Here is a 121,896-nt window from a genome sequence, read left to right as displayed (position 1 = left end):
ACCAGATTCCCTGTCAAACTTGAAATGAACCACGCTGGGAGTAAATCCTGCAATGGATGGATGGTTTGATAAAATATCACAGGAGATGAATTAATTGAACAAGTGCAGAAATATCTAGGATGTGCTGACATTTTTAAAGCTTCTGTTCAAGCAGTTGCTGTTAGTTAGGAGACTGAAGAATTGATGAAATGTCAAGAAAAATCAGTCTAAACACTCCAAAAATTAATCCAAGAGTAGCTGTTTCTTAAAAAGACTGTGTGCAGTTGGTGTGATCCAAAGGTTTCTACCACTAAATGCTTTCTTTCAAAAAAATATATATTCTTCATTCAACAATTCCCTCTATTTAAGCTTGCATATTAGTGACTTAACTTTTCCAACAAGTGAAAAAAACAAACTATTTTAATACTTACACTGTGCATCATCAACAATGCAGTGATAATAATCCCAGAGAAGCAGCTATTAATCATGTGTCCCTGTGCATAAAAAATATTAAGCTAACTTTTTTCAAAGGCTGTTCACTCTCCTCTGCATCCGTCCTCAACCGCTGCTTGTTCAGTTTGCCTGTCCATGTCCCCCTCTCTATCTCTTCCCCTCTGTCCATCTCATTTCATGCAGGAGTGGGGTTACCTAAGAGACTCGGCCTCAATGGAGAAAATCTCTTTTTCTACAATTAACTGTGAAAGTGACAGAAGGAAGAAAGAAGGGAGGGATCTGCGGAGGGGTGCAGACTCAGAGAAGAAAAGGAGAGAGAGGAAGGACACAAGTGCGCATGGCAGGTGGAGAGACGTAAAGTTAAAAACTAATATTTGCCCGCATTTTGAAAGTTTCACCTTCAGAAGTTTCAGAGTAAATGCCTGGAAAGGTGCCAAAATCTTCGGATAAATTTTCTTTAAATCTTCAGACCGTCAAGACAGCAGCATTTGGATTCTGCATTTAACTTTTTGATTTAGTAAATATCATATTTTCTGCATTTAGTGAGGCTAATAATTCATATCATAAACTGATATAAGGTAATGGATATACTTCATGTCCTATAATGGGAAGATTTGCAAACATACTCTTCATAAATACATACATTTCAGTTTTGAAGCACCTCACACTTGAATTGGGATTAGGCGAAATTAGGCTGCATTACACTGATCCCGCTGAAAGTGAATTATTTCTATCACCATAATTGCTAAAAATGCAGAGGGAGTGACCGCTGGGTTTCCATGGAGAGATGTACACAAAAGGGTGTGGCGTGGGAATGTTCTTGGGGGTCAGGAGTGAGGGTGAAAGGGTCAGAGGTCAGAGCCAGCTGGACAGCACACAAGAGCAGATGAGGGTGAGAAAAGGAGGTGAGGGGGTAGTCCAGAGACCGACTGACTGGACCCAATGGGACATTAACATTGAACTGATAGGAGGCTCACTGACCAATGCCTATTCAGGGAGACGCTAAGCTATGACACACTCATGTGTAATGGTCCGTGGTAATTGACAAGTGACAAGACCCTCATTGTAGATGCAAAAGCAGTTATCAGAATGAAGTGGTGGATTACAAGCTATACATACTGGTATTCAGTAGTTATAAGGAGTTTTTTTTTATTCAGTAATGCAAACATCCTTGTATACAGGTGAAACTATTAAAAGTACTTAAAATCCTTAAAACTGGATGATGCCACTTCTCTTCCAAAAGGAGGCCTGCTGGAATACATTGGGACATAAGTTTTTATCATCAGTTTGTGGTTTAAGGATTCACATCAGCATGTACCCAGTACCACCATTTGTTTTCCAATAGTTTTCTCTAACAGCATTAGAAGAACTTAGTGTGCACATTTTATTTTATTATTCTTTTTGCATTTTCCTTTTTTAACTCAAAGAACATAGACTTTAACATGCACCAACTGACATGTCAAGCATGCAAAAGCAAGCTTTTAATGTGTGCGTGTAAAGTAAAAAAATGTAAATAAAAATACACAGAAAACATCTGATGTTTCTCCAAAAACTCATTCTATGGAACAAGCTGTCTGATAACAGTGAAAACAGTCCATGCACCGTTTCATTCATGCCATAAAATTTTGGATCAATGATGAAAATGCTGAATCATTTCCAGTTCCCACGGTTATAGATGCTCCGTGTACCTCAAGGGTGCAGACAGGAAGGTGAGCGTCTGTGAGCTCTGTCTTCCATGTTGCTGCTAGTGAAGGTCAGGTCAGTGAGGGCAGCAGGCTGTCTAGATCGGGGCCATACTCTGGTGGTCTGGAAAAGACAATCTTGGGGCCCAACCCAGGGGGTCAACATGCAAATAGTAACCCCTGAGTGAGAGGCATAGAGCAGATCAATGTTCTCACATTACTCTTGCTGCCCATGACTGTGAATGTGCACGCCTACACACCACATGAGGTTTTCATATTTAATGAAATTCAATCTCAACAATGGAGAAGGCAGCTGTATTTCAACAAAGGTAGATGATGACGTCATAAGCATCTTAAAATAACCATGTTATCTCAAAGTCCACTAGCTTGATGTTACAACTGTCGAAAACATTGACTCTGTAACTGCAAAAATATCATTATGAAACAGCAAAGCTTGTTAAACTGGGACACATTTAAAAATTCTTGGTCATCTGCAGTGTCACTCTGCTCTCATCCAGCACACGCATAGCAGAGGAAATTCAGTTTTTCTGTCTCAGGCAAGCCTACCCACTGCTGCCTCCCAGTGGCCTGAATGGCACCTGTGACATCACAGTCATATTTCCCTTCAGATCCTTCTCCTGGCGCCCAGTTCAGGTAACAGCCAGCAGTCGAACTGGTCCAGAACCAGAAGTTAAAGTTACAAGTGTAGTGTAGGCCTAGCCAAACATGGGGAGACGTGGCATTCTTTGCCTTCTCAGCCGCCTCCCTCTGAATGTCTTTGGTGGTAATGTGGACGAGGTCAGTATGGTGCTTCCTGCAGTAACTCAGAGCTTCAATCCATGTCATATTTTCCTGGATTAGTATCATGTTTCCTTCAGGAAGATAACAGAGAGACAAACAGAGAAATGAAATTCCTAAAACAAATGTAAGCACCACAAAGGCCATTGATCATTTTAAACATACCTGGAAGCAAACTTGGACTGTTCTCAGTGGGCTTGAGAGTTAAGGCCCATGTGGTGCTCTGGGCGGAAGTCCCCGTCGGTGTTGTTAATGCAGAGACACTGTCTGTAGTTAATTGCACAGTAGTTGTGGGAGGTAGCTGCGTTGCTGTCATGTCAGTTGACATTACTGGAGTTGCATTGTTGGGCGCAGTGCTTGCAGTGCTTGAGACAAGACCAGGACTGTTTGTTGTTGTCACTTCACTGGCAGTTGTCGCTATTGGTGGGAACATTAGAAACATTTGAATATGATGGAGTGTTTGGAGGAGTTGGCAGATTTGTTGGCAACTGATCTGTTGGAAAGTTATCCTGTGTACCTGATTGACTGGTGGTTGCCGGGATTGATTTTCTTGCTGTAGGAGTAAGAAATTAATTAATAGACACTGCGTGTATTGTGTGAGGCTAAAAAACTTAAATATTACAAATTCTACAAGATCTCTTTGATGACCAAGAAAGTATGTAATACAGCAACTTACCCCCATGACAAAAAAAGTGGCGTTTGAGACTGCATTTCACGTCATTCCACTTCCCTTGGTCTATGAATACGGCAAGAACACATTCCTGATCTTCAAGGTTGTTAGGCTGATTGGGTTTCCAGTGACGGAATGATGAGTTGCTCCCATCAGACCACTTCCAGTGATCTTTGAAGAGGCCGATCCACGCATTTTGTGACACAAACACATTACGCACTGCCTCATTCTCCTCTGCTGAGTGTATGCTGACGAGCTCAGATGATGAGCTTCTGCAGTGACTCTGAGCTTTCTTCCATGATTTAGCCGCAGCAACAAACATGTAACCACTGGTATCACTGTGGCCTGCAAGTCCAAGGGTTTCACATTTGAAACGCAAAGAACAGAGTGATGTTCAACATGACGTGTGCCATCTGAAATCACTTTGACTGCAATACTGCCATTTTACTTACCACGACAAACAAAGCTTCTTTTAGTTGCACAATCACTTTCAAACCACTTCCCATACTGATCCATTGCTCCACATGCATTTTGATCCTCATTTTGTGGTTCTCCTGCCTTCCAGTTTGAAAAATCCAGTTTTTCACCAGGCGGCGACCAGTGCCACTTCCACACACTTCCAGTCTCCAGTCCTATCCAGGCTCTGACAGTGGTATTTGACAGTAAAATGATCATATTCATGTCTGTTGAGTTGTGAACAGTGGCTAAATCAGTGTACATCTCCCTGCAATAATTTTTTGCTTCATTGTAGGTTTTTGAAAGTGTAATAAGGTGAAATTCTGAAGATCCCAGCACAAAGGAAGAAAAACCTGTGAAATGACAGAAAGCATGTTACAGCAGTTTGAATACCAACAATAGTAACAAAAACATTCTTATATCTGTGAATCATTTCTAAGTTTTTTACGCCACTATTTGCCGCCCTTCTTCACAGTTCAAAGCTTAGTGTTTTCACACGTAGCTAACTACATTTGCACATTTATGTTACACATTCATAATATCATATGAGGAAAACAATTAACAGCAGTACAAAAAAGCATGTGAGATTCAAACCTGAGATAAACAGCAAAAAAAAAGTGTGAGTCGCTTTCATCATGATGAATCAGCTTTCAGCAAAACAAAAAGCAAGAAAAAAAAAGTCTAAGTCAATCTAATGTTCTGTTAAGAGCAGTTGCTGGTCCTAACGAGGCGATAACAGCTGTGAGTGGCACCGTGATTGCAGTAAGAATGCCACTCAGCTAGTTAAGAGACAACTCTTCAAGAGCAGCTACTGTGACAAAGCAGTTTTTCAGGTTTCTTTCTCTCTTGCACATGCTGTGTGGTTTATGGCTTTCTGTTTGTTGAGGTGAAATGAAAGCAGCTTTACCTCCTATAAAACACGGTGACCAGCAGTGGGCAATGAATGATCTATGATTCTGTCATTATTTAGTAATGTCAGCAAGTGGAGTCAAAAAATTGCAGTTCATTACACCACACATGACTGACTGGACTGAAATCACTGATCAGGCCTGGTGTTATTTATGTCACTACACCTCACCTAGAAAACTAAATCCAGTCCGAATGAGGCTTTTGGCATCTTGTTCATCTGTGACATGGTTGGCAAAGAATGAAAGTGAGCACGTTGTTCTGCAAACTGAAAATTGTAAACCACTTTCCCATGTCTGCCTTCTCCTGACCTACATTGAAGACAAATATCAACACATATTTTATAATCTAAAATATCTCAGATGGTGGAGAGTACTAACAATTCATCATTTCTGGCTCCTCCCAGGCAGCCATGATGACTGAGAGCCCCCACCTACCCATTGATCTGTATGGAGAAAAGGGAATTAATCATTATAAAAGTCATTTATTCAATTGATAAATTAATCCACTATGGTGCTAAATAAACCATATTCTGATATTAGCATCTGTTGGATCCTATAAAGTGGAAAATGTCAATTTTTGGCGTGCTGCATCTAATTTAGGACAGCTTTTGTGACAAGGCTGTCAAGTTTCCCAAAGTAAATAGAAATTGAGCTGGAGTTTGCATAAACCTTGTTTTTTTGTGTGTAATTTTTTATTCATTTTACTCACATGCTGGCTTTACCCTTGGTGAGAATGTGGATATTTTTAACAATTTAACCATGTGAAAATAAAAACAAAGTAAATACTGCTTAATGGAAATTGCAGGTTACTTCTCGATATAAGGCTTTAAAGAGTGTTGCAATTAATTTACAGCTCTGTCATTAGCGTGCAGCTCATTCTTCTCCCTGGAGAGCAAGGGAGTTTAAAGATGACCCTGAATGATTGCAAAAACACAACACTGTGTTGAATATTTTAGATTGTGGAAAATGATACTGTGCAACATCACTGGACCATAAAGATGTGCAATGCTCCATGGCTGTATACCCATCCTGTCAAAGGCAAAAACATTCCAGCACTTCTTGAAGGTGTGGCTGTCTGGGAGTATGCTCAGATTAGCTTCCTTGTGCCATACTTAAGATACCCCAACACCACACGTCATATCTGTTTGAATTTACCCCAATTTACCATCTCATACTTGAATTTTAGATAACCATTACCATATCATAACCAAATTAATGTATTTTTTAATCCCCATTTATCCAGGAAGCAATATTGTGTTGCAGTACATGCAGATTTGCTGTGTTTCACCATTGCTTCCCTTGAATGCACTAGTGATATGCACTATAATCACAATATTTTGTGCATTGAAAAGATAGTGTGTGTCTTTTTATTCTTGGAAAGTCATTTAGTCAGTTTCAGAACAATATGTAGTGGGAAGGTTATAACAAACCACTCAGTGTAATTTATCATAATTTTCATGCATTTGTTCAAATTTCGTAGAGATTTATGAAACAATGAGCCAGAATCAGACTGATTAAACTATAAATCATGCTGAAGATGAAGGCCTACTGCAGGAGTGTCATATGACAGTAATGTTATGGGTGGTCCCCTGAGACAATTTGGCTCGAAGGATACTGGCACTGAGCCATCATGGCCTGTAAACAACAACAGCGTCAAGTTGAAATAAACTGGATCTGAGTGTCGGCCTCTTGTCTGGCGCTTGTCTGATTGCAACAAGTTTAGTGAAGCGGCTTTCAACCATGCCTCTAAGGTGTGTCTGGTAAGTAATTCCAACCTTCAAACGACCATGAGCTTTTTTGTCAACAACTGCTTCTTGAGACTATTAGCCTGAATCGTGCGTTTGGGTAATGCTAACCATATTAGCTAAGGTAGCCGTAATGCAGCTAAGAGGCTAATCTTAGCCTGTTAGAAAACATTGCTCGAGCTGTGCGGATTTATCGAAGTGATTCGATGAACGTCGAGGTAACAAGCTACACATGTCTTAATGAATAACCAGGTATGTTCATGTTGTAGTTTTACGAAACGTACAACAGTGAAATATCAGTCAGACATGCCAACCAAAGCTAATGTTAGCTGTAACCAGGGTCTTTCGAGCGTTTATGGGTCTGGCTAGATAACTAGCTAACGGTAAAACAAACGTAGACTTTATTAATGTATTACGGCCAGTAATGCAATGTACTAACGTTAACATTTATTCATGAAAACACAAATGGACACTCGCACTAATATTTGTGGTCAGCGTTTTACATTTATTTGCTGTTCTCCGCGTTAATCGTTAGCAACATTTAGCAAACGTGTAACGTTGTTGCGGAGCCAACGGGGCCAGCTAACGTTAACAAACACTGCACACGGCCAGCAAATGCAAATGTGCTTAATGGTTTGTTCAGTTTGAGGAAAGATCATCACACAAAATATGGTTTTGTCCTAATGTCCTTTTTCATGAAATTTGCCCAAATAGGGCGATTCATGTAAATTAGTCTGGACCTTGAGCTTCTATCTAGCGTTAGCTAATATACGGTGTGGTTTCAATCCTACTCTTCCATCAAATCCCCTTTTCTGTGTGCGACAACTAATAACGTTACGTGTCGGGTTTATTTTTAGGTTTCGGTTCAATAGATAGCCTGCTAACGTTAGCTTTTGGAAAATCTGCAGCGTCAATGTGCCCTGCAACAAGGGCTACAGTATGTTCTCGTTAATCGTTAATTAATTGTTACGTAAAATTACAGAAAGCGCTGAAAAATTCCATCACAAGCCCGAGCTGATCAAATGAAAAGCCCGATTTTGTCCGGCCAACACCCCTAAAGCCAAAGATATTCCACCTTTAAGTGCACAAAACAGAGGAAAGTAGCAAATCCTCAGAGCCACTGTGATTGAAACCAGAGACTCTTTGCTTGAAAAACGTCTTTAATGATTCATGGATTAGTACTTGTTTTAGCTCTGTTTGCCATCACAGCCAGTTCAATCCAAAAACTTTGTGAAGCTAATAATATCCTTTTGTGCCACCCACAGACTGATATCCTTCAGACAGGACACCATCCTCTCAACTGGGTAGCTTACTAGCCATGTCCTCACAGCAGCCCAACAGCTCAGCCTCCAACAGCCCCACCAACATCTTGGGATCTCCTTTCTCAGTGATCAGTCCCTCACTTAACTCGCCAGTGGTCTCACCATCCTTGGGATTTGGACCCATCAGCAACAGTCAGGTAAGTGACATTAGAGTCTGTGAACTGATGTTATGGTGCACTTCAGAGGCTGAACATCAGTTGTGGGTTCACTGCAGTGCAAGTTCATACTCCAGTGCTGTGAATGGTCAAAAGAGGAGGAAGCATACTTGGATAATGCTAGTTGCAGGAAGCTTTTGTATGAGCACTGGAGACTGTCGTCAAATCATTGTGATCAGGTATTGATTGAAAAGGGCGACGAATTACTATTGTATATAGACATTACAGTGTTTTAATGATTTTTTTTTTGTTTCTGCTGTTTATCCAGATCTCTTCTTCAGCACCCGTAACAGGCATGCACTCAATCAGCAGCTCAGAAGATATCAAGCCTCCGTTTGGCCTGAGGCCCATGCCAGCTCACAGCCCTGGACTAATGTTGTCTCAGAAACGCTTGTGTGTCATCTGTGGAGACCGTTCTTCTGGTGAGTGAGCGCACTAAGAGCAGGATTAGCAGAAGTGAAACGTCACCAAGGGACTGTTTTCATGACAATTTTAGTGTGGATAATCCCCGACTGACTGACAGTTATTTGTGCCTGCGTTTCCTCAACATTTTACCAAAATGGGTCTCTATTGCTAATGAAAATCCAAAATGTGTGTCAGACTGTTGCATTCTGTGTTTGATCACCCACCAGCCTCTGACTTTTTTAACTTGCATAATTTACAGGCAAGCACTATGGAGTGTACAGCTGTGAAGGTTGCAAAGGATTCTTCAAACGAACTGTGCGCAAAGACCTGAGCTATACCTGCAGGGATAACAAGGAGTGCCTGGTGGACAAACGCCAGCGCAATCGCTGCCAGTACTGCCGCTACCAGAAGTGCCTGGCTATGGGCATGAAGAGGGAAGGTATGCAAGGAGCAGGGTTGTATTAGAGGTCTAAGTTTACTGTACAAAGGTGTCATACTTTGGAGTTTTCTGCAACATAGTGTTAAAAATCTATTTTTAGAATGATTTAAACATTGGCAGTCAATTAGATTTCTTAAAATAAGTGAATATGCCAAAGTAAGCCCAATTACATTGATTAAGTTATATTGGATTAGCACAGTATTTCTGGCGTAGGTGAGGGCAGATGCTAGATTAGGTAAGATAAAGGGTAGAGACTGGTGCATTGGGGCTGGTTTATATAACTGAACCCTCTCCATCTCTTCTCTTCATTTTCTCCTATTCTGCCCTTTCTCCATCTTTCAATAGTGATCAAACATGTAAAGTGGATAAAAGAAGATGGAAAGGATGAGGGATGGATGAGTATGACATTGAAATCTTAAAGATACTGTATTTTCATGTTACTTGGAGAATTAGCCTGTTCTGTTAGATACGCTGAATGGTCGAGTGGGGGAAAACATACCTAGAAATGATGGCGAGTGAGCATCGCTGTTTCGCTGCTTTATAAGATAAGCGATTAGACAGCTCTAAGTTGTTTGCAGAGTGTGTGTAACTGTAAGATCTGATGGAGTCTATTGGTGTTGAAGCAGCATAGAATACAATTGGATCACATTATAGTTAAGGCATTGCTAGGCCAGTCCAGTCCAGTACGCTTTTTGTCAGATTCAGCAAACGTGTCCTCACGGTGTCCTGTTCGTTCTGTGTGCGCTGTAAGGGGGGTACAGCTATCTGGCACATGCTAAGATGTAATTACACTTAAAAGAAGGAAATGGCCAAGAGGCAGCCAAAGAGGAGAACATCAGAAGAGCAAATATTGATAAAGAAGGGTTATTATCAGGCAAGATCAAGAGATGTGTCAACAATGCTGAGGCTTTCTAACGATGGAGAGACCTCAGAGAGTTGAAAGGCATGAAGACAGATGTCTTCTGTCTCTGCTTTATAGGTGCATAACATTAGTGTTGCTATGTTTGTGATTTGTGTGTCAAGTAATATTAAATTACTTGTCCATGAACATTCAGCTTACTTTCTAGTTTGCCAAGACATCTTATGTTGTTGTGATGTTAGCTAGTAGCGGGAGAGTTGTAATCTGTATCGCTGTCTGAAGTTGGTCTTCTGGTTCTGGGCAACTGTCTCATCCTCTCAGCCTGTTAGCTACACGTCCGTGAATTTTGAAGGCGTAGCTTCTGAAGGAGCACTGCAGGGAGGGGTGTTTTTGTGTGGGTGTGGAGTACAAAGAACAGTAATCTTTTTCTGGAATGGCTCATCCCACCTTTATGTATCACTATTGCATACAGTATATGGTACGTGTCTGATGTTCCAGTGAGATGGGTAGATTATATGTCAGTGTCAGTATTTTTAAAGGGATTTACACAGTTTTGTTGGGTTTTCTCCCCAGATTTGATCGAGGGAAGTTGCAATATGTGGTGGTATTTTTTTGGATTAGACAGCAGCTTTGCTTTTTCCACCTCATTGAGATCACAGCCTCCTTTTGGGTTGCTATAAATAAAGTAGACTCACTTTTTTTTAACTGCTGTTCAGTTTTAACAAGCTTCACATGCTAGTCCTTGGTTGTTCTTTGTGCTAGTTAGGACAACAACACACTGGAGTCATGCTGCCATATTTGTAGAGGTGGGAAAAACACTAGGTTTTTAGATGCATCATGGTTCTGTCTTAAACGATTTAGTATTCGATTGTGAGATATTAAACTAATGCATGTGACCTAACTCGAGCGAGGCATGTTAATAACAAGCTCATGCATGTAACTTCAACCTGCCAGTGACTCTGCTTCTGGAAGTGAATTCATCTGACTTGTGTCATGATGGATATGAATTATGCTTTTGTGAATGTCTTACTGCAGCAGAAAAAGTGTGGAAGTCAAAAATCAACATGTACAAAGATGCATTGAGAAACATAACCAGTAATCATAATCAGGTCTTCCCACCCTGAATCAAAATCGCATTTTGAGGAACGTGCTGTAGAGACTGCCAGCCCTACATTTCAGTTATAATTCTCAACAATCCACCGAATGCAACGCTTTTGAAATGTGTTTTGCCGTTAATGATACGATTACATTTTTATCAAGACTGCAGAATTTCAAGAGGACTTTCTCAATGCAGCAAAAACCCTGTGGAGAGGCAGAGCATTTTGCATAATAATCACTCTTTAACCCATAAATTCACCAGTTTACATTTTTCTTATCTCCAGAGTCTTTTCATTCCTCAATATTTACCATCGTCTCATTCCTTTTCTCCCCCCCACCACTGTCTCCTTGTGTTTTGTCTGATGCAGCGGTCCAGGAGGAGCGCCAGAGGAACCGAGAGCGTGAAGGAGACTTAGAGTTCAGTGTCGGAGTGAACGAGGAGATGCCTGTGGAGAAGATTTTAGAGGCAGAGACTGCTGTGGAGCAGAAGACTGAGCTTCACTCTGATGGTGGTTCTGCAGGCAACTCTGTGAGTGGTTACATCATATCAGTAGATAGAGAATCAGTAGATTTATATGAATAACTCTGCATCATCTGTTTCTCACAGTAGCATAACAGCGTTAAGCCTCATGCTTTTAGATTATCCCATTTAAAAACTTTGAAGTACAAGTCTACTGTAATTGCTGGAAGCATTTGTTTCGGATAATATCTAATTAAACGCAACATATTGTTTGGTTTCAGCCCCACGATGCTGTCACCAACATCTGCCAGACTGCAGACAAACAGCTGTTTGCCTTGGTGGAGTGGGCAAAGAGAATCCCTCATTTCTCTGAGCTGCCCCTTGATGACCAGGTCATCCTTCTGCGTGCAGGTATGATCGAGCGCCTTCAGAATCAACACCTAGAACACGGAGACTAGCTCCGCTTTACGTCTTTGCACGGTTATCAGAGGCAGATTGTGAATGTTGCAGTGTTTCAAAGTGCAGATCCACATTAAGGTTTTAAAAGGTAAAGCACAAGGAAATGTTTGTGTTCGAGTGGAAACAGATTGTGGAGCATTCAGTGGAGCTAAAAGCCTGTAAGTTTACCTTTTGCTGCACTTCACGTCTAGGATAGAAAGTACCTACAAAACAACTTGTATAATAGCCTGTGTACATGATGTGTGCTTGTATTCCATTTGTCAGGGTGGAACGAGCTCCTCATCGCCTCGTTCTCCCATCGCTCAATCGCTTTGAAGGACGGCGTTCTCCTGGCCTCTGAGCTGCAGCGCGACAGCGCACACAGCGCAGGAGTGGGAGCCATTTTTGACAGGTACGTCTATGGAGACAAAACAAATCGCTAGCATTCTCAAATATAAATTGCAACAATTTGTAATGCCCTCGTCCACTGTTTTAGAGATGTACAGTGTCTGCATAATAGCTTGTTTTCTTTAACACAGGGAGAGTGTGCAGAGTGCAGAGGTTGGCGCCATATTTGACCGGTAATTTTTCTCTTTTGTAATATGAACATCTCTCAGTCAGTTAATTTCTCATTATGTATTGCATGTCAAACTCTGAAACTTTTTTCAAAACTCTGTGCAAACTCTTTCGTTATTTAGGGTCCTTACCGAGCTTGTCAATAAAATGAGAGATATGCAAATGGACAAAACAGAGCTGGGCTGCCTCCGAGCCATCGTCCTCTTCAACCCAGGTGCCTGCACACTGCTGATATCTAAATAAAAAGAAAGTTTTTCAACAGAAGGGTGTATTGTTAAGTGTCTTGGCCCCTATTAAAATATGTGCTAATATGAGTATGTTTTTTGCAGATGCTAAAGGGCTCTCCAACACCAGTGAGGTGGAGCTCCTCAGAGAAAAGGTCTATGCATCGTTGGAAGCCTACTGCAAACAGAGATACCCGGAGCAGCAGGGAAGGTAAAGGTCCTCAGCTACGATGAGCTCGTCATCGTCTTGTTTTTCACTCAGCTGCATCGATTTGACATGATGAGATGTCAACATTGAACGTCACTGGTGCATTAATGCTATCTCCTTTGCTCTGCGCAGATTTGCTAAGCTCCTTCTTCGACTGCCAGCACTGCGATCCATTGGCTTGAAGTGCTTGGAGCATCTCTTCTTCTTCAAGTTGATTGGTGACACGCCTATTGACACTTTCCTCATGGAAATGCTTGAAGCTCCCCATCAGTTGTCTTAGATAGGAAACGCGTACTGTGGTTAGGTTTAGATAGCTGAAGTCTGGGAAGCTGGAGTGGGACTGGAGTGGCACTTTAAGTTCTTTGAAGATTTGTCAATTTGTCTCACTGCTGTCTGGGTTACACTATTTTAGTGCAGCACAGATTTGCTTTTTAGACCAAACCCAAGGCTTGGCATGACCTACAAGCTGGTGCTATATGTTCAGACGACTTCATGAGTAACTATAGTTTAAAAAAAAAAAAAGAAAAAAAGGTATTTTTAAAAATGTAAACATTTACATATTTCCCTCACAGGAGCTATAATTTGGGTATACACTTTTATATAAGCTTTTTAGACACCTCAAACATTCAGCTTCAGTTGTTCCTCCAACTGAACGTACCCCTAAAACCTGTTTTTTAAAAGGAAGGCCACCTTAATCATGAGTGCGCATTAAGGATGGATTCTTCTTTTTACAATTTCTAATTCTAGCTAGACCTAAAAGTATATTGTACCAAACAGTCCCTGGGATCTGTGTCCAGTAACAGCTCTGGGTTTACCTGTATCCACTGCAGAAGATTATATCTTAACCATGACCCTGAGATAGAAGACGAGTCGTGGCTGAACCTGTCAGGTCTGACTTGTCTGCGTTGATTGAGGATCAGCTTTATGTGTCTGGTAATATACAGTTAGTGCCGTTTACTCCTTTGCCATTTTATAAATCTAATCATTTTGTGGTTAACGATTAAACCGCACTGCACACTTGCTCTATACTATTTCTAAAACATACTTTCAGTAAACGCCTGGCATGTAAATGGTCAGGCGTTTGTCTTTTGGTGCTATTTTCAGATAATTTGACGTTATTGGTGCAGATGCACACCAAACTACACACCTAAGAAAATATGCAAAACTGAAAATCCCTTTCTTAATCTTTGTTAAAAAAATGTAGCAATATAAAATGTAAACTGCATAAGAGCTTTCTGCCTGTCAGTCATTCAGGGGTTTTACAAAGTAAATCGTGTCTGGTGGAAAGGGAATACTCCATTGTGTTAATTTATCTATACAATTCAGAGGTACTGTGCAAAAGTAATTGTTCAGGGAAAATGTACATTGATAAATTTGAATTATGATCAGGAGATGCAAATTATATAATTCTTAATATGTGCCCTTGTTTTTAGTTTTCAGCGCTAATAAAGCAGAACATGTCTTGGGTTGCACTGGATTTGCTGAGACTGTTTGAGCTGATTTTTATTTTTTGTGCTTTTTTTTTTTAATGCTCAGTTGTATTTTCCTACCTTTCCCCCCCTTTTTGTAGGTAGCTGTCTTGTTCAACGTATTGTCTCTGCAATTTATTAAAAGCAAACCATAATCACATGTAGATCCATAACACCTGTGGACATATAGGAATTTTAAACAAGACCAAATGAGGTCTGTATGATGGCCATGTGTAAACACCAGATGAGCTGTATTGGCAAGCTTGTCATCGACCTCTATATGCTCTTGAACATAAAGTGACTTGAAGCATAGGTTGTGTGGACTGAAAATAAAGAGGCTTAAGGTTTTTTGTTTGCTTGCTTGCTTTTTCTTCTCCAAAAGCATTAGATGTAACTCTTATTTTTCCCTTCAGGAAGCTCCTATTTTAGGGAAAAGCAAAAAAGCGTCAAAAGATATTTTTAAGTAACCTTTTTATTGTAGTTGTTACATAGTTTTTGCTGTGGGCACAGACGCAATAGAAGCCTTGGTTGTATAGCACTTATGTCGTAGTTCCACAGTGATGTTATGGCACAGGCAGCAATGTGTGTGGTGGGCTAATGTTAAATTAAAAGGAGAAAACATTGAAGTGCAATGAAATCAAAGGCTTCTAAGGGATTCCACAGGACTAGCTGGTGAATGTCATCACTGCGCGTTTCACCACATTTCTTCACTTTCCAGTCTGCAAAGTAAAACGGTTTAATAAGACGCACATAAACCCTGCAGCTCTGCGAACCAACGGGAACCTCCCTTTGTTTCAAGCAGAAGTGACACATTTTGAAACCATGCATGGCTTGGTTTGCTTAAATTATATTTAGAATAATACTGCTTTCAGTCTATAATACACTATTCTACACATGGAGCAAACAAAAAAGAAGAACAAAGACATTGTCATGACATGTACATAATTTTACAGCATTCCCCCATATTACTTAAAACCTCTTTCTCATTTTTGACACAAATCAGTACAATCTGGGAAACACAATGAGGCACCCCCCACCCCCCACCCCCATAACTACTAGGTTGCATGCTACACATTGAGTCTAAGGTGCTGAATTGGTTTCAGTAAATTCTAAAAACATGTACTGCTGGTGTGGTTTTATGTAACTATATCATGATGTGGCGCTTGATCTGGTTTCTCTCGATGGCTATGTCTCCATCACAGTGAAGATTTGCAAATGGGGCAGATGATCCCAGGATATAAACTAAAAATTATGCATGTTATAAATTTAGCCAAGGCCATATTTAATAGCAGAATGAGCTCATGAAAAGTTCACCTGCATAACAGTGGGCTCCTTGTTCACTTCAGTACAGATTTACATGTTATCAAATAGATAAATAATGCAGATTTTATGTGCGTCCATATTACTAATTATCATGTTACCCCTGATGTTCACAGTCATACAGAGTGAGGGAATACTCTGTCATGTGATTAACAAAGCAAAGATCTCCAGTGATGCCAGCTGAGCTACACATTAATTTGGCCTGGTCTATTTTTAACTCTCATATTTCACCTAGATCTGGACTCGAGTGGGACAATGCGTGTCCGTGTTCCACAGTAAGGCAACAGGATCCAGCTAATGTGCATAGCCAATCCCCAATCAGAAATATTTTAAAGCTATCGTCATAACAAGCTATCTGATTCAAGACGTAGCATGGGGAAAAAAAAGCAATTTTGCCAGGACAAGTTTAAAAACACTGGTTAAAAATAAATCACAGCTCATGAAACATTGCAATAACTCCCCCCTCCCCCCCGCCCACTCAGACTGCACATCTGTAGCAACATTTCCTTGATTTTATGTCCCTGAAAACGTCTTAATAAATAACTGTCTCTGAAAGGCACTCTGAAATGTGCAGCTCATAGTTTCTAGAAAATAAAATCACGTAACTCGATGAAGGTTGCTCACCTCTAACACTGCACCTGCCTTCCTCAGACCATTTCCAACCGTGAGAACAGGTCATGTAATGCAACTTGTCTACATTTGTTTAAGCTAAAAAATGTTTGCGTTTGATGAGCTTTAGTCTGAAACTAGTGGTATCACCAGTCCTACCCCAAGAAGCTGAACTGCTCTTTACAAAAATGCTTCTCGGATAAATTCCTTCTTATCCTGTCAACTAAAAGACATTTGACGAAGCTTGAGATGCACGTCTGCCTTGACTCTTTGAACAGACATTGAAAATGTGCTACTATTAATTTGCTGGTTAAACTGCTGAGTATATTTTCAGATTCAGATGTCAGAGTGGTTCATCAGTGTCAAGGATTTCACATTCCATTGATACCCAACTTTTACATCCAGTGCAATTGTTCCTCATTTGAGCACCTTCTTGAGCAAAATGAAAAGAAACACAAAACTACCACAGTAGTATATAACAAAATAACCTTCTGCACAAAGCCATCTATTCAATAGATGAAATTTCTTTCAATTCAACTAATCACAAAAGCTTCAGGGCTGACACTAAACTCACGTAGCAGAGAGTTTAGTGTCTGTACTACACTTTAGCCCTTTTGATTCAGTCAAGGCCACGGAGGCTGAAGCACGCGCACTGCCAGCTCCTCTCAAAACACACTTTTGCACGGGTGTTTGTTTGCAATGTCACATTCAAAGGATGCCTGTGATGAAGCCTTGTGAGTGCAGATCATCGATGTTTATCCGGCAACAGCAAAGCTGTGTGCGGTGTTTTGAATGCAGCGCTCGGGTTCTGCTCTTTCTGCCCATCAGTTCGTAGATAATAACCTTGTCCTTGCTTTTTATCCACTTTCCTCAGGAAGCACTTGTGTCAAGCCGATGCAAACCAAACGCAGAAAGATGAGATCAACTCATCAAAGCTGGGGGGATTTTAGTGCCAAGCCAGAACAGAGGGGGTTGCCGGGTTGGGTGCGGGTGTTGGAGGGGCAGTGAAAGGGCTTCCGAACGTCTTTATGCCCAGCTCACACCTGCATCTCTGATCCACTGGATAAGCCAAGAGCGTTTGCCTCCTCTGTTGTAAGACCGTTCTTCAGTGTCCTTCTCACTGTGCAGGCAGGAAGAAAAATAAAAAGGGAAGTGCAGAGAGAATGACAAACTGATTAGAGCTTTTGGTAGGTGTATATTTACATTGTTCGCACATGCAGCCGATAGCATTTCTCTGTGCGTGGCAAGAAAACTGGCCACTAGTCCAAAAGTTGACACGACTCACGTGATTTTCGGTTGGCTCGGGATCGCCTCCTCTCCCGAGGCTGCGTCCGCTGGCTGGGCCCCTGAGTGGCTGACCTAACAATCCTCTCCATGATCTCATCAGCCGTATCATCTGTGCAGTTCACTGGGTCGTCATTGGCAGAGTACCATGGGGGAACGCGCCCTGAAACAACAAGGTCAGAAACGGTAAGAAAACAACGGAATATTCCTGCTTTAAGAAATCAAGACTGGCATTCCACACTAGCATGCCTTTTAGTGCACTAAAACAGAATGAAGCCAATAGTATGTAAAGTGCATACTAATTATGGAGAAATATTACAGTATGCAGGCACTGGACACTATGCTGGCATAAATATCCCACAATATATTGCATTAGTCACAACAATAAAGACTTAAAAGACAATGGTGGACAGTGACCCAGCTGAGGTACTCCAGTAGAGGTGAGGTTGGCAAGTGCTACCACACTTATGTAGGCTATCAGGAAGTGATGTTATAATTGAATGCTGAGCAGTGCGTCCGAAAAGATGCATAATACTGTTTATTCACACAAAAGTATGCTGAGGGACAGTACACATTGTGGGTATGTAGTGCATAGTCTGTGATTTTGGACGCAGAGTGAGAGTGTGTTAGCAGCTCTGTGAGGCTGTACTGAGCCCACGCTAACGTCAGCATGCTAACATACTCGCAACTACGAAACAATGTTAAAGTAGAGCTGACGGATATAGTCATAAAGGAAAATATTGACCTGATGATGGTGCAAAACTTTTAGGATCATGTGTACAAAATTTCATGGAAGTCCATCCAATAGCTGTCAAAAACACAAACGTGAACCTTTTTTGCCGCTGGAGAAAGTCAGCGACTCACTAAAGTCAATTGTACAAAATCTTACAGCAGTGCATGTCATAACATGCTGCTAGTGTGGCTAAAAATAATAGTGAAAGATTATCTTAAAGATTTCATGCAGAATTACTCCACTGACACTGAAAAGATCCGGAGCAGATACGACCACAGAGGAATGCAAATGTCAGTGTAGTGGACGGATGAAGCTAAGTAGCGGCTAACAGTGTAGCATGTTAATGGAACTGACCTCGGGTGCTGCTGGCTCTGGTGCGTGTGCGGAGGCCGGGCACCGTGGATGCTCCACTCTCTCCGCCCTGCAGGCTACTCTTTAGTACGGCCTTCATGTTCTCATGTTCAGCTGCATCTTCTGCATACTGGATACCCTGAGGCTGGCTTTCCTGTGCTTCTGACGGGGCACCGCCAAATTTACCGCTCTGCGGGAGGGGGGGAGGGCACAGGATTACAATATCTGACATTCTACTAGCAGGCGATGGTGAAACTCAGCTCCATGCTCTGCCACTTTTAGTATTAGGGAAGAACTGTGAGGAAAATTTTTAAGTATCAAACTTGTCATACAGGTTAATCTTCACTATAGTGACACAGTACTTTCCAGCCGAAAATAAGAACAATCAGTCATTTCAAAGAGTGGAAAGTTCCACATACGCATCGAAAGGGCTGTTTATTCTGAGACACAAGCAAACAAAAATCCCCATGACTGTCTCTTGCAACAGTGCAGACATGCCAGGTTCGAGAGGTCAATCCTTCTGAGGTCCATTCATTTCCAACAGGAAGTAGCTGTGGCGACTCCCTCGAGTGAGATTCACTCAACACTACTGTCGACATCATGCGGACACCTTTTTCTCTCCTCATCATCACCTTCAGGCTTCCCCTTTCATGTGAGGTCACACACACAGGACCTGTCAGTCTGACTGATGACTTGTCCTTTGTTAATCCTCATAGACACACTGGTTATTGTTCAGGGTTACAACACCATAGTCCGGTTGAGCGTTAGTCACAACGGAAAGTTCACATGCACTTGCTTGCACACAAAGTTACCTCACTATCATCGTCATCCTCACTCTACAGAGATAAAGGAAATGGAAGGGGAAAAAATGCAAGTGAAAACCTTTCATCACAATTTTTCAGGAAGCAGTCTTTAAGTTTTCAGCCTGATAAACATACATTATCTAACTGGTTCTACAAAGGTTGTAGTATTTTCTCAAATCATTAAGAAGCACACAATCCTTGATTTGTGCTGTAACCATGAAGGGAATAGTTCAACATTTTGAGGCGAAAAGATTGATACCACGTTTATGTCTGTACGGCAAATATGAAGCTCAACCTTAGCTTAGCTTAGCTTAGCTTAGCATAAAGACAACTAGCTTGGCTCTTGCGGCCACCTCTGAAGCTCACTAATTAACAAGTTATGTCTTGTTTGATCCATACAATAACACAACAATTTATGTTTTTATGTTACTGGTATTTCCTTTTTTTAACTTTTGGACAGAGCAAGGCTACATGTTTCTCCTGCTTTCACACTTTATGCTTAGCTAAGCTAACCAGCTGCTGGTTCCAGCGTAATTTTGAATCAACAGATACAAGAATTGTATAAACTTTACAATAACTCAGCAAGAAAACGAATAAGGGTATTGGACAAAACATGATAATTGTTGGGAGATTTTCACCCCCCTGTATCATAAAACACATCGCAGACATAAGAGCTTCGGAGCAGCAGAGCATATTTGACTGAACATGTTTGTAGGAGTGTGGCTAAGGTGAGGGTCTCATTATCTCTCCTTCAGGGACATGCAAAGGTTTGAATTTTCACACAGTGATTGAATTAGGGTCCCTTTGAAGAGAGAGGGGCCTCTGCCAAGGCTCGCTGTGGAGTCCACTCTGAGCAGCCGACTCCTCAGGGTTTAAAGGATTTTAATCATGCAGGGAGGTGTTTGCTCTGGCCTTTCTTAGCCTGCTGCAGCTACAGAATGAGATACACCAAAAACAACTCACTGATTGTTGTTACAGAAACCTATACATGTGAAAACCGAGGAACTGCGCTGATGTCATTGCAAATGTATGCCGTGTCTGTCAGGAACGGCCGACGTTTGATGCTTTAACCAGATTAAAGTTATAACCAGTGTCGAGGGATTGCTCGTATTGATTCATAGAACTGAGAAAGCACAAACTAAACAAAGACAGGGATCAGGAAATGGAGAAAGAGTGTGTGCGACTTGTTGCTCGTGGTGAAGAGCACTTACATCTGTTATCATTTTTCCCCTGGTCTTGTTCCTCTCTCGGTGGTTGGCCCTCTTCTGTTTCTGTTGTAGCACGCGCTCTCTTGTTGTGCGATACTCCAGGGCAAATTCACTCAGGATCTTGCTGAAGCGATGAATGCTGACCTCACGGACTGCATATATCGGATGGCCCAGGAACAGCAGAAAGGCATGAAACCTGCAGACGCGTAGACAAACATCACATCACTGCATGGAGAACAAAGTTTAAACATGGAATAATAAAAGTCACCAGGAATGAACACTCATGATGGTTGGAAATGTCATCGAAACAGTGAAGATACTAGTGAAGATATATGAATTTTCTAAATGCAACAAATGTTTTGTCTAATCAGCATGGAGTCTTTTGATCTACACGTGAACGTACCTGTTGATTATTCTCCGATGTACAATCTTCAAAATAATGATTCTCTCTGCACAGTCTTTGAGGAAGTCTGACATTTTTTGTTTCAGCGCTGGCTTCATCTCATGTTTCGCAATGACCTTGAGGTAATCCCACGATGCCTTGCACCTTCGCTCCATCTGGGCCAGATTGTCTTGAAGCTGGTCAAAGTCCACCTGACAACAGTATCACAGACAGAACTCACCACAGATGGCCGGGGACTCAGTGACAGTTGCATTTACTGCTAATAGTAACAAAGTGTTAATGTGGAGAAAATAAAAAGAGTTTCATTTTTTAGGAGTAAACCTTGGTCAAGCGGGTGATGGCTCCAATCTCAGAGTAGAGGTCAGTGCTGTCTGGAAACTTCTCCACCACGATGGAGCAGGTGTGGTGCAGCAGGGACTGCTTGTGAACTGTGTCCTTCACCTCCGGGACTTTCTCCAAGTAACTCAGCTCAAAGCCTTTCGCCTAAAGATGAACGCATACACGGCAACACGGTCAGAATGTGGGATGGAAACAACTGTCTGAAATTAAAAATCAAAAGCCTCTCCTCGAGGACCAAATTGCAGGGAATTTCCTTTTGGCACAGTCGGATAAAGGGGCTCAACGGAGTGCGCAGGGTAGATATGTAGATTCATTAGGCTGGTGATTATCAAAAACCACAATCTACTTCAGACCCGACCGATTGTTCTGCTCACCACAGTGGAGCTAAAAGAAAAAGCCAGAACATATCATGAAAGACATAATCCCAAAAAGGATCTCCCTTGTTCTCCTGCCAGTTTTAAATGACTTACTGCAAAAAATAAATGCAGCCATTATTTACAGGAACTACTCTTTTTTTATGTTGATGACTTATGTTTCCCTTTTCTTTTTTGGCTCTCATATCCCAGAGGGTCACTCGCACATAGACCTACACACAGATGCCTGCACACAAAGGCACACGCAAGGCCACAGACAGCCGAAAAGCGAGACACAGATGCAAGTTCACAGAGAAGCAGCCAGACGAACACAAGCTGTTAGTAGACACACAATCACACAACCTCCCTCGCTTTTTCCTCTCAGACAGACTGAGCCAGGTTCAGCAGAGGCCTTGACGAGCGTTTTTACTGCGGAGGGACAGTGTCTGGTGCTCATAGTCAGGCAGCACATTCTTCTACACATAGACTGTCCACTGTTACCCTTACCAAATAAATATGTGTGCGGGGGAGCTGGGGGAGGAGGAGGAGCGTGGGAGGAAATGGAGGAAGTGAGTAAAAGACAGAGGGAGAGAAAGTGAAAAAACAGGAACCTCTAAGCCACAGATGTCTTGAGGGTGACTCACATTAGTGCTGTTGAGGAAGTTGCCGATGGCTAGCAACGTGGTCAAGATGTGGCGGAGTGTCTTGTTTTTCTCTAACTGGTCCATCCCTTCCTTGAGGTCCTGCAGAGGCTCTGCCACTTCCTGAAAGAGCATGAAAATGCAATCATGCAGCACATTAGTTATTCATTCCAACTCTGCCAGCTCACTCTGCTCTTCTTCTCCCTTGATAATGATGTGCAGTAAAATGCTGAAATGATAAAAAATTTAAAGTTGTATAAAGCCTTCTGTGGCTTGAGTTGTGTGAGGTCTGGTAAAAGTCCTCAAGTGATGGCACCGTCAGCTGGGGCTGAAGACTGCAAGTTTGAAAATGAACAAGATCATTGCATGTGGATTTAGAAAGTGTGGTTACAGAGATTTGAAGCCCACTCCTCAGATCTATCTTGAGGCTTAATTAACCTCTACTAGCATAACACGCCCACATTTCCGACTAAACTGGCATTGTGGGTGAAGAGTGCGATAAAAAAAGAAACAAACACTTTCACTTTCTAGATGAGAAGAAGCTGAGTCTATGAAGCTACACCCTGCAGCCAGTTAGCTTAGCTTGGTTATTCTGTGACCAGGCTAGCTGATTTCCCTCTGTTTCCAGTGTTTATGCTAAGCTAAGTGGCTGTAGCTTCATATTCACCGTACAAGCAGGACAGTGGTTGATCTTCTCATCTAACTCTCAACAACAAGGCAAATTCAAAACTCAAACTATTCATTTAACTTCCAAAAGAAAGTGTCTTGCAAAGTTGGAAAAAAATGGCTGCATGTGATTAAAGTTGACGAAACAGGAAATGTGTCTGACCTTCTCAATAAGATCATAGTCCATCTTGAATGCCCACAGCTGCAGGCGAGCAGACAGCTCTGTGATGGAGGAGAGGGTGAGAAGGAACTGTTCGGCGCTGCCCAGGGGAATATCAGGGTTGACCAGCTGAGCCTCCTGGATCCTCTGCTTCTCCTCCTCTGTGGGGATCATTGTCAGGATTTTCTAGGAGAGGGAGGAGGAAACGAGAGGAGGGGAAGGGAAAGGAAGAGGCTTATTGGATCATCCATCAAGTCAAACTATAAAATCCTTTTCAATGCCTGAGTTAAATTTTTTACATAATATGTCAGGCTGTAAATCATAGGTAGGGAAAGGAAACAAATCAATTCTGACATCTCTAGCTCTGCTTATCTGAAATGCTTCCAAGCTTGTGTGACATCTGAACTTTCAACCTCACTTTTGCTTTCTGGCTGAAAATTTCACAGGAGACAAAAGGTGGAGAGGAGCACTCCTCTCTGAATGAACCCAAGGAGAACCTCTGAGAACTGCAGGTTATATAACACCAAAGGGATGCAGCATTAATCATTATCTGCTGATGTGAAGTCCTTCAAAAGTCCATGGTATGGTTTTTAAAGCCAGCTGAAAATATGCATGTGGAGCTAACCTTTAATCATTGCTGTGATTAATTACGTGAGAACAGCCAAAAAGCCAGCCATGCAGCCAGAAAATCACATGATATGTCAACATTGTGGGTCATCCCATATATATAAGCTAAATCTCTCTTGTTTGGGGAAATCCATCAGCGGACTTTGGTGTGCTGAGTAAATATCGTTCAAGAAAAGATGTTTATTTTGGATCCTGTGAGCTTGAATGGGTTTTATTTGACGGACTAGACTGTAGTTATACTATGAAGTACCAATTTAGATACAATATATGTCTTAGAGGAGAAAAATGGTTACCTCAATGCCTTCTTTGTTCAGTGCGTACTCATCGAAGTTGAGGATGGCGGTCTTGATGGTGCGGGGAGGAGGTAAGACAGTCAAGCCGATGTTTATAGCGTTGCTGCGTTTTGAATCCAGGACTATGATTTCTTGTCGTTTGCCATCAACAGCCGCTTTCTATGAGAGATTTCAAGAAATAAGGGCGTGAGCGTTGCTTATGAGATTGTGTGTCTTGGGTAGTGGAAGCAGTTCTTCATTGTTAGAAAATACAAAAAATATGTGTAAAAACACATCCGACTCTTCAGCCTTTATTACAAAATGGAGAGTGGATGTCTTAAGGGTTAAGCTACTGGCAAAAATAAAAAAATAATAAGGGCTTTTCCTCTGGTGAACATGAAACTTGCTCAGAAAATGTTGCAACTACGTGCAACATTGAGGTATTATCAGTGAACATTTAACAGTTTGCCTTGAGGGTGGTACAACAGGGGTCATTAAAATAAAACTGTCCTCCAGGAGGCATGAATTAAACTCCAAATTAAGTAATGAACAAAGACATCACTGAAGAATTTAGTGTTATTTATCATTTTAAGTCTTATTTTGTGGATGACACATTCTGTTAAGGTGGGCCTATTTGTGTAGTCTGGAGGTCTCACTAATATTGAGAGGAGTTTCGACCATTTTAAATGCTTACTCCACCCTGTGAATCCTAAGTTATGTGAGACACCCAGAGGGATAGTAGTTTGGCTAAATATATCACTAAACCCACATAATGATCCTTTCTCACATGGTGCCGGATAGCAGGAAATCCTGAGCTATGGCAGAGAAACCGAGGCTAATCGGGACTGCAAAATAAACCCCAAAGTGCAGAGTAATACAGCATGGTTCTACTGTAACAGCAGTACAACACTAAGTTACCTTGGTGACAGGCAGCTCCTTGGATTTGGACTCAAACAGCTGCTCCATCTTGGAGGTGTCCAGTTTAATCGGCTCCAGCTTGGACCAGAGGGACTCCTTACAGAATTTATGGTTCTTACACTGCCAGTCCATGGGACGCACCTCGTTCCAAAAGAGACGGATGGTCTTCTTCTTCTTCTGGAAGAGAGGCGTGTCCCCTCGACTCAGCTGAGGGGAGGGCGGAGGGATTGGGGCCATAAATGGTGGCGGCGGTGGCATCATTTTGCCAAGCATGGGAGGAGGAGGGGGGCACCCAAACAGGGGCGGCGGTGGTGGCAGGGCAGTGCTGCATGGCGGAGGCGGAGGTGGTGGTATCAGGTCACCTGACCCCATCACACTGTCCATATCTAAAATGTCCTCGTCATCCTCCTCCCTCAAGTCTGTAAAGTCCATCTCTTTGATCCGCAGCTCCCTGGGGGTGGCCATCAGCTGATCCCAGATATAGTCCGACTCTTTCTTAGGGGGTGACGTCGATGAAGCAGCGGTCGATGATTTGTCAGTCTGCTGCTGCTCCTTCGAGGCCTCCACTTCAGGAGGAGATGTGAGGCCTTTGACCAAATCTCCGAACTTCTCAGCCACAGCTCGGACGTTGCCCTGGTTGTCCAGATGTCCCACCTCCAGTTTTTTCACATTTTCTTCTCTGGCCTGTCTGTGAGCTTCCAGTGTGGAGATCCTGCTGGCCAAGCTAGCCACAGAGGAGTCACTGACCTCTGTCTCCTTCTCACACTTACATGTTTCTTTCTCCGTTTCTGCTACATTCTCTTCTTCATTGCTGGTGGTCTTCTGAGCATAGAGCATGTCCAGCATGAAGCGCTTGCTGTTGAGTATTTTGTTGCACTGGTCATTCACATCCGCGTCTTTAATGCACTGGGTCCATTGGCCTGTTGAAAGCAGACAATTTTGACATTGAGAGAAATACACGCAGTTGATGATCAAAGTAAGTGAATAACATTACCACCAATCATACCTGCTTCAATGTCATTGGTGAGTTTCTCCTCCCGCTCCTCCCTCTCCAGAGTGCTACTCGTGGAGGAGATGCTGGATGCAGAGCAGTTGTCCTTTTCATTCACTTCCTCGTTCTGTCTCTCCTTCTCGCTCAGCAGTACGTTGTCTTCTACATCCCTTTCCGTCGGTTGCTCCTCCTCTAATTCGACATTTGTCTCCGCATCAGCCTCTCCCACCTCTGCCACATCCGCTACCTCCGCTTCCTCTACCTGCTCTTCAACCGCTACCTCATCCATGCACTGCCTCTGTTCCTCAAGCTTCTCCTGCTCTTGCCTCTCTTCTTCCTCCTTGGCCGACTGCTCATCAGCCGCCGGCTCTGCCAACACATTCTGGCCACACTGAGTCTCAGCAACGTCCTCTGCCTCTGCAGGCGACTCCGCCTCAGTCTGCTGCTCGTCTGGCTCGGGTGGAGGTGTGGGGGAAGGTTCCGTTAGTTCTGATGCTGGACTTTTGGTCCTGGACTGTGGGTCAAGGTTTGGCTCTGAGATATGTTCTGTTCATGGAAAAAAAAAAAAAAAACATGGTAAAAAATGACTTTCAGTACTTCTGTTATGTGCCTTTATATTATCTGTTGTGACCCCATTATATATTCTTTGTTTACTGTTAAAGCAGCTTTACATCACATACTGAGGTATCCTGAATTGCACTGAGATAAATCACAAATTCACAAAGCAATACTTTGATATATGATAAATGACCTTCAAATCACTGACGGTGTTCTATCAGAACTTCATTTAAGCCATTTTACTATTAAGAAAAGAAGATCTGTGTGCACCTCCCCTCCTCCTTATGTTTTATTCAGACATTTTGATATTGATTTCTAGAGTCAAGTAGGTCTTCTCAATAACTCCTTTCAACTGAAGTGCAGCTGAATCTAATTTCTGTGCAATAATCACCCTTGAAGTGTTACTGCCAAGCCCACAGTGTGTGACAGGTGTGCTGACAGGCAATATTGTCTCTGCCAGCTCTGCAAGCCAATATTACACTCCATTCCTGCTCACTCGGGTACTAATGATGAATAAATGGTTGGCAAATGCCATTTACCCGACGTCTGATGTGCAGTGGCGGCGGGGTCCTCCTGTGAGACGATGGATGAAGGTGTGGTACAGCGGGATGCTGAGCGGCTGGCAGGGTTCGTACTCAGACATAAAGTGATCTCTGTCCGTCCTCTTGTCGGCGCCCTGGGACGCTCTCGCTCAAACTCCTCAGCAGCTAGCCGCTCCACAGCTTTGTACCTGCAGTAACAAAATGCAGCTTTAGGACGTCTGCCCACTGTGGTTTAGATGCCTGCTGATCTCCACTCAATGTTAATTTAAGTCTCAGCCATTTAATATCTGACAAACAGATAGTTCTGAAAACCATTTCAGGGTTAGAGACATTCACAAGTTCCTTTCTATAACAAACCTCCAAAGAAACTGATCAATTCAAAATTACTGGTTCCTCAAAAGATTACACTTTCCCGATATGAGGCCTTATCCAACAGCAGTAAAAAAATTTACAAAAATCAGGTTTTAGTTACTAATACCTATGATGTCAATATTTCTGCTGTGAACAAATATGACATGTTTGCTGTATTCTAGGCTAATTATGGAAAAATGGAGCTGTAATTACTCAGAAACTCAAATGAAGACGAGTGACGCCCAACGTGCCGTTTAACATTTTTGCCGTTCCTGATCTGAGTTCACACACACCATAAAATCCGATGAGATTCATGTTCCAGTTCACGGGGTGAAATAGGTGAAGGCATTAAAAAAGAGCTATAACTCACATCACACACACACTCGCACACAAGACACAGTCAGAAGGAGAGAACGGACCAAATCCATGCCGAAACACAATTCCACACTTGTCCTGTTAACTTCGGGACGTCTTAATGACGAGCATGCCTAAAGGGGCTCTGACACCTATAATTCAGCCTGAAGCTGGGTGCAAACTGACTTCACATCTGTTATCTATTTTAAAATAGGATCTCAAAGCATTCGAACACCTCCTCAGTTGTTTGATATATCTTCACTACTGCAGCATTATTGTGGATCCATGTGAACCCATGAAATAAACTCACCTCTCCTCTCTGGCTTGCCGCGCTTCTTCCCTCTTGTCTACGTAATCTCGACTGAGATGGAAAGACAGAAACAGAGCAAGGGTGAGGCAATTTAGGACCAGATCAAATAGAACCAGAAACTTTAAATCTGATGATTGTTTAGCTGAAAATGAGCTGGTAAGTGCAAAGAAAGCCAACGGAGTATTGTTAAAAGCTAAGACAAGACATCTGCACAGAACATATGCTTTTACAGACTCCTTCTGCCATGATTCAGAATATCTAATGATCCTCACGAAGACCGACCCAGCTTTGATCAGACTCATAGTAGATTTGTTCTGTCTGACTGGTCAGGTGAGACTAACCTGAAGCGATTCCTCTCCTCTCTTTCGATTCTCTGCAGACGCTCCTCTCTTTCCAGGCGTCTCCTCTCTCTCTCTGCAGCCAGAGACTCCTGATGCTGTCTGTACGAGGACGTCAGCAAGCCCCCTAAAGCAGGTCTACACGGCAAAGACAAACAACTAATTTAATAACATAATCAAAATTGAGTGATTGTTTTTTTTGTTCTGATTTAGGTACTGGCACATTTGGTAAAACAGGAGCTTTGCAGATGGTTTGCAATAGTTGCAGTTCTGCAAAAGCTGAGATGCCAACCTGTCAACCGGTTTGGAGTCTGGTGTGGAGGGTGCTGAACTAGTGAAGCGATGGATGGGGGATGTAGGAGCCTGGTGCCTGCCAGGGTATGGAGTGCCATTGGCACTGATTCTGTTAAAAGAAGGGGAGAAATAAATGCTTTGCTCTCTCCTGAGACATTTCTCTACTGAAAGACAGAGAGGAAGGCCGAACATCACTTGAAAAATCTGTGATGTGATGCAAAGGACAGTTACACGGAGATATGACTGCAGATACCCTTCAGATAAACTCTGAAGGGTATCTGCAGGTGCTTTGCTCATGTCTGCACATGGGGGCATTTTGTCCTTGAACAGCTGCACAACACATCATACGTAAATAAAAATACTTAGCAAAGACGATGGAATCAATCTCTAGAAACATAGTAGTGTTCAGCTATTACTGTTGTCCCACTGTTCAACTACAAACCTTTCCCTGAACCTGTATTAAGGTAAATCACAGGATCTCAGAGCCATCTTACATCTTGTCCCTGCACACTCCTGTTACCCTTGACCTGTTGACTCTTGGCCTTACCTTTCAGCCCAGCAGGGCTTTCTAGGTGAGTAAGATGTAGGAGAGTTGTTTATGTCTGTCATACTGAAGATGGAAGTGAGAAAAACAGAGTAAGGTCAGTCACCCCAAAGATAAAATGAATAAAAGTTAGTCACACAAACGAGATAGTGAGGGAGCGGTCGGAGGAAGGAGGGCTGCAAGACCACACAACAACAGAGCCGACAGGGGCAAGACAACGTCTCTGTCTGTTTTAGTGTGCTATCTAAGAGGCTATAAATCTACCATAAATTTTCATAAATAAACTTCTTTTAGAGGCTTTCTCTTCTTATCATCCACTGCATTAAGAAATGAATTTGTACTTTGATGGCAACATGGATGCACTCTGAGCAACTGCTTTGCCAGTTCAGATTTGTTTCTATTACTGCAGACTGTCGCAGAAACATGGACAGCTAGGACACAGTGACTCCTCAATGCTTTGAATCGATTTATCGACTGGATGGATTAAATGTGGCGCATGGCCACAATGAAAGACAGATGAGTCGTAAATGTTCTGCAAAATAACATTTTCCAGCAACTGAGAAAAGGAAGTCATTACGACTTTCCTTTTTTTAGTACCGTATGTCTTTGGAGATGAAAGATGCAACATAAATCACATATTTCTACGCATTTCCGGCCGTCGTGATCAAGAATTTTTCAAGGATGACGGAGAAACAGAGGAATAAAACTTCAGCATGTCCAACACAAATAACGTCATGGGACTAAAAAAAGATGCAAAGAATACTTTAGATTTTAGAATGACTACATCTGCCTGTACTCATGTGATGCTTGCGGGTGTCTTTGCTGAGTGGACAGTGAGCTACAGTGACACGCAGACACCACTGATAGGGAGGACATCGTGTTTCCACATTGTGAGGCGCGATAGCCTGGATGTAAGATACACAGATGAGCTGTAGCTCCTGCCTTCTCTGTCCTGGCCCTTTTCGCTCTTCTCGGACCCAACGGTCACCTGGCTCTGGTTCAAATCACGGGACGAAGGGAGACGTCGGGGGAGAGGGAAGAGGGGTGAGGTTGGGGTAGACCGACACGTGCAAAGCCTGGCATTCTACAGAGCAATGAGGAAGACACAGTCGGGTGGCTGGGGAGGAACACACCAAGGACTATGCATCCTCTTTTTAGGTGCAACGGACACAGGAGATGACGCCCTGGTCTTGACGCTGAGATATTTTCTCTGCCCTTCAGGGTCACTGGCTTTAGGGAGGATGTTGGCCATACACTTAAAGTTGAGACACATGTTAGGAGTGTCTCCTACAGCTGGAGCCACACTAGGATGACAAAATACAAGAGAGTCCAAAGGGAATAAGGAAAATAATCATACTTTCAAGCGGAGGAAAAAGTAGGGAGATACTGCATGGGTAAATGGGAAAACTGCGTGGGAAAGCACAGTTGGCCCAAAATACCTGTGAGCGCCCTGTCTAGAGGACTCAGTGACTGGGTGACTTTCATCATCTGCCTCTTCCTCGTCCTCCTCCTCCTCCTCCTCCTCCCCCTCTCCTTCCTCCTCCTCTTCCTCTTCTTCCTCTTCCTCTTCTCTGTGGCGAGAGGAGGGGTCGAGGGTTGGAAGGAGGAAAGGGAGGATGTAGGCAGGCGAGAGGGAAGAGAAGTTGGACACAGACAACATGAAAACACATGGCAGAGGACGCCGTCGGAGAGACAACACACAGAAATGACAAACACTAACAACAGGCTCGAAAGCAGGAAAGCATTAAAGGAAATATTAGTGCTGAGCAGAGACAGCCGTTGAAAGATGTACGAGAGGGTTCATCAGAAAATGTTAGAAATGGGTATGTACAGCCAACAGATACAACTACATTCAAGTGCAATGTCTATGGTAACATTAACACAAAATAAATAGAAAACATCTCCCAGTGATTATAATTAAGGAGGAAAATATTAATTTCAATAACAAGTGTTAGAGGCGTTAGGAGCTGATGGTCTGGACTACATCGCCACATGAGTCAGTGGCCGGTTGGCTATTTGGATCTCTCCTGGTCGTCTGGATTTCATTAACAATATGGAAACCGGTGAACTTCAAAGGCGGCTTGGATTTCCTGCAGTGAGCTGCGAGAAGCTAGTCTGGTATCCTATGACCTGCTGGACTGAATTTAAGTACACCTATAAGCCTGAGTGCTACCAGGAATATGGGTGCATATGCCGCTTTACGTTACGTTGTGTTACGTTGGAATCAGGAAAGACAGTAATCAGTGGTGACCTAAAAGACAAAAGGCAAGGCATCAAATAATTCCCTGTTTAAAATTTAATTCCAGTTTTTGTCTTCTGACATATGACATATAAAAAAAGTTTTTCTGGTGGTTTTATGGGGCACAGTCCAAGCTGCTGTGCAATTTAACAAGATTGCAATATGCTTCTTCTTCCGAATCACCAGTTGTGGTTTGAGTTTGTGCAGTCACAAAGGTTTGCTGCCTTTAAAAAACAGAAGTGAAATCTAATGGACTCTCACTGGAGGAAGCATGAGACCGAGCAGATAGCTCGTATCATGTGTTTACAGAAGCTTCCTATTTCCATCAGTGGCAGGAGAAAGTCTCTGACAGTGGGAAAATGAATTTCAATGTCACTTTCCAGCAGCAGTCTCCTCTTTGCCTTTCTTTAAATTACTGTATAATTAAATTCTGCTTTAGCTTGAGACAGAATCGCCAAGTCTCTCCAAGACTGAAATACAATACAACACTTGCAGTCAAGCAGTTTCCTGTGAAACAGAGTAATACTCCACGGGCCCAGGAATAATTTGTGATTCCTTTTTAGTTGCGCATATCTCTCAGGGTTTAAAATATACGAGATCAAAACAAACCCTCCTGGCTGAACCTTTTACAGCCAGGATCAGACCAAGTTCAAGCTAAAATGGGAGCGAGGATGAAGTTTCTTTTCTTCTCTTGAATATCTTCCACTTTTCCGTTTCTCTGCGACCTCCCGCCGCCTCACCTTTCGCTGATGTCTTCGATGCGCTGGCCGCCGTAGGGCAGGAAGCTGCTTGCATTAGTGTGAGGGCTGCTGGGTGATGCTGGGGCAGAAGCGTGGCCTCTGCTATTCTGGAGCGAATGTCTCCGGCTGCGCCTTCTCTCCAGGCCACGCCTCTCGTTGGTGCCGCCGACACTGGCCCGACGGCGGTCCTTGCGGCCGCTGGGAGGCAACTGGGTTTCATCGTCTCCGTCCTCATGACGGAGAGTCATCTGGATCATCACAGGCATCACAGAAGAACTGAGTAAATAAACTGTACGATTGTTGTTCATAAACAGCAACCTTGGTAAATACTTTCTGGGATATGAGAGGCCATGTGACCTACAACCTATGATGAGACACGCATTCCTGACCTCATAGATGTTGAACTGCTCTACGAGGTCGAGGTCAGTGCCTTTCCTGCTCAGGTGTCTCTGGGCCATGGCTTCAATGCTCTGCTCCTCCAGACAGTCCACCATGTCGTAGTACGAGTCCTGGTCTGGGAGGCCTGCCAGAGTCTGAAACACAAACACATTGATTAAAAACAGCATATATAACAGCAATATTTTATATATTAACCTGTGAGAGAGCAAAAACACACTGGTATAATCAAGAGAGACAGAGAGGGAATAAAACGACTGGAGCCATTTTGTTTAAACCTTGTATTGAATCTGTAACCAGATATGGCATCTAAATAAATCAGTCACCACTATTTAAGACACTTAAATCGTCTGTATTTTGACTCCAGTGTAATTAGAGCCATTTCTTTCTGTGCTCTATGAAAAACAGGGCAGGTTCATTACAGTATAAAGTTATACATGCAATCCACATTCCTTTTATTCCAGCACTCTTCTGTCGCTGCTGTTTCAAACTACTACAGCAGCTCCTTCACTTATAAGGTGGAGCAACGGGTGTTAATGGGTCACACTGTACTGGAGTCCTTTAGAAAGACTTCATCTGGGTGACACTGCAATAAAACTCACAAATACAATCAACACGCAGACTGAGTTTGCACCTGATTCAACTGAGCTGATTACAGTTTTGGAAACAATGCTGCTTCGCTGAGAACATTTACACCTCAAGTCAAAAGACTTTTCTCCTGGTCCAGATGAGAAACCCAGATGTGGATTGCATTTTAATACAATGTGTAAGAGGGGTTTGACAGACAGAGACTGACAGACTCAAGGAGCAGACCATGTTAAAGGGTAAATAATTAGCTAGTCACTAGCCCGAGGTGGTATTCATTCACTGACCTTATTGATGAGTGTCATTGCATACACCAGCAGCTCTGTATCCACTCCATCCTTCTCATCCAGGATCTCCATGATGTTTGACCACAGCTTTGTGCCTGCGTGCGACACATTGCATATCACGAGACAAACACACAGCGAGACAGAGCTACCCGTATTTTCACATGGACAACGGATAATAATGAAGTCTGAATCCACCTGCTCATGCGAAGGCATAAAATAAAACGACTGAAACCTCGCAGCTCCACCAGTGTGCAAGAATCAAAACACAAATTGTTTTGTCATCTCATGGCTCCAGCAAGAGAAATGCAGTCATAGCAGTCTTCCTCTAGTAAAGCAGCAGTGGAAAAACAGAGCAGCCAGAGCCAAGCAGCCTTGTGTCTCTCACACACAAGGGTCAAGTCCATCTCCTCCTCGTCAGGACACTGGGGATCATGTTTAGTCTCCTTACGCAACAGCAGAAGTGTCGGGATAAGATGGAGCTGAGACAGAGGGATACCCGACCCCTGCACGCTGCTGCTCAATCCCCTGTTGTACGTCGCAGTACAATGTGAGGCCTTTTAGAGCATCAGGTAACTGAATCCCATAGCAGACGGGAGTTACAGCTTTTCTCAACAAGCCTCGTTCCATGCAGGGCGCTGCTCAGGACGACTGATCTGACTCCTGCGTAACAGGAGACTGTGATCTGTACGGTCAGCTGAGCAGCACTGCAGCCAGCATGGATAGTTTGATTACCGTATTGAAGGAAAAATCTACCCAAAAAGGGTATTTTGATATTGACTTGAACGCCCCACTAAACTGCTGGCTGTTTAGCTTGTGCTCTTACCTCTTTTGGCATCCACCACATTCACAGCCTTTATGAGCAGGGCGGCGTTCGACTCGGTGTACTCAACAAACACCAACAGCAGCTTCAGGGCTGTCTTCACCACCAAACGGAACTAGACAAGGAGAACAATAAAGTTAACACAGACCACCTAAGTCCAAGCACATAACAGACAATCCATTGAATTTCAATTGTCAACTATGTTCTTGTTGGAACACAAGGATCAACATGGCACAGAGAGCTGTGCGTGGCAGCCGCTGAACTTCCAACTCACAAATGGCATCCTATTGTTTTATTAAAGCTTTTCCTGTCTGAACCATCTTGAGAGGTTTGATAAGAACCTCGTGTGAAGTTGAGGCAAATGGGAACATGTTGTTCTGTACTCAAACAGAGTGGAAATAGCAAGAAAGTAAAAATGACGACAATGACAATAAAACAAGAACTGGGTTATAAAAAAGAGTCTAAAAATGCTGAAGCTAGTATTTGAAATTTAGGAGAGAAAACTATTAACAGCAAAGCTGTCACAGTTGATTTGCTTGAGAGTAAAAATCCACATCATGTCAGTGATGATTAAACCATCAGAGTTAATTTAACGCTTCTGAACAGCTGCCACATCAGCACTACGACTGGACAAGCAACGCCCCGGTGATCATCGTCAAACTGACTATTGGTGATGGAAATGTGCCACATAAAATGATTGGGAAGACAGGGTTTTGATTAAAAAAAAACAAGGCGGATGCCAAATATTATTTCAATATTCACACAGGAAGGAAGAAAAGTAATTAGTGAGAACAGAAAACAGTGGGGTAAGAGAGGATCATCTGCTGCAAATATGCTGCGCATGTGGGAATCTGGCCACTAGAGGGCTGAGGTGGCTGTAGTGACAGGGCTTTCAGCAGACCATTTCAGCCTTTGTCAGAGCACAGATGGGGTTACTGAGTTGATTTTTACAGTGCACCTACTGTGCTGGCTGTGCTGAAAATGAACATTCATATTCTTTACCTTGGATCCGACCAGGGTGTAAAGCCACTGGACTGTTTCATTGTGAGATATGAGGCCGTTCATCCCATCCACGTACAGCATTATCTGTCCGAGAGCTGAAAGAGAGAGATGGGGTCTGGTTAATCATCTGCCATTTCACTTTTTTTTTTTTTTTTTCCTCTTTTCACTAAAACCTGAACATCACATTTGTCTCGCAGTCCTTACTCGCTCCTCAGTGTTTGGTGTCTGTTCAGAAGACTGATCATGACTCTCAGTGGAACCTTTTATATGCAAAGCAGGCGAAACATCACCTACCTGTTTGGCTCCTTTGAGTCCTAGAGAAACCCTAAATATGCATCTTGAGCTTTGCTTTGTGCTAATTGTAAATAGCAAAATAAGTTTGTTAGGACAGTAGGTAAAACTCTGAGAGTACCCTGACTCACCCTGTATGTCTGAAAGCCGGACCTTGTCGCATGTTATATGACCAAAAACATAGATTTGAAGTGGTGGTCACATACTGTATGCATGTATAAACAAGCACTCACACTGATACACACTAATGTGTATTGTTAGTGAAAAGGGTTAATGACATTCCTCTGCCCACCATGATTAAATCTACATACAAACTGGAGCTGCTGTGGAGATAAACCTTTCACAAATCACAACAGTTTGGTGCACAAGAAGAGTCTGGAGGGAAAACATTTCAGCAGTGTGCCTCAGTGGATGCTGACACGACTTCCATCTGTAACAGGATACATAAATAAGAACATAATAAGAGCCAAGGGATCTTGATGGGGGGCAGTAAAAGTGAAGGGCTTCTGTTAAAGAAGGAGACGGGGGAGGGGAGACAAACACCGCTGGACACCAGTGGAACAGACAAAAGCTCCTTTTAAATATGGAGTCTTTTTTTCTCTTTTCACCAGCATCTCAGTGGCCATCCACACAGCGACTTAATGCATTCACACAGAAGACCACAGCAACAGGATGAGCTCAGCTTGAACCCACTGCAACTTTAGGTGATAGATTAGCTGACAGAGGAAAAAAGCTGGAGCATAAACATGTGAACACATCGAAAGTGGAACATTTTTGGAAGGCCTGTTTGACTATTTCTTGGCAGACGCTGTGGCTGTGGGGGGTAATGCCTGTGAGAATTTTTGGAAAAAGTCAGTAAGGCCGGTCACGTCTTTTTCAAACATGACAAAAGGTGAGCTTGTACTGATCAAATTCAGAGATGTATGACTGGCTGGAGAATTCTTCACAGGCTGCAGAAACTGACACACCAGCTGTTTTCAACTGTCAGAAATCCAGGAAGAAATAACAAAAACAGGCAGAGTTGAATCTTTGACCAACAACTAGATAAAATACTTCAACAGACTTAAAGCTCCTTAAAACGGTTTCTGCTGACATGTTTTGATGAGAGGCTGCAGCTTCTGTCGTATATTTTTCCTCCCCTCTTCTCTGGAGGGGCATGAAAATCATGAAAATGCTGTAGATAAGCCAAAATTCCCAGGTGCAGCTGCTGCGTGTGCATGGTGCATGAGAGTGTGTGGGTGGATGCATGAGTGCGTGTGTGTGAGTGTGTGTGGTGACAGGCCCACTGCTGCTGCAGTTCATCTTTTATCAATCAAGGCTAATTACTCACAACATGTCAGGCCAGAGCATTCCTAAGAGTCCTCTCCTGCAGCGAGCTCAGAGTCGTGTGTCAGCAGCGCCGTGGACAATATGGCGAATCAAAGCAGACCACATCAGAGTGTGTTTATGAAAACATGATTAACCCCCTCAGTCAGCGAAGGCCATAGTGTCAGCCTCTCGTGTAACACTCCCACTTTGTATGGGACCAGCGCTGAAAGATGAGTGACAGCAGTAATGACATGACATACAGCTGGTCTACTGAGCCCAGAATGGGATACTGTGAGCAGAAAAAGCTCTAACTAGCATGTAAAAAAGTGGCTAAAATAACTTTTCACAGCAATTCTTTATAGACAGACACAAACACCTGCGACTTTTGCTGGATGAGTAATGAGCTGCACGCTCTTCTTGTCAAATTGGTAGCCGATGTCTGACCCGTGGTATCATCACTGCGAAGACTTTTATCTCTTGTGTGCACCTGTGTACAGTATCTGGTGAGGTTTTGAGGAATGTCCATTGAAAGCAGGGGTGAGAAGAGATAGGCGGCCTTAATGAGGCTTTTGAAAGTGTCATTACACAACGCGAAGGTTCGGCCGCTGACGGATGAGACGTTGCTGATTGTTCTTCAAAGTTGACCACGAAACAAAATGGCTTTTAGATCATTCTGACATGTTATCATAAGAGATTATTTAAAGACACCATCAGTCGGTTAGGAGTGGCTTTCTTACTTAAGCATGCAGCCAAGCAAAATAAAATCAGAATAAATGTCTATATCGTATGTGAATTTAATTTGGCGAGCAGTTAAGATACAGAAATGATATGATATTCAAACATTTATGAACCACGCCAGAAACCACACAATCATTACCCTTTTGTCTCAGATTCATTAAAACTGCTGCTTCATGGAATTATTCAATGCCAGCTGCCACTTATGTACAATTCAACTCTGAGTAGCAGAAACCACATGGACTGCAGCTACCCTGTGAGCAGTTAGGTAAAACGATACTGTAACTGCTTTAAAAAAAATAAAATTACCTTTCATTATGGGAAACTGCAACCTTCAGAGTCTGGTCAGAAACTGTTTAAAGGAAACATCTAATTACTCTCAAAGCAATCACCTTTGTGAACTTCAAATGGAACTGATTTCCACACACTTGTGATTAAATTAGTCATGAAACTGCTCCGGAAAATGAAAAGCAACCTGTGTAGTTGCAGTCCAGGCTTTAAAAGGGTGACCAAACCATTACAGTATGGCGTCCTTTCCCAGTCTTGTACCTTGTGACTCGCTGAGTCTGTGTGTCCAGAACCTGGGATCTGTTTTTAAACTCTGCAACAGTCAGTCATCGATAACTTTGGAAGAGGGTTAATAAAAAGAACATGTGAGTGCTGAGTCTGTATAAGACACCCTCCACTTCAAGCACTGATCCGGGGCCAAAAATGTGGGCCTCCATTCGAGTAATCATGAGCAGCTCTACAATACCTCACACAAAGTACAACAATAACATCGCTAAGTCTCTTTGCATGTATGGCACGTAACGAGATGCTGGCAGACAATGAGCTTCCTTCAAAACACAGTGATTAGAATATAAATGTAAGCCATTATGGGAAGGGATAGCAGAGGAGGAAAGATTTAGCTAAAAAGAAACTTGGAAGTATTCAATGAGAAGCCTGGCGTCTGTGCAGCGCTCTCACACTCCCATTTCTTTCAATACTTAACATACGTTTGCCTTCGGTGTAAATACAACATTTGAATTGTACTGAGTTGCAGAGAGGAACCACAGACCCACCGTGTGGATGAGACAGACCCCGTTCCTGTGTCTGGACCAGAATTCTGAGAGACGTAAAAACTTCAGCAACTGAGGTCGGCTGGAAGTGTTTCTTCTGGGCCTCTCCCTCTCATAAACCACAGCAATTATCTTCCACAGCCCCAGGAATGTGCAGGAAAGGCTGCTCCCTGACCACTGCTGAGGTGAGAAGCACTCTGAGGTCTGGGTGGCAGCACCAACACGAGCCAGTTGACTCATATGTGGACATAAAAAAAATCCTTATCTATGAGGACGCAAGAAATCAACAGCTGCACGTTCAAACTCCCCTTCCACTCACCACTCTGCCGCCTTCGGTTTCATTTACAATTTGGAATTTATCAAAACTGGGTCAGCCAAACTGTGTCAGCGTGCAACATTTATTTTACCAGGACTTTAGGAAAGGGGCCAAATCTCCATCCCATACAGTCCGACTTAGATCCTCTTATCTTGTTATGCTCTTAGGCGGCACTCAGGGCTGAAGTGTGCCTCCCTTTACTCACGTGACCTGGATGTGCTTTACTGCAAAGTCTGGAAAATACTGAAATGTTCTGCCACATTATGCCCCCTAAATATTGAAGTATAAATTGATTTTTTTGTCCATGTTGATGGTAAACATGTTAGCTTACTGATAGACCCAGCAGAGCAACATTAGCATTCATTTTGAGTTGTGTCTGGGCATTTTACGAACTTAAGTCCAATGTATGATTTCCGTTTAGCGCTTTGGTCTCCACCAACTCCAGCATGTCGCCGTTTGGTGCTGGGAAGGTAATGTTACAGCGCGTTATGGGAGCTTTTTCACATGAGAGCTGCAAGAATGAACCAAATCAGTAAAGCAGCAGGCTGTAAAACCAAAACAGTTAGCTAAAAGAGTGAAGCTCTGCCGAGATGAGGGGGAGCGCAGAGCCAGCTTCATAAAACACTGTCTGTTCTGTAGAATTTAGAAAATTCATTTCAAAAAAGCAGTGCAACATAAAATGAAAGATTTCCTTTTGTTACTTACATTTGTCATTATCATATTAGGGTTTACCATAAAAAAAGCAAGTTTAGTACTATTATACTGCTCTTACTGTATATGAACAGGATAAGACGTGTTCATGGGTTACGTTCCATTTGTTATTCAGCTAATCACCCAGACCATTAGAGCCAGACAAACTGCCTCTGCCAGACCAATTCCAGTCACCGAGCCGGCTGCCAGACTTACATTGAGCCCCATACAGTAAAACAACAGGGGGACGCTTCCATTTTCAGTCCTGAATACATGTCTGCCAGAATCTGACACAATTTACTGTGGGCCTAAGCCCAAATAAATTCCCAAAAGACAAACAAACAAACCTAATGGACTAATAGCATGAAGTAAGGCAGGGGAGCCTCTCCAGTATTTGGCTGAGTAAGCTCGACAGGCACTGCGGACCTGATGAACCACCGCAGTGCTGAGTCGGACACACTGAGCGGAGAAGACAACAATGCTAAGAAGAAGATAAAAAGGCTAAACATTACTGTTTCCTCCACCTCTGTATTTACAAAGTATGAAGTGGATAGATTAAAGGTATTACTGTACTAGAAAAATGTTAGAAAATCATTTTAGGACATTGAACAACTGGGGAAAGCCCAACAGATGAGCTTTTCCCATCCCATCCAAGCGGGGAAGACTTTGGAGAAAAGCTACTGCATGACATCCACCCACTTGTAAAGCGAGCTGAAAGATGAGCTGTGGTAAATTCTTACTGCTCTACAGAGAGTAGTGGTGTGATTCGCTCTGGTCCTGGCCAGCCATATGCTGAATTCAGTCCCAAAATACAGTCAGCTCCCAGGAATCAGCCGTAAAAACCCACTCGAACGCTGAGGATTTCAGTCTATCTGCCTGCGTGCTACATTAATGCAAGAGATTTATTTTTTTTCCAAATGATAGTTTATGTATCTTAGACAGCAAGGTCAGAGATGATAAAATAAGAGCCGGAGAAATGAACCAAATCAAACATTCTTACAATATAATTGCCTTGTATACTGAATTCAGTTACAGTAAAACAGGCTGTGGTGCGGGGTTGTAATCCCACTGCCAGGGGGTTTGCTAAGGCTGAAAATCCCAACAGATGAAGGGAGAAGAAAAAGGGGATGCAGAATATAGGTCACGCAGGTGGGGTTGAATTAGGTTCAGATGGAAGCTCATGTGAGGGGGATCTGACGGGGTCTGTGGGGGTCTGCAGGGTCTGACACAGGGGGAGGACAGGGCGGGACGTATCCGGTAGGAACAAGGCTCTAAGTTTAACCAAAAACATGACAGCGGGTGATGTTTTTCTATTCAGTTAAAGGTCGTCTGGTCAACTATTTTTTGGTTTGAAACTTTTAATTGTTCACCTCTTGATAAAGGACGTTAAAGGCTACGTCCACACGAGAAATTTTCATTTTAAAACAGCATTTCAAAAAGAAAACAATGCCCCTTCAGATGAGCATTTTAGGACCATCAGAAATAATCTCCATCCAGACTAACACACCTGAAAGTGCAGATGGGCAACAGTGTGTCAGTGTCTGCCTCCTGTGCATGTGGGCTGTAGTAACATGGTAAAATGCAGAATCTAACTGCATAACATCTGCTACCATCGGCAACAAGGTCAGCAACGCCTGCATATTCATTATCCATGTTGAATGAACTGCTGTAAGACATATATACATGCTGTTTAATTTTTAATTTCTTATGGAAAAAGGTTACGCGATAGAGGCATGACAAATCAGGGACTAATAAGACCGATCAGGAAGCAAATGTGTGTGTCTGCGTGATTGTTTCCAAAGGTTTTAGGGGTTCTAAGACGCTGGAGTCATGTGAGAGCTTGGTGTAAATGCAGCAACAGCTATGCGCCTTGAAACGTTAAGGTATTAAATGACAGGTGGTGGTATTTCTTGAAGACACGTCCACGGAGCATGTACAGTAGACTGTAGTGTTTTAGTGCAGCACTGAGATGCTGAGGTCAGTTTGAAAGCTGGTGATTTAATTCAATAGAGAGAGGCCCTGCTGGAGGCAAAGACGAAATGTGGCAGTAGAGCAGAGAGGTTGTAGGCGAAAACCATATGTAGCACTCATTTCCTACATTTCCTGTCACTTCCTTGATCTCGGACAAGTAAAGATGCTAAATTATGTAGCCTATGATGATATCACTGGCTTTCTAAAGAGGACAAAACCTTTTTGAGAGCTGTTGTGTGTCTGTTGTCTGTTTGTGTGTGTGTGTATTAGCGAGTTTTAGCAAGCTTTACACAAAGGGGCAGCAGGGGCATTGGCTGGCTCTGAGAGTTGCAGGAGATCGGGTGGAAAACATGCATTATGTTCCCAAGGGGTTCCATTACAAACCAGGAGTTCAAGTTTCTATTGGTACGACAAGGGCATTCCTGGAGATCTCCCTCTGGCTTCAACACAGCGCTCGTCCACATGAGTGTCAGCAGTTCCTATGTTTTCCCCGCTCGAATTTCCTTTCTCCTCTGAGATTTAACGGGACATTTCTTCACCTTCTCCTACGCATCATTCTCGCATGATCACGTCAATAAGGAAGCGATCACACCTAAAATAACCAGAATATGCACTGATACATTTACACAAAGCCTCTCAATGGAGCCCAGACAGAATGGAAATGTTTATCCAGACCATGGGCCATAGTAAAGGTCTCCCCCCTCTAGAACAGACGACCTATAACACAGCCAGACAACACAATACACACTGTTTCCAACAAGAGCGTCCAACACCACTGTTAACCCAACTATGCCTGGGTTTTCACTTAATGCTCAGTGAAACGGTCCAACCAGCAAAGAAGGAATTCAGTTATGCTCTGTTAAATGTTTAAAGGACTTAGGTCAGGGCATTACACAAAAACACTGATCTTCACTCAAAAATTAAGAGAAATAAAACGTCACTGAAATTTTACAGTCAAGCTAGCAAAATGAGCAAAAAACAGACATTGTTAGAAAGTTTCTTTGCAAGGAGGCAGAGGATGAGCCTACGACTTCAAAGAGAAAGAAAGCTGCATTTAACGGACAGTACCAGGAGTCCTACTTAAAATATGGATTTATCGCGACAGGTGATTCCCACGCACCAAGCCCGCGATCGACTCTCTAATGAGGCAATGAAGCCTTCAAAACTGCTTCGCCACTTGCAGACCAAGCACCCTGCATTAAAAGACAAGCCTTCGGAATTTTTTTAAAGAAAAAAGCGGGAACAGGAAGGACAGAAATGTTAAGGGCCAAAAATTACTAAGGGCCACCACATCAACAAATGCAAGTGCACTGAGAGCATCATACTTGGTCGGTATTGGCTTGTTTGGTCGGTCGAGGCAGATGGCCGCCCACCCAGAGTCTGGTTCTGCTCGAGGTTTCTGCCTGTTAAAAGGAAGTTTTTCCTCGCCACTGTCGCCAAGTGCTTGCTCATGGGGGAATTGTTGGTTTCTTTGTAGATAAAAGAGCTTGGTCTGTACCAGCTCTATATGGAAAGTGTCCTGAGACAACTTCTGTTGTGATTTGGCGCTATACAAATAAAATTGAATTGAATTGAATTGAATTGGTGGCTAACCGTATTGCTAAGGCTAAGAAGCCATTCACTGTTGGTGAAGAATTGATCCTGCCTGCCACTAAAGACATTTGTCGTGAACCTCTAGGAGAGGATGCGATTAAAAAGATAGCACAGGTGCCTCTGTCGGCTAGCACCGTTACTCGGCGCATTGAGGAAATAGCAGAAGACATTGAGACACAATTGCGTTAAGGTGAGTTAGATTTTTCATGCACTTTTTTACTAATTTTTGTGGTGTATCTGTATCATATTTTGAAGGCATGTTTAAATGTTACCATAGCGACCAGAGAGCATTAGGGGGCAGAGCATCGATGTATAAAGAGAGCAGAGGGGCAGACGGTCGTATCATTTTATTTTGATGTATTTATCCGCCACACCTCAATGGCCGGTCCGTGAAAATATTGTCTGACATTAAACCAGTCCTTGGCGCAAAAAAGGTTGGGGACCACTGCCTTAGACTACAAAGACGGAGTGAATAAGTGAAATTAGCAGCTACTGTGTTGTGCTGATCTGCCACATACTGTATAAAATGTGATGAAACGCCACAGAGACCAACAACAATTTCAACAAAAGGGTCTTGTGTTTCAGGTGCACTTGTAGCCTCGTGAAAAAGACTGCTGCCCACTAAAGTTACTGCTGTGTGTGACACTAAAGGCTGGACTGAGTGCTGTATTCAGAACAGTGTTCCAGGTCCCAGACAGTTTAAGAGGCAATGAAACACTTGAGCACATCTCCCTTTCCCACTGAGGCCCTTTGCATATCTCCCTCTGGAAACCAGGAAGTCAAGGCGCTTTAACTTATGGCATTATAACTGCCGTGTCATTAAAAACAGAAGATCTCAAAATGGTAGCGGGAGAGAGAGAGAGAGAGAGAGAGAGATAGAAAGAGAGAGGAAGAAAGGATGAGATAAAAGCACAAAATGAAATATGGGCATGACTTATTTGATACAGTAATACTTTTGGACCGTTCACAGCACAACTCCCATTTCTGTGGTAGCAATAAATTCACAAATATAAGTTATAGCATGTTAGCCTATGTATATACAATATAATATAGCATGAGATGAGATATGGCCTTCTGAGTATGACGGTAATTTATGCAATGTTTAGGAATGTGTTTTCCAAGACGGCTTTGAAAGGTGCAAAAAAAGACTAAAAGTCTAAATTCCTACACATCAAAAACTTAAGCGTCACTTCCAATTCGATTCCTGTCGAGACTTCGAGATGGCAAGTGTTTGGTAAACAACAGTGTGCAGACAGAAATGGCACGGCCTTTAAGAAGTGTAAACAGAGAAAGTGTTGCTAAAAACATAGCTTATGGGGAGGAATGTCTACTGTGCACATTTCAAAGCAGGGAATAATTGCTTCAAGTCGACTGTAATTGGTTTGTCTTTAATCTGCCCTCGATCTGCCGCTCCCATTTTACGGTGAAGAATTAAACACAGTTGTTACTTTTGTTGGTGCTCTTTCTGTAAATACTACAAGCAGAACGATGATCCAGGAAAAAACCTTGTTTTTGTTCTTCCACCTCCTCTCCCAGTTTTGCTCATGATAATAAGCACCGTAGGGATCTTTTTCTTACCGCAGTGAAAAAGCTTGAGCTCAGTGCACAAACGTCTTTGACCTTTTGCACGAGCTGCTTTCGTTTTAGGGCTGCTGCTTACTGTGCTGTCAACAGCGATGTCTTGCTGTGACAACCAATTATGTTTTGTTGCATGTTAAAGACTGAAACAGAAAGTCTTGTAATACCGCATGGAACAAAAGCATACAGGGGATGGACAAAATAACAGAAACACCTTGCTATATTTTGCAGTGTGTGCACCTGTGCTTCAGCAATTTGATTTGATGATAGCCTATTTGGACGTTTAGTACCTCTGCACTGTAAATGTAATGTGGACTTGATAACTCAGTTAAAAGAAGTGATTATTGGATCTCTCATCAGGCTGTATGTAGTTCACAAGATAGCTACACAAATAACCTTTGAAATGGAATAAATAAGATGAAATATAAGCCTCCAAAAATTTTTTTTAACTAGGTTAAACATAGTGAATCAGCTTTAGTGATAATGAACAAAGTTCAGTAAATGCTCAGAAAACCTTCCTGTCACTGTTTCAAAAAATTAAATGTGGTGTTTATCATGGATTTATTAACTAGGTAACATTCACTGTAAAGTAAAGCATTTTGTCTGTTACCTGGACGCGAGTCTATAGCCATGCTAGCATGGCTAGTTGTGCTAATGTCACACTGCTAACATCAGCATACAGTTACAATGCCAGCATGCTGATGTTTAGTCGGTGTAATGTTTAACATGCTGGGCATCTTAGTTTAGACACTGGAATTTAATCCATCCAATAGTTGTTGAGATATTTAACTGAACCACAAATGTGAACCTGCCGAAGGAGCTAGAGGAAAAGTCAGGGGGTTGCCAAAGTCAGCAGAATTTATATTGGGGATCACGACTGTCTGTCCAAAATTTCATGGCAATTCATGTGATAGCTGTCAAGATATTTGGGTCCAAGAGAAATGTCCAAGGAAATGTAGAGGAATGACTGACAGACTGACGCTGACGTCCCTAGAGCTGCTGACATGGTTAAAAAGCCAATTTTCTCTGTGATTAAACATTTTGACTCAAGGAAAAGTTTGCATCTGTTTTCTGCACCTGGGTTGGAGCCTGACGGTCAAAGACTTTGAGTAGCTTAAGCTTTCCACGTCACCAGCGATTTATCGTTTCAAGAACTATTTTGGAAATATTCTAAATGAGCATCTATGTTCTGTCTTGAATGAAACACAACCTCTGTGTCCAGTTAAATTCTGAAACAAAGAACATGTGAGCGCTTCTCAAATGAGTATCTCTAATGAGCCCTTCACAACCTTTGTGGCTCCTGTGTGTTTGCAGCACTACACTAGGGCAGAGTGTAAGGTTTACAGGAGGACCAGATGGCATAGGCACCTCTGAAAAAGTGACCTCACACCCTTCCCTTCTGATGGGGTGATAAAGGCATACATGCTTTCCCCTGGGCCAAAAAACGCAAGCCTCCAAGGAGCTGAGTGCAAGTCTGGAAGCCCTCTGAGCCAGGTGTGAGGGGCCCAGAGAGGGGCCTGACCCCAGCCAGGCAGAGCCAGAAATCCCCACATCACTGAGGGAGCACTAACTGGCCACAGACACCTCCAGGGCTTTGGGAAGATGGAATGAAAAAGTGAGGGGAAAAGAAAGAAGTGAGATGGTGTAGATTGCCGAGAGAGCAGCAGGAACTACCATTTACAATGACGGCAATGTTCCAGAGGCTGGGAACCTCCTCTTGTAAAATGCATGCAGACTGGTGTGCACGTGTGCCTTTTTCATCTACAAAAGACCATAAGATTGATTTTTATTCATGAAAGAGAGCAAGATTGTTTTGTCGGGAGGTTTTTTAATGCACACCAGACAGATGGGTTCAAGGCTGCATTCCTATTTCTTCTTTTTTTTTCCTTTTGGTGGCCTCAACTTGAAAGACATTACAGCAAAAAAAACCCACATTAGAAGTGATCAATGTTTGATACCAAACCAAATGCTGTTGTTGGTTCTCTCTCTCTCTCCCCGTCTCTCTGCACGTGTTAAAATTTCAGGCATCTAATTTACTCCCCTCCTGGGAATCCTTATGACATAGCTCCTCTTGGAAGTCATCAACCAGATCTGTATACATTTCTGACCTGTGCATCTGCGCCGCAGCACATGCTCGACCTGTGTTCTCCAACACATGGCTCACAAGGGAGGGCGATGTGCTGCACTGCTACACACTTCCTCAGCTGGTCAGGAGAAATTAGGTCAGGAGTTGAAACAGGTTAAATGGGCTTTTGGGAGAGAGGTACTTCGGTTTAGTTTCTCATGGTGATGCAGGGATACATGAGGGGAAACTGTCTGAGTCCACAGAAATGAAGCGATAAATTAGCACATGAAAGAATAAAGAGAGTCCCACAGAAACGCTCTGACACAGATGTTTTATCAGAATACGCTGGGAGGTAAAGGGAAAAAAGGACAGCACAATAAGGAGGAGTGAAACGATATGAGAAGTGGCCTCATCATTCACAGCACAATGACACTAACAACTCTTACATGTGGTCAACGCTGAACTTTCCAAAAGCCTGTCGTTCCCATCCTCTGCCTTGTTTTGGCCATTTACCTCATGTGATTTATCTGTCTGAGTCAGAGAACAGGCCAAGTTCACATGAAGAATCAAGCATTAAAGAGCCTACAGAGGTAGCGCTGGCAGGGGTCATGTTCATGGTTATGACTTGCCCCGGGGGGGGGGGGGGGGGGGGGGGGTCAACATCAGAACTTTGTCACAGACATCTACACTTTGCTCTTTATTTTTTTTTCAATAACACAAGAGGTCAACAATGAGTACCTCAGAAAATTAGAGAGGAAGCATTGCAGAACACGCTGCATCGAACTAAATAAACATGAGGGGGGGGGTTACATCTGATTGAAATGTGGCCCCAAATTATGAGGGTCAAGTACACTGTGACTCCTTTTAGCAAAGCTTAATGAAGAAATAACAGAAGGGGTGTCTGGACTGTGAAGCTGGAGTCTTGACAAGAAGCTTTTTAGGACAAATGTTGAATCCAAGCTTATGTCTACATTTATATTAAGCACTGTACCTAAAAAAACACTTAAGTAATAAAGCCCTGACGTACTGGCTCGGGTTAATTAACAGAAGTGAATCAAATTTTCATGAACACACGAGGTAAACTAAAAATGAGAGATAAAAAAAAGAGAAGAGGGGAAATTTGTTTTATGATCTGCAATATCCTGCCCGAACTTTTATTGGCCACTTAAGCATGTGTGACCCGCCCCCTCACAGCAGGCTGTTAAATAGTAGTGACCTTGCAGCCGGTGTTATGAACCCCTCTAGTATCCTTGAACATGCTGCCCCCTGCCCACCCCTGACTTGACCACATGCGATCTTTCACCTTAGCAACATGGGGCAGATAAATTAACCAGCCGCTCAACTTGGCTTCCACATGATCTGCGGCACACATTTAAGTTTGTTTATGCGCCGCAAGTGTGTGAGTGTGAGAAGGTTGTCAAGCAGAATCATCAATTTACATGGTGTGCGTAAACACATGTGGTCCTGGATAGGTTTACGGAAAGAAAAGTGTTACGGGATTGATGAATAACATCCTCGATTAGCCCGTGTTGTAAATTGAGGTGTGAGAAAGCAGAGAAGAGGAAACGTATGCTGTGAGTTTATGGGTTCTGCTGTGGACGTACCCCTGAGGATGTAATTCTGGTAGTTCTGGTCGGCTTCAGCTCCAACTTTTATCAAACAAGTGAGCCCTTCTGCCACCACAAACTCGTGCACCAGGTCCTTGTCATCCTGGAAAGAAGTCAAAGGGAAAGAGGCATCACATACAGAGCCAAAGCCTATATTGATTTGATGTTTTTTTTTTTTAATAATCAGTACCAGTTTGAGGGATAATGATCTGGAACCTGTTTTTAATAGTTCACACGGCACCTTCCAATCACTTAAAAGAGTTTTTATGTGATAACGAAATAAATCAACCCCTGAAAATTGGCATCTTATGAACAGAGTGCACAAATGACTTCCTAATTTTAACTCGGTAATGACTCAGTAATGGAAATTTCTTATAGCTCAACAAACTTTTCTATTGCTTTAACTTAAACAACACCTTTTACTGTTTTATCTTTAAGTGATGTACCATTTGCCAGACAGCGTGAGCACATCACTCCCCAACATTCAGTTATAGCTACTGTAGGAGCAACGAGCAATACAGTCTGCTTGCTGCATGTTTAGATGGGCTCCTGTTGCTTTGGCCTCCACACTTCATCCCACATTTTGTCCTGGATGACAAAACCACCTGCATCTCTCACATCTGTCAATGGCTCTGTAATTTAAGACTCATACATGCACACTACACTAGTGCAATGAAGAAAAGTAATACCGAAATCAGGCCAAATGGACATTTATTACACAACAAGAATCATAAATATTCTCTACAAGCAAAGCCACTCATAGAGTAAAAGTGAGCTATTCTAATCTATTCTGGGCCTGCATCAACGTCTGTTGCTCTCTTTTCCATTTAACTGTCAGTTCACCCTCCCCCTCTATGGCCGACTGCCCATCAGGCCAACCCAGCCCAGCCCCAGTGTGTGAAGTATGACCAGACCTGAACACTCCACAGCTGCCACGAAGGCAGACTCTCAGCAGCACAGCTCTGCCTCAAGAAAACAATGCTGCGTCCAAGTGTGAGTGTGCATGTTGGCTGATTCTAAGAGGTCCAGAAAGAGCTAAAAAAGAGAACTAATTACCTGAAAAATCTGCTTGAGGGAAAAGAGGGCTCTCCTCAGCTCCCGTCCAGTTGAGTTGTAGAGTTTTTCTGTGTGGTGAGAGGAAAGAAGAATGGAAAAAATCAGCTGACAATCGCACATGTGGTATCCGTCTATGACGCCGTCCTGCAAGAAGTGAATATAACAAACGGACATGACATTCAGAATCATTGTGATTCCTTTTGAAAAGTGTTATCACATCGTCAAATCCATGATGAACTACACATTTCTCCTTCAAAATCACTTCCTTGTGCCTACGTCATGCACATATCATCGGGCAGCAATTATGCCATGTAGCTGAATGTGAAAAATACTCTGCAAGGGGAATAGTGAGAGCAAAAGCAACAGCAGGAGCAACTCAGAGCACATCTGTGGAGAGTTAGTGAACAGTGGATGTTTCCTGCTGACAAAGCCATATCTGTAGCTTACCATAATATTAAGTCGAGGCAGAAACTTAAACCAATAGCCACCACAATGGCTAGGAAACAATACACCCATTAATCAGTTATGGAAACACCACAAAGTACTAAAGGAGAGATATGACAGATGAAAGATGCTTGAGATGGAGGCGAACATTTCCTGCAACGACTGTCCCTCACCCTGCATGCAGTCTGCCAGGGGGTGGCAGCAGTGAGCACAGTCCTTGTAGCTCACTCATCACTGCTGAGTGAACTCTCTCTGACTCAGCAAAAACTGCCCCTGTTATTGCTGCAGATGCAGTAACATACAGCACAGCACAGTCCAGTGCAGAACAGTTAGGTAACATTGCTGCTTCTCTCTCAGTATTTTCTGTTTTTATTCATCGATTGCTTACTGTTATGTCCCAAAATGCTTCTTTCATCCGTCTTTGACAGATACATCTCTGCATGAGGGAGTGATGATTTGTCTCACCCAGCACAGATCGGACAGGAGACTTGCATGTACACAAAGAGGCATGAACACAGTGAGGTCTCTCTCTCTCTCTCTCTCTCTCTCTCTCTCTCTCTCTCTCTCTCTCTCTCTCTCTCTCTCTCTCTCTCTCTCTCTCTCTTCTCTCTCTCTCTCTCTCTCTCTCTCTCTCTCTCTCTCTCTCTCTCTCTCTCTCTCTCTCTCTCTCTCTGACACGCAAATACACACATGCACACACACAGACACACCCTACATGCAGTGAAGCACTTTTCAATCTGCCTTCAGTCTGTTTGTTGCACCACTGTAGCTGTTCCGGTTGCAGCGGGATGATTTATCTCTGTTGGTGCGCGAGCATGCTTTAATTCAAACACACCCAAACATGAAACTGAGTAGGGCTGCAACTAACGATTATTGTCATTATCGAGTAATCAGCAGATTATTTTAATGATTAATTAATTAATGGTTTAGTTTCCAAAATGGAAAAAATGCTCATCACTATTTCACGGAGCTCAGTGACATCTTCAAATCACTTCTTTTGTCCAACCAACGGTCCAAACCCCACAAACCCTTCATTTACTATCATGAATGAAAATGGCAAGAGAGCAGCAGATCCTTAGATTTAAGAAATTCGAGCCAGGGAATGTTGGACATTTTTGTTTGAAAAAGGACTGAAATGATTAATCGTCTAATCGTTGCAGCTGTACAACTGATCAGCAGACACAACCTATGTAGATCCCGCCTTCCCATATACATAAACACATGCACAAATGAGCTGTGCCTATGTGTGCCTCATCTTCACAAACAGCTGCCAGTAATTCTATTCAAAAGTGTGAGAAACACACACTGATGAGTGCATACGCTTGGGATTCAGAGCGACAGGCCTCTCTATTCATTGTTGTCCCCTCAGCAGATGAACTGAGAGAGAGAAACAGGGTGCGTGTTGCCAGTTCTGTGGGCACACACAGGCTGCTTGTCGACGCTGGACCAGACAGAGCGAGCTCTCGTGGTCTGATGTCTTCAAGCGCCGTTCCAACGATACATAACATTTTCACAGCAAACATAAAAAAATCACACACGTTGACAGCTGGCATACAGAGGCCCACTGAGAAGGCTATCAGGCAACATCATAAGGACTTTTGGGGAGAACATGTCAATGAATTAATAGCTATGATAACTGCATAACTAATTAACTATATCTTCAATGTACTGTTAAAAACATGAAAATATGAGTCAAACTGATTTAAATTTCTGTGTTGCATTCCTGGGTTAAATATTGAACCCATGTTCCAGGACATGTCATTGCATGGTAAGGTTGTCCACACTAGTGTAACTCAAACTTCATATTATTGGTGTACTCCAGTCTAGTTCAGACAGAGAAGACACTGGAGCTGTCTCTGTAATGCAGACAGCCTGGGACTGGGCCATATGTGGTTAAAAGGCTCCCATTTGATGAGGCTGCACACTGAAATCACACACCTCACACTCCAGTTTCAGCAGAGCTCCTTATCTTTAGAAGATGTCATGATTATAATGTATGACTCTAATGGTATTTGGAGCGATTGGAGCCGGGCTTTGGATGTTTTGCACGTTCAGTGCCGTACATGGCTCAGACGCGTGATGAGTCGATGAGTATTAGTCCCAGTCAGTCACTGGGAACAACATCCACAAGGAATAAATCTCCACTGGTCCAGAGAGGGGAAGCTGTGCGATGTTGGTGATTTGTGTCTTTATAAATAACAGGAAGGAACTGTGACCGGCCCTTTTCGGTCTGGGGCCCCCAGCTGTGGAACTCCCAGCCAGAGAGCCTCAGGGTTGCCAAGTTGGCATCATCTTTTAAATCTCCTCTCAAAACTGACACATTTTTGTAGTGGTATCTTTCTTTCTTTTCATTTACTCCCTTTTAAAACTTCTGATTCTATTTTCATCATCATCATCATCGCAGCAAAGCACTGCGTAACTCAGTCGATGAAAGTGATATATTTATGATTAATAACAATAATCCGCTCACATCAATACCTCAAATAAATTTTAACCCTTTTTTTTTATATTCAGTCTGAGCTTCATGCAGCTGGAATGAACTGAACTCCTTTTACAACCATTCTGCTCTGGACAAAGTAAGGGCTCAGGTTTGTGGTTAAAGCTTTTTAACTAGTGCACACCCCCGCAGGTCAAGGTAGGGCCACATCCACTGCCCTATACCTCAAGAAGATGACTCAGAGTTTAGATTAGTGATCTTTAAACAGACAAGCTCTGTGATCGCTGGAGCGGAAAGGCAGAGGGAGATGCTCTGGGTTACTCATCACACCTTCGCCACACAAAGCAAACTTGATTTGTGGTCCTACTAAACCCAAGTCCTAAATCCATGTGCTCCTTTTCTTCTCAAAGGCTTCCCTGCACTTCCTCACGGACATTGAATGTTAATTAGTCGACAGTTAAATTGCACCCAGCACTGCTGAGCAACCGGTGATGATTCTGCCCAGATCACAGCACAGCACAGCACAGCACTACAGCAGTGATGCATCAGCACCCGGGCTGCCACTGGGTTTGAAGAAATCCCAGGAGCATGTTTCGTGTGTGTGTGTGTGTGTGTGTGTGTGTGTGTGTGTGTGTGTGTGTGTGTGTGTGTGTGTGTGTGTGCGCGTGTGTGTGTCCACCAGCACCAGCATGGCAGAGACATTCTTCTTTGTGCTCCTCTACTTAGCCCTGCAGTTTGGACCACAATAAAACTGTCAGAAAGTTATTCCTGCCCGACACTAAATGAAGCCCATCTGCAGGAACAGACTGTTCCTTTCCTGTCCCTGTCTGAAGTCCGCATACACCGATGCACCTCCAAGAGGCCCATTTCTAATGAGAAATAGCTCAGCGGGGATTAGTTCCATACCATTTGGCACAGATATGCACCCTAAAGTATGGGCCTTCTGCATCTCCATATTTAGGAAAAGAACCCAGCCACTCATTTACTCACAGGAAATGTTTGCGAACCCCAACTCTCATAGTCACATCCACCTGAAACCCTGAAACCAGCTGAAACGTCAAACTCAATAGCTCTCTACATTTGTCATGTATTTGTTGTTGGGCCAAGGCAAACCCAGGGCTATAAGAGCAAAGGGAGATATGATGGATAACACACAGTTTGGGCACTGTAAGACATTCTGGGCACTTGAGATGCATCTTTCACTTCTGACTGGAGTTGAGCCAAAACACAGCTGCAGTTAGAACACAAAGAAACTGTAGCAGCCAAGCAGCTCTCCACGAACTGACCTTGAGATTAATATAATATACCTATATGGCTAAAGGGCGATTTAATCGTGTTGCGAATTCCTCTTCATACCACAAAACAAGACACCCTTAAAATTAAAACAATGCAAGAGGGCAGCTGAGGACAAGCAGCACATTTTTTGCCTGTCATCTTTACTTTCCCCTGAGGCTTTTACTGACAAGAAGCTGACAGTGGAATGACTCAACCAAGTGAAAGTGGGTTTTTTTTTCTTTGATGCCTCATATTGATGTACGAAAGGGAGCAGCTGTTTTCTCCTCTTAAATTGCAATCCGCAGTCACGTTTTGTCAGCTGGAATGGCTACAGGGATGCGTTGGTCTCGTAATTATAACAATCATAAAAGTAGTAGCGGAATTTCTATAATCATCAGGAATGTGCTCAACTACCCCGAGTGGGAGGGTGAAGGAAAAGCGGCTGCGGGTCCTGAAACATTCACACAGGCCAGGACTTCATGGATGGTTGTGCTACTGCTGAGGGGACAGCTTTTAGAAGCATATTCGTCCTGCGCTGCTCTTGACACCTTCTGGTGTCTCTGCGACAGTGCCAGCACATTCCATTGATGCTGTTTCGTCTGAGTCACAGGTCACTTTTTATTTATCTCCGCCCATCAGTCTCAACCCAAGACCAGTTTCTATCTCCTCACTGCTGGACGGCTCACAAATTATCCACATTAGTTTGCCAATAAAGCTATTGACCCTTTCCACTTTCCATCTGCAAACACATATGACACGCTCAGTTACTCTGTAATCTGTTAGCATGCCTGTACAATATATCCAGAGAAGTGCCATAAAATGAAAAGGATGACTACCACTGCTCATGCTTCGCACAGCAGGCGGAACACAAAAACCACATCCAAGGCACAGCCAGGAAACCCACAAAGACCCCACTGGGCGGTACAACCTCACACACACTGCTGTAAATTAAACTGTGTTTGCTTTTAGGAGTGGAGCTGTCAGACAAGAGGCTCAAAAGGAGGATCCCTGACAGTGTACTGATGACTGTAAACAAGACTGTTGCAACAATGCACAGTTTTTCCATGCCGGGCGCACGGATGCTCACGTTGAGAAGAAATACAGATATTACTTTTGCAATTAGCAAGGCTGTCTGATTTTTTGCATGAGGTGGGGGAGAGAAAAGTTAACGTGCGGTATGATGGCATCTCTTTCTCTCACCACGTCACTTCCGCAAGTGTGGTCGACGCACAGCTCAGGCTAGAATGGAGAGTGATGATGATTAAGTTTCCTCTCTGGAGAAAACTTCAGAGCTTACAGGTGGATTCTGGGTTGGATGTGGGACTTATAAAACCTAATTGAGCAGCAGCAGCTGTGCAGAGTGGGGAAAGCACTGACAGCTTAAGGAGACTGCCTCATACAAGGTACGCTGCATGCACACTGCAGTACGTAGAGGTTGTCATTTCTCAGTGTAGCAGCGCAACTCAAGTTGTTTGCCTAAACTGCCTCACAGGCATTGCTCCATGTATTGCACGGAGCTGCTGTGATCAGCGATTGTCCTTCACACGTTTTATTTGGAATCACTTCACATGGGTGAATCCTCGTAAAGGGAAAAAATTAAGAAGGTACAATCCTCACAAATCAAAAGGCAGGAAACGTGTTTTTGTGCAGCCTTGCAGGAGTAAAGGTCAGTTTGTGATGGCCAACGCTGGACTGTAAGAGAAGCCAGTCCCAAGCCAGTGCCCTGCCCATGTCTGCATTTAGCCCCGTCTCAGAGAGCCCGGAGCCTGTTCCACTGGTCAGTAAAGGCCACAGACTCTGTGAGAGGTGACGGCGGTCAGACTGAGCCCAGACAAACTGTAGCCATCTGGGAGACCACGGCCTTGTGCGAGCCAGCATCGCCACATCACTGCCTGCCATGTGTAAGGATAAAGGGACCCATCTTTCATTTTTGTCCCCCTGGTATTTTCATGAGAAGCCCTTGAGTTTACAGTATGCGTAATGGCCCTCTGCAGTCACGAAACACAGCAGCATAACAAGATCAACACTGCTTCCTACTCATTTTTTCCTCCTCTCCTTTCTCACTCTGTAAGGGAAACCTCCTGGTCCAAACTTTATGGAGAGAAAACAAAAGTAATTAAGGTGGAAGACCTCCCAACATGTGCATGGGCTTGTAACATGCTACTTTGTGGACTGGGGTTTCTTCTGCTCTTTTTATCCCTTTCTCCTCGAACAAAAACATGAGGTGAATGATGGGTCAATAAAAGCAGACTTTAGCACTCAGGTGGAAATCATTACGCGGGAATGCAGGTAAGAATGAGATCACTGTCAGCGTGTTGGAGCTTTGAGTACAAACGCAAAGTGGATCAAGACAATTATATGGACAATGTGTGTGTGTGTCTGTACATGAACATGCACTATAAACATGCAAGGACACTCAGACAGGCAGTTTATAAAGTGCACAGAGGAATAAAGACATTAATTAATTTGTTCCTGTTGCCTGGAGTTTATTCAAATGCTTTGGAAGTTGTGATGGAAGACATATGGAGATGATGGTTTAGATTAGGGAAAACTGAGTCGGGCCACACAGACTAAAGAAGGCTCTGTCATTGGGAGCAGGCCTCACAGGGAGGCCTGGGTGGACCCACGGGGCGAGAAAGTCTCTGAGCAGACACACAGCTAAGGCATGGGACAAGATCAGAATCATCAAAATAACTAATAAATCTGGGCTTAATTTAGTGATTAGAAAAGAGTTAACACACAGGGCAGGGCCGTAAAAAGTCACGTGTGCTGCCTTTGTGTGTGCTTTGCTACCTTTAATGTAGCTGACTGCTATATAATTGGCTTTCGCAAAAAGATCTTGCAAGGTCCACAACAAAATATGCCTGGACACATGTTCCTTCAGCGTCACGAACATGCAAATAAACCTCGCTAATTCAGTTTGATTTGATTTCCCTCACGGATGTTGTACCTGGACTTCCTCTGCACATCATGCGAGAGAGCACGGTGTTTAAAATCTCACAGGAGCAGTGAGGAGATCAGGTTTCTGGGCTGCGACACTCTATCCTGGCAGAGACATTTGATACCGAGGCATACCACAGCGCAGTTCCAATAAACACAAAACCCGGCCCACAGAGCTCAACGGCACTCATTGTCCCTCGATGGAAACGGGGAAATTGGATTGTTGTGTTTATTGATGTGTTTACGTGAGACTTTCTGTGAAAGTTTATGTTTTTGTCAGTCACAGTAATCCTTCTGGAAGGCAGCAGTGGCATTTGTCTTTTAGCTCGGAGCAATGTTTAGCCTCGCGCACCTTTTCATTATCCTCGTGAGGTAGAACATGTTCTGCAGAGCACTTAAAGGGCATCGCGCGGGCTAATTATTTTTGGGTCCCTTCAATAAACTGTACGTTAACCAGCCGTCAAGATACTATCTGATGCTGTCAAAGAGAAACAGTCGAGGAAAGTGAGGGTGGAATCTGCAGAATTCCAGACGAGGAGAGAGACATGACAGCAAGGCCAATGTGAGGACAGACAAATCTTTCATTAGTGCCTGCCTGTCTAATGAGTCATTCCTTAGCTACCAGGTGGGGTGACCCTCACTACACCCCTCAGTAAATACCCCCTTCTCTTCCCTCTGCTTTTTTTGTAGCCCACTGCCCTCTTTCACCTCCTCAGCGGGGCTTCCCCACACTCGCCACTGCTGACACAAATAGGTAGTGGAGCGGAGAGCGGAGTAAAGGCATGTACTCGTTCAGCAGGCCAGACAAAAGCCTGACACAGATATAAACTGGGGGATCAACAATTGAAGTGGGTCTGCTTCGGGGTGGCGGTCCTGGAACACAGTTAAAGTGAGGCACTGTGAAGTTATGGTGACTGCTGTCAGGGGCGAGCTGGTCATTAGCAGCATTTCTGTGACTCTGTTGGCGAAGGCTCCTCTAATAACCTCTGTATGTAAAGTTGGAAGGAGGTTGGGTCAAGGCCTTTCCCCATGTGTTGCTTGGCAGCTGCTTCAGCCAAACAGCTTTTCTCACTGCAGTAAAAACCAGCGCATGTGCATATAGATGCAGGGCCAGATGCTTAGAGAGTAAGATTTAAAATCTCAGTCCATACAGCATATTCCCCTACTGTCACGTGTGTGCACATATGCTGGGTTCTTCTTTCTTTTTTTTTTTAATTTGAGGATTTTTATCTTTTTACCCATGACAGACAATTCCACAAAGCCAAGTGCTTTTCTCAATTTAGACTTTATGACCCTTAAAATGAAAAACGTTTCATTTCATGTACTTGCAATTAAATGTGAATGTGAAAAGATGTTTTTTTCTTCCTAAAGTAGGGATGGAAAATATTCTCAACAATGACCTCAGTGACTCTCTCCCCAAACCTACTTCATTCCCCTCTTCCTCTCTCGCTCCTCTTGGCTGTCTCTCTGCCTCTGCCTTACTCTGCTCCCTCTTATTCTTAACAACCTGACACGTGGGGAAATGCACCAGTGCAAACTCTGTCCAATAAACACAGTTGTGCTGAGACCACATCTATTTCAGACCCTGCTCTAGGAATAGGAAGCTGACCGATGTGGAAGCGCACACATCTGTGACAGCACACCGTCTCATTTCCATACTGACCACACAGTGACTGTACTCTTAATGGAAAAGAAATGGAAAAAAAGTTCTTCCATCTCACTCACTTTCTGTCAAAACACCTGGTTTGTGGATAAGTGGGACCCACTGTGGTCTTTCTCAAATTCCTTTCCTTTTTAATGCCAGGGAAAAATGTGTTTCCTCCTGTCTTCTCAATGAGGAAGAGGAGGACCTTTGGTATCTGTCTGTCAGTGCTTAGGTACAGACACAACCTAGTTAACCTGACATCCCGTCTAATAGGAGCAGCCCCCTGTCATCAGTGTTGCTCACAACCTTTGATGACCTTCGGTAATTACTTCCACCAGTCAGAGACAGATGGACACTTAAAAGCACATTTGACAAGGAAGAATAAAGAAACTGATGTTGAGCATTTATAAGGCGTCACTGTCCAGTGACAACCATGCATATCCAATTTTTAAGATTTCAAATACACTGAATGATTAAGTTCCTTTACGGCTCGACAAACTTCCCCTTCCCCTGAGGTTAAATACACCTTTAAACCTAGTGGGCATTCTCACAATGCTAAAAACAGGGTTGTTTTTTCTTAGCCCATGAAAAAGTGACCCTTTGGAGATACACGGTTTTAGCGACAAAAAGCAATGTGTATACACCTGACAGGACATAAAATGTACTGCACTAGTCATATGATCCACATCTTACACAGGGAAGCTTAAGTATTTGCTACATGTGAAAGCATACAGTATGGAGGCTTACTTAACTGGCCACTGAACAAAATAAAGCCTGAACTGAAAGCCTGTGAGAGCAGGGCTCCACATTTGTATGAGGGAAAAGTCAAGCTGTACAAGTATGGACAATCCTTCATAGTTACGAAGACAGAAATAATAAAAAGCCCGAGCTCTCTCTAGCTCACATACATATCTTCAAACACTACTCATTCCTTGGCCGAGGGAAGTTTATGCCATCATCTTTGATCCAGATCCAATCAGGCTGGCACAGATGTTACCTACAGTGCGATCATCAAACAAGCTAGCGCATGAGTTTGTTTTTATACTTTGTGTAATCTTCAAAGTCGTCACAGTGAAATGATCTCTAATGAATCCACGGAGGATGAAAAGTGGGTTTTTTCAAAGCCATGTACGGCTTAAAAAGATATAGGCGGACTTAAAATTATTCTCTGCGGTGATCTGTGATCATAAACATCATTTGCCATGACCATCCTGGTCTTGCATGAGTGCTCTGTCATGTCAAATTGTTGCACCTTGGCACTAGCTTTGCTATGCCAAGCTGGGTGTGAAGTGTGATCTGACTGCTGACAGGTGGCAGAGCCCAGGGAAGGGCCGAGTCAGCGCTATTATTGACAACCGAAGAGGCAGGATAAAATGGATTTATATGAATAGCATACTGTAATAAGAGAGATTTGATATTCCTGTTTATGGTAGGCTTAGATCTGACACTGTAAATATTAAACACGCAATTACAGTCCAATCCAAATTGTTTAAAAGACTCTCGCTGCACGAAAACAGAACTTTTCTTACGACTCAGAGCACACAGTTTCATCCAGAATTAATTATCTGTTGTTGAGGAGGTGTTTTGTTTGGATAGAGACTGCTTTATTCTGAGGTGTCATTGAAATGAATATAATCCATGCTTGGCACAGACAGTCAAAGGACTGAAAGACCTGTTTTGTCCTCTGGGGCCAACCTGTTTGCCCAACTGGAACAAATTCACAATCAACATGACTGACTGCTTTCTCTCCAAACCCCACTTGACAATGCCAAATGACTGATGTGTTTTGTTTTGTTCCTGATGGATCATATCAGAAATTTCCCACTCATGTTAGCGCTGTTTGATAAGGAATTAACATTGCTTGGCAAGTCAGTTGAGTACAGTAAACTACAGCCTTGATGACATGGCATGATACATCTACAATACACAGTTGTCGAATCAAAGAGAACACGAGGCTGGTTTCTATTTATTGTACAGTGCAAAGAAAAACTGAGCGAAAGCTCACATATTCAAACATGTCATCCTCCCTTGTCAGGGAGGGTCGGCTGTCATTTCTCTCCAGTGTCACTGGGCCTCACAGCACCCCTGACATATCTGGACTGGTGTGAATAAATATGGCAAAACAGTTCCCTGGTATCACTGTACCACACCGGGCCAGTCTCGGAGAGGAGACGTAACTGCAGCTCAAATCCATCAAACTCTGACGCACTCACACACACAGCATTAATTCACATCATGATGAAAGGAGATACGGAGTGACCCCACAAATTTGAGATAAAATGCAATAATACCCCCGTGATAGATAGGAGTGCCCTCTGTGATCTCATGTTACCCAGCGAAAATCAACAAGAGATGGGCCAGTACATTGCAGCAGGCTGATTGTCTACATTTTCAGCAATACGCTGGGCCTCTTCCCTCATCATTCATCTGTCATGTGAGAGGGTATCGACTGTTCAAGTGTGGAGGAAACCAAGGACCTTTCTACCATACATAACCCTTAATGAGCTAATTTAACCTGGGCATGTATTGTTGGGTTCAATTTGCCATTATGTTGATGAAAAACAGCTTAAAGTGAATGTCTTTGAAAGCGCAAGTTTCTTAGATTAACTTATCTTAACTTATCTAGTTTCTATAACAACCAAATCTCTTTTCCCTTCATCATAAAAGAAAAACTACAAACGAAAAAGAACTCAAAACCATCTGCGACTGAAGATCACAGCTACATTTAAAACAAGAGACAGGGTTATGGTGCTTTATCTATTAGTTTCTAAGTCTGACAACCTAAATGTCTTCCTGGAATGACTATTTTGAAAAATATGCATGCATGGAAAATTAAACAAGCCCCGTATCTTCAATACAAAACAAAGGGTAAAATTACTGCCTCAATGAAAAGTGAGATGGTCTGCTTTACTAGCAACTGCTGCACACTTTGAAGAGAGACATACCTGGCATTCAGCAAACATGCCCTAGCAATATAAATCACATGAAGAGATTTTTGAAAACCACCATTAGGAGCCAGTCATGCATCCCTGTAGCATGACAGTGTCGAGGTGGAGAGGGATTGGCTGGCACACCTAAAGCACCCTCAATTTCTGATAGGATAAAAGGCCGTTTTGGCTCGCAGCACTACAGAGGATCAGCCGTCTTTTGGCAAGAAAGAATGTTAAGTGTTCTCTTACCTTATTTAGCCAAAGCCAGCCATCATATCACAGAGCGTGCAATGGAAAAAAGGGAGAGATAGAGCCAAGATTATGATTCAAAGCTATAAAAAAAACAATGTCAACAAAACATACCTTAAGGTAATGAAAAGACATTCGTGGTATGAGGATGACAAGAGGTGTGTCCAGCACAACACATTTATTAGGGAGGAACCACATGCCGTGGGATAAGAGAGTCTCCATAACATTTATTTTGTCTGAGAACGATGGAGTGGATATATGGCACCTCCTGTTACTCCACCGAGTGGGAGAGTTATTCAAGACTAATTCCATATGAATATAATCTGCTACAAAGTTCATGAATCGGATCTTGTCAAACATGACAAGACATTCTTTAGATGGACCACATTAGCTGAGTGGTCACGCTAATGAAAGGTTTAATTTGACCGCTAATGGTACATTAGATTCCAACACTACTGTCTAAAACAGCTTCCATACACTCCCATGGAAAGGCTGCTTGCTTATGTGTCTCCTTTACAATGAAGAAATATTAACATATGGGAATTAATTAGATCTCATTCAATAAAACCTCAACAGGAAGGTAACTTAAATGTAATCTACCTCTCAAAAACATAAGCAACTTAGTTAAACCTTAGTTATAGCTCATAACTGATCTGCTTCAAGTGGGTGTCTTTACCATCCCAACCTCTAGAGGTCTCTGTCTGGTATTTTATTCCAAGCTTTGCTGTGTTTGCATGAGAAGTAGAGTTAACAGGTTTAACTATCCCAACAAGACGGGGGGGCCGGTGTAATAAAGCTGCAGAAAAAAAAGAGACCTTGCTCTCTGCGCAGCAGGGGGTGAGATTCACGCATGGCTGCATCTACATCTAAAGAGGCACAAATGTGAAAAAAAAAGAAACCTCTTGCATAACTTTGGTCATTGTGATGACATTGTGGTGTTGGTATTTCAACCCCCTCCCCCCAGAAAAGAGAGCAAAAATTATTTCTGGCTAATGTTGGCTAATAAGATTCAGCACATCGGTATCAGCATATGTACTGTGGTAGATATGCAAAAAAAAAAAAATGCAGCAGATACATGTTTTATATACTGTTAAAGACAGAATCTTATGTCTTTTTAAGTTACGGTCATTTGCATTTACTTTTTGAAACGTACTGCTACATTCACTTTGGCAATGACGTTTATTATCTACTGGATAACCAAATGGAACAGATGGATTTTGCTGGCAGTTAAGTTTAAGATACTGTTTGAGATACTGTGAACTCCTCCTGTTTCCCCAAACTGGCTGCACTGTGTGGTGCATATAGTGATGACTATTCCCAGAACAACAGCTGTTTAACAGAAAATAGCTCGGCTCAGACGACAAACAAAAGCTACCTGGTTTGGACTCTTACACGGTGCGCGACCACACATACCTCTGCAGTGTGGTTTACATGAGGCTGTGGGTGTACTGCTGGGTGTAGCACTGATGCCTTTCAAAACAGACGATTTCATAGTTGGGAAAATGTTCTTTTTTTTTTTTTCTTCCTTTGCCCCACTTGGCTTGTTGTACAGAGACTATGATGGACCGTAAATCTTACAGCTCACCTCATTTGTTTTTCATCTTGATTGACCATGGCCTAGCCATAAAATCAGCCAGATTTAAGAGCCAAATCTTGAAAATAATATTTATGACTTCACACGACCCACATACATGCCTGTTCATTTACCCTCCACCTACTACAGAAGACAAAGAAAAAATGCAATAATGCTGCGTTTGAGGGGGGTGAGGGTGCTCAGAAATCCGAGTATGCGTGAGACAAGATTTCAACAGGCAACAGCCCTGCATGATCACACCATAACGATTTCAGACACCTTAGCCCAACACTCTGGTACCAGCCGTTTGATGTTTTCACATTAAGCGATTCCATTCCTCTGGTACTCACCCCTCTTTCGCACCCCTCCTACTTCCACCCTGTCTTGACCCTGTGCCAGTTTCACCAAAACCTTTTTGAGCACACCTGGTAGTGGTTAGGCTCAATCACAGTATAAAGCTTCTGAGTGCTGCTGCAGAAGACTGGAAGAACTTGACAAAAAAAGGTGCTCTCATTAACACATCTACACTTTATACTGTGTTCCATACTGGAGTTAGATGCATGTAAGTGAATGCACTTGACATTGCATGCTTTTCCTAAAAAATATCTTATGTTTTATGCAGCTATTTTGTATGTTTATGCACAGCTGGACTAAAGTTTACGGCAGTAAAGTTTAATAAGCCTAGATGTGCCCAAGTCTGAAAGCGCACTGTAGGAATGCAGATCTATTCTTTTTTATTTTACAGGACTAAGGAATAATAGTCCTGAAAATAGGTCTGACCCACATTCGGAGGGTAGTATTTTGTGACGACAAAAAACAGGAGTTGGTCATTATAGAGAAAGGGAAATGTTGCCACACCTGCTGAGGAGTGTTTGAGAGTTTAAATACTTTACAATAGGTGGAGTCAGGATAGGATTGTAGGTATGTATGCGCACAGTTTTAGGGTCACAGTTTTATATTTACCAGCTGCTGCATCAAAGGCTTAATGGGTGGTGTAATTTCACTGATTTAGATCAAATTTCATCACTCGGGAGATTTAAAATGAGTTTTATTGTAGATTCCTGGAAACTCCCTCGCCATGCAAGACTAGTATCAGCAGGCACAATAGATACTGGAATGAAAACAACTCCATGATCCCAGTGTTTAATCTGTACAAATGTATTCATGTTCTCTAAAACTCCTTGCTCTTCTAAAGGCTGCAGCGGGTCTCTGACTGGACTACGCTTGGCTCTGATCTGGTTCAGATAAATGTGGAACTTTGGAAATGCTGGACTGAGCCAGCTGGATTCCATAAAGGCCTCAAAGCGGCCTTTGCACTCTCTGTAAAAAGCCATGGGATTTAACCAGCGGACAACGTAACCATAACCTCTATATATTCTAAATATTACATGATTAGAAAGAGGGGAGGTTAGATAAGCAGAGCAGAATATACCACACAATTACAGACTTACAAACACAAGCTGTGTTTGGACTGAGAACAATGGCGGCTTGTAAATGAACGCTATGATTTGCATACTATTGAAGTATGGAGGGGAAGAAAGAATACTTTTTGCTCAATGAGTAAAACAAATATTGAAACACTCCTAATGGCATCCAGAGGGGGAAACAGACGTGTTTGTTTACGATGTCAGGGTAATGGCTGTGCTATTTCATTCTCCTTCAAGTGGACTGTTGTTGATATGTTTGATCATGGAGTGGATTTTTTTTTTTTTTGTCTATTATTGCGTTTCTAAATTTTCCATGACTGGATGGAGAGAAGGTGTGATGACAGTACAGTAACACACAGCGTTACTACCAGGTTGCATAAGCTGTAGACTCATGATCTTTAAAAATTAAAGCTTCAGTACCAGGGCTGTGATAGGGCTGTGATTTGTATGATGGTGTTCCTTTTAATGTGGTGACATCTTTGGCAGCAATCCGTCATTGCTGTGGTGTTTGTAATGCACTTTCCAGAAATCAATTTGTAATCAAACAGTGTAGCCATGCAGGGTTGCAGCTTCTTGGTGCATGCATGCTTTCTGCTGCAAGCTCCTGGTCTTTGGTCACAATCTATCTATTTTCTTCAGTACGCATGAAATTGAGAAAATGCATTTCATTTCATCACGAGGAGACCATGAAAGTCTGTACAAAACCTACATTTAACAGCTGCTCAGATATTTCAGTCTGGGCCACAGTGTTCCATCACCATGCTTACAGCCACGCGGTTAGCATGGCTAAAACTGTACACGAACATGTTACAAACTTTAAGAGATGAAGGGCAAAATGAACTATGAATAATAAACAGTCACTGATGAACCACTGTTTAGCATCTCAAACATTCATAAAAGTCAATACTCCTAAACCCAGAACACCGTTTACTGTACGACTGTACCACAGACACCAAAGTCAGGCAGCTTCTTTGCATTACAGCTTGCTCTCTGCACATATGGGCCAAAACACTGTCAAACATAAACAAAAATCCAATTTGTGAATGCACAAAAGTCAAAATGATCCTGTCGCTTTGAACTCTGAACTGAATGTGTCACCAATATATTCACAATTAACAACAGCGATAATAAGAAGCATCTGGTACCATTTAAAATAAGCTCTGCAGATAGATAAGAAAGAAGCTGGTAATGTTTTCCCACTGGAGGAGCAGGTCCTTGCCACTAGCTGTTTCACTTCAAAAAGTGACCTTTGACTCCCTGGTATCAACAGCTCCTAGAGCCGTGCTGCCTCATCAAGAGCTAATTGTCTCCTTTAAGAAAATACACTATGTTTGAGGATCCACAGGGAATCCCCCTCACCCAAGTCATTTGTTACCAATCATGTCAGCAAGTTCTTGGCCCCCCACATCTTATTCGCAGCACGTTAAAGGATTGATTGAATTAGCTTTGATTGAGAGAGCCAGGGCATTTCCGCAGGAGGAGTCTCACCAAATGCTTAATCCAGAGACTACAGCTCTGCAGTTTTACTTACTGGCGCAATGTGTGCGGCTGCCACTTCAGTGCAACATCATGTCAACCTCTGATTTAGAAACAATTCAGGTGTTAAGAATAGCTCTATTTACAAAGGTCACAGGCTTAAAATCGGATCTGAAAGTGGAGAGGGGTCGGGAGCATTCCTCCGACTGCTGGGTTTGAATCTGAGAGACTCATTCTGGGTGGCTGCCTCGCTTGTGTCCCCTCTTCGCCTGCACTGTATTAAAACTTTATTTCTAACACACTGTGCACTGAAAACCCTACCATATCTCCATGGTTAACCCTTGACCTAGATAATGTGTTTTTTTACCCTTTCATCCTAATGTTAACACAGCTACTTGAAGCCACAAAATGTCTCTATATCTTTGACTTTCCCTGAAACAAGCGTTTACATAAAAATAAAGAAAGCTGTCTCCCCTGCTGTCCATGTCAAAATGTGTATAATTGCAGCAGAGTGAACACTTTGTGTTTGCATTGCGGGAGAGCGAGTCTGTACTTAGCATGTTGTTTTTAGCTAGTCTTAATGTCTTCCATGTCTGGGCCCATTTGTCTCTGGGCTGACTGGGCCACATCAGTGGGGAGCGAGGAGGAGAAAAGTGAAGTCTGCATGTGTGTGATGTGTATGACAGCTGCAGGCCTGGTTCACAGGGCTGCTGTGGCGCGCTCTGTCACACCAGCCAACAAACCCTCATCTGTAATTAGCAGATCCACGGTGAGATTTTTGTTTTAACTTGTTTCGGTCTGCTCCTTAGTCTCGTCCATGCATTTAGCTACATAAATATATATGCAAACATATGCAGCAAGTAGCAAAAAACAATTAATTGACAGTTGTGTGTGCTGCTGTGTGGCATTACTTGGTTACAAAGCTAAAAAGAAAAGTATATCAAAGCTATTTGGGTAGAGAAAGACAGAAAAGATACTCTGAAAACATATAGGGGAATGAGGTGCAGTTAGGGTGATGGAGACAGAGGAGACAGGAAGTGCTCACTGGAGTTTGATTTGATCCATGCCAGCGTGTTTGACAGTGAGGTCAGACTGAGTCCTCCACTGTTTATCCAGACTGCCGAGCAGAGCTGGTACAGGTAAATGTCTGATCCCTGGACCTTAAACTCTTCACTTGTCTGTTTCCTTCTCCTCTGTTTACTCATGCTGGGGGATAAATCTGCGAGCCTTTCATTAAACACATCCTTGCTGCTCTATTACAATAGCTTAGTTATAAAGTAGATTTGTACAAGTGAAACACCTTTGACAGGTAGGTTAGTCCATCACTGACAGAGACAAGTACAGTTACACCAGTTTCAAGTTCAGTTTCCCATTCATCCGAGCCCCCACAGGAAACCCACTTGAAAGCAGGTAGAACATGCAAACTCTGCAGGGAGTTAGCTGGGATCAAAGCCGGCAAGTTTTTTTGCTCAAAGTCAGTGCTGATGCCCTGTTCTCATTTTAAAGAAGCTGCTAATTACCTTTCAAAATAATACTACCAATGTCAAAATCCAAGTATGGGGACTTTTTATGATCCTGAAATCTCTAATACTGTACATATGAACTGCAGCAAACAGCACATGACTGACCAACACATGAACACTGATACCTCACATCAGCTGGAGTCCATTGTTAAGGGACCTTAACCTGAACATAAATGCTGTGTGCAACTCTCTTACAGTATGTCTACAACCCTTGCTACATTAGGCATATTGAAACAGTCTGTCCATAACATGGAACGAGATCACCATCTTGGGTTGTTTAGGTGAACACTTTTAAATTATAACCACTGGAATCTTTTCAACCCTCCATTCAACATGATGTGAATGCGGCCAAACCACTGAGCCACTGCTCTGCCACTCCAAAACATCAAAAACAACAAATAAAAAGATATCCTGCCACCACTATACGAACTAAAATAGGAGAGACTTAAGGAGTAAAGTCAATTTGTCCGCCCTGTCGCATTGATGTGAATGCCCAGTATGGCAATGACAGGGATAAATATGAATGTAATTGTTAAAGAATAAAGATATATATTTGTTTGACAAGATTATACTGTTTATAAAAATATCCAACAGAGATCAAGAGAAAATGACAGTCTCATGTATGCTTCAATGCATGGAAATGCACCAAATATGTCCACCACAGCTATTTATGACCACAACAGTATAACAAACAAACAATAAAATGAGCAAAAAAAAAATGCAAACATTATATTCATTACATCTTACTGACATGTTTGAAACCCCAAACACCAGCAATAAACTCCCAGGGAGTGAAGCATGTGAATTCACTTTGTTGAAGCTGTGCTGGTTGCCAGAACTGGCCTTCGTACCACACAGTTCTTTGCCACTCCGCCATTTGCTCGCTCGCAGGTATTTGTTTGCTTTTCAAATTGCTCCAGGCAATTCTAAGCGCTTAAGGGGTTATATATTTGAAATCTGATTTTAGGTAGCAATGGTGGGTGTGGAGCCTGAGCTTGTGTCCCATCATCTCCCCTCTGGACACCATTAACTTTTCCAAACAGCTGCACTGGTTCATATGACGAGCACAAGATAAAGGTCTCTTATAATACTGTGAGCCATGGGACATTATCATCTGATTCTGCTGACCCATATTTTGCGTTGTTGCATTGTTTGTTCCCTAAAGTGAAATGCAGGGGTGGGGGATTTACTTTCCGTCTGTTCATTTATTCACATCCACATCTGTCCATCACAAAAAACCTCAGACACCACAGACTAGATTGTCAAGGGTGATGTTCTGATCACTGCAACGCTAAAAATACAGGTTGAATCAAGCTGACAGAGTATTTGTTGGCCCAGAGGTGGACTGAATCATGCATTGTTTTAGTCGCTGTCAAGGCGATGACCTGCTAATTGCAGTATACAAAATTGCAATCATAGCATGGTAAGGATGCAACCTTTGCTTCTAAAGAGAGCTGCAAAGGGTGGTCATTGTTGAAGGGCGTGTCAGCGAGAGGTTTGACAATCACCACTTTAATATGTCAGTTTTCAGAAGCAAGTAAGCAGCCTCAGTGAGGAAACTTTAGCAGGATTGTTGCTGAAAAATATGGCAGAAACTTTGCAGTTTCCAAACAAAAAACTTTGCAAAGATGATATTTACAGCTGTACTGCCATTTGGAAATCACTTACTGTCGGCCTATATCCAAGGATAACGCGCGATGACATATGCTCTGGCATCCCACAAAACTGGAAAAAAAAATAATATGGTGTGATAAGTCGTTTTCACCCTTTCCCTACATGAAGTGGATCTGCAGCCATCTCATGCCAGGTATTAGGTCTGATGTGAGCTCTGCATAGCGGCGTAACCGCCAAGAAATATGAAGTGTTTTTTACAGGACCAGGTGCACCTTTTGATGCATTGTTCCCTCAGTATGTTAAGAGATGGCAAAGCCCCCATACGCACAGCTAAACAAATTCAAGAGTGGTTTCATGAACACTGGGGTGAATTCCAACACCTTCACGGTCAAATCTCCTCATGCACACAGCTCAGTACTTGTATTACAGCATTCCTTGGGGAATTGAAGATGCTGGAAAGGCTGAAAATGGCTCCGTCTTTGGTTATCAATATTAGTGGGGGGTTTTTCTGGGGGGTGGGGGTTTCCTCCTCTGTAGTATCAGAGTAGAAAAAAAAACACTTTCTCTCCACTTTCTTATTGAATAGCACATGAAGCTCATCTGGACAAACTCTTTGGAAAAGGCTCAAGCAATTAAAGATGAACCCATTACTTGTACACAGCTGCCATATGTAGACATTACGCAAAACAAAGACGGGACTGACATCTTTTCCCCGCTCTCCTCTTTTTCTGAGCTTTTCTGAGAATGACCGAAATTCCTCGGACATCCTGCAAAGCCATCAACTTGACTTCCCCTCATGTCACAATTCAACAGGCGGTGGAAGACTGTAGCAAAGCACATCCAGGCCAAACCCTACCTGACTCAAGGCATGAATAGCAGTGTAAGCAACTTTCTGGGACATCTTGGCAAATGTAAGAGTGGAGGACAGATGCTGTGTTACATAATACTGAAAATGACAGAAAAGCATGATTTTTTTTACTTTAAGCAGTAATCTGTCTTACACTATGACCATTTGCATAGAACTTTAAAACCTACAAGGGATTGTGCAGCTCTGCAGACTATTACTGGCCGACTTACTCACCACACATAGAGTATCCTACTAAAGTAATCAGCTGGCGAGAGCTGATACAGCTGAGGCCTGCTCTCTGAGCTGTATGTGACAGGAAAGTGAGACCTGTCTGCACCCAGAATATGTCTGGGCTAGATCAAAAAATAAATTAGCACCATTGCAAACGCTCTTAATGAGTCAGCAGCTGAGAAGTCAAAACAGGGGGAGGGGCGTCACGCTAAAGATAAACATAAGCACATGTAAAACCATAAGGTAAAAATATTGCGTTCAACATATGTGGCACATGGCACGTGGTGACGTCTATAAACAACAACCTCCCCTGCTGATGCTCAGCTCTTCTCTAGAAGGCAAACAACAAGTGACAAAGCTCCTCTGTTAATATTCAGGTCACTCTTTCATTACCACTCTTTATCTAACCGAGAATATCTGCTGTATCATGAGCACAGCTGATGTGATATTTTAGTCACGCAAGCAGATCAAGTGACACAGAGTGCTTGGTCTGGTGATGATAAGAATAATAGTCGCATTTAATTGCTTACATCTAGGATTTCATAAAATCCCTCCAGGAAAAGCGGAAACCTCGCTGCAGTAGATGGCAGTGCTGCAAATACATTTAGACGTATTTATATATATTCTTAAAGCAGCTACACAGAGTTTTAACTGGTCTCAATTTAATATCAGTGCCTCGTTTTGACCTGCGTAAGCAAATGAGACCATCAGTGAGAAGACTGGCTATTTCTATATAGTTACATTTATTGCCTGCCACTGGCTCAGATTCCCTGTGAAATCCAACAAAACAATTTAAGGCAAGCAGACAAAGAGCCTATGCTTAAATTTTACCAGGCAAAGTTTTGCAGTGAGTTGTACATTAGCCAGTTAAAAGAAAGCCGGAGGAGAATTTTATTTTTACATCTTGTGGTTGTGGATGATACTAGCGTAGGGTCATATTGTACATTACTATAATACAACTGGTCCATATCGGGCTGCTGTTTTATTATCATGAAGACGTAACATTATTAAGGAATGATAACTTTAGCTTTCTCAGTGAATCATTTGTACAGGGTTACCTGCCAACAGCTATGTTCAAAAAACAAAACAAAACAAACAAAAAAAAACAGTTAGGTCATGTCTTTCTTTACTCATTTACTAAACAAACATGCTATCAAGATCAAGTTCTTTAAAAACAGCGGTGCTCATGGGAAATACAGCCTTCATTAGGGGAAACACTACCACGTTTGTCCACAGGGGCCGCCAAAATCAATCAATCACTGAATTACTATGAAAACATACAATATTAGATAAGATGTTCGCTAATTCTTAGGCAAATCTTTACCTCTTTACATGATAAATCATAAAGGTGTCGTAGTCAGTTCAAAAACATTTGTTCTTATTCCCATTTGTGGACAGAGAGCAGAAAGGGTATATTTGTTTTCTGAGTATATCACTTGGTATCTTGATGTCAGAGAAAGAAAGCTACATGGATCCGTGCCTATGACATGAAAAGTTATGTAATATCATATTTATGGTAAGGCAATATATGATATTACCAATAAATAATACTGTTCAGTTAAGACCACAATAAAATATTCAGGTATGTAGTGCCTGGGGTTGAACCTGATACCAGATACTTGAGAGTTAAACATAGAATACATCATATTACACAGTGTACTATGCTAAACATAATTATACAGTGTACTTTAATACGGTTCCAAAGAGGATGTACAGCCAGCTCTGTTCAAAAAGTATGAAATTGTATAATAATAATGAAATAAACTCTTGCATCAAAAGAAAACAGTAGATCTGATGAGAAACTGTCCCAGCCTGAAAGCCTTATGAATGTTCCATTATACCACAGCCTTCTGCTTGCCAAGACAGGAAATAGCCATGCTGTTTTGATGAGACAAACATCCATAGAAATTCAGCATTTCTGCAGGGTGCTAATTTGTCATGCCCCGCCACAACATGCACAATGTATAGGAGGCCATCCAATCTCCTGCTGGCTTTTGGGGGTCATTATGAAGGGAAAAATCACAGCAATATAGACAGGCAGAATGAGATGGATTCCTGCATTAAGTGGATGAGGCCCTCCTCACTACAGGACTTGGGTTACACTACAGCCGACTACACATATGGAGCTCTTTGTCCCACATTCCCTCAGCTTTCTCATGACAAAAAAGCCCAAACTGTGTCAGCTAAAAGCAACGTCCAATCGTGGACCACTTCACTGGACCATGCGGCTCTCTGTGTCAGAGAGGGCTTGTCATTTCCCGTCATCAAAAACATGACTGTGGTCTTTGTTGTTGCAAAAAATGTTCAATAAACCGCAAAGCTGATCAGTTTTCCTTGGGCTCAGTTAAATAACCAGGAAGGCAGGAAACGTTTCCTCTCTGCTACGACAGTATAGACAGTCCTTTGATACCCATCAACTGTTGTGCTATTTGCTACTGCTTTCTTCAAGCCGTCTAAGGAGCAGCACAGTGTCTCCATCTTTCCTTAGTAATAGTGAGCCTGGGATGTCTAGCTGACACTGGACTCCGTGCTCCTGGGTTTCTGTGGACTCGACACTTTCCAAAGATAACACGGGCCAAAGATTTCCACTCACGGGCAGGCTGAGGCCCTGCTGAGGCAGCCTGCCTGATGGGGAACAGACGAGAAAGAGCTGGCTCAAGACATCGACTGGGATGCATAGCACTGTACTGTGTGATATGCCTTCAAGGTCTATAGTTAGTTACTACAGATGAGATAAACCGGGACCAAACGTATTTCTCCTTGAATGCACTCAAAGGATGAAGACGCAGACACGGGATGCTCAGCCAGCTTGACAACATGATACCATAGGTGCAGAATAATGATGTCATCACATCCAAAAAAGGCGAAGAAATCAAGGGCATTTCTGAGCGCGTTTTCCTCATTACTATAACTCTTCACTAATAGCTGCCTGTTTCATGTAGATGTCTGTGATATATTGTCCTTTTTCTATTATTCAGGGGTAAATTGAGATTTCCAGGAAAGGCTTGTCCCTCTGAGAGAGCCTGGAAAGCCCGGCCTGGCGGTGTGCAGAGTCATACACCACATGACGTCTTAGCAGGGGAACATTCCTCCGTGTCGTTTTCTCTCCCTCTAAAACCATCTTTCTCGATTTAGAAATGGGGGGGCACCAAAGTGGTTTAGCGCAAAAATATGGGGCAGCAGATTAATGCAAAATTAGGCCATAAAAAACCTGACATATGTGAAATGTCCCAGACTGGGAATGAAATATAATTTCTCCCTATTCAGGAACTTTCCACAGGAAGAAATACATGAGACTGAATTCCACTTAACCTCCTTCTTCTGTGTATGCAATGAGGAAAAAGAAAAAAAATGGCTAAAAGTTTTACCATTGCCAAACAGAATCTCTCTGGGGGGAGCAGGTATCTACAGTATGTCCAAAAGGTAATGTCTTGGAAGGAAGTCAACACAACTCAAGCCAAACAGCCCCTTTAAAATATTTTATTTCCAGCTATGCCCTCCTAAACACCACAGAGGACTGAAACGATGTTATGGCTTCAGCACTGAACGTAGCTTACATGAGCTGGGATTGTGTCTCTTCTCCATAAATCATTTAATGGTGACAGGAGGTGGTCCTCTACTCACTCAGCCCGCCCCCGCCGGCTGACCTCAGGGGTGACAGCTTCCCTCGAGCGCCAACCCAAACAAAAAGGGGTGCAGCCAGCTCCCATAGCCGAAGCTGTAGAGGTCACACAGGCCTGTGCCACGCCAGCCCTTTCATCGTATAACATTTACAGGATCAGCATCCCAGAACACAGGCATCAAAGACAGAGAGAAGGAGAGGGAGAGTGTGTGTGCGAGAGAGACAGAAATGACCTCTATGGCCCTTAATATGTGTGCAACTCATGTGTAGGAGGGTGTGGGATAATCCTGGTGAGCTGAGTAGTGGGGGTCTCCAGGTGGCCCAGAGGGTTAGACAGGGTTAACCCCAGTTGACCCTGGCTTTCTGCTGTCAGAAGTAGGAGATCCACCCTTAGCTTGTCAAGGAAACCAGAACAATGTGGCGTGTCCCCCAAGTGAGACAGTCCCTGAAAGAGTTGAAATGGGATTAACTCCCTTTTATGTTTTCCTAGTGCAAACGTGCATCAGTAAAACACAAAATCATAGACTTTGTTATGAAACCACATGGCTGTGCATCATCAGAACACTCTTCACTTTCTGTATCTTGTCAAAACTGTGTTTAAATTACACCCATCTGTTCCTGCTGACTAAGTATTAAATGTCATAATGGCAAACTCAACCCTAACCCAAACATTTTTTTTTTCTTTTCAATCTAACTCTTATTATTGTATGCCACGTTTAAAGAGGATAGCAGTTACATTTGTTCCAATAAAGTGAAATGATAGCATCTGTCTCAGGACAAGCCTCGGCAGAAACGCACGGCTGGTTGGCAGGTTGAGCCTGAACACTTCCTCTAAGTGCTGAGACACAAAGGTCTCAGATGGCAGCACATGGCAGGGTTGGGGTCTCCTTCAGCGTCATAGTAAGCAGTCTGGGAGTGCCTGCAGCCTGCAACAGCTGACTCTTAGTTAATTTGGGGTCACAGTCTAATTTTAATCCTGAGTTTTGTGTTCAGATATCCAGGTGAGGACATAAGATAAGTTTTAACATTCAGTTATGTGGATGTTGTCCACATTGAAAAACTGTATATTGTCCATCAGTGGGCACTAAACATTCAGCAAATCCAACCACAAAGCCTGACAAAAGAATTACTTATAACCCATGCAACCTGTATGCATTTAGGGTCCTGCTGGATACTCACTTGTGGTGTACTTTAGTGTGCTCCACATACAGTCCAGCTGCATGAGAGTTTGTCCTCTTTGCTTAATGTCAGGCCTCTACGACGCGGCTGCTGGGAGAAATTGCGGGATTGGCAGTACAAATCTGCCCAGCACAATAAACATTTTCATTAGTCACTCATACAGCTGGAATTTAGTGGGTCTGATCAAATTTGATGAATGTGTTTGTGTATGCAGTCTGGCCTCTCTCCTGTGACCTGGACTCCAAGGGACAAAGCGTGGCAGACGGCAGTTGTCAGGAAGCAGGTGCGTGCACAGACTAGCATGTGTAGACTTTTGGCAGTGTGGAAAACTGCGTCGATAAATTCTGGGCTTGACAGAGTATATCACCCGCTGTAAGCTAACAGTGCTGCAGACGTTTTAATATGAAGTTCACGTGGTAAATGTGTAAATCCAAAGCTATTTAACTGTCTAACAATGTCTTACAACAGATCGACACCTCACACTGATCATCCATTCTGCCTTGATGACTTGTTGTGAAGCAAACCCTGAAGCGAGCCGTCCCATGTTTCTACACTAGAACTCAGAGGTGAACAGAAGACACCGTACTCTTCTTCTTCCACGACTCTCTTCCAACACAGCTGCTCGTGCTGCCTGCCACAGTAGGCTGTGCTCGGCTGCGGGAGTGGAAAGTTCGGAGGTATTCCGGGGCTAATATGTGGTTCCTGATGATTTTTCGCATGAAGGTGCTAAAGTAAATTAAAATGATTGTGTTCATGAAGTGCACCAGCAGTGGTCCATTTGGCATAGAGTCGATGAATAGATTCTGACTTTGCAGCCTCTTGAGACAAATGAGACTTAAAGCTTATGTTATAAACCTGGGAGAGAGATCATGTTGCACTTTTTGTTTATAAGTTAAGAGATTTGATTTTTCAAACTGGCCAAAAGGAATCTGTAATAAAGTCAAGAAAAAGGTGAGTTACTCATGTAGACTGCCTGTACCATTATAGATCAGGTGTTGCCAGCAGATTTGATAATGTCCCTTGGTTTTGGCAAATTGGACTTACGAATACTGTTACTCAGGAATACATAGCACTTACAAAGCTTACAGACCGCTGGTTGACATCGAATTTGACTAGCCCGTGACGTTGCATTGGCAAGTGCAATTCAGTACTTCAAAGTTAAATCTAAGTATCATGTGCCGTTTCCTATTCATGTTCTTCATACAAGAGCAGGGAGCGACAAAAATGGCACATGTAAAATGTGATGCTCCTTTTGTTGAACCTCAGTGTGCTTTTTTTTTGGCAGTTTGTCAGAGAGCTGGTGAATGAGGTTTTACTTTGTGGTGGGGGGTGCTTTGGAATGCATTAGACTTAAAGGCAGCCTGGTTTACATCCTAACCCACACTTCTGAAAATCAAAACAAAAGAAAAAACGGATATCATAATGTAATGTCAAAGAGGATAAGACAATGCAATCCAGCGTATTGAACAGATGTTTGCATTTTGTTTCCATGAGGGTCAGGCAATGGGATGTATACCAGCTACTGGGGATTGGCTGAATCCATCGCCGTTTGTTTTTTGGGGAGTTCTTTGTCATTTTTTTTGCTAGTTTAATGGTCTGCGTCTGAAGAATGAGTGAGAGCTGCTGTTCAGTGAGCTAACCCAGTAGTACAACAAAAGCTAGCAAGAGTGAAGTGACAAGACAATATGGTTTTGGTGATTTTTTTTTTTTTCCTGAATGAAGTATGTTTCACAAATGGGTTTACAAAGTAATGAAGCTAGTCTTAGTTTGGATAAAGAGAGGAACTTGAATTCGGAAGGTGTACAGTTGTGTTTTTTCTGTTTAATAAAATGGGACACACACTTGTGCAACTATATTGCCAATTGCTGGATGTTGGGCTGAAACTTTAACATATTGGCCAACCCTAGTTTCCACCCCCTATATTTAGTATCCGTGTGTGTGTGTGAGTGTGTGTGTGTGTGTGTGAACAGCAAATTCTGAATGAAATCCTATACAGCCTCTCTTTTTGTGTTGAACGTCGCTAATACAAAAGGCATTCATCACAGAACAAGCAGAGAGAACAGCCACTGATGTCACTGAATTTTGAGGTCCAGACACTGGGAGAGATTCAAACATTTTTCACATTTCTAAACACAGAGATTAAAGGCTTATATGCAGGCTTTTATCTTATAAACAAGAGCTCTAAGCAAAACATTTTAGCGCTTTGTGTGCTCAATGATCCTTAAGTGACCACTGAGAAAACCACCACACAACACATATGAATAGATCTGAATGGATCACAACAAAGTCTGACATATTCACTGAAAGATGAGACTTAACTTTACACAGCTTTAACCACAACAATGATGTAAACATGGCTCGCTTTCCTCACATCTTCAGGAAACATCACTTATGGTTTATACCAATAGAGATTTTCACTCCTCTTTATAACCCAGACTAAGCAAAAGCAGACAATGTTTCTTTTACTCTCACCACGGAGCAAGATTGAGTAAGCTATTTGTTCAAATGTAATTAGTGCTGAATTTATTACTTTTTCCCACAAAATCTGACAATTCATTGCTGAATTTAAGAGCATTCTCCACTTCCTCAGCTCCATCAGTGTTATATTAATGATGAAAGCTCCTTGGAGTCGCACGCTCATATGCTTTGCACGAGCCTGCTGCACTTGTAGGATACTTGACTACCATATACATCTCAGGAGGACACAGTGAATCCTCTTGTACCCAGACAGAGCCATCCCAACTGCCCAACATGCCTGAAACGATTAAGTAGGCTCTTGGCCGACATTCACACAAGGCACTGGGTGCTCTTCTGTTTTTGTTCTCCGTCAACCGTATGGCTCTTTTTCCCCTGCTTTGAAGAACGCAACAATGGCTGTCCAATCTTCTCCTGCTCAGGCCACTCTGAGTGGTCCGCTCCAGAGCCATGGGTGGGCTGCAAGAGGAGATTCTCCTGGTGCTTGAGCTCTTTATTTCAACTGGGCTCTCCAATCACCAGAAAATGTCTGGAATGGAGGTGAGAGGATGGAGTAATTTCAGCCTCGGTTGCGGCCTTAATCAAAAGCCAAATGAGAACAATGCAGCTACTTTTGTCATTTTGATTGCTTAAAATTTGCTCTGAGCTTGATGAAAAGGTGGTTTAATTGCCTCAACGTCTTCTGTTTCATCAGTATCAAATGATGTTGTGAATGTCATCACACGCTCTAGTCTTTTTTATGAATCCCTCCCTCGCCTCAGTGTTCAGTATAAAGTGAATAGAAAATGACGTGAGGTTAACAGTGGAAAGGATATTATGTTTCATTAAAGGCCCTGCAATATAAATATTACTTATCCCGCTTCTGCCCTGGACTTGAGCTTACATCAGCTCTAAAAATAACAACTATAGTTGTCCCTTGGCCTTGAACATATTTGAAGCTGATAAAGACAAACAGATACCCTAGATGGCCTCGCTAATATTTACAGTGGATCACAATATGGTCAGTATCCATAATGACTCCACAGCTGTGTGTCATGCCTCCCACTCTGGGTGCTTACACTGTTGTGAACCAGAACACGAGTGGACGGCTCTCAAATCATTAACACATCACCATGAAACGCCACATACTTTCTCCCAAATGGCTCACAGTGAAAATGCCTGAAGTTTCTGTTGGCCCCCAACCAATCCCCACAACACAATGTGACACATGGGAAGCCACAGGTGTTCCAGAGCTACAGCACAGAGTCATGGAGAGATAAAAAAAAAAAAAAAGGACTGTTAATCTGTCTAACGCCATGGAATGAAAAAGCTACTGTTTACCTGATAAAACAGAAAGTCTGCAAGGTTCCTCTGACTGTATCATCATAAGTGCATGAGAGGCTGGCAAGTCAGAGGGAGGAAGATGCAAAGGCAGAAAGAGGTGGAGGACGAATGCACCCTCAGAGCAAGGAGGGCATGACAGCTACGTAGCAAGGCAAGGTTTTTCATAGAGGAGGATGAGGGATTCAGATGGCTTTGCAGAAATGTAAAAACATGCAGTGCTTAAATATTTTGTTGTGCCAGTCTCTCCACACAAGTCAATTCTTCTATCAAGAGTGACATTTTGAGTACAAGAGTTCAGTTTTCAATTTGGACATTATGCAAAAATGACTCGCTCTAAACTTAGGCCTAAACAGATGTTGTCAATATTTATTTTTCTAGCTGATGTCAGCTTAAAGGCTAAATCAATCTCTGCTCATGGATGTGACAAAAATCCAATAAATCCCCCTTCAAAGTAAAACAGCGATGCCAAATGATTCAAAGCTGGCCAGCTGTGGCAACACGGCTTGATCCAAGGTGAGAGAAGAAATAACAACGCTGTTTCATAGAACTCTGGATGAGTGACAGTTACTGTAACGACAAACAGAGAAAATATGAAATGTTTTGGTTCTGGGAAGCATTTCTCATATTCTCTTGATAGACGCAGAGACGGAAAGAGACGTCTCCTTACAAAGACATTGACATCAAAGCTGAAGGAGAGAAAAGGAGCCAGCATGACATGTGAGGGAGGATGTGAGATGGAATTCCACGGCACACTAGGATTTGGCTGAAGGCCAGTGGGGTACTGAGTTATAGGTCAGGGGTTTTTTTCTAGGGAATACTGGCACTTCAATTCTTTCTGCCCATATACTATAACCACAATCCCAGCTGAAACAATTAGTCAAACAAAACCAAAAATAATTAGGGACTATTTTGATAGTTGATGTTTTCCAAGTTGTAATTTCTATAATGTAAGGATTTGCCGTTCCTCTTCTTTTTAATGAGTTAGTAGCTGAAAGTTTGGGGGTCATGAACTGTGAGCGGGACAAAACAAGAAGTCGTGGCATTTCGGAAAATGTGATGGGCATTTTTCACCATTTACTGACGTTTTAAAGACCAAACAATTATGCACCGAATCCACTTAACAATCATCAGATTAACTCATAATGAAAACAATTGTTAGCTGCAGCCCAAAACCGGTTCAATTAAACGTAACGGCATTTAAAGAACGTCACGCATGTGTTTTCCCCGTCAGGATACGGAGAGAGGGCGAGCGCTGGCTGTGCAGAGGCACCTCAAACCTCAGCTCTAAAACATCACAGACCCTTGTGTAAATATACAATAAACAATTCTCTGCAGACATCAAATAAATGTTGGTTTGAGCAAAAACAATCTCAGATTCCTTCCAAATGTTCCTTCCTGCGAGCAGTCAGCTGTTTAAAGTCTGCGGCCAGTGAGGTTACACACCTGTCCACTTCAACAAGGACAGCTCCAGTCTCACAGCAGTGGTAAACCCCACAGCGGTCTGGTTCATATGGCAGCCGCTCTTAGCGGTCCGACTCATATGTCGTGATGTGCCACTTTGAAAAACTATATTTTGTTATGAGCTGAGCATAAGTTATACCAATTTTGAACCAAACATCTGATTTTTTTGACAGGAGCTTGGCTGGCTGTCAGAAGTGAGGGGAGGTGAATAGAACGGACGGAATATCGTCATTTACTGCACTGAAGCTCCGTAACGAGGCTGTAAGATGCCTTGTTATCCGCAGGAACACACTTCTGTCCCCTGGTCCGGCCGCACGCTCACCCTTCTCCCTCCATCCTGTAAACACAGCAAGGAAAAAACACTCCCTTCTTGGATGAAAACGTAGACAGCTCTCTTCTTTTTGGACGGGTGAGGAGCAGTGCTGTGGGGCCTTACAACTGGAACCAGATGGCTTCTGTGCCTTCTTTGCCTTTGCACGAGTGTGTGCATGTGAACGTGAGCATACGAGTGTGCTTATACGAATTAATGTTATAGTAGTGTATAACATTTGTACAGTTTGGAAAGCAAATGTACAAAATAGCCAACAATTAGCCCTAATCCTACCCAAAAATGGAAAATGTTGCATTTTAGCTGTGAGGGATAAAAATGGGGGGAAACATTGTCCTGCACAGTTGCCCATAAATGAAGCATTAACCTAATCCATGTTGTTATCTCTCTGCATGGGGCTGTTGGGCTCACCGCCAACAAAGACCATAGAAAAACTGAGCGGGAGAAAGTGTGAGATGAATGATACCATCACACCTCCCTGATCCAGTTTTGCTATCAGCTGTGATTCGAAAAGAAAAACCTTCCCGGCTCGCTTCTCTTCCTGAGATGTTTGCTGCTTCAGATTTCTCCTCTCTGGCACGGTGTTGTTTAGGTTGGCCATCTGGGGTGACCGTAAGTCCGTGATCCCATTTTGGAGTCTGTTTGTGGGAAGTCAAGGAGATGAGAGACCAAGCCATTTGATCTTCCTGTGTCTGTCATGGGCGCCACGTGATACGTATGCGTTTAATTATTCCTCGCTTGCTTAGCACCCGCCAGTCACAGGAACATGACTAGATATGTGATTTGGCTGTTTTAATGTGACTCTGATGTGTGGTGCTGTATTGAGGATCCTCAATATGTGATCCAATCCAAAAGGTGAGTTGTGGCAGAGCTATAATGCAGATATTATCAACCAAATAAGAATGTATATATGTAATATATGAATATATGCGTAACATTATGCCTGAATCCATCTGACCTGATTCAGAGGACTGCATGTGAGTCAAAACCTGGGGTATAATTGACTCTCTTGGCTCTTCACAAAATGATAACAGACATTTGAAGGTGATCTTTTTAATAAGCAGGTTAGCGACTGGAATTGTTTTTTATGTGTTCCCAAAGCTGCAGATGACTTAGCGCAGATCTGGCAGAGCGTATGGAAAAGACAGGCAGTGTGGTTGGAGCACCAGCATAACCCACAGGTGATCTTATCGTCTTAAGTCAAAGCGCCGACATCCCCCCCCCACACACACACACACATTAATTACACACTAAATTAGACAAACAAACACTGAACAGCCCACACTTAACGCCGCGTATCTCCCTGCAACCGTGCTGTTAGCTGCCAGGAAGTCATCCTCCCAACATTTGCAGAGGGATAATCGTAGAGAATTTACTGCTCATCGTCTTCCATCTTAACAACCACAGAGTTTTCAGCTGTCAACCTGATGATCAAAACTACCAATTTGACAAAATTATAGTGTGAAAAAAAAAAAAAAAAAAAAAAAAACGCACGTCAACAGCGGTCACAATGAATCATGCACTGAGTCCGGATTACAAGAGGTTGTAAAACACAAGGCAGATAATCCACTAAGAATGTGTCACCTCTGATTACAGCTGTCACTGCTCAGCTGGGATCAATGTGTCGACAGATGAACCTGCTCTTAAAGGGGAATACCAACACATTTCAGCCTTCAAGTGTATGATTTTTGCATTTGCGAGTAATAACGACTTGCTGTAAACAAAAAGTTTGTACCACCCACCGATCTGTGATGTGTGAGCTGACTCCATATAAAATCATTTGCAAGAGAATGACTGAGCCGGAGTTCAAGATGATTTTCTGGGGATCAAGGAGAATTTTCTGGATTGCACTCGATAGATTTACCACATCAGATGTTCACCCGGCATTGCACAAATGTCATTAATTGGCAGGAGGCTGGCTTCTGACTGTACATCTGCATGAACTCAAGAGAAGCACGTTTGGAGTCTTTACTTTGAGAGCTGAGCTGCTGATGATTACAAAACATATGTGACATTTGTTAATTCTTTACTTGGTATCCCCCCATTTAAACGTTCTGCAGCCCACACTAAAGTCTCACTCCCGGTCTTCAAATTCTCCTTACCATCACATCACGGCAACCCGGGCAAATCTCAGAAACAAAATGACACATAACGACAGGACCTGCTGTCCTAGACAACATTAAAACACAAGACTGCTTTAATCAGGCCCTCGCTACCACATCTAGTCCACCGACAACAATAACAGCCCAACAATTTAAACAGGCTGTGGCCAAATGCTAACATGCTGAAAGGGGTGAGCTGAGTTTTTTCTACATCTCAGGCTGTTTTGCTGGTCAAACACATATAAACCACAATCAAATCATCACCATTAATGGTTACCTAATGACAAAAACGTGCATTCTGAAGTCTTTTCTTGTCTCTCCACATGAGGATTAATGTGCACATCGAGTTATACTGCATAAAACGCATGCATGCCTTGATATAGTGGCGCCCATGTATCACATCGATAGCAATCACATCTATCACCTGAGAGCACTGAATCCAGCCACTGAGCACCAGGAAGGCTCATACTGGAAGCCAGTGTGCCTCCTGAACACCTTCAATGTTAATGTGAGCCATTAGGACTTCATTTGTTGTTACATTTAGTGGTTATAAAACAGGTCAAGCTAATGAGGCTACGCCCAGAGACAAACTCTTGTGTGGTGCCTGATAGGCACTTTTAGGAGACAAAGAGCCTGGACTGCTTCACTGCATGATTACAACAAATCACTGTGCCAGAGGTGGACCAGTAAAAAGCAGTTTAATAAACCATCAGCTCTTTGGGTGAGCACTTTCCTTCCTCTGCTTACTCCGATGCATAGATTTCCGCCTGGCCCCTGCACAACCATATGTATGTGAGAGCTAATGACTATGATTAGGGAAGCCTGGATTACATCTCACTGAGGTTCATGACACATGGACACACATACACATGAACAAAACCAGGCCTGTGATATGTAAATTTGGAGAAACACAAAAAACAAGAAACAAAGTTATGTACGGCTTAATTAAATCTTACAGTGCGTACAATGGGTTTTCCACAAAACAGTGCTGAAAGAGTGCAGATTACATAAATGATTGTATTCAACTCATCACTGATGAGGGGGCCTCAGGGATAAACAAGTCATCTTGATGACGTGGGCTGATTTAAGTGAGGATACTTTCAAAAAGATTTGATGTAACGGCACGGGTAATGTTTGATCAGTATCAAGCTGACACGAGTGTGGTGCTATTAGTTCAAGCTTGTTGGACTGAAACAAAGATTCACAAAAATCACCATGTTAAAGCCACTGCGATGCTTCTGTACATTCTGTGCTGGCTATTCTCCAAAGGCATTTATTTTTGTAAAAGAGTGCAGCTTTTTTTCATTGCATCCCTCATTATAGAAAGACAAAAGAGTGTGCAAACAAAAAAAAAATCACCGACAGTAAAGGGGCTCCTCTCTGGGGACATGCTGGTCTTTATGAAGTGACAGCAGGGCAACGCTCAATCCCTTAATACAGAGCAAGTGCACGGCCTAAAGAATACCATGCCATTTGTCTCTGGAAGACTAACGAATTATCTCCTGTGCGGAGCAGGAAAATCACCCAGTAATTCTGCACTTGTGGGGTACGAGGTAAGCCCTCCAGTCAGATAAAATTAGGCTCAAATGTCTGGACAAGTTACAGTAACAGTGACCACCTCACCTAGAGGAAATAAATCAGCTAGCCATGCAGGCAGTCACTGAGGGAGGCTAGAGAAGGGCAACAGGTGGCTGTCAACTTAGAGAGAAAGAGGGTCATCATCCACTTAGAGAAGAGCAGCACGTCTGTCTGCCACTCCCCAGGCTGCACTAAGCTAAGCCACGCACCAGCAGGAGGAGAGAACACGGTAAAGCCAGTTCAGCGCAGAGTGTGGACAAGGCAAAGCCAAATATTCACAAGTTAGCCATGTTCAGCATGTGACCTGTGACATCAGCCAAAGACTGGAAATGTCTTCTATCCAGTGTTATAAAATCATTATTCACAATTGGAATTTAGCAATGTTTGAAAAGCCTGCCTGTACAACATTTACTGTTATCAGTTACATTACATTACTTACAGTGTCAAGAGTATCAAAGAGAAATCCTCTTTGTAATCGACGTGCAAACTAGGCCCCATCAAGAACAAGCTGTATGTCTCATTTCTCTCGTGTCTCACCAATAGTTTAATGAGCTGTCATGACAGAGCGCTGAGTAAAAAAAAATCCACCGAAGAGTCCAAATCTTTGCGTTACACCTCATGCATCAGCAGGTAGAATAATAACCAGAGAGGACTATCAGAGATAGTTCTCAGATTATAGTGACCTCACTTGAATGAAAAATATCTGGGCCTTTGGTTTACTTCTACTGCATTAGAGGAAAAAAAAAGACCAAATTCTGACAATTTACAGCCTAATAGCTTTTCCAGACATTGGGTTATTTTTACACGTGAAGCCTGCAGAGGAGGCACCCTGTGTGAGAATGTGTGCTTCTCCACGTTCTGCTACTGACGACCACAGCGCTCTTTGCTAACAGACCCTACAAGTCACTGGCAAATTACTTTACAAGGGCTTGTGTATTCATTTCTGATGCGCATTAAACACGGTAGCAAAACAATTAACACCTATTTATCAGTCACATCTTGCCAGAAAGATGCGGAAAAAGTAAGCCTCTAACAGGGATTCAAGCCAAAATCTACACTGTAGTTAGTAAAAGTTCAGGCAGTTAACATCCTCAGTTTAATCAAAAGCCAAACTCAGATAAGAACATCGCGTGAGTGTGTGTGAGTGTGTGTGTGTTTCCACGCATGCCACGTGCATGCATGTTTGCATATGTTTTCACTCAGCTCTTTGTGCTAGTTCCCTCACATTACTCAAAGACACCAGGAGGCCCAATAAAACAAAGTGACAGAACACAGTAACTCCAAAAACATAAAATGTTCTCCGTCTCTGCTCCGCGCCAGCGCTCTGTTTTTCACAGCGCTGTTGAAATGCTATTAATTCTCGCTCAAATTAAGATTCTAGGCTGTTTCCCAAAACTGCCACCGTGCAAGTTCAACGCGGACCTCAATAAAATAATCCACTGGTAATAGATGTGATTAAAGCTCATACCTCACCGGTGATATAGACCGAGGAAGACAAATTGACCATGATGAAGTGAGACGTGACAGTTTAGATTACAGGACAGAATATTACCCACCGATGCAGGCATGAACTCTGACGGAGAGCTGCGTTCGAAGAATAATGCTGTGTTTCTTGCCTCTCCTGTGAAGAAAAAAAAGGAGAAAAAGAGAAATGTTACTTGGACATTAAGCCATGCATGGTTATTTAAATGTGTGTGTGTATACCACCACACACACACGTACACACACTTGTATCAAGATAAAGAAACAGAGTGTCTGTCTGAATCTAGGGCAGCCATCAATATGCCAGGGGCAGGCAGGCAAGTGCTGACAAGAAAATACAGCTGAGGAGCTCCTGTGCAAAGCTGCAAAATGATCTTCCAGCTAAATTCTTTTCCAACAAATGATACCATTCAGTCTCATCCAAACCCTTCAATATGTGCAGTTTGAACACAGCAGGGAACAGGTCATGGACCAGAATGGGGGGGGAAGGTCTCCAAAGGTAAAAATGAGGGATGGGAGCAGCTCAGAGGTCACCTCCGCCCCCTGTGTTAATGGAGATATGCCAAGACCTGATCACCATCCTGTCAGCTGCTTACAATGTCTGAATGACAGTCCTAAACAAAGACAACAACAATGCCATCCCATTCTATTCAAACGTGAAAGTGAATGTGAGAGCGGTGTAGTTTGTAGTTAGACACAAGATCATTTGGCTACTTGGAAGCCTACTCTCTTATTATATATACACAGAGACTGATGTCAAATTTGCCTTTTTAAAGGATGAGACATTATTCTGTGTTTTTCTTCTTCTAGTCTTAACAAATCCCATTAAAAGACCCGAATCAACAATGTGTTGGGTCCCTACCCTGTCTGTAGCAGTCAGCCACAAGCTCAATCATTACTGAAAATGTAAACCTTTAAAGGCTCACCAATTTCCTTGAACAGGTGGCCGCTGCAGATTTTACTCCTGTTAAAGTCTAACAGGATTAAATGGTGAATTTCTAGAGAACAGTTTGCAGCCATTCACAGTAACAATAATACATGCAATAATGAAGTCACTGGGTATTTATGTCAGTAGGAAAGTGTGTGTGGGGATGCAACAGTGAAGCTCAGTTCAATTCAATTCAATATACCTTTATTAGTCCCGCAAGGGGAAATTCAAAATGATTCCAGTGATGTGTTTTTAATCATTTTTGGACAATAATGGATATCTATGGCAGAAATAAAGTATATCTGACTTCCGCTGCACAGTCAATACTTGTTGGTGGAGTTGTTGACGAGTGGGACGAGTGAATATTATCAGCCTTATCCTTTCAGTGGGTTCCAGCCAGGCATAATCAATCATTTCTGCCAGTTTTTGCCTCCCAAATGTAAACAAACCTGTAACAATATAAGAAAAAAAAAGATTCATCCCTGAGATACAACCCTGATTCCCAAAAAGTTGGGACGCTCCAGAACGCAATAATTTGAAAACAAACTGTGTTTACTGATTCTATGAAGTGTTCCTTAGCTCATGTAGTAACATCCTTTATACAATCATGTGTTCACGAAGTGGTGGACCTCGCGCCATCCTTGCTTGTGAATGACTGAGCCTTTCCAGGATGCCCCTTTCATACCCAGTCATGATATCACCTGATATCACCTGTTACCAATGAACCTGTTTACCTGTGGTTTACCTGTGGCTCCAGGTGTTTTTGGAGCATTCCACAACTTTCCCAGTCTTAAGTTGCTCCTGACCCAACTTGTTTGAAAGTTGTTGCTACATCAAATCCAGAACAAGCATATATTTACAAAAATCAATGAAACTGATGAGGTAAAATCAGTATATTGTCTTTTTACTGTTTTCAGTTGAGTAAATGTCAAAAAGGTTTAGCAAATTATCACATTCTGTTTCAGTTGTGTCCCAACTTTTTTGGACTCGGGTCCAGTTGCTGCGTTGTCTCAATTAATCTGACAGAGAAAACATTTTCACGTTTTGAATTCTGGTGGTGGGGGCCACTCTCTTTGGATCACAGATTGTGTCTTTAACCTCCCGACTGGCTGAGAAGCATACAAACCAACCAAGCAGACACAACTGTAGACAAGAGCACAGCAGGTAGAGTTGCTCAACAACCCCCCTCCTAATTCGGCTCTCTGACAAATGGGCTTTTATGCCGCCTGCACAAAGGCTGTGTGACTGTTCAGACTGGCGCAGTGCCAGCCACAGACTGTCGCTGTTAGTGACAGTCAGGCAGCAGTGGGTCTGACAGAGAGAGAAAAAGTCCATCAGAACAGAAGGCAGTTCATACTGCCGCCTCACCATCCGACCAATGAGCAGCATCACTGCTCCACACATCCATACAGACAGACATACTGACATCTTTCCTGCCCCAACCAGTCAGATGGAGACTGCACTGACATGCACTCAAGCAGATTACATGGCAGGGGAAGTCTGAATATGCTCACTGTTTATTAAATTTAATATCCAGCAGCAAGCAGAGGCGACACAGGAGCAACATCTGTCAACATGGACCTTAACTGGTGAGATGAGATGGCAAACAGGAACTTAATCCTCTACGTTGCTGTTGAGGCAAATGGGTAACCAGAGCCGTTTTGTCACGAACGTCTGCTTTCTCTCTGCTTGGCTGCAACAGTATCCCTGTGCTTAACCAAGACCTGAGGCTACATAGGCCAACGTGCTCATTATCAAATTAAACAAACGTGCATGGAACATAAGTGAGGTTTTCAGACCCCCCTTCAACAATAAAACATGAAAATCGGACACTCCCACAGATAATGCTGCAGGCCTGTGAAGGAAGGAGCCCAAAGCTCCAGAGATAATCAGAAGTATAAAGAATGTGAGCCAAATAACAAATTGGCTACATGTTGGGTTATAATACCTTGTGAATTCCCTGGTCCCCTTTTGGTCTAGTGTTCATGTGTGCCAGGATGTTCTGGTTTCTTGCACTGGTGGTACTGTATAATCAACTCAGCCAAGCTCCTATTAAATCTGATTCATCATGTACAACATCATCTCAGCTTCTGAAATACCTTTGCTGCTCTCATTTGAACGACCGTGACTATTTCAAATAATCTCATGAAATGAATAAACTTCCCCAAAACAATTACTCCTTACTTAGGTTTTATTTCCTGACCATTACCCAAGGCAACTGGTCATAATTAGATGGGTTTTATAGAAGATGAATGGAAACATATGGCCATTTGATTCATTCTGTACATGAAGAGAAGCAGTACGCTATAAATCTTTAAGCCTGATATTCATCATCATCATCACTTTGCCCATCGAACGTTACAAAATGGAATGCAGCTGCGGACACATAACAGCTATACCTGCCAATTAGATACCCCGCCTCATTTTCTTCTCTATTCGTCTCCATTACCCCGTCGTTGCTCTGTTGTACAGCGCCCTCATAAAGCTCGGTCTTAATCCTAATACCCTGAGCAGCAGCAACTGGACAAGTGGATGCCTGCCAGCTCCATGCTCTCTGGCTTTATCTAGGGGAGCATTATTGGCACTGTTTATAAAACAGCACAAAATGCGTACCCACGGAAAGTGAGCACACACACTTGGGCTACAGTAAAGGTAGTGCTTCTCCTCGAAGGCCAATTAATGCCAGACCAGAAGGCCCCACAGAGATCGACTGACTCAGCACTTCTTGGTGAACACCCCTGCTCTTTGCATTGGTGGCTACAAAGAGACCTGCAGAGGATGAGGGATAAGGAGGCTGGAGAATCAGCCCAGGAGACTACACACACACACACACACACACACACACACACACACACACAGAACAATCACCAAGCTGTTCTATTCTATTCTGTTAATAATACCCATAAACCCATAAACTGCTCTGCATGCAGAGGGGACAACTGGTGTTTTATTTCTCTCCTTGAAGTTCAAGCCGGAGCGTGTTTGACAACTCCTCTGGTTCTTTTCAAATGTGCATTTTCTCCTCAAATGAAAATCTCGTGTGCTTGCGAGCGTCTGCGAAACAATGTCCAAGTCGGTCAGAAAAAAATGAAAATAATGAAAGCGGAGCTGTCCTGAGAGAAATGAAAGGATATGATGAGAAACTCTGAATAGCTGAGGCCTACAGTGCAAGAAGAGTTGGATTTTGAAATGCCTGACTTCTAACTGGTTGTCGAACACATCAGAAACGCTCAATAAAAGCAGAAAAGGCATATTCAGCACAACAATTGTTAGCTTTCAGATGTGCTTTATATGCACCAGGGCAGTGAAATGCTAAAACCTGTCTTCTTCTGTGCTGTTCTTCTCAGCTACACATTTCACATGCTGAATCCATTATGGCGTCAATAACACCACTTCATGTTATCTTCTAAAGACAAGCCAGGGAATATATCCTCAAGGACTTATAACTTTACTAATCACCTGCCAATCAATGTCATATATTTGAGCAAAAAAACAACAAGCCCAACACGGAACTCCACTCAATACAACATTTTTCCAACATCAAACCCAAGTTCCCCTGAAACACTGCAACAGGCTCGCTCTCTTCAATCCATGTAATCCACAAAAATACTCAAGGGCTATAAATGTCTGTAAGCACATGTCAGGACATCTGATCCTAACTACGTCCACCATACTCCATCTCAGCCCCAGGGCTACAAATGCAGGAAATTGTGTGTATGGGGTCAATCAATCTATCATAGCTACAAACCTAAATGACACACTGACTACCTAAAACTGTGCAGATATGTTTCAGCACATGTCTGGGCTATATGGTCACTTTATAACTTGAAGTGAGACTGTATTAGGGATGGGACAGGGGATTTATGAGTCACAATCTCCTATAGCTGAGTTTCAAAGACGGTGTGGAAGTGATTATGGCCCTTAAGCTCCCATGACATGGATATCTCCTGGCTCTGCAGCGCTCTGTCAGAGGATCATACTTTAATCTGTTTGTAAAGACACTAGGTATGACACAGGCGCCTCAGGAATGTAACCTGTCATTAATATCAATTACAGATGGATTCGATGGCCAACGATCAGTAGGTTCTGGAACTCAGGAAGCGTATGATATGGTCCGATTTTCTTCCCAAAGGTAGGCGGGCTGGGCTTAAAGGAAAAATAATGACAGCACAATTTGGTTTTCAGCTGGAGTTCGTGCAGCGCTGTTACCTTCACATCGACTTGTAAACTTCCAAAGGGAAAAAATAAAAAATAAAACAACACCTGAGAAATACTCACGTTCCTTTCTGTAGGTGAAAAGATCTAGAGTTGGAGACTGCTGTTGACAGATCTTATGCAGTAAAAGGAGGGGGAAAACAAAAATAATATGGAACAAGTAAAGGTGAAATGCCTCGTCAGACCTTTTATTAGCTCAATAATCATCAAATCAACGACGCCGAGCAGTGGGGGATGTAATCACGGGCACATCAGCACCATAAAAAGCCAGGGAGCAGAACTGCCCTACTTTTCCAAAATAATTGGCTAACCACCTTCACCCCCAGCCTCCTCAGACAACACTGTGTGGGTTTAATGACACACATCCATACCAGCCTGTGCCAGCTGGCACTGCATGGGCGCTGGCAGCCTCGGCCTTTGACGAGAGAAGAAGTGGACCACTTTAACCTCACAGCTCTCAATAGCCTCCCATAAGCTCCTAGCAATTTCAGAGGGAACTGGAAAAGGACAGCCATCTCAGCGTCCAGTAGAAACACCAAGCCAGAGAGCAGCTTATGAATTCCAAGTTAGACAAATAAATCCATACATGTTTGTGGTCCAGCCGACCAGGAACTCCCGTGCCAGCCTTTGGTTTGTGATCATCTAAAGTGGGCGGCATATGAGCGATATATCAACATACTCCACAGTACATGAGAAAACATATGGAGTCAATAAAGTAACTGGCCAAAGACCGTGGATGAAACAGAAATGAAACTAACACAATTTTAAACCTCTTCTTCATCCAGGTCTAAAGTTATGTTAAGACAGAACCTCCCTGAACTACATATTACAGGAAAACTACGCAGCTAGATTAGAAGCTGACGGCTGAATGGTGGTGGGTGTACAATTGTTGTTTGGCCACTTCTAATGAGGGCACTGAGGTAACATTCAACAGAGATGAGGGTGATTACTCCTGAGACGTGTCTACACCTCATAAGTGGTTTAGATGACATCACTGCTGCCACTCAGCCAGGTATTTTAAGGGACATGAATGGATGAATGCCATGGAAACTCTGAGACATTTAGTCTGTTACTAAAAATGGTACTAATACCACCACAGAACTGATAAAATAAATCAACTACACTTGCTTGCTAACTTTCATACCATATGACAAATATGATTTAGCAACGCTTTCCACTAATTCATCAGCGAACAAAATGACATCCTGAGCTAATGAGAGATCTAGTGGCTGGTTCACAGAGGAATTAGTGAAGCTAATAATACTGATATTCTATTTAAACTCCTTTTTCCTCCAGAATACCAAAGTGCTGAAAGACTTCTGAAACTGAGAGTCCCTCAGGTGGGGTAAAGCCCGTCCCCTCAGCTCTCTGACAGACCCAACCACCTCCTGAGAGCAGCTTTTGAGCAGGGGAGCTCAATCAGCTGAGGCCCGGAAAAGGGATTATTTCCCTAATTCATCCTGGACTGACATGGGTATCATTATGATTCAAATCACTCTAATAGAATCAAATTAGGCAAGCAGGATATTAATACGTATCCCTGTGCCCAAAGATTTAAATACAGTATCTTTTCCCTCTTATCTTGCCTAAATTTTTACATGGACCTCTCTGGAAAAACAGTAATCACATTATACTGATTATATCTGACTGCTGAAGCAGAGACGTGTGTGTTTTTAAAAGTCAGATTGTTGTAATCAAAAAGTCAGTGACTCTTGAATGGTATATTTTTATTTCTGGTTCATAACAGCTAATTTGACCACAACAACATCAATAATCTATTCCTGGGCAATCAAAACCTGGCAAGTAACGTACATTATTAACCTGCTAGGAAGTGCCAGTCCCCCCTGTGTTTTCAATCTGAGCTGCTCTGGCACTACTCCCAGCGGCACCTTTTGAAGTGCAAAGAATATACGACCACCTTTTTATAGAGGTACCTATATGCATTTCAGTTTTCAACTCTGGAGCAGTAACGCAGAATGTTTTTCATTTCAGCACATTGTGCAATTGCTTGCTTTCGAAGTTTGGTGATAGTGAAGGAAAAGCTAAGAGGGGGAGAGAGAGCTGATCGTTATCTTACCCTCCTTCCTCCTGAAATCCCTCCAGCTCATCTCTCTGCTCTGCCAGGGTGGACTCCAAGTCCAGGTAGCTTCCATTATGGGACAGCTGAAGGGCACAGTCGTCGGGCTGGACGGGAAGGAGACACAAACATTGATTTGTCATCAAGCCTCTGAAGATCATGCAATTTTCTCTTTACACATGTAAAGAATGCCAAACATTAGGTAAGCAGATGTTTATGTTGAGCTGACGCTGGGAGCCAAAGGCCTGCTGCACCGAACACTGCTCCAATCTGATCAGATCAGAGCCCACATATCAGATGAACAAGGTAAAAGCAGGCTGATTTGCAGACATCCAGTTATAACCATGACCATGAAAGATATCAAAACTAGGCATAGTCACCCTTTCCAAAGCAGTGAGGGAGTTACCCAGGAGCTGAATATTTTTGAAAATGGCTGAGCTCTTGAACTTGCAGCAACAATGCTGTTTGTTGTGTGAGAAGGAAAAGGATTTTATTATCAGTTGAGGTCGTATGCAAAACATGACTTTGTTGTAATGGGTCAGTTCACAAATGTATGGGGTACGTCTAGTCTGCAGCGTCCCACAGAAAGTTATTTTATCAGCTCCTGTCAGCGCTCTGCAACGACAAGCAGGGCAAGGTTGAGAGAAGTCATGCAGATTCGGAGCAGCTTGGCAGTCTGGTGCCTCTTATCTCACTGCTCTCCCTGTCTGATAAACCATCATCACACAAGATGATGTTGCAGAGGGGGCATGATTTGTCTGGTCTTGAATGGCTGTCATCAGCTCACTGTGGTCAAGGAGGTGAGGAATGAGAGTGTCTGTTCACTTGTCTGGGTGACCTCCAAATTGGAGATATTAACCTATTTATATTCAGAGCCTGTCAGCTCCACAGGACAGCAGCTCCAACAGCGAAGCAGACGACAGGAAAGCAAATACCAATGCAGGAGGGCAAACATAAGGTTTATGTGGAGACGGTGACACTGCTCTACTCCACCAACAGTGAGGGTGTCTGAAAAAACAACATACTGAAGAGCCCACAGATACACAGAACTCAGTACATTTGTTTCTCTTGTCAGTCCATATTAAAGGCTCTGTTAAGTCCACAACGCTATCAGGCACCTGCATTTTTTTCCTCTCTTAAAGGAAGAGAAATGCATGTAAACATGTATGTAACATGCAAAGCCATGTGTTTTTTAAATCAGACCCGTTATTGCAAGATCTGATGCAGATCAATTCCCTCCCACATATGACAGTAACTTAATTGAACATGAAGGAAAAAGGCTGGGAAAGACATTATGGCTGTGACGGCTTTGATCTGTTGGGCCACTCTGTTTGTATTACTGCACTACAGCACTCAAGGACTGTGTCATATTTGAGAGCTGAAACAAAACATGTGGTTGGTTAGGATAACTCTCGCTCTTTCTCCGGCTCTCTCTCTCTGACTCTGAGCCGTCTTGTTTGCTTTCCAAGCATGGTGAAACAAGAGATTATTGATAATATTATAGTTGTAGAGATTATAGGGCTGAACATCTTCATTTCGAGAGGATAGAAGAGATGAGGCAAAGCAGAAGAAGGCCAACACAGTAAACGTACGGCTAAAACGTTAATCGCTCAGGAAATCCCGGCGTTTCTCACATAAGACATCGGTGACGATCTTACACGAAGGCAGACTGAGACAGGGAGAAGTGGAGACGGGTACAAGACAAACAAACGAAACTATGCTGTACACAAGCAGAGGGGAGAAACTGCAGGACAGTTTCTGGACGGACAGGAAATCCAGGAATAAAGGTCAGTGTTTGGCCTGCTATTTTTGTGCCTATGGACTGACATGCATTTAAAAATGATGGGTGTGACAGTAACATGAAATGCAGCATACAGGAGAAGACACACTAAGTCGTACATGCCGCCAGTGGCTGGACCCTGTGATGTACTGAACCAAACCAAGGACAAGTTGGGATTTTACTGAATGTCTGTTTTTACCCACCAGGGGTCTCCCTAATGTCTAAATCACAAAATATCACCATCACACGTCCACAGTGGTTTTCTTCAGGTCTTAAATGTTAATGGATTCATTTGTCTATCAGATAATGTATTGTTCACTTGCTTGTTGTTGGCTGTTTCCATTTGGTCATATCTTTGGTGTTAATCAGTACTAGCTGTGAGATGTTGCGCCTGCCAGCGGTCTTTTGTCATCTCACTCATCTGGAACCATTTACACTTAAAAAAACACTGGAGTTTTCTAGTGGCCATTCTTTAGTTTAGTTCTGTTTATTCCAAATACAATGATGTTCATGCTTACAAGGAGAATAATTTGTTAATCGAAAAGCTGTCCTGAACTGGGTACAAATGCTGTCCCTTAAAAAAAAAACAAAGAAAATCTGAATCTTATTATTATAGTTCAGTGCCTTATTCTAGTTTTTTTTCCCTCTTTTTACATTTGTAGTTCTTTAAATTCTACTTTAAGTCCTGTTGAAGTTCTTGGATTGGATAAAAGGGCAAAATAAAATTGTTTGTTCTCTTTCAGCTTTACGCTCTGTATCACAACCTGAAATAGACAAAACATTGGGCTGAATTTGCAGCAGTAACCAGTAATTAGCTAACTGTGGGACAGAGAAATGCATTTCCCCACACAAGGTTTTGACTCGCAGACCATAAGTGAAAAAGCAGAAAAGTCAAAGTGAGCGACTCAAGTCTGGCATTAATCAGTCCCCATCTCTGTGTCCATCTACTCATCCATGTACCCACGCATCCATAACAGAGTCACTTGAGGTTCTCATTATATAATCAACCTGGATTACTGACCACAGGTCTTGCCGTGTTTAACCATGCCCGGTTGATGCCCATAAATGGCCCTTAATCCAGGAACACTGCTACCAGATTATCAACAGCAGAGGCTTCTTTAGCTGTCCCCCGCCCAGGACTTGAACCTACGGTGGCCCTGCAATGGCCAAGTCCAGAGAGGGAACCACAAGCGCTCTGCTCACACTGAGGTCTGGCCTCTCCCTTCAACCACCATACTGTGGTCCACTGACCAGGGAGGCAGTTAAGGCAGAGGGGACTAAAAATAAACACCATGCAATTTCCAATTAAAAACTGCTACCTCACTCCAAATGTCTTTGTATTCCACAGGGGAACGACATCTGGAATGAAATAGCATATATATTGTGTGTAAGTTGTATGCTAACCCTGCGAGAGCCAACCTTACGCGTTTCTTGTCTTAAAACTTCACCAAACTCTGAATCAAACAAGAGGAATTACAGTAAGCCACTTAAAAAGCTCACAGTTTGTTTGATAAAGGTGAGGATGGTATTTGTGGTTTCTCTCCGAAGGCGAGTGATTTAAAACACATTAAAACGCACTTGATGGATGAAAGAGGAACCACAACAGTAATCTCACATTTCTGCCGAGCATGCAGAGGATGGGTCTGTCCACAGATGCTGCATTCTTCCGAAAGGAGCCCTCTGCTGATACAAGCTTTCAAAATGCACAGGCCGGCGAAACCTCAGCTCTGCATAACAATGTGAAAAGAATTCAAAGGAGCTTTGACAGGCATGAAGGAGGAACCTGTACTTTACAGCATTTAACATAACTTCTCATTATGGGACTCTGTAATTTCTTTGGGGAAAAAAAAATTCAGGAAAACAACCGGCCCAAAAATTGGAATTGGTAAAGTGAGAGTCCATTCTCCAAGACTTAGCCACATTTTCCCTCCCTTGAATTCTGCTTTGCAATCTGATGCCAGGCCTCAAGGCCACCAGGCCACAAGCTACAAAACACTGACAGAGAAGAGAGCATGGGAAGGACTATTGATCTGTTGATTTGTGCTGACATCACGGGCAGATTTGGAAAAACCCCAACAGTTTCTGAACGACAATCTGTCATCTGACAAGATGCATTCATCATCAAAATCAAACGGCTGACTCGGGTATTGACCAGCAACACTCTCCATCCACAGAACACAAAAGCTGGTTTATAGAGATACTACAGGTATATATGGTATGGATTACCAATCAGCCTTCAGGATGTTCACTTCTACTGCGATAACACTACATTGCGCACTGCATCAGGATACATGGTGGCATGGCTTTTTCCAACTTCAAAGTGTGTCTGCTGTCCTGACAAAGCTGCTGTTGCTACACAACGAGTATTTTTTGTTTGAATCCTTGTTGCTATAAAATATAAACCCTGCACATAATGGCTTTTGATGTTCAAACCTCACAAAACAGTTACTTCCGAGGTCTCACTCTGTACAAGTGTCATCCCACGTCCAACCCAATCCAACACACACATTTAAACAACGGGCGCGCACACACGTACGGTGTTGAGACTGCGGGCTGAAACTGACAGGAACAGCCCAGAGACAGCATATGCTAGCTGTTTTGACTCCCTCGGCACCATGTGTTTGCAGGATGCTATTTATACCAGACTGACCTGCACCATAGAGACGGAGCTCAAAGACAACAGGTTTGTTGTCTAAGGTATTTGCAGGGTCAAACCAAAGTCACTTCTTCAACATTTTGAGGGTGTGAATCAGAGAACTCAACCTCAAATGTGGTGAGTCGTGTTGAAATTCTTGGATCGGATAAAAGGGCAAAATAAAATTGTTTGTTCTCTTTCAGCTTTACGCTCTGTATCACAGCCTGAAATAGACAAAACATTGGGCATGTTCTCCCCGTGTTCACCTGGGGTATTCTCCTTAAAATACCCCCACCTGACCAGTGGTGACGAAAGAGATTGGATGGCAGCCCACCGCTCCTGGTCTGCCCAGAGGAAGGTGACCAGGATGGGATAAAGGTGGAGGACAAATTTCACCCAAAATATGCATGTATGTAGTTGTTGTGTGAATAATAAAGGGGGATTGTCCCTCCGATTCTTCTACTTCTTTGTCATCTACCTGTTAGTTTTCATGAGGAGCACAAGGGCTGCTCCTTTGAGTGGCTTCTAACCACCAATGCAAATCTCACAAACCAGGCACTGCAGAGTCTACCACTGCGACTCCTTCTCTGTCTAGCTTGCGGTCCGGCCGGCCTGCTGCTAAACTGAGACCAGTCGACGGCGCAGGGTACATCAGCTCTTTTGTTTGTGTTTTTAATTCTGCTCGCTTCCCTCTCCCTCTCTCAAACAGGGGAAAGCGTTCCCATCCCATCCTGCTGGTCAGACCGAGTGGGCTGCAGAATGAGAGCCAGGCTTGCGGTGATCCGCAGCATCCTGAGGCTTCCGTGACTTATCTTAGCAGCTCTACTCAAACAAGATGGAGTACAACTGATCTGACAGAATGAAGAAAGACCCTAATTAACTTTATATTTATGCGACTTCCCAACCAGACTGAGATGAATGCCGAATAAAAGACTTGACTTCAGATGCAATGGCCCCTGTGTTTGAATGTAAAGGTCAGGAGATGAGGCCTTTTGAAAGTGTGTTTGGATGCACATCGTCTCATCAGCATACAGGCAGAAATATACATGATATAAAAGAAAAATGATTACAGAAGTAGATAATGGGATTCAGGTTTACAATATTTGTCACTGGCTTTCTTCACGAAACTTAAAACAGGGCAATTACGCCATACCAAATCGGACCATTTAGTTATTTTGAGCTGCTTAAATCTGGCTGTGCAGTTGTGGATTTTGGGAAGGCCAACTTCTGCAACCAAAACAATGTGTACTGTTTCACCTCCACAAATAGTTCAGGAATGACTGAAGACCAACGTGACGCTGCTGACCAAACACAACAATACGGAGGTACAGCAAAAATGCAAAAGAATAAGAAGAGCTCTGTTTAGATACACGTGGATCCAGAAGTGGGGTTGAGATCAGTTGCAAATTCGAATCCCCAGATTTGGGACGATCCGGGTCAACAACTGACCAACTGGGCATTTGACCTCACCAACAATTGTACAAGTGGTTTCCTTCACAGACTCCAAGCCTGCCCATTCATAACACCACGCATGCAAAGCAGGCTCTGTTTCCATGAAGGACTTTTTTCCAGCTCCTTTATAGTTAAAACAAGATGAGCCCGACTGAAAGTTGAGGGAAGGTTAAATTTTCAAGAAAAGCCAATCAGTATCAATACACAGAGTTTACCACCATTGTATTTCCTTCTTTTTGTTCCCTTTCTCTTAAAAACTCTCCCCAAGACTAAACAAAGAATATTAAGAGAAGCAGGTTAAACTGAAGGAAATTATTGTTGTGGTTGAAGTAAACATTAACAGCCTCCCCACAACCCAAATAATGGGTGTCTACTCCCCTCCACTACCACTTAAAGCCACCAAATATCCCACAATGTCACATCATAAACTTCTCTGACTGACACTGTGCCTGAAATAACTGATTGAATGCATGTTTGTCTCCATCAGCATCACAGATCAGCTTCAAGTCACTGGCACAATCAATGGTCCATTAGGTTTGTTTGGTAGTAACCCCATCAACATGCTCTAGGTAATCATTAATTTAGCATTTTTTAGCTGTTAACTTTTCACTGAGCTCATTTAAAGAAAGGTGATCAAGAGCTTAGAAAGTATCCTACATTACCTTCTGTGGAGCTTTCAGCTGCCTGTGGACTCCAGCAATCTGATTGATCAGAGGAATGTCTTCTCTGAAAGTGTACAGAGGTGGTCTGGTGGGCTCGGGGAAATTGGTGCTGTTAAATGGATCAGTATCATCTAAGAACTGTACCCTGCATACAAACGTAGCCATGATGTATCCATGCAAGGCGATTTGAGATGATGAAAAGAGCGGATGCGGCAACGCAGCCTCTGACAGACGGGCAGCCCCCCGGGCAGCGAACTACCGGCAGGTCCTCTGCAGTAGCAAAATCCTGCACCCTCTGTTATCCTTGGACCTTCTCCATTCCCTTCACGCAGCGCAGATGACTCAGGACAGTGCACCCAACAGTCCAGAAGTAAAGATCCAGGGTGCCTCGTTGAGAGATACAGCCAGTCAGAGCGGTGTGCAACTGAGCGGGGCGGCGGTATCCAAGGGCATTGCGGGCGTTTGAGGTGCTGAGGCACACTGCGGACGGGACTGCTACACTTGGCGCCTGGTCTGTGGGAGCGATGCGAAGCAGATCCCTCCTCAAGCACCAACTCTGCCAGGGGACGCAGCGGCCAGACCTCAGTCGGCAGACACAGCTCATATTACAATTGCAATGGCGGCCTCCTGTGGCGAATATGAGAAGTGCACGAAATTCTGCACCGGTACAATAAAATGGAGAGTAAAACCCACTTGATAGTGATTATGAGGATGAAAACAAACAAAACAAACAAAAAAAGGCAAGGCATAAAACCACACTATAAAATATTATATTCAAGGTAAAAATGGAGTAGAATAAGGATAAAAATCTGAAGAAGTCTATTAAAACAAAGCTGTAAAAGAACTCGTCTCTGATTTCTGAGGTCCTCCTTCTCTACAGACACTGACTCACAGGGCTTGATTACACAGAAATTCATGTACATCATCAAAAATGATGTAATATTAAACTACCATATAATGTATTTTTCCCAATTACATTCCACTATTTTGTCTAATTTTGAATCTACCCAGATGGAAGTGCTGAGGATGAAGATGCACTTTCTGTCCCAGAAGTGATGCAGCGGTTGCCTGGACACTCATACAGCTCCTACTTCAGGAACTTTTAAGATCGGTCCGCTTCAACCACACGATTTGTTATCCACTCGTTAGCATGTGCACACACTCCATGACTTTTCCCACTGCACACTGTGTGAATTACTGTGAATTTAAGGAGAATATGGCAACAGCAATCAAATGTGGTGCAGGCTTTTACAGGATCTAAAAATGTCTTAAAGGGTAGTTGCATTACCTAAACTGTTGTTAGTGTAAAGTTACAGCATAAAATAATTCATAACGTTGACCACTTCTGTTGTGCAGCGTTAAAACTTAATACTACATTTACACGTTTGTGTCCTCTTGATGTTAGAGTATTTTTAACAGTCAGAATTTCTCTTTTTCCATTGATTCCTAATTACCAACACAACCCTGAGATCCAGATGAATCTGATGCTTCATGAGATGATTAATGGGTGAGGAAACATGAAAAAAATAAAGTCCTGCTACACAAGTTTGTATTTATTTTTGGAGTTTTCCATGGTCTTTGCTATTTTTGGGAAAAATTGGATTTCATTTTTTTGGTGTCAAACGGTAATTTTAAGGAGACTAAGGCAAAGTTGCAGTTAGTTGTATTTTATTGATTGATCATCTTAATCTGCCAAGTAAGCAGTAGCTCTGTCAGATAAACATAGTGATTTAAAAAGTACAGTATGCCCCTCTGAAATATAATGCAGCACATAGTAGCATAAAATCCAAATACTGAGGTACCTCTAGTGGTGGAAAGTAACTAAGTACATTTACTCAATTATTGCACTTAAGAGTGAAACCTGACCAATTTCCACCCGGCTGAATGTCAGCTAGCAGCGAATACACAATACATAGAACTCCTCAACCCTTACTCAAAGTACATTTTAAATGAACTTTGCAGACTTTTTTCAGTAATACTTAATGAAACAGCAAGAACGTAACAATACCTCAAATTCCCTGTACTTTTTTCTACCACAGCGCTCATACTGTATAGATCAAGTTGCTCAATGAATGTGGTCTGTGGAAAACAGTGTGCAGGGACATGGGACGAGGTAACAGCTGCATAACTTTCCCGTGATGCAAACAATTGAATAGAAAGAGCAAAACATATCAGTGTTACAGTACAAGTGTGAAGATGCAATTTAATAGGCAATATTATTTTGTAAATTCACAGGAACTGAAAACTCTTGACTGCTTTGGATTCTACTGCAAAAAGAAGTACAATTGTATAAAAGCTTAAGAGAAAATTACCATACTCATTTATAACTTCTGTTAACATTTTCCTTATGAGTTTAAGGTATCAATCACTAGTTTCAAGTATGATGTTCATTTTGTAAATAATGGTATCATTTAGAGTTAAATAGCAAGGTATGCTGGTGATCATGTTTGGTTTCTCATAATGACAAAAATTGTTTATGAAAAGGAGTTCATTGTCTCATAATGATGAGCCACAGAGGTGATAATCATGAGAAAACATACTAGAACTTTTATTTGGTGAATGCATTACATGCAGCCTTACCACACCTAATGTATACTTTCTGTTATTACACATTCAGGCGCTTCATCGGTATCAATCCCAAAGAGGAACAAAGGCGGTGTTGATGTGGATGTCCGTATGAAAAAACCTCATGGACTCTGAGTGGGGCTTTAGGCCGCAACACATCTCCACACCGGCCCTCACTTTTTGTGTTATTTCAAGGTAACAAGTCTCAGTATTAAGGTCTGTTAAGTTCAGAAAAGTTCACTCCAGTTGTCTCTTTTCTTCAGTTCCAGGCTTGTTCTTTCACTTTCTATTGCACATGGTCAGAACTCATGAAAGATGTAAACTGAAGGCAGGGTGTACTAAGTATGATATGCAAGGTGTATACAAATTGTTGAGAGTCTGTTTCGTGTGGATTGTATTTCACAATAATGGTATTATTTGAAGTGCACTGGCTACTGAACGTAATAAACGTAATGTGATATAGGCATCTCTTGTCATAGCTCGAGAATAAAAGAGTGAATTCGAGGTACATGGATGAGGACATGCAGACTGAGAACTTGTTCAACGAGGAGAATGTTGTTTTTAGTTGTTGTATTATTATTATGTATTATTATTGAATGCAAAAACATGTCATACGTGTTAGTTGGACGCTTGGTGTCGAGGTTCGTACAGCAGATATCGAAGATGGCCCTGTTGTCCATCATGAAGGTGCAGTCAGAGTACTCCAGGGTGGCGTGGGTGGGTAAGGATGGAGTTGTAGGGCTCCACCACAGCAGTGGACACCTATGGAGCTGGGCAGATGGGAAACCCCAGCTTGGACTTCTTGCTGTATTCCCCAGACTGACACTCCATTTGCAGGGAGGTGAAACCAGAGTCGGTACTACCTCCAAGGCTGTGGAAAATCAGGAAGGCCAGTGCACTGATCAGCCTGAGGACAGAGAGGGAGAGCACTTTGGCCTGAGCCTGGACATTTACGGCTTTACTCCAGAGGAGTGGGCTGTAGGCAGGTGGGCAGGAAGTGGAGAGTCAGCAGGAAGACAGAGAGGAGAGAGGAGGGAGGATGAGAAAGGCTTCTACTCTTATGGACACCAGGAGTTCAGACGGGAGTTTGATCCGCCTAAAGGGGTGAACCCTGAAGACATCACTGCTACCTGGCTCCAGACGAGAAGCTCCATATCCAATTAAACTAAAATAACCTGTGAATATTTCAAGACGCTCAGTCTTACAGATGCCAGACACTTCAGGATTAGGATTCAGTCTTAATGTTACTTCTCTAGTAGGGAGGCTGAAGCTGAAAGTTTACACACTTTAGCATTTTTAATTAAGCTAATGCATTAGAACATGTGTAGAGATTTTAAGTTGAGTGACAACAATCACTACCGATACTGCAGTAACTTCATCATGTCAGCACAGAGGTTTCATTGCCCTCCTGTGGTGAAAACAGTGTCTGTTTCTTCACATTTGGAGTCAAGTAATGACTGCTGCATGAAAACATTGCTGTTAACAACTAACATGAGGCAATTTGAAATGAGCACAGTAAAAGGCACAGAGGTTAGGAAGAACAACATGCATGGGTGATTTGTAATGGTTCAAATATGTAGGGAGCATAAAACAGCATCAGTAAAATCACTGCCTGTGCAGTGCACAGGCAGTGATTTATGTGTGTGTGATTTATATGTGCACAGTGTGCACACATACCTGCTATGCAGGTCGATTACAGTGTCCATGCTGCCCTCTGGTGCCAGAGACAGAGCCAGAGTGCCTTTCTCATACTTCATGTCTATGTAGAGACAGCCAAAGCCTGGCCGGAGCACCACCTGAGGAACACAGAGAGTGTTGCATGGGCTCATTTAACCGTAAATAAACTTTGAAGATGTAACTTTACTGATTCACTGATTCATAGATCAGTGCTCTCTCCTTTGTTCTTTGCATTTATGTCTTTCAGAGCATTTATGTCTTTCAGAGCACATCTCTTTCAGATGGGTCCAACTTTCACCTTCACCGCTCCAGGTTCAGAGAGATTGGTCCCTTGTATGTTGAAAGGAAGCAGATCCCTGCTGAACACTTCCCTGAGCAGTCAAAACAAATCCAACCTTTGACCTCTCGCCCCCACCACAGAGGTCAGACTCAGACCTCAGGACCTCAAAAAATCTTTCCAGCACATCCTGCTTGTCATCAGGGTAGCACAGCACAAGCACAAGCTGGGTCTGTGCGGCAATAGCCATTGTCTCATCTGCCTGGATTGACAGAAAATCGCTGTTCTGGGTGTCGCTACACTGGCTCAACAAAATAACGCCCACGATTCTTACTGATGTCTTCTGTAATTTAATTTGCTCCTCTCTCTTGTCAGCAGACACCATGAAAACTACAAGAAAATAAAACATAAAAAGTCAAAAAAAACATCTGTCGGTTATCTCAAAATCTATGAAACTAGTGTCCATTGATGAACATGTCAACACAAGTGAAATATAATGAAACCAGATAATTACTCACATATCACGTTGACCGGGGGGGAATATCAGTAAACTCACAAAAATATAAGAAATTAAAGATAATTACCGTGTGCTCCTCTTGAACCATGTGCAGAATAAAGTTATTGCTGAGCTCTCTGCAGACATGCCCTCCTTCCACACCCACGCGGGCCTTTTGGCTTTTTCCCACAACACCACAGTTCTGGTCATGTGACCCATAACTTCCTGGATGCACACAAACAAAATATTTTTTACCATGGTATGTTTTTAGATTAATTTTCAATGACCTGTCAACATTTCAACCTCTTACTTATATCACAGTTTTATCAATATTTAAATTGCTGAATGTATTCAATCATGGGCTTATGACAGACACATATGACAAAACCAACATCCCATTAAAATACTGCGACAGTTACACCGGGCTGCATACAGTCAAACAGCAGTTCAATTCCAGGACTTTGAGATAAAAGCAGGGAAAGCTAAAGGCATTACTCACGCCACAGCCAGCTAACTCCGTTTGTCATAAAGAGTCATGGAGAAGCTTCGCGTATCAGACCTTCCCTGGTTCGTGGTCTGCTGTTGAATGGGTACTTCTGGACGGTCGGGTCTAAGTACTTTCACCTTATTTTTTCGGCATATGAGCGCCTCGTAAATGGCATTTGTCGTACAGATACAACCAAGTTCTCAGTCACTTGACGCCATTGTCATTCCTCCTGAATCGCTAACAGGTTGCTATGGTGACTTAAAGAATAAATTCCATTGGATTATTAAATGTCAACTAATGATGCCATTGGTTTGGTCGCATTAAAATGCGACCCGACGGGAAAGTTTGATGCTCCAATGAATGCCAGCTGTGTGATCACATGATGGGGATAAGTTCACTGTCTGACTCCAGTATGGTAGGCGAGCCGTAACTAGGAAGTGTTGGAATACACGTAAATGGTTGCTGACAGCCTGTCAGTGACAGGCGCTTAAAGCCTACCATGCTTATTGTATGAGAAGAGCATATTAATGTCTTATTCATTTCGTATTTAGTGCTCATGTAACATAACAGTAAATCCATCACTGAACTGTTTTCTGCAGTAGTGATGCGTCCGGGACTCTCTGCACATCATGCTGTAAATACACCGAATGCCCAAAGACTGCAGGTGTGTGAGCCTCTAGCTCAGCGTGTTCAGTGTGTTCACTCCAGTGCGTTAACATGAGAGTTGAAGGGAAGCTGGCTACGCTACACAGTCGCTCCATCCTGGTCTGGACAGTACTGAAACCCCTGCTGGTCTTTATGCTGAATGGGATATCAGCTGAACTGATATCCCATTAAAAGAGCATGCCACATGGTCCAAGGATGTGTCATGATTGTCATAATATACAGTACAATCATTTGATGCTTAAAAAGCGGGGCAAATTCCACATTTAACCATAACAAATGAATTACTGTTACATATTCTGATAATGTCACAGCAGTTTGTTACATGAATGCAACGATCAGCAGTGATATTTCTGACTTCATACCTGACACGGTCAAGCTTGCAAAGGGACTGAGATTCTGCTTAGTCTGAACGAGATGTGCTTTTAAAGCACAGAAAACCGGTGTGCAGGGACAGAGCTGGAACACTATGAAAATAATCCCTCCCTGCAAACTCATACAGAGATTTAAAGAATCATAAAGAAATGATTAAGTTGAAGAATTATAATGGAGTGATATCTTTTACCAATTTGTTAAACATCAACATAAACGTCAAATGTCATAATATTGTGAAGGAATTTATTTCTTGCCTGGTGATACTGAGATAAAGATGCAGGGGGTGGCACCAACCTGTGGACGAGAATGTAAATTAATATTTTTGTATTGCAACATTGCCCGTCGGGACGCAACATTTAATTATCAATTAAAGGACGATTCCGTATTTTACGGGACGGGTGGCAACCTACCTATAATTGACCTTGAACAGTCAATTATGTGGAGAGATTGCTGCCCCATACAAAATAAAACAAATATAGAACAGAAATATGTCAGCTAAGACGCTACACTGATGATCCGTTAATGTCAGGAAGCACCCAACAAGCCATAGCTTCGATGAGCCATAGACGAACGGAGTTCGATTCGCCTGATCTTACAAGCAATTGATGAAGCACTGAAAAAACACTTTAAAAACCTTCTCATGGTCAATTCTTTAAGCCGAATTACTCAACAGAGCATACTGATTACTTTCCCAGATCGAAAACACGCGGACCGACGCAGATTTTGGAGAAAAGCGAGATAACTTTAAATTTGTGGATTTTTGACTGCGGTTTGGCGAGCCGCGCAGCGTCCCGTTAGAGTCCTCACTTCGGGACGAAAGCGACTGCCACACTGTCAAAAACAGTTATATTTCTCCGTAGATTTTACAAAAAGATCATAAACTATCACTGAGTTTTAGGCATGTTATTCAAATGTGTACTTTTTGCATAGTGAGTCTTACCTGGCCACAGTTTCATGCAAACGATGTCCTCGTGCGCCTGAGGTGAACGGCAGAGTCCCGTGATCTTGCTGGGCAGGTGGAGGTCTGCTATCCTGCACGTTCACATACAACCAGATTGACTGTCCGTGTACATGTGTGAAAGAAGATTCACCGACCGGTATCGAGGAACACTTTTAGGTCAAATTTCAGGTTTCTGCGTGAGCTCAGAGCGGGACACAGTGGAACTACACTGTTAAAAGGGATTTGGGCTTTTAGTCAGAAGGACTATTGCTGTCATGCTGAGAGAACTCTGCCCATTACAACAAAGTAATGTTGGGGAGCGAGGAGGAGGAGGAGGGGGTCAAAAGGACCTTTAAATGTTGTCAACAACGCCACCCTGGGAATTTCACCCGGGGAATTATTTTTCCCAAATACAAGGCACACAGGTTCGTCACTCAAGACGGCATGAGACGTGGTTCCCAATTTTAAAATGAACGTTTATTAAACAATTTTAAAAGCAATAAAGGAACACACCATTCACACAGGACGGGGGAAGGGAAATAATCTAATCAGGGCTGGGGCCTAGTGGATGGAAAGGGGACTAGTGTTGGGGAGGAATCCACAAACGAAAGAAAAAGGGAGTCAACTCAAATCACCGGACAAACGTGCCAGACACACTCAGTGAGAAAACCCGCTCCCAGGACACAACAGACAGGGGGGACGCCGCCACCAACCACCTCCACCACTGGCCTCCAGCAACTGAAAAAAGGGGGGGGGGGGGGGGGGGGATTAAGAATTTAGCTGGGTTGCAACCAAACGAATCAAACTGTAACAATATAATTAATGGGCAAATCACAAGTTCAAAATTAACAAAATATTCCAACTAATAATGATAAGAATAATGCGGTGCACGCTACAGTAGGTGTACGTACCTTAATAGCAGCTACAGTCACACACACAAACACACACACACTTGCATGAGAGGAGGGAGGGAGAGAGAGCTCCACACAGCCGCCGGCGTTTACCTGCGACCACACCAGCGTTAGCAACCGGATAGCATCAGCCACACCGCAAAGAGAGAGGACACTTACCACAGCTGATACGCGTAGTCGCACATACGGGGGCACGGAGCCGCACAAACAGTCGCCCTGTGACAAGAACAATGCCTTCAGCACACTGACAAGACCAGAAGCCGCGAGGTGAAGCAGCGTGCAGACATACCTGTAGAGCAAAACAAACCGACAGGGAAGTGACGTAGGCGATGACGGGTTGGCAGAGAGAGAGAGAGAGAGAGAGAGAGAGAGAGAGAGAGAGAGAGAGAGAGAGAGAGAGAGAGAGAGAGAGCTAGCTGGTGGGAGTGCTGCCCAACCAGAAAAAGGTGGGCATTTCAACCAACACGCATGCGCCCGCAATGTGACGTCACGCGCATTGTTGAACTTTAAGGAAACTGAACTTAGTGTGTTTTGTGCTGATAATGGTTGTATATCTTTCTTTCTTTCTTTCTTTCTTTCTTTCTTTCTTTCTTTCTTTCTTTCTTTCTTTCTTTCTTTCTTTCTTTCTTTCTTCTGTACAGGGTTACTTCACTCAGTGTAGGCTGTGCTGTTTGGGGCAACTGCCCCTCAATGAGGTGGTCCTGCAAGTGTTTCTCCTCGCCGAACCAATGCACACTAATTGTCCATTATATGTCCACCTTGTTTTCATTTTCTGACTTATTTCTATTGCTCTGTTTGGAGGAACACTAATCCATGTGATGTTATAGAGAAATTGTCAAGAGAGTGGACATTTCAGTAATGTTTGAATGTTTTCATTTTCAACATTTTGAGCAAGTTTCTCAGATACATTTTTTTGTTTGTTTTTATGAATCTTTGCAATTTGGATGGGAGAGGAGGATGACAGCCAAGCTGTCCTCCATGACAGACAATGACTCCCATCCACTCCAACACACACTCACTGCACTGAGGAGTTCCATCAGTGATAGGATGCTACATCCAAAGTGTGTGAAGGAGCGGTATCGCAGGTCATTCCTTCCTGCAGCTGTCAGACTACACAACAAGAACTGCTGAAAGTAATTTTTTGATAATTTATCTGTAAATCATCTGTAAATTACCTGTGCAATAATCTGGGCAAAAACTGGTGCAATAATCTGTGCATTTATCTGTAAATCATTTGTAAATGATCTGTACAGTAATCTGGGCAATAGCTGGTGCAATAATCTGCAATTCATCCTGAACCTAACAGTCCATAAATACAATTTATAATTTGATAATGCTTATTTTTATATAATGCTTATTTTTATTACACCCCTTTGTATATACTTGCTGTTTTTTACCTAATTCTATCTTTTACTGGTGCTGCTGTACATTGGAATTTCTCCTTGCGGGACAAATAAAGGTATATTGAATTGAATTGAATTGAACTGAATTTACTGCAGCAAATCTGAACATTCACTCAGAAAGGACTCTGTTGAACTCGGAGAGTTATTGTTTTTCACCAAAGGATGGGTGCGCTTCTTTTTATGTATTATATTATTATTATTATTATTTATGTGTGGGACAGTGTAATTTCAGTTTGTGAGCAAAAGTGTGTTAGAGGGTGTAAGGGCTATTTTTTTAATATGTCCCAAAGAAGGTCTTTTTTGATGTCTCGACATCCATTGACGCTTATTTTAAAATACGGAATCGTCCTTTAATTGACAATTAAATGTTGCGTCGTCCCGTATTGAACTAATACGGGACGCGATTTGTTCCGTATTTTCACAAATGTCCAATACACATGTTTGTCACACACACATCAACACTAAATCTAACAATAATAAACAAACTAAAACAGGAAATACTAAGGCCAGCAAAATTGTCGTGAGGGGATCCACGCAGTACCCCGGTCGTGCGTCTGTGGCTGTGTCCCAATTCAGGGGCTGCATCCTTCGGAGGACCCTTCCTACGCGGCCCACGGAGGACGCGGAGGGTCCTCCGTGGGCCGCATCAACCATCGGTAAATGGGACCATACGTAGACGCCTCATTGACTGACGCTTCCTATTGGAGCTGACGTTCAGCGCGGCCGCCATCTTGGATGGGTCTCCCATGCGTCCCCAGTGCATTCATTTCTACGGAGGAAGGTGTATGCCCAGCTACTGTAATCATCACAACTCCTCAAATTTTTACCCGATTTTCACACGGTTTGTTTTTTTTACAAACGTCAGAGATGTAGTTATGATACAGGATGGTGTCACACATTAAAAACAAATGCTTTCATGCTGAAATACTTTGTCTTTGTTAAAGAGCAGAATACAGACATATGGTATGGCATATTAATAAATGTATTAATGAATTAATTTTAGATTTTAATAAAGAAACAGTTTGATTGTTCATTTGATTTCTCTCTTTCTCTCTCTCTCTCACTCTTTTTCTGTCTCTCTCTCTCTCTCTTTCTCTCTCTCTCTCTCTCTCTCTCTCTCTCTCTCTCTTTCTCTCTCTCTCTCTCTCTCTCTCTCTCTCTCTCTCTCTCTCTCTCTCACACACACACACACACACACACACACACACACACACACACACACACACACACACACACACACACACACCGTCTGGCCTGACGTGTCTAAATTTAAACAACTGTTCACAGCTTTAGGATGACAAAGATTCCATAATAGCCTGGACTGAAACTGCTGATGTTTGTGATATACACTGATTTTAACACATACATACATACAAGCTCCCATATATACCTGCTCAGTACATTTTTTCCTTCTTTCTTTTTTTTTTTTTTTTTTAAGGCCTGGAAAAGTAAGCTTTAAAGGTCCAGGTCATTCCAGCGTCTTACACTACCCTGTTAAGCTTGCAACTGGGGCTGGGAAGCTAAATAAAATAAAATAAATAAATAAAATAGGGGCATAGTTGCTGTCTTTACCTTGACTTTGGTTGGCTCTGGTGCTAGCAGAGACCCACCCAATATGTCGGTGATGCTGGATTACGCTCCAGCATGTAACGAGGCGTCTACGTATATTATGTCTATGGCTGCCACCGCTGCGCGTTGCCATGGATACAAAATGTAACGGTACACACATCACTCATGAGAAGCTCTCTTTTCTCGCTGTCTTGTCAGTGCTGTGCCATGTGGCTTCTGTTTTTACAATGTAATCACTTACCATTCAGATGAGTGACATGGCCAAGTGTGTCCACTTTATAATAAAGTCGTGTTTATTTCATGTTAGGATACATTAAAATCTGGAAGCTTTAAATTGTGAACTGTGCAATTTTTCAGAGACTTGTGGTGATGCACAGTATTTTGCACATCTAAAAATACACATACACATTACGGAAACTGAACTTAGTGTGTTTTGTGCTGATAATGGTTGTATATCTTTCTTTCTTTCTTTTTTCTGTACAGGGTTACTTCACTTCAGTGTAGGCTGTGCTGTTTGGGGCAACTGCCCCTCAATGAGGTGGTCCTGCAAGTGTTTCTCCTCGCCGAACCAACGCACACTAATTGCCCATTATATGTCCACCCTGTTTTCATTTTCTGACTTATTTCTATTGCTCTGTTTGGAGGAACACTAATCCATGTGATGTTATAGAGAAATTGTCAAGAGAGTGGACATTTCAGTAATGTTTGAATGTTTTCATTTTCAACATTTTGAGCAAGTTTCTCAGATACATTTTTTTGTTTGTTTTTATGAAGCTTTCCAATATGGGGGGGAGAGGAGGATGACAGCCAAGCTGTCCTCCATGACAGACAATGACTCCCACCCACTCCAACACACACTCACTGCACTGAGGAGCTCCATCAGTGATAGGATGCTACATCCAAAGTGTGTGAAGGAGCGGTATCGCAGGTCATTCCTTCCTGCAGCTGTCAGACTACACAACAAGAACTGCTGAAAGTAATTTTTTGATAATTTATCTGTAAATCATCTGTAAATTACCTGTGCAATAATCTGGGCAAAAACTGGTGCAATAATCTGTGCATTTATCTGTAAATCATTTGTAAATGATCTGTACAGTAATCTGGGCAATAGCTGGTGCAATAATCTGCAATTCATCCTGAACCTAACAGTCCATAAATACAATTTATAATTTGATAATGCTTATTTTTATATAATGCTTATTTTTATTACACCCCTTTGCATATACTTGCTGTTTTTTACCTAATTCTATCTTTTACTGGTGCTGCTGTACATTGGAATTTCTCCTTGCGGGACAAATAAAGGTATATTGAATTGAATTGAACTGAATTTACTGCAGCAAATCTGAACATTCACTCAAAAAGGACTCTGTTGAACTCGGAGAGTTATTGTTTTTCACCAAAGGATGGGTGCGCTTCTTTTTATGTATTATATTATTATTATTATTATTTATGTGTGGGACAGTGTAATTTCAGTTTGTGAGCAAAAGTGTGTTAGAGGGTGTAAGGGCTATTTTTTTAATATGTCCCAAAGAAGGTCTTCTTTGATGTCTTGACATCCATTGACGCTTATTTTGAAGCAAGGCTGCTTGAAGTTGGACTTGTTGGGGGTTAAATAAAGGTCCTTATTGAATTGTCTGTTCAGCTATTTTTTCTTGGGTTAATATTTAGTTTGTCTAATTCTCATGGAGATTCTTTGTAGATATTATTTTGCTTAAAATTTTGAAATCTAGCAATTTCTGTAAACTCAAGTATCTCAAATAATATTTTTAAGTTCAACTTACTTGATACAGGAAGTTGAGTCAACAGACTGTATGTTGCATGAACTCATGTTTTGAAGTGTAAAAAACTTGACACTATAAGTTGACTCAAATTAACTCAGTCAAAGCAACAAGATGACTTGACATGGTTAAGTCGGGTCACTAATCTTTTTTTTTTTTTTTTTTTTTTTACAGCGCATGCTTCCTCTGAAATTATTTTCTCCGCATTTATCCCATCCTCGGTCTGCCGATCCTCCGCGGCAGACCAGAAGCGGTGGGCTGCCAGCCGCCAGCCGACGCCGGCACCCGGGGACCAGTTCTCCTTCGGTGCTTCGGTTCTCCTTCCTTTGGTGATCTTCTTGCATGTTTTTAGTGGGAGTTATTTAAGGAGGAAACCTTAGGTTCATGCAAACTCCACACAGAAAGGCCCACTTTTTTCCTCGAGCAGCAGGCACCGAAGGCGTGGTGGAGGACACGCCATCAGCGCCCACAGCGAGATTCCGGGGGCCTTCTAGCTGTGAGGCGACAGGTGTGACCACTTATGCAACCGTGCTACCCTACAAATAAGTGTCTGACATTATTATGGAAAGAATCCATACAGAGATACTTCTTTATTGATGAGTGAGATCTGTTTTGCTGAAGCAGAAACAGCTGTTGTAGCGCTGTCGCCAAAGCCACCAGACTCCATTCAAAAAAACAGTCATTTTAGCATTTTTTAAAAAACATCTTCAAATGCATCAAAAACAAAATAAAACTCGACAAAAACCTTCTTGGATCACCTTTTTAATGTTTCGGCAACAATTACTAACTCTGGATTGGTTGAAATAAACTTTCAATTCACCGAATGGTTGAGAGGAGCGAGAGAGCTGGCTGACGTCAGAGAAGCAGCGGGGGAAACAGCACATTGAGTCGGAATGTTTAATATTTTTACACTTAGACTGACACTACTACGTAGACATAAACATGGGGGACTTGGTTCTTGGTAAAAATAAATAAATAAATAGTAGTAACGTACAGCACAATGGAAACTCTGATTGTGTGGCTCCTGTCCATCATGAAGTTCTTTCAGCAGGCATCAAACTCTCTCAGTTGTGTTTCTGTTGGCCCTGTAGATACTGCTTGCTTGTCTGGCTCTTTTTACTTTTTTTTTTACTTCTACTGTTTGTTTTACTTCCCTTCAGCGACTGATATCAGCAGCAGCAACAAACAAACCGGGACACATTTAGACAGTTTATGTTTCAAAGTTTCATTTGGTTCTCATCAGGAAGTGATAATCTGTGTGCTTACCTGTGTGCAAATGCACAAATGTCAGCTTAACATTTGCCCGCCAGCTGCCAGCTGCCAGCTGCCAGTCGACACCGACGCCGGCGCCCGGTAGGGTTGCCACCTTTCAGAAATGAAAATAAGGGACGCCCACCACAGCTCCTCGGGACCATGACCACCACGTTTTATTTTGGGCCACTGTTTGTAGTAAAGGGGTGATCAAGAAAGCAATTAGTCATACTTAAAGCTTGAAATGCTTTATTACCAGTGAACACATTCTTCATTGTGAGATGAGATAGATCAGATGTCATCCAAACAGTTAAACCACACTAATAAAAGAATTTATGTAATGATCACTGAACACTGTATTCCTCAAAAATATAAACATTTTGACATAGATTACACAGAAAGCTCTACAAACATTTTTAGTCTAGGAAACGATCTGAGCAGCAGCAAAGGGCAGTTTTAGTTGTCCAACTGAAGGTTGTATCGGAGGGAAAATGAGAGCAGTAAATTATTTAAAACTCCAAAACAGCTTTTGCTCATAGTGACTCAAAAAGAAGCATTTTAATCTTATTTTGCTCACACCGACCTGAGCGATGACTTCCTCCATCTCAGCCTTCTTCTCTGCTGCGCACTTCTTATCGGACATCAGCTTCTGGAGATGGGCTGCAGAAACAAACAGCTGCGATAGTACATGACACACCGAAGAGTCAAATACAAGAGACGAACACTGATTTCATTCTACCCACATGTTCAACCCCGATTCCAAAAAAAGGAAAAACAGAACGCAATCATTCGCAAATAATCTGTGTTTACTGACATCAGTAGCACAAAGATCCCATGTAGTAATCTCCTTCATACAATCATGTGTTCACAAAGTGCTGAAACTTGCTCCATCCTTACTTGTGAACGACTGAGCCTTTCCAGGACGCCCCTTTCATACCCAGCCATGACACTCTCACCTGTTACCAATGAACCTGTTTACCTGTGGGGTGTTTCAAACAGGTGTTTTTGGAGCATTCCACAACTTTCCCAGTCTTTAGTTGCTCCTGTCCCAACTTGTTGAAACGTGTTGTCGCATCAAATTCGGATTCAAGCATATATTTACGAAAATCGATGAAGCTGAAGAGGTCAAAGCTCAAAACTGATCAGCAGGATGACTTAATCGTCGTTACAGAGTCAGCTAAAGATGTCATTTGACATTCATAATCCCAAAGCGTTACATCACATGACTCGGCATATTTTAGCAGATCCATTCCATTTTCAAGTTTGGTCATGTCATTTCTTTTCAGCATCTGAGCCAATTAGTCTCGGAGTCTTTCAGGAACTGACATTTGCTTCTTATATCTCAGATTTCCCTCCAGCTCTTTGGAAATGTATATATATATTAAAAATAAACGTTTTCTCTTAACAATATTTATCTATTAACTGTTAATCCATCAGTGTGATTTGTTCGTTAAATGGCCATTTATATTGGCTGATATTGCTGTATATTAAATAAATGATCATTCATCCGACTTTAAAAACTCAACATCCTAAACAATCAATCAAACCACAATAGTCTAATAGTAATCATCTCCACTGACGCTGTGCAGCCAAGGATGTGCCTCTTCCCACTCACGTCTGTGCTTTTGCAAGCGTTTTGGCTGTTGAGGACGTGCTGGAGTATCGGGTGTAGTGGACATTTTTAAAAGGCGCGGGTGTTGTGAGCAGCGCCGGTGTGTGATGTCTGTCTCTAGGCAACCGTGACAGCAACACACGCAGGCAGCGAGGCACAGACACACGACCGGGGTCCTGGACAATGGGACCAGAGGTTTTGCGACACCGGCGGCTCGTTTATCTCCGGCTGGGAAAGCGCCGTCGGGAGGTAACATTAACCGGCTATTTTAACCCATATTAATGTTCATACATTACCCGTTAATAAACGATACCGTTTAGTGACAAACGCTTGCCAAATAAACTATGGACTGACATATATGTCATTTAACCATGAGTCTTGATACTGCTGTATGCTGTAATTTTAATGCTATGTTTTCAAGATCTGAAAAGTGCTTGAATTGAATAGTTAAATGTGTACGAACCCTGTAAATAACCCTGACTTAATTCAATAGCCTATTAAAATGTTGTGTTATTAAACATCAGAACCATATTGAGGAGCCAAAGTGTAATAGATGGAGAAATGAAGCATTATTGGTCTAAGCTTTAACAGTCACTAGAGTTGTTGTATCAACTAAAATTCAGTTGCTCTTGTTTAATCCTCCTTTTCTTACCCTCTCTTCTCCATCCAGGCAAGGGCGATGTACTGCTGCATAAACATCAGTGTTCCTGTTCTGCCATTATTTTTCAACGATCATGACACCAGACGAGATTTTAGGCTGAGCAGAGAGTCCCTGGCGGTGCTGCTGGAGCTTCTCCACCAGGAAAGGCGACACGGATGGGGTGCCACAATAGAGACCTTGGTCTGTCTCTTCTGGCTGACGAGTGGGACATCCTCCAGTTGTGGTGGCAAGGGTGTTTGGGATGCCTCGCTCGCTCCACTGTTCACCGCATCATCCATCGAGTCACTGAGGAGGTGGTGGCCATTCGCCACAGGGTCATCTACCTCCCCAAGACCACAGAAGACCTGGCGGCAGTAACTCAGGGGTTTGCAGAGCTGGCAAGACACAGAGCTTTTCGAAAAGCTGCTGGAGCAATCGATGGCTGCCATGTGAGGATCAAGCCTCCAAGCGGTCCTGATGGTCACTGTTATCGGAACAGGAAACTGTTTGCTTCAATAATCTTGCAGCACCACCAGGGACTCCTGCTCAGCCTCAACTGTATACATGTTCTCTGTAAATCTGCAAATAGTCATTTCTGCTGATCTTTTGTAAATAGTTGTACATTTTAAGATGATTAACCTAATGACCTAATGAAGATTAAGATTTACTTTATTAATCACAGCACACACATGCTACAGGGAGTAGGAGAGTGTACACACGCCATGCTTTATGTGAAATTATTTTTTCCGCGACAGTGTTACCACTTGTGCCACCGTGCTACCTTAAATACCCTAATGAGCATGTTTTTGGTCTGTGGGAGGAAGCCGGAGTGCCCGGAGAGAACCCACGCATGCACGGGAAGAACATGCAAACTTCACACAGAAAGGCCCAACCCCGGAACCGAACCTGCGACCTTCTTGCTGTGACGCACGCGCACTATATCTGTAAATATCACAGAAAAAATAAGATAATTGTGTTGTCACTGAAAAGTAGTTCAAAAGTTTACTTATACTGTAAATAAGAAATGGAATAGATAATGTAACGAGGTTATAAACTTTTAATTTAGAACACAATATTTTTAATTAACAATTTAAATCTAACACAGAACGTAATCAAACAGAAAAAATGTCAATCATTTTTGGTCAATCCCATTTTCTGCAGGATTGTTCTAAACATGAGTGAAGCATGACAAAAGGTAAACACACAAAATATTAAGCACTCCGACTCAATGTGCTGTTTCCCCCGCTGCTTCTCTGACGTCAGCCAGCTCTCTCGCTCCTCTCAACCATTCGGTGAATTGAAAGTTTATTTCAACCAATCCAGAGTTAGTAATTGTTGCCGAAACATTAAAAATGTGATCCAAGAAGGTTTTTGTCGAGTTTTATTTTGTTTTTGATGCATTTGAAGAAGTTTTTTAAAAAATGCTAAAATGACTGTTTTTTTGAATGGAGTCTGGTGGCTTTGGCGACAGCGCTACAACAGCTGTTTCTGCTTAAGCAAAACAGATCTTACTCATCAACAAAGAAGTCTCTCTGTATGGATTCTTTCCATAATAATGTCAGACACTTATTTGTAGGGTAGCACGGTTGCACAAGTGGTCACACTTGTCGCCTCACAGCTAGAAGGTCCCCGGAATCTCGCTGTGGGCGCTGATGGCGTGTCCTCCACCACGCCTTCGGTGCCTGCTGCTCGAGGAAAAAAGGGGGCCTTTCTGTGTGGAGTTTGCATGTTCTGTGTGGAGTTTGCATGAACCTAAGGTTTCCTCCTTAAATAACTCCCACTAAAAACATGCAAGAAGATCACCAAAGGAAGGAGAACCGAAGCACCGAAGGAGAACTGGTCCCCGGGCGCCGGCGTCGGCTGGCGGCTGGCAGCTGGCAGCCCACCGCTCCTGGTCTGCCGCGGAGGATCGACAGACCGACGATGGGATAAATGCGGAGAAAATAATTTCAGGGGAAGCATGCGCTGTAAAAAAAAAAAAAAAAAAAAAAAAAAAAGATTAGGTGACCCGACTTAACTATGTCAAGTCATCCTGCTGCTTTGACTGAGTTAATTTGAGTCAACTTAAAGTGTCAAGTTTTTTACACTTCAAAACATGAGTTCATGCAACATACAGTCTGTTGACTCAACTTCCTGTATAAAGTAAGTTGAACTTAAAAATATTATTTGAGATAACTTTAAGAGATGTTGGTTGAATTTATTTTATCAAGTTCCTACAACTGTGGATCAAGTTGGCTCAACATGGAATACATAATTGATACAACTTGCGATTTGTTGACTTTCTGTATCAAGTCATGTGGACTGGAAAACATTACTTAAGAGAACTAAAAAAGATGTTGGTTGAACTTATTTTATCAAGTTAGAGCAACATTATTATTTTTTCTCATGCTTTATTGCCAAGTTACTTGAGTTTACAGAAATTGCTAGATTTCAAAATTTTAAGCAAAATAATATCTACAAAGAATCTCCATGAGAATTAGACAAACTAAATATTAACCCAAGAAAAAATAGCTGAACAGACAATTCAATAAGGACCTTTATTTAACCCCCAACAAGTCCAACTTCAAGCAGCCTTGCTTCAAAATAAGTGTCAATGGATGTTGAGACATCAAAAAAGACCTTCCTTGGGACGTATTAAAAAAATAGCCCTTACACCCTCTAACACACTTTTGCTCACAAACTGAAATTACACTGTCCCACACATAAATAATAATAATAATAATAATATAATACATAAAAAGAAGCACACCCATCCTTTGGGGAAAAACAATAACTCTCCGAGTTCAACAGAGTCCTTTTTGAGTGAATGTTCAGATTTGCTGCAGTAAATTCAGTTCAATTCAATTCAATATACCTTTATTTGTCCCGCAAGGAGAAATTCCAATGTACAGCAGCACCAGTAAAAGATAGAATTAGGTAAAAAACAGCAAGTATATACAAAAGAGTGTAATAAAAATAAGCATTATATAAAAATAAGCATTATCAAATTATAAATTGTATTTGTGGACTGTTAGGTTCAGGATGAATTGCAGATTATTGCACCAGCTATTGCCCAGATTACTGTACAGATCATTTACAAATGATTTACAGATAAATGCACAGATTATTGCACCAGTTTTTGCCCAGATTATTGCACAGGTAATTTACAGATGATTTACAGATAAATTATCAAAAAATTACTTTCAGCAGTTCTTGTTGTGTAGTCTGACAGCTGCAGGAAGGAATGACCTGCGATACCGCTCCTTCACACACTTTGGATGTAGCATCCTATCACTGATGGAGCTCCTCAGTGCAGTGAGTGTGTGTTGGAGTGGATGGGAGTCATTGTCTGTCATGGAGGACAGCTTGGCTGTCATCCTCCTCCCCCCCCCATATTGGAAAGCTTCATAAAAAGAAACAAAAAAATGTATCTGAGAAACTTGCTCAAAATGTTGAAAATGAAAACATTCAAACATTACTGAAATGTCCACTCTCTTGACAATTTCTCTATAACATCACATGGATTAGTGTTCCTCCAAACAGAGCAATAGAAATAAGTCAGAAAATGAAAACAGGGTGGACATATAATGGACAATTAGTGTGCGTTGGTTCGGCGAGAAGAAACACTTGCAGGACCACCTCATTGAGGGGCAGTTGCCCCAAACAGCACAGCCTACACTGAAGTGAAGTAACCCTGTACAGAAAAAAGAAAGAAAGATATACAACCATTATCAGCACAAAACACACAAGTTCAGTTTCCGTAATGTGTATGTGTATTTTTAGATGTGCAAAATATTGTGCATCACCACAAGTCTCTGAAAAATTGCACAGTTCACATTTTAAAGCTTCCAGATTTTAATGTATCCTAACATAAAATAAACACGACTTTATTATAAAGTGGACACACTTGGCCATATCACTCATCTGAATGGTAAGTGATTACATTGTAAAAACAGAAGCCACATGGCACAGCACTGACAAGACAGCGAGAAAAGAGAGCTTCTCATGAGTGATGTGTGTACCGTTACATTTTGTATCCATGGCAACGCGCAGCGGTGGCAGCCATAGACATAATATACGTAGACGCCTCATTACGTGCTGGAGCGTAATCCAGCGTCGCCGCCATATTGGGTGGGTCTCTGCTAGCACCAGAGCCAACCAAAGTCAACGTAAAGAGAGCAACAATTCCCCTATTTTATTTATTTATTTTATTTTATTTAGCTTCCTAGCCCCAGTTGCAAGCTTAACAGGGTAGTGTAAGACGCTGGAATGACCTGGACCTTTAAAGCTTACTTTTCCAGGCCTTAAAAAAAAAAAGAAAGAAGGAAAAAATGTACTGAGCAGGTATATATGGGAGCTTGTATGTATGTATGAGTTAAAATCAGTGTATATCACAAACATCAGCAGTTTCAGTCCAGGCTATTATGGAATCTTTGTCATCCTCAAGCTGTGAACAGTTGTTTAAATTTAGACACGTCAGGCCAGACGGTGTGTGTGTGTGTGTGTGTGTGTGTGTGTGTGTGTGTGTGTGTGTGTGTGTGTGAGAGAGAGAGAGAGAGAGAGAGAGAGAGAGAGAGAGAGAGAGAGAGAGAGAGAGAGAGAGAGAGAGAGAAATCAAATGAACAATCAACTGTTTCTTTATTAAAATCTAAAATTAATTCATTAATACATTTATTAATATGCCATACCATATGTCCGTATTATGCTATTTAACAAAGACAAAGTATTTCAGCATGAAAGCATTTGTTTTTAATGTGTGACACCATCCTGTATCATAACTACATCTCTGACGTTTGTAAAAAACCAAACCGTGTGAAAATCGGGTAAAAATTTGAGGAGTTGTGATGATTATAGTAGCTGGGCATACACCTTCCTCCGTAGAAATGAATGCACTGAGGACGCATGGGAGACCCATCCAAGATGGCGGCCGCGCTGAACGTCAGCTCCAATAGGAAGCGTCAGTCAATGAGGCGTCTACGTATATTATGTCTATGTTTATACAACACCTAACTCTACATAAAAAAATATCCATACCTTACGGCGGTGATCAGTGTTTTTCCACTCCTCTTCCTTGTGGAACATAAGTTGCTCTGTTATTTCGCTGCCTTGTCAATCCTGTGCCAGGTTGTTTGACTGCGAGCAAAGCCTCTTGCATACAAGTCGCAACGTCACGTATATTAGCGGGTTGATCCAGGTATAATATTCCCACAGTTTACACATTTTTCCGTAATAATAAAGACAAGTCTCGCACTGTTTCACTCCTATAAGAGTTCACTGTCGGTGCCGGTACAGTCGAATATGAGGCTCAACCCTACATTAACTTGCTGTTTCACTCTGGCGGCGCTAGCTAGCTAGCGCTACATGCTAAAGTATTTCCGAAAAAGAACGAACATGAAATATTCATCACAGGTTTAATATCTTGACGGATCATTTGAAATGGAGAGACATTAGACGACCAATGCACATTACCAACAGATGAACTAACTAAGCTAAAATAATTTTAAATGTACTGACTGGACGGCTCGGCTCCGAGGTAAAAAGATGGCAGTCGGCTCGGATTTAAAGTTCAACACTGCGCGTGACGTCACATTGCGGGCGCATGCGTGTTGGTTGAATGGATTATCATGGGTTTTTAATGAGTTTCCGCGCTTTTTTCAAGTTGAAGTTGTTTGAACTCTTCTTACTTTGTTGTAATGGGCAGAGTTCTCTCAGC

General features: G+C 42.6%; 3 protein-coding genes across 10 annotated transcripts; 1 reads left to right on the top strand and 2 right to left on the bottom strand.

Annotated features, from left to right (window-relative positions):
• Positions 1–1,689: 1,689 nt before the first annotated feature.
• LOC139333349 (C-type mannose receptor 2-like) lies at positions 1,690–4,776 on the bottom strand. Of its 2 annotated transcripts, XM_070965669.1 has the most exons (5): positions 4,633–4,776; positions 4,035–4,391; positions 3,589–3,927; positions 3,430–3,465; positions 1,690–3,329 (listed from the first exon to the last, which is right to left on the bottom strand). In XM_070965669.1, the coding sequence occupies exons 1-5, from the start codon at positions 4,673–4,675 to the stop codon at positions 2,989–2,991; spliced, it is 1,116 nt and encodes a 371-aa protein (XP_070821770.1). In that variant the 5' UTR covers positions 4,676–4,776; the 3' UTR covers positions 1,690–2,988. The 2 variants fall into 2 exon arrangements, with proteins under 2 accessions (XP_070821770.1, XP_070821771.1); XM_070965670.1 differs by having other exon boundaries at positions 3,228–3,465.
• Positions 4,777–6,537: 1,761 nt separating this feature from the next.
• Positions 6,538–14,692, top strand: LOC139333348 (retinoic acid receptor RXR-beta-A-like). 5 transcript variants are annotated; one of them, XM_070965664.1, is made up of 12 exons: positions 6,539–6,706; positions 7,957–8,150; positions 8,437–8,590; positions 8,833–9,012; positions 9,358–9,411; positions 11,338–11,498; positions 11,711–11,840; positions 12,153–12,279; positions 12,407–12,448; positions 12,566–12,657; positions 12,773–12,878; positions 13,008–14,692. In XM_070965664.1, the coding sequence occupies exons 2-12, from the start codon at positions 8,010–8,012 to the stop codon at positions 13,153–13,155; spliced, it is 1,335 nt and encodes a 444-aa protein (XP_070821765.1). In that variant the 5' UTR covers positions 6,539–6,706; positions 7,957–8,009; the 3' UTR covers positions 13,156–14,692. The 5 variants fall into 5 exon arrangements, with proteins under 5 accessions (XP_070821768.1, XP_070821765.1, XP_070821767.1 ...); XM_070965666.1 differs by having other exon boundaries at positions 6,558–6,697; XM_070965665.1 differs by lacking the exon at positions 6,539–6,706 and adding an exon at positions 6,777–6,943.
• A 77-nt stretch (positions 14,693–14,769) lies between these two features.
• Positions 14,770–100,098, bottom strand: LOC139333347 (FH1/FH2 domain-containing protein 3-like). Of its 3 annotated transcripts, XM_070965660.1 has the most exons (27): positions 99,561–100,070; positions 93,032–93,138; positions 85,886–85,950; positions 49,651–49,718; positions 48,592–48,697; positions 35,383–35,477; positions 34,384–34,495; positions 33,561–33,655; positions 32,682–32,825; positions 32,293–32,540; positions 30,753–30,884; positions 29,317–29,379; positions 28,768–28,878; positions 28,479–28,613; positions 28,138–28,188; positions 27,120–27,310; positions 26,038–26,568; positions 25,032–25,951; positions 24,135–24,293; positions 23,218–23,400; positions 22,392–22,511; positions 21,377–21,538; positions 21,056–21,246; positions 20,656–20,848; positions 18,645–18,831; positions 17,559–17,720; positions 14,770–17,393 (listed from the first exon to the last, which is right to left on the bottom strand). In XM_070965660.1, exons 1-27 carry the CDS (start codon positions 99,723–99,725, stop codon positions 17,311–17,313), a joined length of 4,779 nt encoding a protein of 1,592 aa, XP_070821761.1. In that variant the 5' UTR covers positions 99,726–100,070; the 3' UTR covers positions 14,770–17,310. The 3 variants fall into 3 exon arrangements, with proteins under 3 accessions (XP_070821761.1, XP_070821763.1, XP_070821764.1); XM_070965662.1 differs by lacking the exon at positions 30,753–30,884 and having other exon boundaries at positions 14,771–17,393; XM_070965663.1 differs by lacking the exons at positions 29,317–29,379; positions 30,753–30,884 and having other exon boundaries at positions 14,771–17,393; positions 99,561–100,098.
• Positions 100,099–121,896: the final 21,798 nt, after the last annotated feature.

This window comes from Chaetodon trifascialis, chromosome 7 (genome assembly GCF_039877785.1).
Source record: "Chaetodon trifascialis isolate fChaTrf1 chromosome 7, fChaTrf1.hap1, whole genome shotgun sequence".
NCBI classification, from domain to species: Eukaryota; Metazoa; Chordata; class Actinopteri; order Chaetodontiformes; family Chaetodontidae; genus Chaetodon; species Chaetodon trifascialis.
Note: the sequence above shows the minus strand (reverse complement) of the source record. Positions and strands in the feature narration are given on the sequence as shown.

Bases quoted from the DNA above. Each gene is read 5' to 3' on its own strand.
- LOC139333349 (XM_070965669.1), bottom strand. From the start codon at position 4,675: ATGATGAAAGCGACTCACACTTTTTTTTTGCTGTTTATCTCAG. The intron at 4,392-4,632 runs GTTTGAATCTCA...GTCATTTCACAG, and splicing joins TTTTTTGCTGTTTATCTCAG to GTTTTTCTTCCTTTGTGCTG. The intron at 3,928-4,034 runs GTAAGTAAAATG...TTGGACTTGCAG, and splicing joins AAGAAGCTTTGTTTGTCGTG to GCCACAGTGATACCAGTGGT.
- LOC139333348 (XM_070965664.1), top strand. From the start codon at position 8,010: ATGTCCTCACAGCAGCCCAACAGCTCAGCCTCCAACAGCCCCACCAAC. The intron at 9,013-9,357 runs GTATGCAAGGAG...ATCTTTCAATAG, and splicing joins TATGGGCATGAAGAGGGAAG to TGATCAAACATGTAAAGTGG. The intron at 11,499-11,710 runs GTGAGTGGTTAC...GTTTGGTTTCAG, and splicing joins GTGGTTCTGCAGGCAACTCT to CCCCACGATGCTGTCACCAA.
- LOC139333347 (XM_070965660.1), bottom strand. From the start codon at position 99,725: ATGGCTACGTTTGTATGCAGGGTACAGTTCTTAGATGATACTGATCCA. The intron at 18,832-20,655 runs GTAAGTGCTCTT...CCCCTCCCGCAG, and splicing joins GGGGAAAAATGATAACAGAT to AGCGGTAAATTTGGCGGTGC. The intron at 17,721-18,644 runs GTCAGTTCCATT...TTGTTGTTTCAG, and splicing joins CAGAGCCAGCAGCACCCGAG to GGCGCGTTCCCCCATGGTAC.